The following is a 144179-nucleotide window of genomic DNA, read 5'->3' as shown; positions in this document are numbered from 1 at the left end:
AACTGTAAGCCCGAAAGCTTAGTAAGTTACCCCCAAAATACCAACCACACATAAACATACTCATAACATATCGCAAATATAACAACCATGCACATCGGGTCTATAGTGTGATTGGTCCGCCCGCACTAGGCCTTCAATCCACCTGGTCCACTCTTTGAGTCTACAGTATGAGTGGTCCGCCCATACCGGGCCTTCAGTCAGCGTGGTCCACTCTCCGAGGCTCGGCACGTCTGGTCCGCCCTCTTGGGGCCTTTAGCCTATCCGGACCGCTCGTTGGGCCTTCGGAATATCCGGTCCGCCCTGGGTATGTTGGCCTACAGCACAAGGCCGGACCCGCCTCAACCCAATCCCCCGTCAAACAACCATATGCACAATAAATAATTAATCGCATAACAATCCTTAACCAGACAAACAATCTAACAGATCACATAGCATATCAGTAACATAGCAACCATCCTAAACCAATATGTATCTAGCATATCAATAACATATCAACCACCCTAAACCAGGATGTATCTACCATATCAATAACATAGCAACCATCCTATACCAGGATGCAATCTAGCATATCAATAACATAGCAACCATCCTAAACCAGGATGTATCTAGCATATCAATAACATAGCAACCATCCTAAAACAGGATGAAATCTAGCATATCAATAACATAGCAACCATCCTAAACCAGGATGTATCTAGCATATCAATAACATTGCAACATCCTAACCAGGATTTCGACCTAACCAGTCACTAGCATAACATTACCCTATATACCGGGTACTGACCTCAACCAGGTCACTAACATAACACCATCCTAAATACCAGGATGCATATCTAGCAAAGCAATAACATAACAAACAATACCCGAATTTCCATCCGATAAAGGGCCTTGGTGTTGTAGACCCTGTCGATATAGTGAGGAGAACTCGCCTGCAATTGCCGATTGGAAAGATAAGACCATGCTGCTCTGACAACCGACACGATCTTCACCACAGAACATTACCAAACAACCAATTTCATAAATACCCAAAATTACCAAAATACCCTTGGAAGTCAAAATGGTCAACTCTTGGTCAAAGTCAAAGACCTCAGTCAAAGTCAGCCTTCCTGGTTGATTCTACTCGCCGAGTCACCCCGACGACTCGTCGAGTTCCTATACTCAGAAACTCCCATAATATGACTCAACTCGCTGAGTCGCCCTAAGACTCGTCGAGTCCAACGATCTCTGAGTCCCATCCTGTCCGGCTCACTGAGCCGCCGACCAACTCACTTAATCCAAGGATTTAACCAAAAGAGGTTGGGGTCTGCGACCAGACTCGTCGAGTCCAAGGCAATCTTCAACAGACTCGGGGAGTTGTTCTTCCACTCGCCGAGTCCATGCTTATGTTCATACAACTCGTCGAGTACACTCATGTGACTCGTTGGGTCTCTCCAGTTCTCAATCCATTCAGAAGTTTTTCGAGCCATGCAGGGGCTCCAATCCATAGATGCACCCTTCCACAATCTAACCCTAACATAAAGTTGCAAAATTTACGTGAAACCAAGGAGATATAGGCCCAAAACATATTAGGGCTTGGGATTTAGACAAAGGGGCTTCACCAACAACTCAAAGACTGAAGCTTTATGACATTCTAGGCCATCATGAGTCTAGATCTGGAGTAGCAACCCCAGATCTAACTCCAAATCCGAGATAGGTCTCAAAACAAGTTAAAGAACTCCCAAAACAACCACCAAAGATGAACCACAACGGAAATAATTTAAGATAAGGGCTCCTTACCTCAGAGATGTGCCCAAATCTGATGTAGATCCCAGATCTATACAAACCCCTTGATGCTAGCTTCCAATTTCTCAAGCTCCTTCCAACAATTTCCTCTTCCATGTCCCAATCTCCTCAACAATGAAGCCTCACACGAAAATAGGGTTTTATGGAACTCTCAGGAGGATTAGGAGGCTGGGGGAAGGACATAAAGTCCTTTAAATAGGGTGCAACTCTCGAGATTAGGGTTTTCTCTTTTCAGCACCAACTCGTCGAGTCCAAACCGCTGACTCGGCGAGTTGAGCACTTAAACCCGCGATCAATCCTGCTCCGACTCGACGAGTAGCATACCTACTTGTCGAGTAGCTTCCTTAGTTTACACTTAGCACCCTCCAACTTCTTGCTTCCGAACTTGGGATGTTACAAATTCAGAGGGCCACCCTTAAGACCGGATGAATGATTTGGGATGTTTTGGCGGATCAATCCTCATACACATCAAGTCCTGTTATTTCCTTCCAAAAGGCTTTGGTTTTGAAAAGGGTATTTTTCTCTCGCATGTATCCTAAGTTGGTACCATATGTATTGAATGTAGAAATCCCAACAAACCCACTAAGATCGTTTAGACTCGGGAAAAATTGTGACTGCATGAGACAGAATGAGAGACCTTTGGCATTGTTATTGAATTCCAAAGATTGTAAGAAATTCAATGGTTGTGTTTTTATACAATTCCGTTGGTGCCAAAGTGAGAAGTTTCTTCCAACCGACTTTGCTAAACAACCTAAGGACACCGTCATAAACTCCTAGTTCTTGGAGAGTGGGAATATCTACAAACTATTGTTGAGAATATTCATGGTCTTTCAGGTGAAGGAATCGGTCACGGTGCTCAAGATAATTGTGAATAATGGTGGTGAACCGTATTTGGATTCCAATTGTTCTTTTGGCTTTGGATTTTTGCGTTTTGGCATGATGACAAACCTGATTTATAATAGACAGGTGGTGACCAAAGACTAGAACACAACTAGACAAGCATGAATTAACAATTATATGAAGCACAAGAACAGATTCACAACAATTCTAGCTAAACAAACTTAAAATCAATGCGTAAAACTTGAGATATGGAAGGAATGTACCGTTCAAACGCTTGAATTTGTGGTGTTGGCTTGTATTGTTCACTTCATCTTCAACCTCAAGAAAGCATGAACTCTTCAATCATGGAATGCCCAATTGGAGATGAAAGCTTCCAATCTTCCTTCCAAAAACACCTCCCCAAGCTTGTTATTCAAACCCTATATAAGAATTTTGAAACCCAGTACAAGAATCAATATAAACTTTCCAAATCAAGAACTAGGGTTTATGAAGAAAAATTCAAATTGTACCCACTAATTGATGAATTTCGACCTAGAAAATGAATTTGATGAAGTTAGGAACCCATAATAACATACCTTTTGATCTTTATTGTTAGATTACTTGAAGAAAAATCAAACCCTACACTAGGTTTGGAGGGTTATCGGCGAAGATGGGTTTAGAGGGGGAGGATGCGACTAGCGATCAAGGAGGTACGATCGTGAGAAAGGGAGAGGGACGCACAGTTTTCCGAGTTTGCACGACCCAAGTCGATAGAAGCTGCCTTCACCCGTGAATTTTGTCTGTGAGATTTGAGTCTTGCTCATGAGTTTTTCTGGATTCTCGGGAGACAGCGACTTCGAAGCACCGACTGTGCATTTTTAGATTAGGTCGACAATCGGCACAGTCTAGGGTAGGCCGTGTGGTTTTTTTCTCTTGACCCATGCGATTTGTAATTCCTCACCGTGCGTTTTTTTCGGAGAAGTGCGACATGGACGCACGTTTGACCCATAGGACGTGCTTTTCATGGCTTAGCTCGTGCATTTTCATGTTAGCCCGCACCAAAAATATTTTTTCTTTAAAACTCTCGAAGCGCACGCAGGGCATGTGTTTCAGAGCTAGCCCATGCGATTTTATGTGAGACCATGCGTTTTCTTTCTGTTACTTTTTTTTACAATTTACTCTCGATCACTAGATAGGAAAATTATTTGTACGGAACCCTCAAAAAGACTCAAAAACATTGCAACACGGAAAGGAAAATTAAAAGAAATATTGCCGAGTTGCCTCTCGGTTAGCTGCTCTTGTTTCAAGTCTTTGGCTCGACTTTGCCCTTTTGATTTACTCAATGTAGTCCGGACATTCCAAGCTATCAACCTCCATGTCTTTCTCTTGGAAACCTTCATATAAAACCTTTAACCTATGGCCATTAACTTTGAACACTTTTCCCATTTTTTTTACTCTTAATCTCAAATACATCGTGATCAAATACATTAGTAACAATGAACGGTCCCACCCACCAGGACCGTAACTTACCGGAAAACCATTTAAGTTGAGAGTCATAGAGTAATACCTTTTGAGCAATCTCAAAGGTCTTACAGGAGAGGTACTTATCATGGAATGCTTTGGCCTTATTTTTGTAGATGCGTGAACTCTCGAATGCTTCATTTCTTTTTTCCTCCAACTCTTGAATCTCTAACTTTCAATCTTCATGTTTAGCTTTTTGAAAGCCCAGAAAGCTTTGTGCTCCAGTTCAATAGGGAGATGGCAGGCTTTGCCAAACACAATTCTATAAGGTGACATCGCAATTGGAGTTCTATATGCAGTTTGGTATGCCCAAAGAGCATCTTCTAATCTCAAAATCCAATCTTTATGGTTTGTGTTCACTGTTTTCTCAAGTATGGACTTGATTTCTCTTTTTGACACTTCAGCTTGTCCATTTGTTTGCGGGTGATAAGTTGTGGACACCCGATGTTGGACTCCATACTTCTTGAGAATTGATCCAAGAGTTTTGTTAAAGAAGTGTGTGCCTCTGTCACTGATCAAGGCTTTTGGAGTTCCAAACCTACATAAGATGTTAGTCTTGACAAAATCTACAACAACTTTAGCATTATCAGTTCTTGTTGCCTTTGCCTCTACCCATTTGGAAACATAATCAACAGCCAAAAGGATGTATAAATTCCCAAAGGATGAAGGAAAATGGCCCATGAAATCAATACCCCATATATCAAATATTTCACGAACCACGATGGGGGTCAAAGGAATTTGGTTTCGGGAACTTAAAGAGCCAGTCATTTGACATCTCTCACAACTTTTACAAAAAGTGTAAGAGTCATGAAAGAGTCGAGGCCAGTAAAATCCACAGTCTAAAATTTTCCTAGCAGTTCTTTGATGACCAAAATGCCCTCCACAAGCATAACTATGACAAAAGTTGAGGATGGATTGTACCTCATGTTCTTCAACACATCTTCTTATTACCTGATCTGCACAATGTTTCAAAAGGTACGGCTCATCCCAAATGTACCTTCTCGCATTTTTCTTGATCTTATTTCTCTATGACCTCGTGAGATCGGGTGGGAACTTTCTCCTGACCATGAAGTTGCATATATTCGCATACCAAGGTGGTGTTTGGATAGCAAACAAGTTCTCGTCTGGGAATGTGTCATGGATGGGAGTCACATCTTTGGGTTGAACTATTCATCTCAAATGATCGGCGACTAGGTTCTCTTTCCCGCTTTAATCTTTGATCTCAATATCAAACTGTTGCAAAAGAAACATCCACTGTATTAACCTCGACTTTGAATCTTTATTGGTAAGTAAGAGCTTTATGGCTGCATGGTCCGAATATATGATCACTTTAGTTCCAAGGAGGTATTGTCAGAACTTCTATAGTGCAAAAAAAATAACAAGCAAGTCTTTTCTGTTGTGGTATAGTTTCTCTATGCACTATCAAGGGTCTTTGATGCATCGTAGATGACATGATGTGCTCGATCCACCTTTTGACCCAATACCACCCCAATAGTCGTGTTGCTCGCATCACACATGATCTCAAACAGGAGATCCCAATTAGGCGGTTGGATGATTGGAGCATAGGTGATTAAACCCTTCAAACGATCAAAAGCATCCTTGCATGGCTGAGTGATCTAAAATTCAGTAACTTTTTGGATTAGTTGACACATCGGCACTGTAATCTTCGAAAAATATTTGATGAACCGCTAATAGAAACCTGCATGGCCAAGAAACGAATGAACTTCCCTAACATTTGTAGGGTAAATAAGACTCTTAATAACAAGTATATTGGCTTTGTCAACTTCCAAGCCTTTTTGGGACACAATATGACCTAAAATTAATCCTTTGTCCACCATGAAATGGCATTTTTCATAGTTAAGCACAAGATCCGTGTCAATGCACCTTTGCAAAAATTTTGTTAGATTGCTTAAACATTTATCAAATGAGTTTCCATAGACTGTGAAATCATCCATGAAGACTTCAATGATGTTTTCAACATATTCAGAAAAAATGCTCACCATGCATCTCAGAAATGTTGCAGGTGCATTGCATAGACCAAAAGGCATACACCTATAAGCAAATGTGCTAAAGGGACAAGTGAAGGTGGTTTTCTCTTGGTCTTCTGGGGCTACCGGAATTTGATGAAAACGCGAGAAACCATCCAAGCAACAGTAATGAGATTTACCCTCCAATCTCTCTAACATTTTGTCAATAAATGGCAAGAGAAAATGGTCTTTTCTCGTTGAGGCATTCAACTTTCTATAGTCAATACAAACCCTCCACCCGTTTTGCACATGGGTTGGCACCAAGTCTCCCTCGTAGTTCTTGACAACTGTGACCCCGACTTTTTTCGGGACTACCTGAATGGGGCTCACCCATTTACTATCTGAGTTGGGGCAGATCATACCTACATCCAAAAGCTTCATGATTTCTTTCTTTACCACCTCCATCATGGGTGGATTCAATCTTCTTTGTGTCTCTCGGGTTGGTTTGAAGTCTTCCTCCATGAGAATCTTATGCATGCACAAGGAAGGACTCAACCCTTTTATGTCAGCAATTGTCCACCCAATAGCTTTCTTATACTTTTTCAGCAAAGTTACCAACTCATCTTCTTCTGCAATGGACAACTTGTTGGAGATAATGATAGGCAAAGCTTCTCTTCTCCAAAGTATGCATACTTCAAATGAGCTGGAAGAGTCCTCAATTCTAGCTTAGGTGCCTACACAATAGAAGGAAGAAGTTTTGTGTTAGAAATGGGCAATTTCACATTGTTATTATCATACCTCATTTTCTTCCTTTCTTCCATGAACTCCACTATTTCCATCAACTCTTCATCTAACTTGAAATTTCCTGCAATCTCCGTGACTGAATTGTCATCAAAATTCCTGCTCAAAACTAACTCCAACAAATCACAGTTAGTTAAATCAAAACACTTTTTAGTCAAAGGTTGGATCATATCAACAAAATTTATACAATGAACATCACCTTGGTACCTCATTTCTTCATAGATATTGAAGTTGATGACCTCCCCATCAAATTCCATAGACAATGTACCATTGTAGACATCAATTTTTGTTCTTGCTGTTTTTAAGAATGGTCTACCTAAAAGTATGAAACTCAATGATGGGTGGTCATCATCTCCCATATCAAGCACATAAAAATCCACAGGAAAGACAAGCTTATTAACTTGCACTAAAACATCCTCTAATACACCTTTTGGGTGTAATATAGAATGATCTACAAGTTGGATGATCACCCCGGTTTTTGTTAAAATGCCTATGCCAATAGATTTATAAACAGAATATGGTAAAACATTGATTGAAGCTCCTAAATCTAGAATAGCACGGGGGACATAAAGGTTTCCCAATTTTCAAGGAACGGTGAAAACACCTGGATCCTTGCACTTTGGGGGCATCCTTTTCTGTAAAACTACAGAAACATTTTCACTTACTTTCACTGTCTCATTACCTCGCAACTTCTTTTTAGATGTGCAAAGTTCCTTAAGGAACTTAGCATATCTAGGTACCTGTTTGATCACGTCTAAGAGAGGGACGTTGACTTCAACTTTCTGAAACATTTCCATGATTTCACTATCTTCTCTCTCTTTTTTGTTGCTGCTCAATCTTGATGGAAAAGGTGGTGGTGTGATCTTTGTTTTTTTCTCTTCTAGCTTCTTTTTCTCCACCATTTTTTTCTTTCCTTTCATCTTTCTTTGGTGGTTCTTCTATCACTAACTCCTCTTCTTCTTCTTCGAGCATCTTCGGGCCATCATATTTCCTTCCACTCCTCAAGCTAATTACACAAGAATTGTAATTTGGGTTCTTTTCAGTTTGAGGAGGTAGCTTTCCTTGATTCTCCATTTTGCTCACCGATTGAGCAAGTTGTGCCATTTAGTGCTCAAGATTCTTGATACTTGCCTTGCTTTCTTGTTGAAAACTTTGAGTGCTAGTGGCAAGGCTTTTGACTATGTCTTTTAAGGACATGCTTGAGGACCCAACTTTTTGAGGAGGAGGTTGTGCTTGCCTCGGTTGGTAATTTTGTTGTGGGAATGGAGGCCTTTCTTGGTAATGGGGTGGTGTTATTTGTTGATAGCCCATGTTTTGGTTGTTGTTCCACCCTTGATTGCCTCAGAGCTGATCATAGGTTCTTTGATTGTGCCCAGAATAGCCTCCTATATCATTTGCTTCTTCATATTCTTCTTCTTGCAATTGAGGACACATATCGGTTGGGTGTCCGACTTGAGTGCAAATACCACAAGGACAGGGTGTGGATTGCACACCTTTTTCCTTAGCAATCATCATTACCACCTTGGTGAACTCGAATAGTTGAGCTTCAATTTGAGGAGTGTGCACCTTTTTTACATCTCAGGGTGCATCCTTATACCAATCTTCATCTTGCCTAGTATGCTTTGAATCCTCCGCCATGTTTTTTATGAGATCCTGAATCTCCGTTGGGGTCTTATCGGTCAAAGATCCTCCACTTGAGGCATTAAGAAGTATTCATTCCCAAGGAGTCATGCCTTCAATGAAGTATTGGAGGATTTGATACTCACTAATACCATGCTTTGGGCAACGGGCACAAAGCATTTTGAACCTCTCCCAATATGTATGAAAGGCTTCTCTCTTGTGTTGTTTGATCCCAATTATCTCTCTTATTAGGGTCGAGGCTTTCATTTCTAGGAAGTATTTGTCTAAGAAGAGGCATGCAAGATCCACCCATGTGTTGACCGTTCCCGGTGGAAGGTCATAAAGCCAATCTTTTGCTGAGTCTTGCACTGCAAAGGGGAATGCCCTAAGATTGATTTGGTCCTCTGTGACATTGCGTGGTTTCATGCCAGCACACACAACATGGAACTCTGTGAGGAACTTGTGGGGATCTTCGTTTTCTAGGCCTCTAAAGATTGGGAGGAGGTGGATAAATCCGAATTTTAGTTCAAGGTTTGTGGCTACCGGATAAATGATGCAAAGAGGTTGTTGACTAACCTCTTGTCTTGCCCATTGGCAAAGGGTTTGCTCGGGTGGTGGATTTGGAGGTGGATTTCCTCCATGGTTATCTCCCATGGTATGATTGGTGGTTTGTTTGGGCTGTTATGAGTAGGTGAAGAGGGTGGGGTGGTATTTCTGGATGAGGATGGCTGACGTGATGATGAGGGGTTTTCTGTTTCAGTTTATGACACACTTGAGAGGGGTATATCCTCCCAAATGTTGATGACTGGAGGCTAGATGATGAAGAAGTTTGGGAAACCGGTTGCCTCTTACGAAGCTTGGCTTGCTTCCGTAGCTTCTTTGCAGTCTTCTCTATCTCTGAGTCAATTGGAAGTGGTGTACCTGTACGAAAAGATCTAGGCATAAACAATTGGTAGCGTCGTGTCCCCGGCAACGACGCCAATTTGTTAGGCGTGTCAAAACCATCAAATAATAGGGGTACAACAGACTCCAAATACACTGCTTTAATGCACTAAAAAGTAGTAGAATGCAAGCAGGGTCGAACCACAGAGACACGGGATAAAAGTCTATACCTCTTTGCCAACACAAAAGGGGGATTTATTTGCAAAAGTAAAATAATAAAATAACAATATAGTTTAAAAGTATGCACAAAATGAAATAAACTTGTAAACAATTTGATTGAATGGTTCTAGTTCTAGTTCTTAATGTTGTTGTTCAACTTGATTATGACTTGATGTAATTCATGATTGCTATTCTAAGTTGTTACTGAAAGATATTAACATGCTCTAATACCTCTCGCTTGCCAAATTATCTAACCAAAATACTCTCTTTGACTAGACCTAGCTTTACTAATTCAACCTAAACACGCTCTTAGATTGTATTGAAAAACTGCATTAAGTTTTGTACAAGCTTCCCAACAATGTTTATTTCTTCTCATACGCTCAGAAGTGTAGAAACATGGGATATATGTCTTACAATATGAAAACTTATTGTTTGTTACCAATCATTAACTTTATAGAACAATTAGGTGCCCTAAAAGTTAATTAACTGCACAAAAATTCAATTCATGAAAGTGGCCAATCAAACATAAATCAAATTCATGGATTCTAGTTTAAACAAAAACAAAATCACTAGAATATAATCACAAATCAAACATCAAATTGTATCCTTCAAGTCAAGCAATCAACATGTTTTGAACAAGAACTAGAAACTAGGGTTTATTAGCCACACATGGCTAAGAACAAATAAAACAAGAATAAAGATGGAATTGGAATGTTTAATGCTTACGAAAAAGAAATCAAAAGTGTTTGCAATGATTAGGTCTTCTCAAAAACTCCAAGAAATCTCCCAAAATCGCCCAAAGTTGCTCCAGAAACCATTGCTGCCTCAAAATGGCGACATCTCCTATTTTAATTATTGTTCACGTGCATGCCATAAGGCCATGCGTTTTTAGCATGGCCATGCCTTTTGCCCATGTGTTTTTGGCATGGCCATTTGTCTTGACCATGTGTTTTTGGCATGACCCATACTTTTTGCTAAAAATCAAATAAGTCTTCATTGTTGGCTCCATCTTCAGTCTAGCTTCACCACGGGTCATGTTGCTCAAATATGAGATGATAAAGGACAAACACGACCCATGTTAATGTGACAAGAACCGCATTTCAAACGTAGTCCTTTGCTATGATGACAATGCAACAATGAATTGGGCTATGTCTTCATGTTTTCTACCATTGAATGATCGGTTCATCTTCTCTTCATGCTCCAAAGCTCCAAAATCCATGCTCCAAGCTCCAAGAGCCATGCACCATAATGCCTGCAAAATAAATCAAAAATGGTGAAGTACCAGGCATTCTTAATGAAATATATATATATATATATATATATATATATATATATATATATATATATATATATATATATATATATATATATATAATGACTTACTTTAAATCTCCTAAAAAAGAATCCGACCCGCAATGAAGGCCTGACTATTTATATCAGCTGTTTGGTTGTATATTAAATTGTAGTAAATGGCCCGTTTTGCCCATTTCTAGTTTCAAGTATTCGTTTTTACTTGTTGGATCTACTGAAAGTAGAAAGGTAAGGCCCAAACAATGCCTAATAAATGAACAATGCACTGAAAGTATTTATTTATTTATTTATTTATTTATTATTATTATTATTATTATTATTATTATTATTATTATTATTATTATTATTATTATTATTATTTGGAGAATGCCGATATAGAGAAAGCATATATGACTTCATAGCACTTAACATATTACCACACAAATCTTTAATTAGATGATAGCTAAGTATAACTACGATAAATGTGCAACTAAAACAATTCTGAAGAGGAAATTGAAGAATCAAAAGTAAAAAGAAGGTCTACATCAATTTTGAATTCAGAAATTGGTAAGTTTGAATCTTTAAAGTCAAAAATACCAAACCAACTTGTGTTTTGTGTTTATTTTGAAGTAAACAACATATGCAATGTTTTTGCTTTTAGTATCGCATAGTTGGCATCATAAAATCTTGATTTCTCAAAATGCACCCTCTTCATCATGGTTCTTTCAAAAAATCTAGCATTCTTCTCTTATTTTAACTTAAAATTTTAATTCATTTGCTTTTTTTTTACAAGAAAAGACATAATTTAATAGGAAACACATGATTTATTTTATGTTTATAACAAGGATAATACGATTCAATCTTTTTTTTTACCAAAAGTAAACATCGGACTCATACAATACCTATGGTACCTCTCACACCACATGAATTGGGCAAACCATCCTCCAAGAGAAACAAGTGGCTACCCAAAAGTAAACATGGACCTATTTAATTATTCTGGATTTACTTGTTTATGGATTTGGCCATATATGTAGTTACTAGAGTTTACAGTTATAAGTATCCATGGTTAGAGATTTCATTGTAATCACATTTGAAAAAGTCGAGTAATAGATAAAATTATCCCGTTTTGTCTGTAGATCTATGTCATATCATACAAACCATATTATTCTGTGGGTTGTTTTATTGTTTTCTTTCCCTTTATTGCGTAACAAATCATGCATCTTGCAAATTGTCTGCAAAAATCATTTAATTCTAATGGCCCCAACTACAAACCTCTATTTTACCATTTAATAAAATAACATCATATATCACAAAATAATAGATATTTCTCAAATTGAAATGTAACTTTAACCTAAAGAAATTGTGTTTCAAAAGAGAAGATATCATGGCTCAAATTTCTGTATTCTCATAATCTAATTTCCGTGGAACTATGAGGATTAAGTCTTCAAATGCCACAAACAACATAATATTTTAGAAAAGCTTTTGTAAAAAAAAAAATAGTATTTTGCATTTCACAAGAGTCATATTAAGAAATATGTGATTATTTCACTAAAGAAAAAGCAATCATAGTATCCCCTTGTTTAGCTTATTTTAGTGAATACCCCTTCTATTTGTAGATTAAAATATTAAGTTATGAGTTGTAATGATTTTAAAACGTGCAAGATTCTTTGTGGCTCAAAGAAAAAGAAAGAAAATCCACCTAAAGATCTCCTAAACACAACATTATATGAACGTGTATGGTTGATACCAAACATCCTTTTACACTCGCTGCAACCAAACGACAATATTTTATATCACTTTCCCTATTCATGACAGCCTCTACACTCTTTCGACCACTTCAACACAAACAAAACAATAAATAATCTATCATTAAAAACATTCCACAAAGTGGGAAAATCTATATTCATATTTCTAACCAATAAAGATCCCCCACACAAATGTTTTTTTTTTTTTTTTGCATTTTATGCCATCAAAAAGATACAAACCCAAACAAGATGACAAAAAAAAAAACAAAATCTTAAAACCATAATCCCTGCACATAAACCTGACCCACAACTATATAAAACACTAAAAGAATCATGTCAGATGTCACCCAAAATTTTTAAAGGATTAAAAACTGATTTATTTATTCTCTTTCAATCTGAATGGTGACATGGCTGATGTTGTACTCTCTTTTGATATAATCCACGACCTTATCAAGAACCATATCAGCATCAGCTTCAGGCCTGATCCTGACGTGGCATGCCAACAACACTTTCCCAACAGTAATTGCCCAAATATGCAACTCATGAATCGCAACCACTTCTTCTATTTCACAAAGCCCTCTTTCAAGACTCGTTGCATCGATTTCTCTTGGTGTGCTCTCCATTAATACCTCCAATATGTCACGGAGCATGTTGATGGTTGTATACAGAACAATAACCGAAAACAGCAAAGTACATATCGGATCTATTACTTTTAAGCTTGGTTTGTACCATATTACCCCTGCCCCTATCATTACCCCGATACTCTGTATTAAATCCCCTAAAACATGAAGATACGCACCTTGCACATTTATATTCCCCCTTTTCTTCGTTTCTTTTGAAGAATACGTTTTCAACAGAGGCTCATTGTGTCCTTCATCATGATCATGTTCATGACCATGACCATGATCATGATCATGATGGTGGTGTTGGTGGGTTGTGATACTAACTCCATGGATATGAACATCATCTTCACCATGGTCATGATCATGGTCATGTCCATGTCCATGTCCATGGCCATGGCTATGGCCATGGCCATGGTCATGGCCTAGTATGAACATCATGAGAATGTTGACGATCAAGCCAAATGACGCGATGCCAAACATTAGACTGCCTTCAACATCAACTGTGCCATGAAGGAGACGCTCAATGGCTTCATAAACTAGGATTCCAGTTAACAACCAAATGATTTGGATCGAAACTAAAGTCCCAAGAATTTCAATCCTGAAAAACCCGTATGATTGCCTGGGTGTGGCTTCCCATCCAGAAGCCCAAACAGAGAACAGAGAGATTGCAAAAGCTGCAACATCTGATAAGAGATGAGCAGCATCTGTAAGGATTGCCAGACTGTTTGCTTTGATTCCACCTACAACTTCTACGCTCATAAATATGATACACAGGATCACTCCAAACCAGAGTTTCCACATTGATGCTGATCTTTCTTTTGCCTCCCTGGAAGTGGTTTTTGAGTCTGAGAATCCACATGGTGCTCCACCACAAACCTTGCTTACAGTTTGCCTGTTGTTCTCTTGGGCTGCAGATATGTCAACAGTGTGGCCATGTTCATGGTTTTCAGCATCCATCTGTAACATCAAATCATTAATGCATACACAAAACTGTGTGTCATTATGTAAGATAAATGATAGAAACATCACATTAAGTCATTGCCAAACCAGCAATTAAATTAAGGTTTAGATTAGATCATACAGATTTATCAATAACTGATTCAACATAAATAATATCAACTTGAAAAAAGTAACGACAAAACACAGCAAAGGAAATTTGTAGCACATTAACATCAGGATTTTGAATTCATAATAAGAAAGAACCTTCAGATTGGGACATTGGGTTAGACTTTCAAAACTGAATGTAGAAAAACAGTAGAAGAAACCAACTTACGAACCTGATGTAAGGAAGATCAGAATAAACAAGTGCAAAAACTGTTTACAAATCACTTTGAGAAGAAAAAATATAAACAAACGACCATCAATCAATCACTTTGAAGGATTATACATACACGTACAGAAGAAAGGGGTCTATGAACAAGGATTTGACAGAACGCATACAGCAGTTGAGGATTATTCTATGTGGAATGAATCTTTTAAACAGCACAAACTAATAATGGGAATAAGGGATTATAATTCTCCAAAAAGTCAGGGACGAAGATTCCAAAAGGTGTGGCTTCCGATAATACTATTCGAGTACAAAGATAGGATAATCCAATCACAAACGGAGCTATGCGAATAATCAAACGTCGATACAGATGAACTTAAATCCATGGAATACTGAAAAAGATAGAGAATCGTAGGGTTTACCTTCGACCAAGCGATTAGATTTAGAAAACCCAAAACCCCTAGGTTTTAATTTCAGAGCTCGTGATGATCAAAAGGGAAGGGATTCTGTATGTGTAATGCGAAGCAGCAGGGGTTATCATGGATTTATATAGAGAATCGAATGGCGTCTCCATTTGTTTTGTGTTTCTGGGTATGTAATCATTCCCGATTTGGGTAACGATTGATAAGTTCGGTTTTTAATATTATTTCTATAAAACACTGTATATTTAAGTTTTTTTGTTTTTAGATCTAAACTTATTTTTTTAATAAATCACCAAATTTTTATCTATTATTATCTTATATTATATTTAGAGTTCTTTGTTTTTAGATCTAAACTTTTTTCTTTTTCAAAAAACATAAAATTTTTGTTTATTATTGTGTTAGTTCACTTCTCAGTACGTTAACAACGGGTAAATTGAGTTTTTGTATTATTATTTGTTTATAAAAGATTGTATTTTGCATTTTTCCACTTTAGACCTAAAATCTTTATTTCAAAATAAACCTAAGTTTAACGTATTTTTTTTACTATTTCATTAATAACATGTAACCATATATCCCTCTAAATCATATTTTCCCTAAACATCAATCATCTAAAAAGAGTAATCGATTCTAAATCTTAGATTACGTTTCTACTTCTTTTTATTATACACTAATATTAGGTCTCTTGAAATGGTTTTTTTTCAAGCTAAGAACATAAGAGTTGGTGTTTGTTTTTTTTAACTATTATTGAGCACTTATATCTCCGGATGAAAATACATTTATTGCATACAATATATATATATATATATATATATATATATATATATATATATATATATATATATATATATATATATATATATATATATATATATATATATATATATATATATACTAGTTTATAACCCATGGGAACCATGGTTACAACAAAAATTAAATTTTCATAGTAAAAATTCATAAATTATTTATCAATTACTTTAAATAAATCATTAATTATGAGATATATAAAAAATTTAAAGTTATTGTAACTTCAAATTTAAAATATAATTAGAAAAAGTAAATTTGAATTTTAAAGGGTTGCCTAATATATCTCTTTGACATGTGGCATGATATTAATAAATAATTGTATTAAAGTGACACATGTCAAATGGAGATTAAAACTATTCATTTATTAGAATAGGGATATATATATATATATATATATATATATATATATATATATATATATATATATATATATATATATATATATAGGTTCAGGTTCATTTGAGACCATTCTAATTTTGTGAAACCGTGAGACCAAATCTAAAAATAATTTTAAAATGCATAATAAATGGAAAAATCCAAAAATTCTTTTTTTAAATATTATTTTAGGAACTTGAATTAACTAAAAAAATAAAAATAAATAAAATATATCCCGTTTTTTTTTAAATACGTGAAATATTCTAATAAAATATTACACTGTATATATTCTAAAAAATAATTTTAAAATGCAAAATAAATGGAAAAATCTAAAAATTCCTTTTTTAAATATTATTTTCGGAACTTGAATTAACTAAAAAAAATAAAAATAAATCCAATTTTTTTAAAAAATACGTGAAATATTCTAATAGAATATTAGACTGTACATATTCTAAAAAATAATTTTAAAATGCAAAATAAATGGAAAAATCCAAAAAAAAAAATTAATATTATTTTCGGAACTTGAATTAACTAAAAAAAATAAAAAAAATGCGTCTCACGGTCTCACAAAATTAGGCCGTCTCACATTAATCTATATATATATATATATATATATATATATATATATATATATATATATATATATATTGCAGTTGTTTTGATTATATTTCAATGTTGTAAGACAAGAAATTATTAACTTTTAGTCTTTAAAAACCTTTTTAAGTTTATAAAATCATTTTATTTTAGCAACCTATATTCGTTAAAAAACAAATAGTCTAGACTGCAAACATTTGGTACACATTATACGTTAAAAAACAAATAGTCTAGACTGCAAAACATTTGGTACACATTCTTCTTCTACATATGCTTGCAAATGTTGTTTATACACTACATACATTTTACCTCTTAAAAAAATAACACAAACTTAATAAAGAATGTTGAAATGTAATTTTGCTATTACGAGGATAAGCTCATTTGTTTAGGCTAAAGGTGTATGTGATGGGTTTTGGTCCTAAGAACATCCTATGTGCTCATACAAACCCTAATGCTTGGATCTAGGTTTCTCTATTGTACATGCAAGTTATCCAAGACTATAAACCCTAATTCTAGCATTCAAGTAATCATATTAATAAGAATGGGTTTAACATGTTACCTTGATGGTTATGTAGCAATAGCAATCCCAAATCTCCTTGTATTGACTTTAGAAAGCTTAGAGTCACAAATGTCACTCCTCTAATGGTTCACAAACACCATAAGCAAGAGGATGAAGAGGAGAGAGGATAGAGGCTGCCCAAAAACGTGTGAAACCCTAGAATAAAGCTTAGCCACGTTTTTAGGTCATAAGGGGTCTATATATATAGGAGGCTATTAGGGTTATCTAATAAGGAAACCCTAATTTGGATGCTTAAGCCCTAAGCAACCCATGGACTCATTTAATTAAGGCCTTGGACGATTTCTTATGGGCTTCCCCATATAATTCGTCCACTCCTTAATTTAAGACAATCCATAGCCCATATTGCAATTATCTTATAATTACAATTCAAGTCCCTTAAGTTTAATTAATCTCTTTTAGTCACAAAACTAATTACCAATTAATTCTTGACTAATATTAATTAAACAATATGATTTCTCCTTTAATATATTATTCCCATAATATATTAATAAATCATATTTAATCCTTTCTCTCCATAATTCATCCTATCAAGTTGCTTTGGTGAAGGCAACCCAAAAGGACCATGCACCATCGGGTCAAGTACATACCAAAATAGTTATGGACTTAGACACTAATCCAACAGTCTCCCACTTGGATAAGTCTAATAACTATTATGCGTATGACTTCAGATCCTGATCTGCAATCGTAGCTTTCCAAAGCCGCTGTCAACGCTGATCCTATCAAGTACGCGTGTCTTTTAGATAAGGGATCATATATTCCTCCATTCTAGATATCATATGAGATATGATTTCAAATCATTCTCTTTGTACTATTTCTCGACTTCCGATTTATGACGACTGACTAATTGAACAAATCAAATTAGCCCTAGCCCGGCCGAGCATTTACGTTTTTCATCACTAAATCATCGAGGGGGCCAAAAATATCGCTTTTATCCTTCTTTGGATAAAATGAACGGATAAACTTTGATATAATGCTCGCTTGCACTCACTCACCGAATCACACACAACAATATGTTTTATGACACCAAGTTATTGGTGCGTTTACATATTATCAATATGCAACCGACTCGCAAGATACAACTCACATATCTCGGTTTCAAGAATATAAGATGTTATCGTCTCACCAATCACTCGTGATACAATTCATGGAGTGATCCAAGTGAGCGTGGGTTTAATCCAATGCTCAAATTCATATTCATAAGCCCTCATAAACGTTGCAGCAAACATTTGCTTATGTCTAATGCTCTTTAGACAATCCACACACCAATTCACGACAGTCTTCATTCATACCTACTTCCAACATATGAACGACTGTGGCCCGTTCGAATAATTTGACTATTCTAAACCAATTAAATTATTCAGGAAGTCAAAACATGCAAAATGAACCACAAGAATAATACTAATCCCATATGGCCTCAAACCATTGAGCATAAATAAAACACCTTTTATTTATCACCATATCGATTACTCATTATTTGTTGTTTCGGGTAATCAACTTCTTACTTGAATTATTACACTTGTCCCATGCTCCTAGCATGCACACAATGTTTACCTATGGTTCTTACTTTGTGAAATAGACCAAATTGAGCACATTTCCAATCATTCTCATTTCACAACTCCAAATCCTTTTTCATAAGTGTAAGAATATCAAATTCTTGCCACTTATAGAATATGTTCGATTCTAACATTTTATGCAATGATCCTTTCGTAATATCATTGCACCAAAGTCACAAAGACTATTGCCAATGAAATTACAAAGTCCTCTATCGGAGATTGTTACAAGACAATTCCTTAGATATGATGTCTCTCACTCAAGATACATTCCTTTGAACATCCTTTTGCATAAAAGTTTCTAATCTTAGACATAGATTTTTCAATATTCAATTCCCAATATGGACACGCTTCCATATTTTCCATATGACAACTCATTCTTAATAGAATCTTATCTATCCGTAATAAAGTGGATATGGTCCATTCAATACCATGCTTCCAACTACTCACAAGCAACCAATTCTCGTCGAACTTTGGATTGTCCTTTGATAGTTGTTTAATTATTTTAGTCAAACATTAAAGCATTTGCAATCGATCCTATACCCGAAGCGTATGGGACACGATGCATAATGTTTTATTTGCTATGTTCTCAAAAATCGAATTGTGAAGAGGAATGCCGTAATCATAATCAAAATTTTAAGAACACACTATGTACCTTTGACTAAATTTATTAACATTCCACAACCTAAGCCTTTAGATTTGAAATGAAGCATAATATTCTCTCCCTTAATTATAGCAAAACAACTATTCCATCCTTACAACTTTGCAAAGAATGACTCTTGTTTTCTATAATTAATATTGCCAACTTGCAATACTTTCCTTAATAATCATATAATCATAACATTTATGCTCCCACTATCATGATGATTATTATAAACATAACACTTATGCTCCCACTAGCTTTGACATGTATTCAGAAACAACTTAACTTTCAGAAAAACAATGCTTATTGAATTTCTTAAGTTCATGTTTCTAATACTTAGTGCTTTGATAATCTTTTATCAAGGCTTCTTGAACTTATACACCTTTGCCTTAGATAGTTCATATGTGTGTCTAAACAATTGCCAAACCTCACAATTCAAATTATGGAAAGGGATACCGTAACCATAATCGAATTCGAGAATGCAATTTTACAATCACTATCTTCTTAAATCTTTCTTAGTGAAAGTATTTCCTCACAATCATTTTCATGAAGGAGGCAATCTTATGACACTTAGATTTAAACGGTGTATTTGTTCCTATCCATGTGAATTTGTTAAAACCAAAGTTTACGACAAATTCAAACTCATATGGACCAAACTTTCTTAGTCTTGATTTCTTGCCTTATGGTAGCACAGCTGCCCACCATGTCTTCCAAGTAGTTAAGCAGCTCACCTTTTATTATCAATGTACTTTCCATTGATCAAGGTCCTTGCCTTTTATGCGTTCAAATGAGAACTCATAGGACTCACATGCATAATTAACTCGACTGGATTGGCACAGAAACAAAATAATGTCAACACGATAGGTTGTAGACCTCAACTCGTGTCCTAGTGATGATCGATAAGGTTTATTTGATTTGTTCTTGAAACCTTTCAAGACCATTAAGACTCCCACTTACTCCTTGACATATAGGATTCTCTTGTCAATAACGATTTCTTGACAAACAAATATACAAGACTTAGCATAGTTTTTATCAAAACATTTCATAAATTGGTCCTAGTTGGTCTTTGTCTTATCCAAGACATCACAACTTTTCCATATTTGATGAATGCTATAAACCTTCTTAATACTTATCACTCAATGTCGCAATCTTAACTCTAAGACTTGTTTTGGAACGAAGTATGATTGACTTCTTGATTTAACCATTTCTTCAATTCTTGATTCCTCTTCTTAGACATACAATTGTACTAAGACTCACTTAGAGGATCAATTGAGATATGGTTCTTAATCATTAAGACCTATCATAAAGCATAAAAGGTACTCTTCCTTGCTTCTTAGAATGGAGAAAATTTTATCTTTCTGCCTACTTGATTCTTCTTATTCGTTCTGCTATTGATTTAAACTTTTTCAATCAATTCAGAATTACACTTAATCTTGTAAGCATAATCATATTTACTAAACCTTTAGTAAATCATGACGAACATCTTTGTTACTCTTATGGTGGACTTGATCAACACGCAACTTTGTGTATTCGATCTCCAAGTCCTTCACTTGACACTTTGTCAATGAATTAGTCTAATTTCCAAATATGAAATTTTTCATTCATCGTGCAACCAACTTGCATGATTCCAAGTTTCTGTCCAATTGAAACTTGGGCGATGAAAAACTCTCCCTATTTGGTAAATTCTCAACTTTCCATAAATAACACAATAAGAACCAAATCCATTATTGTTAATAATAGAAACATTTTAACATCAATTTTTTCATACACGCCATTGTAAGGATAATATAAATAATATAAAAATCAAAATTTATTTTATTGCGGAAAAATTTGTCCTTACAATGCAACTCATTGAAAAACTTATGCTAATACATCTTTCTTAGCAATCTAATTCTAACTCTAAGTAGTAGCTCAAGAATCTAATCTTCAAGTAATGCGATCGAAATCCATTTCTTCACGGTTAGATTCTGCTCACTTCTTCCCTTAAGCTTCCTCTCTTTTCTTCGATCCTACAAAACATCAATTGTAATCTTATCGCATTATGTATTAAGAATCTAGAATAGAAGCTTAAAAGAGTTAGTTAATGGATTTTACCTATATTAGAGCCATACGTTTCGACTCTCCCATCTCTTAGATATCTTAGGTAAATGGGGCAGCTACATCTCCAATGCCCCTTCTCTTGGCAATAAAAGCAAATTGACTCCTTTGGAACATGACATGGAACTACTTCAGACATTGCCTTTCTCTTATGATCAAACTTTTCGATCATAGCATGTCTTTCGTTGCCATTGTCTATATCCATAGAGGTCTTGAAGGCAGATTCACCAATCAACTTTGTTTTTCTATTGCGCCAAACCATTGATGATTCAGCAACAATAAGCATATAGGTGAGATCTATAAGGGTCACGTCGCGGTTCATCATATAGTACTTTCTTACGAACTCACTATATGAGTTAGGAAGTGATTGAAGAACCCAATCAACAACCATTTCCTCACAGACGACGGATCCCAACATTCTTAACCTATCAATGTGTGACTTCATCCCTAGGACGTGTGCACACACCGGCTTTCCTTCTTTATGTTTACTTGCCAAAAGGGCTTGAGTGATCTTGAGCTTTTCAAGCCTTTGAACTTGTGGGTTAGGGAGAATAATTGGAGGATGTGGAGGAAGTGAAGCATGATTTCTTGTTCCTCGATCAAATCATGGAATATCATCTTCATGTGGAAAGCTTGTTCCACGGGATTTGGGAAGACCATAGTTGTCGAACTTTGACATCTACAAAACGGGAGAAAACGAATTCAAGTTAGTTGATTGATTGAGTCCTTAGTAAATCACCCAAATGAGATACTAAGGTTAGGACCCAACACAATATTCTACTACTCGGGAGAGGGATGTCGTAACCCAAATTGCAAAACATTTGAAGGTAAGTGAATGACGATTCACTAATTTCCACCATGAAAAATGAAAAAGAAATTTAAGTTTTAAATCTATGAAAACTCCTAGATCCTATGAGATTCATTGAACATTTCAATGGCATGTTTAAATCTCGATATGCCCCTCTTGTTTGTGACTGGGATGCCGAGGATCACAAAGCGGGTGTGAATAACCATGCAAACTACATGGTGCCCTTACATGTTACAGTCACCTATTCGATGTGCCGGTAAACCACACACGCTCCACCGAACTATGACAAACATTGAGTCACCCTTTGTTACCTTTGCTTAGAACCATTTAGTGTGTCGGTAAACCACACACGCTCCACTAACGTCTTCGCAAGGGCACAAAGTGTAATTTCATGGAATTGCATCAATTCACTTTTGCCTAAGTAACTAAGATTGAGAATTTGTAAAACATTTAGTTACTTTTGTATATCATTATACTTATAATGGAAGGTTTTGTCCCATCCTACCCGTTCAGCTAACGACCCTCCACTAGTCAAGAGTGCGGTGGGTAAGAGTGGATACCCATTCAATCGCCATTTTATAGGCAATTTCCTTAAACACCCCTTATAGACCAGCTTCGTGAATGAGGCATACTAACGGTAAGACTGACTTTTACTCATACGTATATATAATGTTAGACTTTTAATGTTATATATAGTATAGGGTGTATTTTATACTTTTAAAATACTATGTGGTTAAATTTAACAATTATGTCTTTAATTCAATTAAATTGTAAACCTAAACTTTTATGGATTTATTAAACTTCTATTAATTATACACCTTAATTAATTAATAAAACCATAAGGGTGTGATTTGAACCTTTTCAAAACAATACTAGGGTTTTAGAATTTAACATTCCTAATTAAACTTTTAATCAACTTTTAAATTCCAAAACTTGAGGGCAAGTTTTGAAACATTTCAAAACATTAGGGTTTAGAATTTAAATATACATCAAAATTAAACAATTAATCAAAATTTAAATTACAAAACTTGAGGGCAAGTTTTGAAACCTTTTTCAAAACATTAGGGTTTTAACTATTTAAATTCCAAAACAACAAAACTTTTGGGTTCAAATTTAAACTATAAAACCTAAAGGGGAAATATGAAACTTTTCAAAACACAAGTATCAAATAACAAATAATCTAAATTAACATTTAATCACATAATTATCCATATTTGATTTATTTAATGATTTCTTGCAAAACAATTTACCAATTTAATCAAAATAATTAATCAATTATCACATAAGGAAACAAATATTTTATTAATTGATACATATCTTCAATTAGATCAAGAATATAGTCAAATATATCATAAAATCGGATTTATATTGATCTAATATGATAAGGCAACTATCCTTAAGCAAAAACAGCAAGAAAACCAGGTTTTCCCTCCTTCTGACGAGCCGACTCGCCGAGTCAGGCATGGACACGTTGAGTCAGCATGGACTCGGCGAGTCTAGCCTCCAGAATCACAAAAACGAATTTTTCAATCATACAATGCATCAATACAATAGAAACCAGTCTAGACTCTGATACCACTGATGGGTTTTGGTCCTACGAACATCCTATGTGCTCATACAAACCCTAATGCTTGGATCTAGGTTTCTCTAATGTACATGCAAGTTATCCAAGACTATAAACCCTAATTCTAGCATTCAAGTAATCATATTAAGAAGAATGGGTTTAAGATGTTACCTTGATTGTTATGTAGCAATAACAATCCCAAATCTCCTTGTATTGACTTTAGAAAGCTTAGAGTCACAAATGTCACTCCTCTAATGGTTCACAAACACCATAAGCAAGAGGATGAAGAGGAGAGAGGATAGAGGCTGCCCAAAAACGTGTGAAACCCTAGAATAAAGCTTAGCCACGTTTTTAGGTCATAAGGGGTCTATATATATAGGAGGCTATTAGGGTTATCTAATAAGGAAACCCTAATTTGGATGCTTAAGCCCTAAGCAACCCATGGACTCATTTAATTAAGGCCTTGGACGATTTCTTATGGGCTTCCCCATATAATTCGTCCACTCCTTAATTTAAGACAATCCATAGCCCATATTGCAATTATCTTATAATTACAATTCCAGTCCCTTAAGTTTAATTAATCTCTTTTAGTCACAAAACTAATTACCAATTAATTCTTGACTAATATTAATTAAACAATATGATTTCTTCTTTAATATATTATTCCCATAATATATTAATAAATCATATTTAATCTTTTCTCTACATAATTCATCCTATCAAGTTGCTTTGGTGAAGGCAACCCAAAAGGATCATGCACCATCGGGTCAAGTACATACCAAAATAGTTATGGACTTAGACACTAATCCAACAGTATGTATATATACCGATTTGGACTGGTTTATCTAAACTAATTTTGGTTAGAATTGCTTTTTTTTTTGTGTGTGAAGTGAATTGTCTTAAAAAATCAGTTAAAAAACTAGTTTTTTCAATTAAAAAGTCGGTTGGGTTCGGCTATAGTATAAGAACAAAAAAAAATCATTTAAGATATTTATTAAAACCTTTTACTAACCGATCATTCAGTTTTAATCTAATAAGTTGAAATTTTTTCCTTTGGTTAAAAAAAATGTTTGAAATGTGTATCTCTACTCAAGGTTATTTTTACAAGATTGAGTTTCTTTTCGCATGTTGCACCAAGATTATTTTCACAACGTCCTATAGTATAATTATTTTAACTTATATACTTGATAGTTTTACAAGTAAGTTGTTATTTTTACATTTAAGCTCATTTTGTCTATAGTGTTTATAAATACTTTACATTGAACACTAACAACGTTAAATATATTAGTTTTCAAATAATAAGCACTCATGAAGAAATATATTTCGTATTTATACACTAAAATTGTTTAATTAAACATTGTATTTACCTATTTTTTTAAAAATATTATATGCATTATTTTGCATATTTATACGTTTTAAAACATAAAAATATGTATTTATGTTTGGTGAAAATCCGTGTGCGGAGCTCGCTATTTGGTACTCGTTCAGTCGACTCGACTGGGAAGTAGTGGATACTCTGTCTGGGCGGCAAGTATTCGGATATGATATTTTATAAAGAAATTAATTTTTGGGAAAGCATATATATATATATATATATATATATATATATATATATATATATATATATATATATATATATATATATAAAATTTGCGAAAACACGAAAACAAGAAAAACATATGGGATTGTGCCATATTAACCTTATATTTTAGACAAGAATTCATCCAAACTTTGAAGTACATGATGATAATCGAGGATACATGATAAATTGTTTCATATTAACAAAACATGTTTTTTTTGACTTTTTTATTATGAAAACTTACATTTAAAAGTGATTAAAGACCTGAACAAAAAAAAAAAAAAACGGTTGTTGAAACCACTTTTAGAAATCTATATTATCATAACACACATCTTATGTAAATTTATTATATTTAATTTATTACTAATAAATTTAATTTTTAAAGTAAATGTGTTTGGTTTTTATAAGATGAAATATGTTTTCGTATTTTCGCAAAATATTTATGTTTTCTCATGAACTTACTTATATATATATATATATATATATATATATATAGAGAGAGAGAGAGAGAGAGAGAGAGCTAGTTTTAAATGTTTCTAGCAACTATTGTGTGCATGAATGCACCAATAGGAATTTAGGAAATAATAAAATAAATAAATAAATAAATAAGGGTGATTTAGTAATTTGATATATAAATTCCATAAATATTCCCTATAATAATGTTAGTCAAATTGACTTTTAACCTATTTATCCCCTTTTTTATTTACAGTCGTTCTTATTCCCTCACTTCATTCGTGTATGTATATGTGTGGTCGAACACATTCATCATCATCGACAAACGCATGTTGCCGCTTCTTCCTCCTGTTTCTCCACCGTCGACTCCGTAATCAATCGATGTCGTCGTACACTACGGAGTCTTCCCCATCGCCATTGACGACAGACTCTCCCCATTCCTTGAAACGTTTACAACACAACTTCATTACTCGCAACCTGTATCTAAGCGTGGACTGTTTGTTTTTTGGAGCCAAAACTTATCATCTCAAAGTAATCGATATTCCGGTGAGTCACCTTAAAATCCGATTCACGTGTCCTTAACTTTCATTCAATAATACTCAAAATTCAAAATTACACAGATAATCGTGGATTGGTTCTTGATATCACTGATCCTTAGGAGATTCAAACAACGATAAAATATGCATTTTGTAAAGTTGAATTGTGTTCTTTTGATGGGTTAATTCTGTTTTGGGCACCCGTGGAATCCAGCAGTAGACACTTGCTTACAACTTACAATCAACATTTTCCTAAAATATATTGACTTTGGGCTCCAAAAATATAGGTTATTATATCTTGTTGTACATTAATTTAGGCATCAAAGCTTTCCAAAATCATTATTGATTTGAAATTTTCGTTTACAAACAATAACATTCTGTCATGGCCTCCATGTGTTCAATAAAATGCCTCAGTGAAAAAATAGTTAATAATCTTTAATGTTTTTACTTCGCTTTGTTCCTTATTCTTTTCAGAACTATATAACTTAATTTAGATTGGGTTGGATGCCCTTTTCATAACAATAGGTTGATGCCAGTTCTTTATTCTGTCAGAATTTGTAGTTAAATACATTGAGCATATCGAGAAGAAACACAAGGAACTCGAAGAAGCAAAACAAGTTTTCAAATTGGTATGTGATGAATCGACAATTTAAAGACCCCTGGTAAACCTCATGATCCTCGATGTTATGCAAGACCACTTCATGAAGTAGCACGTCAAGATGCTTATGAGGTTGTTGATGAGACTTTATTGAAAAACTATCAGGTTCGTCTTCTTTGTTTTTATTTGGTATCGAAAAACTTAAACTTTGATGTTCTCTAAAGAATTTATGTTTTTTTTTATTTTGCTTCCGATTACACTAAGCCTTTCAATGGATTTTGGCTTGTTTTATGATAATGCCTAACAAGTGTTTGTTGAAATGCCTAACAATGTATGCATTCTGTCAGAATTACTTTGGTTCAATATGTGATTTTGAATTCCAATTTTTATTGTCCCTTGCTATTGTATATTTGGAATCTAAAAAACTCAGTTTTATTCCTCATAAAATCTTTGGTCGCCCTTTTTTGTTTTTTTTTTTTTATCTCATTTAAGGTTTGATCGTCATTAAAAAGATCATAATAGCCATGAATGCAACTTCTGAGATGGAATATTTGCATTCCAAAAAACGTTCATTTTGATCTAAAATGTGACAATTTGTTGGTTTATATGTGTTATCCACAACCACTTGTACATTGATATCCACGATAATCTCAAAATACATCTTTGTGTTAACATGATCTTTTCCTGCATTTATATTTCAAATTTTTTCTTTGATGGGTATATTCTTGATAATACAAATTCTTTAAGAATATTCAAAACCATTATGCAAGAATAGTTTATTCTATAAAAATATTATTGTTGTATTTTGATAGAATTGTAGTTAATTATTTGTATGTTTAATGTGCAGTTGTTACAAGTGTATCACTATAAATTACTTGGCAATGAATTTCTGGTAGAAATGGCTTGAAGAATGGCTTAAAGACCTTATGGGAAAGTCTTGAAGAATGAATTAAAGAATGATCACACTCATTGTTTAAGAATGTTGTTATTTTTTAAGAATTATACTTGTTGTTTCAGAATGTTTGTTATTATTCAATTAATCACAATCATACAATGTAATTATTTGGTATATTATTAGTTCAAGAATCGATTTTGTGTAGTCTTTTAGAATTACTAGTTTATGGTTGGCATTATGTCATTCTGACAGAATAAAATCGAAAAATATATTTACTAGTTTATGGTTAAAATTCTATCATTCTAACAGAATAAAATCAGATTTTTAATTTTAAATTAATTTAAAATATTCAGATTTTTAAAAATTAAGAAGATAATTATCCTTAAAAATCCGAAAATTTCCTTTTTTAATATAGGTTAGTTGACTAAAATGTCTTTATGCTCAAATTTGTGTGATTGAATGGTACATGTTATCCTATTCTACTATCATAGACCCTCAGATCATCACCTTTGATTATATTTCATCTAGTAGTCTAGATCTGTGCATTCTGGTACACAATAGTTATTAGAAACAAAATAACCTAACCCTATATATATATATATATATATATATATATATATATATATATATATATATATATATAAAAGAAAAATAACAAGTTATACTAAAATTCATAACAAAGTATATCAAATATCAATAAAAAAATATACAAGTTTGAATGTTAAACTAATTTAATTAAAAAGGTTAAAAGTTTAACCATGAAAATCCTTAAGATGAGAACGAGAGAGAGGAAAAATATACAATTCGTTTATCGGGTACCTTACTTTAGTTTTAGGGTTATATGTTAAATAAAGTATACAATATGATTAATCTTGAAATTATTTATTTTTTTCTCATTTTAAGTCAATTTTAACCATTTGACCGAGTAGGTTGAGTTTGACTGAGTTGATCCGAGTTTAACCGAGTTGGACCGATTTTGACCGAGGTTGGTCTAATTCCAAGTTATTTGGCCGAGTTGGCTTCACTCGGTTTAGTAAGTGGCCGAGTCCAAGTACTCAACCGAGTACTTAATGGAGTTGGCCGAGTTTTACAATACTATTGAAAACTAACATTTATATATATATATATATATATATATATATATATATATATATATATATAGTTTTTAGAAATGTGAATAAATATTTTGACATGAAGTATAAATACCTATTTTTATGTTTTTCAAAAGTAAATATATATTTTCTATGTCTTTAGAAGTAAAAAAAATGTATTTTTTAGAAGAATAAATGCATTCTTTGACGTGTTTAAAAGTATAAATATGTTTTAGATGTATAGATAGTCGATACTTAGGGCACATATGGGTTAGGGAATATAAGGTTACATGTTGATAACCAGCTTCATTAATGAAATAAAAATAAATATGTTAAAGTTGAGTTTATTTTGATGGAAAAAAAAAGTTTAGGTCTAAAATGATAAAAAAAAAAAAAAAAAAAACACACTCACACACACAAATATAGGGTCTTTTATGATTTAAAAAAAAAAAAAAAAAAAAAAAAAAAAAAAAAAAAACCCTCAATTTACTTGGTTGTAACCTGTTGAGGCTGCAATAATAAGTAATACGTAAAAGTTAGGTCTTTTTTTAGAAGGGAAAATGGCACAAACTCCCTACAAGCTTTATAGAGTTTGTGCATTTAGTCCCTAAATTATTTCAATGACTTTACGAGGGAACGAACTCGTGGGCAACTTGTCTATTTAGTCTCCTAAACTTGTTTTATCCAGTTTGCTTACCACATCCACAATATTTCTCTTTTTGTTCCTATATGTACATCATAAATTTCTGAAGCTTTTACAGGTGCAAGTCAAAATCGGGTAATTGTTTAGATTTTGGTCAAGGTTGTTCATGGTCATAAGCTTTAAATCTACTTCTATTACCGGAACAAGATCGAAAGAATTGTTTTGCTGTCTGTGTTCGTGAAGTATCGTTAGACCGAGTGATTTTGTGTTGATTATAGATTTATAGTAGAAGCTCGATCAGTTGAGATTTGTATTTGGTTTTTTGATTTTTGATTAGAGTCGGTGATATGTGTATATTTAGTCATATATTTCGTGCATATTCTAATACTTTTACCTATAATTATGTTTATTTTGGGACATAAGGTACTTATTATGTTTGAAATCTTTTTTGAAGTAGCAAAGACATGCTCGAATGAGAATGAAGCAAACGATGAGCTCGAAGTAGGAAAATGTGGGCCAAGACATTGTAAGGCAAAACTTTCTTGTTTATCCTCCGTAAAAAAAAACTAATTTTTTACGTGTTTATTTTTATGTACGTGTTTGTATAAATTTGAAGTGGTTAACATTTCGACATATACTTAAAAATTTTGTTCGTTAATTTTCTTTTTAAAAGTTACTTGCTTTATTATATGTACGTGTCGGTATAAATTCAAATTTGTCTTTTTTGATGTATTTTTTTTACGTTTTTGTGTTTATTTTTTGCACGTTTCCTACATATGAATCATATCACATATAATACATTAATGATTATTTGAACTTTTGTTTGTTAACTTAAAAAATCAATCTTACTTATTTATTTTTATGTACGTTTCGGTATAAATTAGAGTTTCTTTATGTTTCAACGTAAATTTTAATACGTTTTCGTGCTTATTTTTATGTATGTTTCTTAAGTATGGCTTTGGTTACATATAATATGTTTTCTTACGATGGTATAAATTGAAGTTACGTAGTAATACCGATTGTATATTTATCTACTAACAAATGCAACAGTACCTAACTTTTATTAATACAATTATCAAAATTCAACTTACAAAACAAATTGACACCACGGCAGCACATGAAAAAAGAAAAAGGAAATTTACTATCAATGGTATCCATTATCATAAACAAACAAGAAAAGAGAACTTGCAATTTTTTTCCCAACCCATTGCTACTTTGATAAGTCTCGTAATTTTTAGAAGAAAATCACATGGATTATAGTAGATGTTTTATTTTATATCTAGAGGAATGGGTCTGGCCCGGGTCATTTTTTTTAACATAGTAATATCATGCTTTCAATTCATCCCAAATCAATGTAAAAATCCATTCCATTACAGTTTAACACAATCTAATTTTTAAAATACACTAAACAGAAAAACATCGGTGCTATATATTGCTCTGTTGTTGATGCTTCAACAGCAGATGGTGGGAAAGGTAAGGGAACGGCTGCAAGGTCATCATCGCCTTCCTCTTCTGACCAGATTAAATGGTGGTGCAAGTGGAGGTGCTTGATGAATGATAATGGTGGTTGTTAGTAAGTTCCTATAAATGATGACATATGAGAATGATTAATCGTCTGCAAATTAGCCATTTGATGTTGTTTTTAAGTTTAGTTGAGAAGCACATGCAATATAGTGTTAGAGAAGGGTATTTAGGTCATTAGGTTCTAGAAATGGTACAGAGTAGAATCTTGGGTTACCAAATAAAATTTTTCCATGGCCAAGAAGAACTTCAAATGAGCCATCAAGGGTACCTTCTAGAGTTATATTGGTTTTGTGAATCCCCTGACTGAATGATCCTCTAAGTCTTGGAAGATATTTATATGGCATCTTGCTTTTGCATGCAAGGTATAATCTCATAACTCCAAGCACATTTATCCTTGGGATCCAATCCAACCAATTCCCTCTGCGTATATGTAAGAACCTGGTTCAAAAATAGTTTTTCATAATCACCTAATTTGTTACTATCACGACATCAATTTCTACACATAAGACATAATCCTTTCTTTCGAACAGTAATTTTCAACCCTAAGAACGAAAGAATGACACAACTGTCCGAGATCAATTCCCTACTCGAAAATACTGATTTATCATGCATAGAAGACGGGTAATACTGATTGTCTGGCGAATGAAAGAAACTATCGAACAAACTAATCAATTTCAAAATTGGTTTAATTCATCAACAGAAAAAACGATTTCAATGTTACAGATATGAAAATAGTTGACAATATCATGCAAGTAAAGAGTACCTTGTGACTCTGGAGAAACGATGAGCTATGAGTTCACGGTTGACTACGAATATCGATTATGCTTTCATCGTTTGAAGAATACTCTGAATTCCCCTTACTCCAACTCCGATTCAGACTCACTCAGTATCGAAATCCGATTGATGGCCATCTTCATCGTCGTTCTATTCCCATTGTGATTTTGTTTTGGTCCGACAGTTTGTCTTCCTTTGACAGTGGTGCCATGGAAGTGACGAAGGAATAGAAACATTAGGAAGGAGAGGGTGCAACAACGAGACGCTAGGAAGAGAAAACTGTGAATGTCTAGTGCATTTGATTTAGAAGAATCGGAAAAAAACACTCCCAAATCCGAAACAGCACATGCCCTGGAGTCCGTCAACTGACCTTCCGTTGCAGCACAACCCACCAAAAAAGGAGTAGATGGAATTTGGGAAGCAATGTTAGAGAGGTTCAGTCCGATGTTTGTTGAGGGAAAACGGAAACTAAAAGCAAAATATTTAGATACAACAAAAAGTCTTTGTTATTTAAAAATACATACATTGTCTATGAAGATCATCAAATTCGCTTTTTCTTGCACCTTATTGAAATAAAACATTAAAACTCATACTAGACAAATCATTATCAAACAACTTTAAATATGATTGCGTCTTTTTTGCGCAAATTACAAAGAAGAACAACTTACAAAAATTAGCAATGGAAGTGTATGGTTATTTGTTGTAGTTAACCCTCTAATGTGATTGTACTTGAATTTACAGTTAGGTTAACTTCAATGAATGTAGGATGGTATAATGAACAAAAAAGTAAGTTTGTATGTGTTGTACAATTGGACAAATGAACGATATAAGTACAAAAAATAATGAATTTCGTAGTACAATGTTATAATTGGAACATATGAAAGTACATTGCTATAATTTCATAGTACAATGCTATAAATGCTTTTTAACACATTTAGCCCATATTTGGGTTAATTACAAGAATTAGCAATGGAAGTGCATTGTTATTTGTTGTAGTTAACTGTCTAATGCAATTGTACTTGAAACATCCCAAAATATGGTTCCAAAAATTTCATTTTAAAAATAGATAAAATAATATTTCCAAACATCATTCATACATCTCAAAAGAAGCAATGTATCAGATGTCTTAAAAAACCAGAGTAAAATATCATATGCGGAATCCCAATGGTGTGTGCGATGCAGTCAACCCGAGCTCTTCCCCTTAAAGCCTGAAGTACCTGAAACATAAATTGAAAACCGTAAGCACAAAGTTTAGTGAGTTCCCCAAACTACCCCATACCATACATAATAAATCATATAGTGGGCCCCCTCCCGGCATCGAGCCCCGCTCGGTATACAAATCTGTTATTCTCAGACATCGTCTGCCATCGAGCCTCACCCGGTATACATAGAAAGCACATAACACATGCAAGGGTCATCCAAACTCCTAGCAGATTTCACTCATGAACAAAGCTTTCAGCCACCAAATAGAGATTTCACTCACCAATAGAGCTGTCAACCACCAAATAGAGCTTTCACTCAACAGTAGAGTTTTCGATCACCGACAACTTTAAGGTACTAGATAGAGCTTTTAGTCACAGACAGAGCTTTTAGTCACTAGACGGAGCTGTTACTTATCAACAGAGCTTTCAACCATAATGTTATGTCAAAATGCTCTGCCACAATACTTTGTCATAATGTTCTGTTAGGCTGCTAAATGCTCTAGTCATATTTAACAATATTTTTATTTTCATGAGTTTTATTTTTAAATCTTTCATTAGATTTACTGATTCGAAAAAAATATGATATATTAAATACTACAATACCTAAAGATATCATTAATTTGATTTTTGTGGTTTAGTTTAAAAAAAGATTCAAAAAAATAATAATATAAAAATGTGATTATACCAAGGTTGCAGAAATCGCTCGACGTAGGCTAATTGGTAGACTAGGGTCAAGGGATTAATCGGCTAAGTGGGGATTAATCGGGGACCATTAATTATTAAATATAAGTAATTAAGAACAATTCAACTACATGGTTTGACTCTTGTTCTAGTATTATTGTGAAACAAAGCCAATTCAAATACATTTTACAATGCAACACCCTGCAACATCCACACAAATTCTTGAATCTACAACTTTTGAATTAAAGAACTTTTTAAAAGTTTATTAAATTCTACAATCAGATTTGGAAAATGTGAGCCCTCTCCACTTAAATCAAAATGAATAGTCTATTTCTTTATGTTTTGAATGCCTCATTATGTGATGGAGGACCATCTGTTTCCCTCCCATGATCTTGCTTCTCTTTACAAACCCATCAATAACGTGGTATATGAAACTACATCTCACTCAGGCATTTCATCGAGCAGGTGGACTGCTCTAGTAATTTTTCCATTTCTCATCAAACCACAATTCGAATTCTGTTCTTGCTACTGATAATCGAGACACTAACCTGCAAATCCAATCCAAAATCATAACTAATAAGCACTATCGGCATCAACAATTCATAGTGTCTGTGAATTCAATTCGAAATCACAAAACATCTAATGATTATCAAATCGAGATGCAAATTGCAGTTTTTAAAATCGATTGAAGGTTTATACACAAATGAAAAAAATGAATTAGAGGGATATCGATTAAAGGGATACTAGTGAAGGAGTCGTTGATCGCTTGAGATGCCAATAATAGAGCTATGGGGTAGTTGGCGCTGAAAGAGATGTCAGTGATCGCTTCAGGAATCGGAGTCGAGCAAGGTAGGAGCACCAATCTGTGACTAATATGATTCACTTGAGTCATCATCGTCGTCCCCTTATATTTCACCCAAATGGCATAGAGAACTGGTGGAGAAGTGATGAATGGAAAACAATGATTGATTTTAAGTTCACGGCCTACTTGAAACAATGTATCAAACTAGTGTTTGTGAGTATTGATCTGCTGCCTTTGGATAATCAAATATGTCATCTGATATGTGTATGTATAGAACTAAAGAGTGTTCAAGGGAGCTGTGACAAAAACTAAAGAGTTAAGAGTTTCCCACATCGTTGGTGGGATAAGAGATGAAGGCAAAACTTATTCTATAAAAAGGGAAGTCAGCTCCTTTGAGAATCAAACCCAGCTAAGTTTGGGCTAGTCGGCTCCTTTGAGCTGGTGGGTATTATAGAGTTAGCTAAGCTGACTTGGTCCGATTTGGGTCTGAGTTGGAACGAATTAGTCCGATTTCGACCGTCTTTGACCGATATTGACCAAGGCCGATTAACTTACCCGATAATGCTTATTCGTAAGCGGTTGGAGTCCGCTAAACGTCTAGATGCCGATTGATCGGCCGCCTAGATCGATTTTTTTACAACAATGGATTATACTGATTTTTGGTTTGAAATTTTATTGAAAATTAATAACATTAATTATCTCTGATTCCATTGAACCATTCAATCATCATACAACTCTTACATTCAACTTTACTCTATATATATTGTCACCAATCCTCCATTCAATCCATATTCAATCATAATCACCCTCTTTTCAAATCCTACTAAACTTTATTGTATGCACCCTTAATTGTCGACATGGTAAAACTCCTCATGTTTCCTAATTATTTAATATTATTATCAGAATGTGTTATTCATATAAACAATTGTTTGGCTCATGTCATGTAAAATTTGATTTCTCGTCCCAAATACGTCGTTATATTTGTAGTGTTTTAGGTGAAACGAAATGTAAGTTGTCACTTTAATCAAACAAAATTATAACAGCGACATTTTATTGATTCTTCTTTTTCAATCCCATATAATTATTCCTGAACAAACTTATAAAATTATGAGTTTAATCATTTTGTTAATCAAAGAAAACCTTATGTTGAAGTTATGTATATGACGTCTCTTAAAGCAGAAATTATAAGTTGACTTTTTAAGCCAAAAAAATTCACCACCGCGTAGGTCATCGACGACTAGCTAGATTAGAGTGTGCACTAATCAACACACACATGCATGCACCCGCGGAATTAAGCTAGCTTTTTGAAAGAGTGCATGATCGTCGCACCTGATTCCATGGGTCAACCCCCTCCCCCGCAACACACACACAGAGATGCACCCTATATAACGTCCAAAAGCTCCATGTTAATTCTTACAGAAATCTAAAACGGATTTCAGTCTCCTATTAAAGACCTTCTGATCTCTCCCTTCTCCATAACATTCACAACAATGTCGAAAATCGTCAGAGTACTCTTCATGGTGGTCGTTTCCATCGCCATAACCATCGTCCTCATCACTATTGCCTCTGTCGGTGACAACCACAAAACCTCACTTCCCAGCAAATCACTGCACCTGAAACCGTTTCCGAAAAGGGTAAGTCGTTTCCTAGCTGAAAACAACCCTAGAGCTGCAGACCACTGCAAGAAAGATGATGAGATTTGCTACATCTTAGAAGGCAAAAACTCGACTTGCTGCAACAACAAGTGTATGGACATGAGCGAGGACAAACACAACTGTGGAGCATGCAAGAATAAGTGCAAGTTTACCAGCTCGTGTTGCGGAGGAGAGTGCGTGAATTTGGCTTATGACAAGCGGCATTGTGGGTCGTGTGGTAACAAGTGCATGCCGGGTGGTTATTGCATATATGGACTCTGCAATTACGCCTAATAAAAACATCATTATGTCATTTTGATCGATATTTAATTACATGTTGTCATCATTTATATATTCTGTAACAAACAACTTCTAGCCCAGAGTTATCTCTAACTCTCGTGTCTGGTGTCCTCTTCTATCCTTAAAATTGAGGATTCAGGTATAGATTTGCCTTTAAAAAACATATTATTGTGTAAATATGTTTTTTTTTGTGTGTATATGTGAAAACATTAGATCAACTTGTTGAGATATAGACTAATTGTTTTTGGACTTTTAGCCTTAACGTGGGAGATTGGTGAGTATGTTTTGGACTTGGACTCATATTTATTGAACTTGGCTCATACATATGCACTTTTAGAGTTGAATTAAAATGCTTGACGGTTGTAGGGTCAAAATCACATTTCTAACTCTATATATAGAATCTTGATATAAGTGTAACTCCATTCAATCATCTTTAGTTTTGTTCACATCTTTAATTTTATGTTTGTTATTCGAGAACCTAATAACCGACATCATATTTATAACTAAAGATGTTAATGCCACGATGATCAAGAAGTTTGAATGCCATGCACGATTTTGGCTTATTAAAAAGATGTAGATCGAATATTACTTTTACCAAATGAAATTAAACGAACCTTTGTCCGAGCATAAATCTAAATCGATGAAACATGAGGACCGGATTTTGTGAACAATATGATCAGCAAGAATGAACTTGAACCCCTTAGTGCATTTAACAATGGACTGGAACCTTTTGTTAACTTACCCGGACAATGTATATATACCCGGTAATTACACGAAGTTACAATATTACTTGAAACATATCGTTTAATGATCTAGAAAACAACTTGAATAACTCCTATTATTTTTAGAGCATTGGATATAATGTTATAAAATGAAAGAGATGTCACATCATCCATGATGGTAGGAAATGGTCTCCATGTTATCACCTATTAATTAATTTTTTTATAAAATCATTCCAATTCAGCAGTTAAAAAAATCTAAAACCAATGACATTTTTCGTTATTGCTCATCTTCGTTACAATGAGTTGTGTCTTAACACCCCTTAACGAGAAAGGGGGCGGTGTTACCTGTTTTATACCGGTCTTAAGAGGCGTCATCTCAACCATAACGATTCTTCTCGTTGCCCATACCGCATGTTATTAGTGTTCATGAATAATTTGTTATGCTCAAAAACTTAGGTCAATGTTGAGAAATTAATTAGCTTATAATACAACATAAAATCTAGATTATAAATGCGTATATATGTAACTAGGCTGAACACGGTCAGGCTTGCTTATGAGCAACTAATTCGTGTTTCATCGATTGAGCACCGAAGAACCTCTCAAACACATGATGAGTTACATATGATTAATTAAATAATGCATTATGATTATTAGGCATAATTGCAAAGCTTGTATATGTACACCAGGCATACACTTGTTGCCATATGACCCACAATGCCGCTTGTCATAAACCAAAGTCACTCACTCCCCTCTAAACAGGAGCCCGTAAACTTGTACGTGTGTTTTGTTGGTTAATTGGTTTTGATTCATAGGTTTAATAGGAAAATTTTATTATTTTAGGAAAGTTTTTTTTTTTTTTTTTTTTATGTGTTTTATTTATGTTTGAGTATGACTCTTTTTAGATTAGTATAAATAAGGGTCATTGGTTTATTGTAGCAAAGTAGTAACTTTCTTTTGCTTATTAATAAAAAGCTTTTGGTTATTTTCTTTCTATTCATATGTTTTCTTAAGCATCAAGGTTTCTTTGTTTTACACTTGGTATCAGAACTAGGTGAAGACGGTGTCGGTTTGAGAGTCCGTTTCAAGAAAAGTGTAACCTTTCGTTGCGAGGCAGACACAACAGGAATCGGGTTCCGTTGAAGGGGGTGTGATTTCGTTTTGATCGCAAGCAGCCCCGATTTTTCTTGATCGGGCTTGTTCTAAGGTAGAGAGAGACTAGCTAACTGGAGGCGCGGAATAAACAGACGAGAATACGTCAAAGCGGGTGACATTGATTCGGTTCGTTTTACGGGTGACTGAAGACAGTAAAGGTGGTTGTGACATTGTCTTGTTGTTCGGTGGAAAAGTGCTCTCGGAACAAGTTTGATTAGGTCGGGGTTGTCAAAAAAGAGAATAAGACGTTGATCGATTGAAATCAAAAGGCTGAAAAATCAAAGGGTTGTGTCTTACATTAATCAGACAACAATGATTAGTGAGGAAGAAAGATCAGTTTGTTCGTGATAAGGGGATACTGATGTAGGTGCGTGAAAAGCAGGCGGGAAGGATTTGTCAAAGCAATTAGCTTTGGATTCAGTTCGTTTGGCAGATTGAAACAAAACGGTGGAGCGGGTGGCTTTGTTTTCTTAGTCGGTGGAGATGCCTCTTTGAAGAACGGTAATCGAAACAAAGGAAGAGATTGGAGAAACAACACTGTGTAAACACTATGCCAGTGGAAGTTCAAATCAGATGGCTTTGGATCTGGCCGGTGAGGGGTCCTGAATTTGGGAAAAGTCTAGATGGTAATGAACGTATCAAACGGGATGCTATATTACATGTTACATGTGTTGTCAACAATTAAATAGTTTGAGAAAAGACTTTGGATGTGATCGAGGTAAAGGTCTGGTGTCCGAAAAAGCTTGAGAATCGGAATGAAAAAAGGTGATTAAAGGCTGTTGTGAACGAGTGGTATGATCAAACCAATTAAGGGGGTGATTGTTGGTTAATTGGTTTTGATCCATAGATTTAATAGGAAAGTATATTTTTATGTGTTTTATTTGTGTTTGAGTATGACTCTTTTTAGATTAGTAAAATAAGGGTCGTTGGTTTATTGTAGCAAAGTACTAACTTTCTTTTGCATATGAAGACAAAATTTGGGTCGAAGACGATTTATAGGTATTTTGAAAAGTCTTTTAAGTTTTTTTGGTCATCGAATTTACCATCAACTCCAATTTTATGGTTCTAAGCTCCAATTTAACTTATGGGATTTTTAAGATTGAATATGGGTCTTTTAAAGACGGTTTCAAGGTTTCGATGATAGTTTTTGGTGTTTTTCAAGTCATCGAGTTTATTTCAGCTCCAATTTCATGGGTTTAAGCTTCGATTTAATCAAAGTTTTCTTCTATCTGACCTGCAAGAAGTTTGAAGTATTTCCTTTTGTTTATTAAGTAATCAATTTTTCTGAGTCTAATTTGATTTGCGATTATGTTTGATTTTCTCGGTTGTGGGTTGTGTTAGTCATGAATCTAATTTGGATTTGGTTCACTCTTGGAGAAGCTGGAAGATGGGTGGTGGTTGGCGGTAGAGGGATGGTGGAATGGGTGATTCTTCAAAAACAAGAACATAACATCTGACTTTCTTCGAGAACAAGAACATGAAGAAATGGAAATTGAAATCATTGGTATTTCACCTTTGGCCAAAATTTTGATTTGGACAATTTTCTGTTTATTTTCATTTGTGTTTTTGCATCTACTCTTGGATTTTTTTTTTCTTTTGTTTTTATTTTTTGAATCCATGAACTTCATATTTTGTAATTAAATCCTTTAATGGCTATATAACTACCGATTTTGGTTTTATGGGTTTGAATATGTTCTTTTCCTAAGTTTTGGTTTCGATTATGTGTTTTCTAGGTTTGATTCATAAAACAATATTTTACATTGATAGTTTAATTATTTCTCGGGAACTTCGGAGCGTCGGGACTTGCTTAAGGGGCCGGGGATGATACCGGGGCCTCGGGGGGTTAAAAATAGCTAGAGAATAAGTAGAGAGTGAATGAGAATAGATTTTGTAAATAAAAACCCGGAGGTCTTGCTTTCTATTTATAGTAGCTGAAACCCGAATTACACTCGGCATAATGTTCAAGTATGTTGGGCGTACTGCTCTATTAGCCATTACGCTGGGCATACAACATAATACGATGGGTGATGTGCACAATAGTACCTACTAATTTTATTATTTATAACCTAACTAACTTAACTAACTAAAATGCACCTAGGCAATGTACCTAGTCGATTTATAAAATAGTTTGGTAAGTCGGGTGTCGATCACATGCAACGATGTTACTAATTAATCTATTTACTACTAAATTAACTTAATTATTTACAAGCTAAAAGGGTTTTATCTGATTTTGCAAGATCAGACGAACTTAACTCAAATTCAATCAATATCTAAAAAACACTATTTTTTAGTTCGAATCCACTTTTTCTTTATGGTTAGATATCAACTATGGATTATTAAAATTGGTTGTCTAATTTATATTATATTAGTAATTTAGGTCTAAATTTACCAATAATTAACTCATTCATGTAAAACTATGCATGGTCACACAATCAAACACAGAATTAGTTATGATTATGAAATTGCTATGTAAGATTTATTGTGCAAACACAATTATGGTCATAATTTATGCTCTCTAGCACAGCTAAACTTATTTACTTCAATTACTATCTAGAATTTTAGTCGATCCTAGCTCTAGCAATTCAATGTTCATTAAATCACTAGGTAAACAAGTTCATGCAGTTTAATGGTCACTAAGCTACACAAAACATGAATTCAAGTAACTAAGGAAACAAATGTTAACATGCTAGGTAGTAACAAATCAAACACAAGTAATTTACCAACTAAGGAAATCCATTATCAATAAGCTAATCCATAAATCAAAAGCTTCATCTAGCTAAACAAGAGTAGCTAGATTCAGCTGCTCATATCAACTATAAAGCAATTACAAATCAAATAACAAGACATGTTCAAGTATCAAACAAATAAACTTAATTATGACCTCTCACTCTTTTGGTGTTGAAAACCTTTTTCCAGATCTTCTCCTCTGCTAAAATTCGTCTTCTTGAAACCCTTTCTATCTCCCCCCAAAAAGTCTTTTAAATCGTAATGAACAAGGGTATTTATAATTTCCGATTTTTCCCTTTTCACGTCGTGGTTTGATGCTTCACGACGTGGTTTGAGAGGAATCCTTATCGGACAAGGATTTTGCTTCGCGTGTACTTATCTTTTGGAAGACTCATGCCACGTCGTGGCGTTCTAGTTCACGTCGTGGATTAGGTTGAATCCGTGAATTTCTTCATCTTTTGTACTCCAAGTCTCCAATGTTCCAAGTATTGTTAGTTTTGGTCCATTTCTTCGAAAATGCTTCACTTTGGCTGCAAGTAACAATTTATCCTTATAAGTACCATAATTCTATGCAAATAACCAAAATGTTAATAAAAATGTAAGTAAATATTGCCTAAAAATATGTATAAATATGGCAATATCAAAATACCTCACTCTTGTTCTTTACTTGCCCTCAAGCAAATCCAATTATTTTTAAATTAAACCTTTATCACCAACATCACATAGAACAATCCAACTCCAACTCAGCCATTATGCCAAGACCTCAATGCATGCATTTGTGTCTAAAATGTTTCCCAAGTAACCCTCCTCAATTCTAAATACTCACAATCCTCATAAACACGCGCCTACTTCTTTTGAGCAATGCTTATTTTATGCAACCCTCCGAATCCATCCTCAGAACGCTCTCTAACCTCAAGGTACTTTTGTAAAGCCACCCAAGCATAAATAAACTAGAGAATTACAACTTTTAGAAGATACCACAATATGGAGCACTTAAATTCTTCACTTCTTGATATTTTGGTCTTTGATTTCTTTGAATTCACCAACTTTTTGTGTAATTTTGATATCTTCAAATTTTGAAACTTCAGAATTTTCGATCTTTGATCTTCATACTTTGATATTTTTATGCTCCAAAAATTCTTCAATTTTTCACTTTTTGGTAATTTCTCTCTTTTTTTACATGTACTCACTTTTTTATATCACTCAAAAACCTACATGCTTAAGCAGGGGCGCTTTACTTCAACCTTTATTGGTTATGGCATAGCTTTCCTTGATACATTTCAGGTTTAGGCTGCTAAACACATCGCATTCCTCAAACTAAGCGAGGTTGTGTTTTTGTTCCATGATTTCACTAAAATAAGGGAGGCCACAAATGCACTTTAACGTGTATCGGCTCAACTAAACATTTGAGCTCTTATCGAATCATCCCATATAACATTAGCAACTACAGTTCAAATTATTACTAAATCCAATTATTAAAAATTTTAAAATTTACCAAATTTTCTAGTAATTTTACTTTTTCTACCCCCTACCCCACACTTATTACATACAATGCCCTCATTGTATGCATAAAATAAACTAAAAGCAATAAAAGGAAGAAAATGGAACAGAATCCCCTGGGATAGTGGCGTAATTGAACTCCAAGAGTGTGGCTAAAATGTGCATCTCGAATGTGAACCTCTTCTGAACAGAAACTCGGACCTTGAACTCGGTAGATAAATAAATGAGCCATCAAGCAATGAATTGAAATTTCAATATTCAATAAAGTGGATGCAAATGTGTAAAACGTCTAGAATAATGTGGGAAAGCATACGTCACATTATATAGTAGAGGAAATAAGCCATAAGAGTCTTCATAATGACCCCAAGAAGAAATGTGGCAAGCCATAAAATAAAGTATGCCAATGGCCTTCAGATTTGTGAAAAAAATTAGAAACCACGTCGTAGCGAAGAGGACCACGTCGTGGTGTTGCACAAAATCGCTTGTTAAATTTCTCATTTATACTAGCTCACGACGTGAAATGAGACGCCACGTCGTGAAAACTGGGCAATCCAGAACTAAGATTTCCCACTTCTTCATTCAGCTTGAGATTTTGACCAACGTCTTCAACTAGTTACGACACTTCTCATTTAGTACTCTAAAGATCCTTCCTGACTCTATCCTCTCTCTTTGACGTACCCCACACTTATTTCCAATTGTGGGTTTCAACTCTTGACTCTAGACTCTAACCGACTCTTGCGTAGACGTATTTACTTTCGATTTGACTCTACTCCCGAGACTCCTTAGTAATCTGAAATTAACCACCAAATAAAAATAAAAGGGTAACATAATAATCAAACAAAGTCTTACAAACCATAAGTTTAAAAACAATTCAAAAACCACACAAAACAAAACCAAATAAAAACTAAATGAAAACTAAGAAAAAGAAATCAATCATCATCGGTATGTCCTTGTACTCCACTATGTCCTTCTCCATCTCCCCTTGGTATCCAAAGCTCATCCCAAGTAGGTATGTACGGGAACTGTGGCGGCACGGCAGGCGTCGAAGCACGCCTATGTGAGAAAACATGGCCTCCAACATCTGCGTGTTGTAATGCATCCCACCATGGAGATTATCCAAATAGGACCCAACCCGACTTTGAAAGGGGTCGGTGGGCGTTCCTCCCTCATGCTGTTGAGCAGCACGTCCTCTCTCAACTTTTCCCCAGGCTCTAACATTTCGTCTACGAGGCCTCGCTGGAGGTTGTTGCTTCGGTTGCTCCTCCTCTTGCTCTCCATCCTCCGGGGGTATAACATAGCCGCCCCCGACATTTACCACCACCGGCATAACTCCCAACACTTGACTCGACAATTCATTGTCGGGGAATCGGGTAAGGTTCCAAACAAAATTAGGTGATAAAATCCCATAAGACCGGGCAAGGAGAGTGACCAAATGTCCACCCGTTATCGGACTCCCTTGCCTAGAACCGGCCGCTTTCTTCCCCATGAACCTCGCAAGCATATATGGTAGATCACAACAAACCCCGAGAGTAATAATACTCCACAAAAAGAGCAAATTCTGAATGGATACCTTATCACCATGGTGCTTGTGGTTGATCGAAAAGGTGACAAGGCGATGAAGAAAACGATACACGGGATTCCGAATATGTGATTCACTAGAATCACGAGAATCATATGTGTGATTGGAGATAGTCCTCCAAAATTGGGCATCTAAAGTGTCGGGTGTAAAATCCCGAACACACCCAAGTAAAAATGGCACGGAGAATGGAGATTGAGTTTTTACTTCCATATAAATCCCCATGCGCCAAACAAACTCCCGAAGACTACATTCTCGATAAACCCCACCTAACCGGAAAACTAGCGCTCGTCTGTAATCAAAGTCCACAGTCCTCTCTTCAAAACTAACGGTAGCAAAGAACTCTATCGATAATTCCCGATAAACGGGTTCTTGAAGTGTAAACAGGTTCCTCCACCCATTACAAGTAAAAGAAAAATCATTCCCTTCATATACCTTCGTCCAAAAGCGCTCCAATTCTGAAATCATACCTACACCCTTAAGCCAATTCCAATTCACAATGGGTGCTATTGCAAACTCCCGATTATATAACCATCCTAACCGGTTCTCATATGTGTTCAATAATGCTTGAGAGATGTTTTGAGGAAACCGATACAATGGATGAATACTTGCCACATCAATCGGGTTATTCTCCTATTGAACAACATGTCTAGGAGCCATACCTAAAATCACAAATAAACCAAAACAAACAAAAGCACCCAATGTATTATAAAAAAAACGAAGATGAATTCTGTATGCCCAGATTACACGATGTGTTTTGGCGCTCCACGTCGTGGGACGCAGTCAGGACGTGGGGGCACAAATTGAGTATCATATAGTCAATATTCGACAAGAACAACACATGGGGCTTGTTTAATCTACTAATCTAAGACCATGCATCTATATAACACCAACTAATTTAGTCAATTTGGGGACTTCTAATTTCTATACAAACCCTAACCATCAAAATGCATAAAAATTGGAGCAATGTCAACACTTAAAGGATGAAATACATACCAAATGGAATTAGAAGACAATAAAATGCAAGTGATTTGGAAGAAAACAAAGGAAATCGGTTGTGGGGTTTCCTTGTCGCCGTTCGTGTGCAATAAACAAATGAGGAAAAAGATTTATGGTCAAAGTGTTTATGGACTGGTCCCCCTCCTGTGACTTTTAAAGGCCACGTCGTGGATGGCTATACCATGACGTGATTTTATATTCAGCGAAAATGATAATGATCTATCTAGGCTCACGACATGGAGAACACTACCACGACATGATTTTAGTCTATTCATAAAATCGATTCAATTAACTATATTTGTTTATTTTAATTGTTTTTCACCTAATTCCAAAGTACCCAACAGCTAATTTTTTACCAATTAATAGTTTTTTTTTTTTTCGATGATGACTTGATAACTTTGCTAATCAAAACTCAAAAAATAAAAAGAAAAGAAAATGCAAACCAAACTCAGGTTGCCTCCCGAGAAGCGCTTCTTTTTTATGGAGTCGTGAGTTGGACTCCGTGCTTCCTATGTTGATTCTTCAGATGAGTCCATCACTAGCTGGATTTTCTGCTCCTTCCATCGCCTCTTGTATGCTTGAACACGTCTAATGTATGCCTTTTTCAAACTTTCCTTTTTAGCCTTTGTCTCATCTATATCAAGCTTCCTTTTTGTCCCAATTTTTCTTCATTCTGCTTTAGCTCAATAGGGACCTTTTCTTCCTTGATCATTGGAACTGTCTCCTTTGAAGTAGCCTTGTCTTCATCACTTGACACATCATCGCTTTCCTCACTTATCAAAGATGTTGGTTTTGTGTAAGCAATGACTTCAACGAGAAATGGAACAAATGCTCTTGGTTTAGTGCATTTCACTTGATTAATTGTCTTGATTTCTTCCTCCATTTGCTTTTCCAATTCTTCAAGTTCATTGTCTTCATCAATATTGAACACTTCATCCTGAACATCACTTCCTTATAACCCATCTTGTATATCAAAATCTTCCTTATCATCACCAACCCTCAATGTAAGCTTGGATTCACGAACATCCACTAAAGAACCAGCAGTATTTAGCAAGGGGCGACCAAGAATGATTGGGATATTAGCATCCTCCTTCATATCAATAATAACAAAGTCAGCTGGGAAAACGAATTTCCTAATTTTAACAAGGATGTATTCAACAATTCCCCTCGGATGTGTCACCGAACGATTGGCCATGTGGATGGTCATTTTTGTTGCCTTCATCTTCTGGATATTTAACTTTTGGTAGAACGAAAAAGGAATCAATTTTATGCTAGCCCCAGAATCGGCTAAAGCATAAGTTTTCAAATTGTTTCTAAACTCACATGGAAGAGTGAGGCGTTCGGGATCTCCCATCTTCTTAGGTAACTCCCCCAATACAGCTCTTGAGCTTTTCTCACTAAGAATCACTTTAGAATTCTTCTTCAATTCATGTCGAGTGTCTATTAGACCTTGTAGGAACTTCGCGTATTCTGGAATTTTTGAAAGTGAATCAATAAAAGGAGTATTAATAGGAACACCCTTTATTTGTTAAATAAACTCCAGATGTGCCCTTTACAGTGGACTAAGATGTGCTCGAGACGGGAATGGCAGAGACGGTTTATAAGCTGGAATAGATACGAAACTTTTTTGTTCAGACCGGGCCCACGACGTGAGCATAGCGGGCTCACGACATGAACTGGGTATTCCAGCAGATTCTTCTATTTCGAGCTTTGGCTCCTTCGGCTTTGGATCGGGTTGCTTTGGTTCTACTTCTAGTGCCTCCAAAAACTCAGATATTGCCTCTTCTTCAGTATCAATAGCCATAACATGAGGTTGAACTTTCTTTTCAGGAAGTTGTGAAGATAATTTGTTGCTAACCAAAGTAGTGAATTGACCAACTTGGACTTATAAACTATGAATCGATGCTTGATGATTTCTTAATGAAGATTGCTGGTCAATCATCATTATGTGTTGTTCTTTCATCATATTCATGTGTTCCTTTAGCACTGCATTGGTGTCATCATGCCTTTTCTCAGAAGCTTCCATAAATTTGGTCAAAATGTTTTCCAAGTCCACTTACTTCTCGGCTGGTGGTTGCTCTTTTTGGTAGAATCCTCGGCTTGTCTGCTATATTTTTTTTTCTTTTTGCCTCTTGTACTCATCGTAAGATAGCCACTCTTTCTTTGGTTTTCTCCAGTCTTCATCATACTTGTCCCCACTTGAGTAGCAAACTTGAGCCTTCTTGTTCCCATATTCATCCAAATGGCAATATTTAGTCAGGTGTGGCCCATTGCATCGTTCACAACCAACTCTAATTGCATGAATTGATTGGTCCATTTAGGTCAGCCTTCGGTCCATGGTATTTAGCATTGCCATCATAGCAGCCATTTTTTCAGAATGTGCATTCCCAACTCATTTTACGCCTTCATTCCTTGTATTGTGGTATTAACGAGAATGCTTTGCAAATTCTTCAACTAATTCCTTAACTTCACCCGGATTTTTCTTTGTAAGTGGTCCTTGAGAATCAAGGAGTTGCCTTGTCATAACATTGACCCCGTCATAGAATATGGACACTTCTTGTTGGATGTTAAGGTCATGTTGAGGACAATTCCTTAACAACCCCTTGTAGTGCTCCCAAGCCTCGTAAAGTGACTCCCCCGGGTTTTGCTCAAAATTGGCTATTGTCTTCTTGAGCTTAGCTATCTTGGATGGTGGATAGAATTGGTCAAGAAACTGCTCACACATTTGAGCCCATGTAGTGATTGTATCCGGTGGTAGTGCTTTTAACCAATCTTTTGCTGCTCCCTTGAAAGTGACTGGTAGCATCCTTAGCAAGACGGTATCTCTATTCACATTCGGGACATTGAAATAATCAGCAATGTCGTTGACTTCATCTAAGTGCTTAAACACATCCTCATGATCTTTTCCATGGAATGGGATATCCTTCAGTGCAGAAAGGATATGTCCTTTCAGCTCGAATGTGGTAGTGGCAGGAATGGCAGGTTGTACTAAACCTGAACCAACATCATCTCTAATTCTCTTTCTGTAAGCTCCCATGGACATTTCTTGAATGTTTTCCATCTCGTTCCTTGGCTCGTTTTCGGGTTCACTTGTATGTAATTCAAATTCAGGCTCGGTATTGTATTCGGATTCGGTTTGGACAGGTATCTGATCTAAGTTTTCAAGTTTGCTCTTGTTCTTTGAAGATGAACTCGACTCCTCCGTTTTCCTCCTCGACTTCTTTGAGAATACTAACTTAAGTTCTTGTAAGGGTGTCTTTTTTGGTGTCTGATCTTCTTTCACGTTCTTATCTTTCTTTTTGTGAAGGGCAGACTCTAGGTCTTCAAAAGGTGGCACCAAAGGTGTGTTAGAACCTCTGGTCATGAACTCCTGAAATAAAAACAAAAAATAAAAATGTAAAACTGAACTAAACTTTAAAAATAAAAATAAAAAATAGAAATCACAGTTTTCACGTCGTGGACGGATACTCCACATCATAATTTCTGTAACTAAAAATTTTAATTATGCTACAAAAATAACTTCTTACAGGTTTTACCCCACAAAAAGGATCGATTAATCTAAAGCAAATAATCAATAAACTAAGCCGTTCCCTGGCAACGACGCCAAAAACTTGATGTGCAAAATAGTACCCACTAATTTTATTATTTATAACCTAACTAACTTAACTAACTAAAATGCACCTAGGCAGTATACCTAGTCGATTTATAGAATAGTTTGGTAAGTCGAGTGTCAATCACATGGAACGGTGTTACTAATTAATCTATTTACTACTAAATTAACCTAATTATTAACAAGCGAAAAGGGTTTTATCTGATTTTGCACGATCAGACGAACTTAACTCAAATTCAATCAATAACTAAAAAACACTCTTGTTTAGTTCGAATCCACTTCTTCTTTATGGCTAGATATTAACTATGGATTATTAAAGTTGGTTGTCTAATTTATATTATATTAGTAATTTAGGTCTAAATTTACCAATAATTAACTCATTCATGTAAAACTATGCATGGTCACACAATCAAACACAGAATTAGTTATGATTATGAAATTGCTATGTAAGATTTATTGTGCAAACACAACTATAGTCATAATTTATGTTCTCTAGCATACCTAAACTTATTTACTTCAATTGCTATCTAGAATTTTGGGATCCTAGCTCTAGCAATTCAATGTTCATCAAATCACTAGGTAAACAAGTTCATGCAGTTTAATGGTCACTAAGCTATACAGAACATGAATTCAAGTAACTAAGGAAACAAATGTTAACATGCTAGGTAGTAACAAATCAAACATAAGCAATTTACCAACTAAGGAAATCCATTATCAATAAGCTAATCCATAAGTCAAAAGCTTCATCTAGCTAAACAAGAGTAGCTAGATTTAGCTGCTCATATCAACTATAAAGCAATTACAAATCAAATAACAAGACATGTTCAAGTATCAAACAAATAAACTTAATTATGACCTCTCACTCTTTTGGTGTTGAAAACCTTTTCCAGATCTTCTCCTCTGCTAAAATTCGTCTTCTTGAAACCCTTTCTATCTCCCCCCAAAAAGTCTTTTAAATCGTAATGAACAAGGGTATTTATAATTTCCGATTTTTCCCTTTTCACGTCGTGGTTTGATGCTTCACGACGTGGTTTGAGAGGAATCCTTATCGGACAAGGATTTTGCTTCGCATGTACTTATCTTTTGGAAGACTCATGCCACGTCGTGGCCTTCTAGTTCACGTCGTGGATTAGGTTGAATCCGTGAATTTCTTCAGCTTTTGTACTCCAAGTCTCCAATGTTCCAAGTATTGTTAGTTTTGGTCCTTTTCTTCGAAAATGCTTCACTTTGGCTGCAAGTAACAATTTATCCTTATAAGTACCATAATTCTATGCAAATAACCAAAATGTTAATAAAAATGTAAGTAAATATTGCCTAAAAATATGTATAAATATGGAAATATCAATGGGCGTACCCTGACGTGTGGCATCAGACGTGTCGAACCTGCGTGATATGTTTCAATTGCGAGGAATAGGCGACGTGGCCAATTTCGGACCGTGAACACGAGTACGTTGGGCGTACTCCTATACGTTGGGCGTACTCTGAGTTTCCAAACTTTAAAAATTCATAACTTTCACGTATGAGCTCCGTTTTTTACGTTCTTTATATCCACGCGTAGGTGAGATTATACTCTACAACTTTCGTTTAGACTTCGTTGGCTAATTTTGACTTCATTTTTAAAGTTATATTTTTAACAGGTCGGGACAGGAAAAGTCCGTTAAAAATTCATAACTTCTTCATCCGACGTCCGTTTTCGTCTGTCTTTTTAGCGTTGTACTACTATTAATGAGACCTTCGATACTTTTTTAGGTTTTTTCGGCTAAAAATCACTCGATCTTTATTTCGAGTTGTTAGTTGTCTATTGCTATACTGAAACTTAGAAAAAATCATAACTTCCTCATACAAAGTCAGATTTTGATGTTCTTTTTATGAAAAATCTCTGTTTAACGAATACTACGACTTTCATTTAAATCACTAAAGCTAAAAAATAGTTTATTGAAAAATCACTTTTTACGTCATACGGCGTCATGCCGGTTCTGTCGCGAAATTTTAAGGAGTCATAATTTCTTCGTTATAGCTCGGATTTCGATGAGGTTTTCACCTAAATGTTTCTAATGAGATTATTTACAACTTGCAATAATATAATTTTACTTATTTTCAACTTTATATTTTCGTTAATTTCAATTGTTAACTTTTGATCGGAATCTCATAAGACTTCCCATCACTTTCTGAACGATTCTAAACATAGTTTTACTTCAGTTCTAGTAAAAACTATATGTTAGAACTCAGAGCTCATAATCATATAATATTTCATAATATTTTTTACTTTTAGAAGTTACAAAACATGATAACTGAACATGTATGTTACAAATACCTCCTCCTTTTGAGGATTTCATTCCAGAAATTACATCGATTTAAATATATGGGGATATTTCGCTCTTATCTCATTCTTATTTTCCCAAGTATAATTTCGGTCTCGATGGTGTTTCCACTTGACAAGAACCAATTCCACTTCTTTATTAAGCAATTCAGTCGTTCTTTCGTTCACGATCTCTTCAGGCTCTTCTACATATCTTAAATTATTATCCAATTTCACTTCGGATAACGGGACCGTTTCATCATATATGCTTAAACATTTGCATAGATAACTCACATGAAACACATCATGAATACCTGCCAAATCTTTCGGTAATTCCAAGCGGTATGCTTGATTACCAGTTCTTTAGATGATTTTGAAAGGACCAACAAATCTAGGACTTAGTTTTCCTTTCTTTCTAAATCGCATAATGCCTTTCCATGGGGATACCTTTAGTATTACAAAATCATCCACCTGGAATTCTATGGGTCATCTCCTCTCTTCTGCATAGGACTTCTGTCGATCCTGGGCCGCTTTCATTCTTTCTCGTACAATTTGAATCTTATCAGTGGTATTTTGAATCATTTCAGGACCTACAAGGATTTTCTGTCCTACATCACGCTAACATAATGGCGTACGACATTTACGATCATATAATGCTTCATATGGTGGCATTTTAATTGAAGTGTGGTAACTGTTATTATACGAAAATTTGATAAGAGGTAAAATATTTATCCCAGTTACCACCAAACTCCAAGACACATGCACGAAGCATATCTTCTACTGTTTGGATTGTTCTCTCCATCTGCCCATCTGTCTGGGGATGATAAGTTGTATTGAGAGCAACTCAAGATCCCAATTCACATTGCATACTCGCCCAAAACTGAGAAATGAAGTGAGTATCATGATCGGAAATAATCTTTAGTGGCACACCATGTCTCGCAACAATTTCATCCAAGTATAGTTGTGCGTATTTCTCCATTGGAGTCGTTTCATGCAAGGCGAGAAAATGGGCGCTTTTAGTTAGGCGGTTGACAATTACCCAAATGCTATCGTGCAGTCTAGCAGTCTTTGGCAATTTGGTAATAAAATCCATAGACAGCTCTTCCCATTTCCACAGAGGAACACTAAGACTTTCTGAAGTTCCGTAAGGATTTTGGTGCTCTGTTTTGACTTGTAAGCATACTAAGCATTCTTAAACATATCTTCCAATGTCTCTCTTTTATCGAGACCACCAATAATCAGCTCTTACATCATAGTACATTTTACTTGTACCAGGATGTATTGACAGTCTAGACTTATGAGCTTCATCTAAAATCTTCTGTCTTAATCCACCAATCTTTGGAATCTATAGCCGATTCATAAATACCTTTAATCCTCGTGGATCATCATGTAAAACATCAACATAATGTACCATCCCTTCCTTTTTCACATTTTCTGGCTTTAAGGCCTCTACTTGCCATTTCTCTAGTTCATTAAGAATAGTGAACCTTACTGTAGTATGAGTAATAGTATAACACATACTATTATGATAAACCTTTCTGCTGAGTGCATCTGCAACTATATTGGCCTTTCCAGGATGGTACAGGATTTCACAGTCATAGTCTTTGATCAGCTCCATAGCTCGCTGTTGTCTCATATTCAAAGTTTGCTGACTGAATATATACTTAAGACTTTTGTGGTCGGTAAACAATTAGCATTTTGTACCAAAAAGATAATGCCTCCATAGTTTTAGGGCGAATACTACTACAACGATGTCCAGATCAAGGGTGGGATAATTCTTTTCATACTCTTTCAGTTGTCTTGAGGCATAGGCTATTACTCTACCACGCTGCATCAATACGCAACCTAGTCCCAATCTTGAAGCGTCGCTATACACGGAAAAATCATTATCACCTTCTGGGAGTGATAAGATCGGAGCATGAGTTAAAAGATCTTTTAGAGTTGAGAAAACTTTTTCTTGGGCTTCACCCCATTCGAACTTTACTTCTTTTCGTGTAAGGCTTGTGAGAGGTACAACTATACGCAAAAAATCTTTAATGAATCTCCGGTAATATCCCGCGAGACCCAATAAACTGCGAATTTCGGAAGCATTACGGGGCACTTCCCAATTCTGAATAACTTCAATTTTGTTAGGATCTACGGATATACCATCGCCAGAAATCACATGGCCGAGAAATTGAATTTGGCGAAGACAAAATTCACATTTCGAGAATTTAGCATATAATTTCTCCTTCCGAAGAAGTTCTAATATTTCACGAATATGAATAGCATGATCAGCCTCAGACTTGAAATAGATTGAAATATCATCAATGAATACGATGACAGATTTATCAAGCATTGGACGACACACCTGATTCATCATATCCATGAATACAACATGGGCATTTGTTAAACCGAATGGCATGAAAAGGAATTCATAATGCCCATAATGAGTACAGAAAGCAGTCTTTAGTACATCTTGCTCGTGTAGTGACTAGTGACTAGAAGGAATTCTAAAACACCTTATTTTTAAAAAATTATTTTTATAAAGTCACTAGTATAATGACTAGAAGTATTGCTTAAATTTTTATAATTTTTGAAGAAAATTTTTTTTGGGTTTTTTTATAAATATTAAGAATTAAAAAAAAACAAATTTTCATTATTGTGCTCATTTTGTAAAGAAATAAAATTTAAGAACTTCGGTTTTTTCAGAATTAAAAAAAAATATAGTTATGGCCAAAAAACGAAACATATAAAAAAATAAATACATCCAACTAATTGTAAGGCGACATGTGTCGCTTGGGGAGAGGGGGTAGCTACGTCTGGCAAGTATCATTGAGTTAGGGGTCGTTTGATAGTTGCTGACTGAGAAAGTGCTGATTGAGAAAAGGTCTGTCTGAGTAATAAGTTCTGACTGAGTAAGAAACCATGATGTTTGATTATACATCTGAGTGAATGTGCTGACTAATGCAAAATGACCATTTTACTCTGATGCTCTTAATAATAATAATAATAATAATAATAATAATAATAATAATAATAATAATAATAATAATAATAATAAAAGTAATAATAATAATAATAATAATAGCAAAAGTAATAATAATAATAATAATAATAATAATAATAATAATAATAATAATAATAATAATAATAATAATGTATACAAAAATTTCCAGCATAATAGACATTAAATATACTATTTTAGAGATTAAAATACAAAAAACCCTTTAGCTTGCTGGTAAACGTTATTTTATGTATAGAGGAGACTCGAGTTCAATTCTTGTAACCTCCAATTTCGTTTGTTTTTATCCAAGGCCAAGGGTATTATTGTAAAGTCTTGCTTTCTTTCTCAGTCAGCCTCCTGCCAACTCCTTTCTCACTCAGACATTTCTTACCGAGTCAGATGGCCAAAGTTGGATTATCAAACAACATTTTGCTGACCAAGTCAGCCAAAAACGTCTAACTTGACTCGGTCAGACGAATATCAAACGGGGCCTTATTTTCCATTTTTCTTCCTTTGACAATTTTAACCCCCAACATTTAATCCTTTGATAGAAATTTGTAAATATTTAAGAGTATTTACGAAATGTGTCATTTTGAATTTAAAAGAAAAAGCAAAGTAAAAAATTAATATTGAAGATTAAAAGACGAGATTGGTTATTGCGGTTCATATCAATTTTATATTCTTACACAATACTACTTTTATATATATATATATATATATATATATATATATATATATATATATATATATATATATATATATATATATATATATATATATATATATATATATATAGAGAGAGAGAGAGAGAGAGAGAGAGAGCGCGAGAGAGAGTAATTACACGAATCGTCCATAGTACATGTGACAAAATGAACATAATAGTCCATTTCCAAAAATTAACTCGGATCGTCCATGATATGTTTAAAAGTTACGCGTTTCGTGCCTTTCGTCGTTAGCCGTTTGCTTTTCCATTAACTTACCCACGTGTCAGGCGTATTTAAGTCTTTTACCTAAAAAAGACAATAAATAAATGAAAAATTAAACCTTGAATCTATTTATTATCATCTCCCATGTTCTCCCCTTGAAATTCCGTCAAACGCGATCCCTCGTTCTCCTCCCCTTCTTCTCACGTCGGCAATCCTCCAACAGCCCTCTGATAACCCTCCATCGAACCACATCATCATCAAAGAAGAGAAGCAAGAAGACGTGTGCGGTTTTGTGTTCCTTGATTTTTTTTGTTTCATCGTTTGAGGTACACTAAACTGAAGATGAATCCAGGTTTTAGGGAGGATGATGTTTGAGTTTTTTATGACAAAGACAACACGATTTCTAGGTTTTATGAAGACAAAATTTGGGTGGAAGACGATTTCTAGGTATTTTGAAAAGTCTTCTAAGTTTTTTTTGGTCATCAAATTTACCATGAACTCCAATTTTATGGGTCTAAGCTCCGATTTCATTTAAGGGGTTTTTTAAGACTGAATATGGGTCTTTTATAGACGGTTTCTAGGTTTTCGATGATAATTTCTAGTGTTTTTCAAGTCATCGAGTTTATTTCAGCTCCAATTTCATGGGTTTAAGCTTCGATTTAATCAATGTTTTCTTCTATCTGACCTGCAAGAAGTTTGAAGTATTTCCTTTTGTTTAGTAAGTAATCAATTTTTCTGAGTTTAATTTGATTTACGATTATGTTTGATTTTCTCGGTTGTGGGTTGTGTTAGTCATGAATCTAATTTGTATTTGGTTTCAGTCTTGGAGAAGCTGGAAGATGGGTGGTTGTTGGTGGTAGAGGGACGGTGGAATGGATGATTCTTCAAAAACAAGAACATAACATCCGACTTTCTTCGAGAACAAGAACTTGAAGAAATGGAAATTGAAATAATTGGTATTTCACCTTTGGCTAAAATTTTGATTTGGACAATTTTATGTTTGTTTTCATTGGTGTTTTCGCATCTACTCTTGGATTTTTTTTCTTTTGTGTTTACTTTTTGAATCCATGAACTTCATATTTGTAATTAAATCCTTTAATGGTTATATAATTACCGAATTTGGTTTTATGGGTTTGAATATGTTCTTTTCCTAAGTTTTGGATTTGATTATGTGATTTCTAGGTTTGATTTCAATTACCAGTCAATAGGGTGTTTTACATTTGGATTTGATTACGTGAATTCTGAGATATAGGGTATGTTGTCTAAGAGGAGCAAGATTTGTTGCCTTGTTTGTAGGGATGGGGTGTTGAGGATTAAATTAGTTTTTATTTTTTAAATAATTAAAATTGTAAAAATAAGGGTAAATATGTCATTTTACCATGGTTTAACAGCATAATCATAACACCATTAACGGCATGCTCCAAACACGCAACTTGTAAACATATTATGGATGGTCCGAGTTAATTTTCAAAACATGGATTGAACGTGCATTTTGACACCTGTACGAGAGATGATTCATATAATTTACTCACTCACACACATACACACACACACACACACACACACATATATATATATATATATATATATATATATATATATATATATATATATATATATATATAAAAGAATTTATTTTAAATAAATTGTTTTCTTCGAAATCAAACTTTAAAAGTTTAGGTTTATGAAACTATATTAAAATGTTAACAATTAAAAAATACGGTTACGAGCTAGTAATAATTAGAACTGGTGTTATAACCGTCCCATGTACGGTTTTACCGATGTAAAAACAATAGATTGATTTTAGTTTTTTTATAGCATCTTACTTTTATTTGTTCCTATTATAGCATTTTTATAGAACCGACTAAAATAACACAACAAACTTACAACCAATGAGAACAACCATCGGTATAAACTCTCTTGCTCTTAAGGGAGACTTTCATAAATAAAATAAATTGTTCACATAATCTTTACCCTTCGGCATTTCCAGAGTATCCAAAAACATAAACATTATCTTTTTCATTGTATCCGTAATACATTCTTATCTTGAAGATTTTGTACACATGTATTCTTTAAACTTTAGTAAAGCTTTACTACCTCCTCGAACTGATAAATAGATAAACAGAAAGAAAAAACAAGAGAAAATGACTTAGGATGGTAACTACCTCTTATACGTGTTCACATATTGGCAACTTTTTTTTTGTACATAAGAAAGCAACTAACTTGTTTTAACTTTTTAAATTATACCAATATTACCAGCTAACCTCCATTTTAACCGATAACTCAAATTAACTCATTTAAAAGAAAGGGAAAAGAAATTACATGGCATATGACGTGTCTATTACACCCTTTGTCCGGAGTCGACTTCATTTAATCAGGTGAATCGAACTCATTTAATTAGGGTTCTTAACAAATACTCCCAAATCGTTTCCGGTTACTTAATTTTTCTCAGAATTCACTCGATAGTAGGAACTGAAGTTGGGACTTGAAATCGTCGACTGTATACACTACAATGGAATCACCTAACGGTACATATTTCACTATAGATTTTCACTACAACATCATGTTTGCACCAAACCTGTTAGTGTACTTAGACCCTATGAGAATGTCAGTTCGTGATGTGGATTTTGGTGGCATGGACTATAGAGAATTTGTGTTGTGGGTTTCAAAGCTGACAAGACGAAGCTGTGATAGCTTGTATTATTGTAGTACTCATGAAAGATTGGCAGAGGGTATTAGAAGAATCGGCAATGATGTTGATTATTTTGAGTTTATTGAAGATGGTTACATGGCTAAGAACGAGCTAAGCATGAATGTGTACATTAACCACCAAAATGAACATATTCTTGACTAGCCGATAAGGAGATGTTAAGAGGTGATGAGGTGTCTGAGTTGATAGAAGATGATGATACAAAGTCAAAATTTTCAAATATAATGGAATGTGAGTATGTACCTGATGAAGAGGTGCATACATTTGACAAAACAGTTGATGATGAATTTTTGAACAAGTTGTGTGGTAAACCCATTCTTAATAGTAATCAAGAGGAAGTAAATGATGATGATGATGAAGTAAGTGTTGAAGATGATGAGGTTGTGTTCCCTGTCTTTGATGAGAAACAAGAATGGGATAAAATGGTCCCAGTTTTAGGTATGAATTTTTCCAACCCTCTTGAATTGAAGTTATGTCTAACCAACTATGCCGTTAAGAATGGGTATGATTTATGGTTTGAAAAAATAATCATCAAAAGTTGTTCGCAAAATGTTGTAAACATAAGAATAAGAAGAATAAGAGTTGTCACTTTAGGTTGTAGGAAACATGGATGAAAAATGAGAGGTCTTTTCAGATTAAGTCCTTAGTTTATAGGCATAATTGTGAAAGAGTATTCTAATTTGGGTCCATTGTAAGCTACAAATGGATTGGAACTCATTTCATGAATGAGATATTACATAAACCAAAGATAGGCATTAGGAAATTAAAAGCTAAGGTTAGTAAAAGGTTTAACATGATAGCAAGTGTTGGACAATGCAGAAATGCTAGGAAATATGCATTTCAGCAGATAGAAGGTACTTTAATAGAGCATTATGCCAAAACATGGAGTTATGGAGAAGAGCTAAAGAAGACAAATCCTAGATCAACAGTTAAGATAGAGGTGGATGTGATGCCTGATGGAGAAACACACTTCGGATGACTGACCAGGAACACAACCAACTTTCCAAGCTTATTCTCACTATCAGACCAAAATATATGGCATGATGAATTTATGTCAAAAGAGTAATTCAAACCAAATATCATAAAATTTTTGTCATTGAACATGTTGAAATGAAGTTATTTTATGAATATCTAAAAATTCTAAATTTTCACAATATAATTTCAATAGTTATAACATGAAGGATACTCACGTGTAAACCAGAATAAATACACAACCATAAAAATCCATCTGAACAAATATCAGTTGACGAATTCAAAAAATAATATAAAATAAGATGAAGACAAAACTGCAAAAATGGTCCCTGTGGTATACATTTTTTCTGAGGTTTGGTCCAAACCTCGACCTTTTGGATTGGTTGTCCTTTTGGCCTAGTTTCAATACGTATTTGGTCCATCGATAAACTAAAATGACTGTAATGCCCCTCTTGTATTTATTTTTTATTTTTCTTTCATTTTTTTAGTTTAATATACTTTTACCTATTTTTATAATTAAAAAATATAAATGCCCCACCTCTCTCTCTCTCCCCCCCCCCCCCCCCCCCCGGTTCTCTTCTTTCCCTTTCCCCCTTCCATCTTGTTTTACATCTGCAGATTTGAGAACTACAGAAGCTAGCATTCCCTCGATTACTCATCCGACCAAAGGCCTATGTGTGTGAGTATGTCGATTTCAACTGTATTTGCAGGTGTGTATGTGTGTGCCGATTTTAACAACCACCTTCGAAAATCAATCAACAACATATCTCTGAAATCAATCTTTTGATCCTCCGATTTTAGATGAACGAAATCCATTTTATTGGTCTCAAGCAATCCGATACATCAAGCAGTGTAAGAAGGTTATTGCAAGGTATTTGATTTGGATGATGAATCAATATCCCAGTTTGCAAATCAACAAATGAACGAAACAAGCGTCTGATCTATTTTACCATATGGAGACGAAGGGTGTATGTGTCTTGATCGTGTCGTACTCCTTGTTGCTTCCCTCGGGAAATCCTAAACCCACTCAGTTTCTTCATTCGATTATAGATAGAAATCAAAGAACTGGAGTGCTTTTAGTTGTTTGTATTTTTTATTACAGGTGATGGTGTTAACTATTACGATGATGGTGGGTGAAGATGGTGATGTGGGGATCTCGGTGGATAGTAGATAAGAAGATGGTATTTATAATGGAGGTGTGGTGTGAACTCGACAATGATGTGGAGAAGATGGAACCCAAACCTTGATCTCTAATCGTGGTGCTGGTGGTTGATTTATGGTGGCTAGAAGGAGAAATGATGGTGAGGAGTTGGGTTTTGAAGAAAACAAGGGTGTTGAAGAAGATGATGGTGGATTGTATCTTTGGGTATTGAAACGAGAGAGAGAGAGAGAGAGAGAGAGAGAGAAGGTGGGCTACTTCTTATTTTTTTAATTATTAAAATAAATAAATTAGTATTAGATTTAAAAAGAAATGAAAGAAAAATGAAAAATAAAAACCCTAAGGGTATTACAGTCATTTCACTATTAGGAGGGACTAAAAATGCAACGAAACTAGCTCAAAAGGACCATGAAGCCAGAAAAAAAAATCGAGGTATAGACTAAACTCAGAAAAAATGCATACTATAGGGACAATTTTTGCAATTTTGTCTAAGATGAAATTATAAATTCAGTCCCTCGACTTTACTCAAACTCACAAGTTTGGTTCAATTTTTTTAAATCTTCTTGAAAGTTATCCTTAAGGTTTACATTTCTTAGCATATTTAGTCCCTCTCAAAACGAAATGCAAGTATAAAGGTTAAAATAAATAACACTTGACCAAACATATGATTTTGAGTAAAGGTTGGGGACCAAATCCTAAACTAAGTGCAAATTTAAGGAAGACTTGGGGAAGATATCAAATAATGAACTAAGTTTACAAATTTTAGTAAAGTATAGGCTGATTTTCTAAACTATCTATAAATAATAAAATGAAGATGCATTGAGAGGGCTTGAGAACAACTGAAGTAGCAGTGTACTTCTCCAAAACTCAGCAACAACATCAACTTTTAGCAGCTTCTAATGGATGAATTAAACTTTATCTTTGACATGTTGCTGAGTTTAGAACATTAGATTGATCTTTCCTTTTGGACTTGGAGTATTAAGATCTAGCCACCAAACTTGTTTTCTTGATTCAAAAAAGTAGCCCACCCACGATAAGCTTTAATAAATATAAACCAGAAAACGAAAAATATTGGAGAGATAACATAAGACAAATCTTCAAAGTAGAACATACAAACATGTCAAACACCATAATCAAAGATGATAGGGGATTGTAGAAACCGAAAAATTCTTGAATTTTATAAGGTTGCAACCATAGCTATATTCCTTCTACATGCAATTTACCGTTGAAAAGAAAATTGAAATCATATGCATTATGCATGGACAGAATGGTCATTTTCACAAAACAGAGGTAATAAGGATTCATTTTTACATCAGTTAACTCGTCTAACGAACAGGTATAATTTTATATTAAAGATATAACTTTAATTTTATAGATTTGTCAACTCAATCAGAACCATTGCATACAAAAAAATATAGAAAAATGTGGTTGTTATGGAAATTGGACTACAAAATATGTGACTATTTGTTGCAATAAGTTTATGATTTCAATTTAACTCATTCCAAAAAAATTTGTATCGCAAATTTGGTCCTTTTTTTGTTTTCCACTGATCTTGGTGCCCGTGTTGTCTAAGTGAACAACCTAGTTGTTAAAATTTTAAAAATGACCATTTTGCCCTTGGAAAGTTGAAAACAAAAAAAAAAGTATACAGAGAAACCAAATTGTTAATTTCTCTTATCCTTTGATATTGACAAAAGGATTGACCATTTTTGTGATATTATAAACTCGCCCATGATATTGCTTACGACACAAAAACTTAACTGCATTTGAATTTTAATTATCATTGTATATTAAGAAAGAAAGAATCACCATGTGATACATGCATCTTCATTTTCTTCATCTCCTTTAACCAATCTTAATGTCAATAACCTAGTCCAACACTTACCTCTCTCAAAATTATGCATTCTTTTAAACATATCCAAAGTTGAGATTACAAATTTACAGCCTTGATTTCGGAAACAAAGAGTGCTGACAGAACGGAAAATAATAGTCAACCATCAAACTTCGTTTTTAATCACATAATAAGCATTAAAAATTTAATTACAAGCTTAAATGATAATATATGAAATCTAAATATGATGAAATTGAGGTTAACCTATCCCATGGTCTTTTTTGTCCCATGCATATTTAGTTAATATTTTAAATCAGTTCCTCCAAGCACTTTTTATTCGACAAAACTGCAAAAATAGTCCCTGTGGTTTGCATTTTTTCAGGAAACAAGTCCAAACAGTGACTTTTTTTGATTCGTGGTCCTTTTGGAGTGGTTTGTATGTGAAAATGGTCCCTCCGAAAATTGAAATGACTATAATACCCTTGGGGTATTTATTTTTCATTTTTCTTTCATTATTCTTAAAATTTAATATTTATTTATTTATTTTAGCAATTAAAAAAATAAAAAGGGCCCACCTCTCTCTCTCTCTATCTCTCTCTCTCTCTCTCTCGTTTTTCCCCTTCTTCCTGACGAACACCAACTCTTTCTTTGTGTTCTACTGCTGAAGACGAGAAAGGAAATCACGAGGACTCCCCAGAGATCAGCTATACATCTCTACCTCTGCTTATTGATCCATCTTTTTGAAATGGTTGCTTCTGCTCATCTTCTTCCCTTTGGTCAATCAAGGAATCGAAGACCCATTTTCTTCTTCTTTCGATTGAGTAAACACCACCGAGATCCGCTGCAGCCCCCGTCTAACCCTTCACCCTCGCATATCACTTCCGAGGCAGAAGAAACAATGGATTAGGAACTGCGCGAGCAGCCTTTCTGCATCGCTCATCTCCTTCCTCAAACCAATCAATCATTGAAGAGGGTTGCTTGTTTGCTATCGATTTCGTGCCTCTTTTTCTTCCGATCAGCCATCGCCAAATCCCCACCAAAAACAAAATCCACATTCTTCATCTTCTCTATCTCTCGTTCATCTGAAAGGTATCGACTTCAACGATTCTTCCTTAGATGATCTAATCCGGTGGTTGATGTTTATGTAGGGATTCAGAAAAGTGGATCCGGATCGATAGGAGTTTGCGAATGAGTGGTTTGTGATCGATGTTTATGATAAGAGGGGGTTATCCAGCTTCTTCCAAAAACCCTTGGATTGAGGATGATTAGATGGGAAACGATGAGAAAGATTAGGTGTCTGAAATCCTAAAAGTGGAGAAGATACCTTAGAGCAGAAGCATGTGATCGATGGTCGATGATGATGAAGGGAGTATCCATCTTCTTCCATGTTCTTTACCCTGGTTACCAAAGTGATTAATTTCTCGATGCAGTTACCCAAAATCAAACCTCCATTCTCCCATTCCCGGTGATTTGTGTGCCAATGTTCTATGCGATTTTACCTCCATAAATATATTATATGAGAGAGAGGGGAAGGAGACGAGGATGTTGGTAAGAACTGGTGTTTTTTTACCTATAGAAATCCGGTGGGTTTGGATGCCGACGATATGGATGATCGGTGGTGAAGACGATTCCTCCAAGTCCAGAGAAGTGAAAAAAGAGGAGGAAGGTAGCAAAACCATGTATCGGTAATTGTTTGGCTTGCTTGTCATCGAGAAAGAAGAAAGAAACATGGCTGGAACAGAGGGTAACAGCCTCTGTTTTCTGCTTGAGTTTAGAGAGAGAGAGAGAGAGAGAGAGAGAGAGAGAGAGAGAGAGAGAGAGAGAGAGAGAGAGAGAGAGAGAGGTGGGCTCTTTTTATTTTTTTAATTGCTAAAATAAATAAATAAATATTAAATTTTAAGAATAATGAAAGAAAAATGAAAAATAAATACCCCAAGGGTATTATAGTCATTTCAATTTTCGGAGGGACCATTTTCACATACAAACCACTCCAAAAGGACCACGAATCCAAAAAAGTCACTGTTTGGACTAAAACCCCAAAATTTTGCATACCACAGGGACCATTTTTGCAATTTTGTCTTTTTATTCATATCTACAGTTGAATTACAGAAAATTCTTAAGGATTTTTGTGTGGTATACTTATTTCTGCAAACTTAGGGAGGATAACTCATAGTTACAGAATGAAGGGATCCAACACTTCCTCAGGTAGAGTGTAAGATTTCATTGCCATTATTTTATCATTTATATCCATGCACTTAGTCCCTACCATGGAAGGCTTAAGCCATGTACACAAGATAAACGACCAAAATTACAATAAATAAAACCATTGACAAACTTCATTTGCTCTCACCATATTTTATTAATTAATAAAATATGGATTATATTCCAATTTCCATTATATTCCATTATAAAACGACAAAACACGATTCTAACAATAGAATGGAAATTAACAAATTAGAACAATCATCGATTAAAAAATAGATAAATTTTTATACTATTGTTTATGAAGAATAAAAAAAGGAATATGACTTATTAAGGTAATTAACTTTTTGGTTTGTTTACATCTAGGTAACTATTGTTTTATACACATATAGGTAACAAATTTGTTGTAAGTGTTCAAATATGACCATTATGACCTGCTGTAGCAGGTTTCATCCCGCTACAGCAGGTCAAAATGGTCATATGTGAACATTTTCAACAAGTTTGTTACCTAGATGTGTACAAAAAAAATAATAATTAGCCAGATATGAACAAAACTAAAAGTAAGAGTAAATTACATGAATGGTCCCTGTGGTTTGGGGAATTTGTGTATTTGGTCCCTAATTTATTTATTTTTAACTCGGATGATCTCTATTGTTTATTTTTGTTGTGCGTTTGGTCCCTATCTTACATAAAAAGACTATTGTGCGCTTATTAATTTATTTTTTAATTAATTTCTTATTTATGTATTTAATTTTTATATATTTAAAAAAAATAATAGACCATACATAGATGTATCTCCTCACCATCTCATCTCTCATCCTCCTCAACTTCTATTTCTTTTCCATCTTTAGTGACATTGACGTCTTCATCATCATTTTTTTGGTTCGTTGCACACTCCTATGACTTCACTCCACCTGACTTCACTCCACCTTTTTCTCATGGTGATCACCACACATTTATTTCAATCACCTTTTTCATTATAAATTTTCCTATCCTAAACTGTTATGATTTCTTGAACCCACCATCAAATATATATATATATATATATATATATATATATATATATATATATATATATATATATATATATATATATATATATATATAAAATAAACGAAACATTTTTCCTTTCATCATATTCATTTAAAAATTTCATGCATTTTTTCTTTCACCACATTCATTTGAAACTTCCATGACTTTTCAATTCTTTCTAATAATCATTATAAGTTGATTAATAAGGTAAAATAAATATTAAACCTAAAATGTAATCATATATAAACTAAATTTCAATATTAAAAAATATCTTAATTCTACAAATAAAGTTATGTTTTTTAACTTTTAACATATTATACTTAATTTATTAATTTTAATATATTGTTGGATGTAAACCATTATCATTTTCAAGCTATAAATTTTGAACAGTTTGTATAAAATACTTAAATTAGTAATTTATATATCATATTACATGGTCAACTTAAATATAAATTTTAGTTTAATTTAAACAACCCAAAAAAATATTTTCTAAATAATTAAAAGTGATAAATTGTAATGTCTTTCTAATAATGATTATAATTTGGTTAATAAAGTTAAATAAATATCAAACCTAAAGTGTAACGATAAATAAACTAAATTTCAATATTAAAATAATATTTTTACTTCTACTTATAATGTTATAACTTTAACTTTTAACATATTATACTTAATTTATTAAATTTATTAAGTTATTGTATGTAAACCATTATCAGTTTAAAACTATAACTTTTGAACGGTTTGGACAAAATACTTAAATTGTTAATTTAAATATAACACTACAGTGTCAACTTAAATATAAATTTCAGTTCCATTTAAAAAATCAAATGAATATTTTGTAAATAGTTTAAAGTGATAAATTGTAGTGCTAAATGCAAAAACTAAATTGTAATCTCAATTTAACTAAAATATTTCTTAAAAATATTTTTATAATCGTTAAAAGTTTTCAAATAAATAGCTTAAAATAACTTATAATAACAATAGTTAAACATAACTCTATATAAATGATTATATTGTTACCTTTAAAATCAAAAAACAATGTTTGATGTTTTAAATATTTATAATGATAGAAATTAAAACATAAAACAAATAAATTTTAAAAAATTAATTAACAATAACAAAAACTTTTAATAACATTAAACCATATATTATATTTTATTTTATTCATGAGTAACTCACATGTAGAAGTCATTCAAACGATTGACATTATGCAGTTATAATAGATGTATATATTATCATATAATTCAAAATACTCAATATATTATATCAATTTAATATACAAATTATTATATAAATTTAACAAGTTATTTTTATATTTAAAAAACATATATTTATAAAGATTTCAATTATATAGGTCTTTCTGCGCAACGTGCGAACATTCACCTAGTGTGTGTATGTGTGTGTGTCTATATATATATATATATATATATATATATATATATATATATATATATATATATATATATATATATATATATGTTGAGAACAATATTCTTTGAATGATACGGATTGACTATAGAACTTTTAAAATGTAGCAGTTTAGGTCTCTTAATTTTACTGTTCTTTGAAAACTTAATTTCCTTTAATTTGTTTTCCTATTTGTTCCATGTCTATTCCACGCAAATAAAAAGAAAAAACATCATAAATGGTCCCTATGGTTTCCCCAAATATGAAGTTTAGTCCACGTGGTTTAGAAACGTCATAGCTGTCCCTGTGCTTTGAAAACTTTTGAAGATTGATCATTATTGTTAACTTCGTTATGTTTTATCCGTTAACTAATAGCATTTTCGTCATTTCACTACCACAGGGACCATTTATGATGTTTTCTCTTATTATTTTTTTAAAATTAAATATAATTATTTAATTTAATCACTGTTGTAAAAATCCCGACTAGGTACCGATTAATCTCCGATTAATCCCTAGGCGCTACTCGACCGATTAGAGGGCGCCTAGCGATTAATCCCTACATACATAATGAGTGAAACAGTATAAAACGATGAAAATTTAACATTTTGAAGAATTTTTATCTCAATGGAAACTATTTGACGCATGATTAGTATTGTATCAATCATATTAATCTATTTTGTTATGATATTAGTGGTATTTATGAACTTTGATATGATATTAGTCATATTTAATTTTTTAAAATTCAGCAAATGAGCAATTAATGGTCCCCGATTAATCTCCGCCTAGCTGATTAATCGCTTAACCCCAGTCCACCGACTAGCTAACGTCGAACGTTTTTTACAACCTTGAATTTAATATATAAAAGGTCTCTCTCTCTCTCTCTCTCTCTCTCTTCCCCCTCTCTCTCTCTCTCTCTCGTAAACAGTAAAGACACACCTTTGTCTTCCTCCCTCACCTCCAAAAACTTTGAACCCCATCTCTATTACAACCAGAAGCCGCCATCACCACCTTTCGCCACCACCATCTTCGGATGCCATCGACCAAGGTACATGATTTCATGCCCTTACCCTGATCAAAACTCACAGATCCACCGACATCCCTTCCTATCAGCAAGCCTAAATCAGATTTGTGGAAATGAACCCCTACACCTCCATTTTTTTTCCGGCAACACCATAACCACCACCGATTATCACCTCTCGTCTATTTCCTCCCTATTTAGCCTCTCTCGTATTCTCCATCTCATCCCCAACCACATTTATTTTTTCCAATGGTTGTTAAACCTCCGCAAGGATCATCATCATCGGACCTTGAAATCCATCACTTCTCACTGAATATGAAATCCATCCTCACCACCCACCTACCCCTCTCTCTCTCTCTCTCTCATCCCATACGAACATACGAACATACCCATCTTCTTCCTTCTTCCTGTAGAAAATCAAACATATGAACATACTCACTCTCTCAAAATTAAACCCTCTGCAAATCTATGATCTTTGATATAACATATAGAGGAAGAAGAAGAAATAGGGTTCTTGAACCCATTGAAAATCCCCATAAAAACGACTACGATACCCAGTTACAGTAAAATTGTTACTCACTCGATCAATCATCCAGGTGGGCGTGAAGATCTTTATGCTAAAGGATTTGGGCAAATTTCTCATTTTTTTCACTCTGAATCGACCACGTGTGTTGATTTGTGTAAAAAAGTCGTGAACAACAATGGATTTTGGGTGTAAGCCATTGAACTGATATTATGATGTAAGCTTCAATTTTGAATGTAAGCTTCAAAATCGTCATCAGCTCTAGCAGAAACAAGACGAGATGGAATGCAAGCTTTAAATTATGCTCGAGTTCTAATTTATATGGTGTTTATATGTGTTAGATTAGCATAAAGATGGTTCTAGTTTACAGTGGTTCATTCAAAATGAGTATGAGAGAGAGACCTTTTATATATTAAATTAAATAATTATATTTAATTTTTTATAAAAAAATAAGAGAAAACATCATAAATAGTCCCCGTGGTAGTGAAATGACGGGAATGTCATTCAGTTAACAGACAAAACTTAACGGAGTTAGCAATAAGGACCAATCGTCAAAAGTTTTGAAAGCATATGGACTAGCTATGACGTTTCTAAACGACGGGGACTAAACTTTTGATTTAGGGAAACCACAGGGACCATTTATGATGTTTTTTCGAATAAAAATGACACTGTTGTCCCTGATTAAGCCCTTAGCCCATTTATTTCACGCTGAGTCACCTCTTCCGATCATGTTTTTACGTCGGGTTTCCACCGTCTCATCTCTCGATTCTTCTGATTCTACCTTACCCTCTCAGATGCTACTTCTCGAACCTTTCTTTTCCACCGCTTCCTCTTATAGCTCCTCCTAAATCGATTCAAAACTAGCACTCACATTCTCCCCCCCTTTATCCACCCACATACGCCACTGTTTCACCTTCATCACAATCGTCATCACCGACCACTACCATGACCATCGCCACCATCAGTCCCTTCACCACTTCTCATGGTACCCGTTCTCGCCTCTAATTTCCCTTCGCCGAGTGTATTCTTCAGGTAGCTTCTTCTGTATCTTTCTTCTTTGTTTTGTGTTTTGTAATTTTATGTTACTTACGTTTCTATTCAGAGGGTGTTTGGTAAAGCTTATTATTGGCTTATTTTTCGAGCTTATTTTTATAAGCTTATTTTTTTCTGACTTATTTTCCAACGACTTGAAAAATAAGTTAGAAAAAATTAACTTATTCACCTTCATCAATTTCATCTTCGCTGCCATCACCTTCGTTTTTTTCCACCAAAACTTGAGGATTATCCAACACGACTGGATTCAATTCCTTTAGGTTTGCAGCTTTGTACTCTTTCATTCTATCACGCCCCATTGGTATACATTTTAACCCGTCTTTCCTCTTCAGTAATCTACTCCCGGATTCCCTTTCCTGGGCCATCCTTTTCCTCTCTTTCTTCGTGATATTAATCTTTGTCTGAACGGCTTTCTGGAACAAAATCCTTTTGGGGGGTTTGGGCGATTTCATGTTTTTCTTTTCAGGTATCATCAACACTGCACATCAGGTGACGATTTCAATGTTTTCTCATGTTTCTTAATTCGTTTTTTTAGAGTTCTAATTGATTTGTAATTATTGATTCTAACGTTATGTTGGTTTTTGGGTACGTTATGGAAGATGGGTATGAGTTTTTGCAGATAGGGAGCTTGTGACTATTTTTTCTGCCGCAAATTATTGTGGTGAATTTGATAATGTGGGTCTGATGATGAGTATTGATGAAAGTTTGATGGGTCCTTTTTTTTAACCGGCAAATAGATAGAGGGTAACCCGATCTGATGGATCAGAAATGCCTGGCGGGCCAAGAGGGGCACCACTCACCACCAAAGGGAACGAAGAATCGAACCCACGCCAATCCAGAGAAATTCCCCCAAATGTGTTCAGCCAAGAATCGAACTCTTGACCTCACCCACTGAGGCCTATAACCCAAGATGCATCACAACCAGCTAGGCTGGTGATGACTTGCGATGTATCCTTTTCAAATCTTGAAGCCGGCTGATAGGAAACCAAGATTCTTATGTCATAATGGTGTCCTAAAAGCTTTTAAGGTTAGTATCAACAATTCAAGATTTGTTTTTTTTAATGCCATTTAGTATATACATAAACTGTGATAATGACTCTCATGATTTAAAAGGTAGGTGACAAATCTTGTAGGAAACAGTGGGAACTTTAAGATTTGAAAAGGTAAACTTGATTGAGTAGACTTGGAATTAGGAACGCTAGCATACTGATGCGCTTTCATTGTTGTCCCTCTAAAAAGTGAGTAGAATTTGAACATGTTAAGACATTAGGCTCTGTGATTGTGGAATAAATGGATCCAATAAAAGGTATTTATTTCCGACTTAATGAACTTAATGGGAAAATACTTCATTTATTTATTTATTTATTTTTTTGGAACCGACAAATAAATATTTGAGTTGATTTGGTAAATTATATATGTGTTTATTATTTGGACTTAATGCAGAATTTGCTAAATTGTTTTAAGTGTCTTATAATACTCAAATATCCCTATTAATAACTTGCCTTGCCTGCGTATTACTATATCATTGTATTTTCTAAAACTTAGAGTTTGCCAAGTCACATTTATTTATTTTACCAAATCTTAACGAATCTCTCATCATTTTCTGTATCAAATATTTTTTATTAAAGTATTTCATATTTTTATAATTTCTTATATTACCATTATATCTTTATTAACTATTTTTTTTAAGTATTTTGATATATTTATATATGTTCTGTCAAGTTTATTTTATCATTGCATTCTGTTATAATATCTGATTATTAGGTATCCCAGCAACAAATTAAATTGGAATCAATTCTATCTGTGGCTCGAATGCTATTGATAACATGTTAAACACAAAAGAGGTTCTTCATAGAGAGGAGCTTTTAGGCGGGTGTTGAAGGCAAAACACAGGTGGACAAAGTAATTGACATGCTTTTTGGTGGGTGTTTCTTCTTATTTTATTGTATATTATCATGAAGGCTGTTAAATATTTTTATGTTTTAAAGTGAAGAAATAAAGAAAATGGATTAATCTCTCATTTTTGGTTATCATATACATATGAAGTTCTTGATCACATTATTCCTTCTAAAGAATCCGGACAAAAAGAAGCATTCACCTCACAAAGCTTGGCAACATCCCCAAAATATATTCCAAGACAACAAATACTCACTGGTCGTTTACCTTAAAAACCAATTTGCAAACATCCACCTTAAAATATTTCCTCCTGTTGTCAAAAGTTGAAAATGAAAATTTGGGTAAAAAAATATAACCCCGCTACACCACACCAAACCATAGTCACATTCAAACATTAAGTACACAAAAACATATTTTCAAGAAATTCTTCACATCAAACTGCAGCATGTAGGATGGTTGCCAATGTGACCAGACGCAGGCTTTTGGAACTGAGTTTTAGACGAAGAAGAAGATGATGACGATTTATTGGGAGTGTTTGGGTTTCGCATATGATGTCCAGAACAGTCAGAAGCATTCCCTGAACATTCTAGATGGTTGAAGACATAGTTGCTCCTCCTGTAATTAGGGGGATACCCATACCCATACCCATACCCGTTATTATAATTATAACCATAATAACCATTGTTATTATAGCCTTCGTAACCTGGTAGATATAAGTTGTTGTTATTAACCGAGGGCGAAGGCAATTTTGGCTTCTCAAACAGGTTCCTTGAGCATTCTCCATATTGCCAATGTACTATCTCTGCTGTTTTTCCTGCTTTCTCCAGACATTTCAGAAGTAAGATTGGATCGATGTATCCTGAAATGTTAACGTTCCCGTTGTTCTCCATTCTGAAATTAGTTACACCTTAATTTCACCAACAACAACAAACTATCAATCGACAATCTTTAAGGAGAAAAACATGATTAATTAATTAATAACTAATTGTGTTCTAGAATGAATGAGTAGAAAAGGGAAAATGACTTGAAAGCCCAACGACGTTTCCAAACCGTTCAAAAAACCTCAATCATGTTTTGTCTGTTCAAAAAAACCCAACAAACTTAACATTTTGTCTAAAAAGCCCAACTAAGTTACACTTTCCTGAAAGTCAAATAAGAGAAACAGATGACGTGGCTTATTACTGTATCGATAAAATGACTTGTTAGGCCAACAAAGTTTCCAAAACGTTTAAAAAAACTCCAATCATGTTTTGACTGTTAAAAAAAAAACCCAACGAACTTAAACAAAACAAAATTGGAATTTTCTGAACGGTTTAGAACTTTGTTGGACTTTTTAGACAAAAGGTTAAGTTCGTTGGGTTTTTTTGAACAGACAAAACATGATTGGAGTTTTTTGAATGGTTTGGAATATATGGGTGGCTTTACATCGTACATACCTTGAACACTGTTCAATACCTTTTTGACTGTCTTGGCCCAGGAACCTTCAACGTCCACTTTAATGGTGAAGTTCTGCATATGCAATAATAGGAACAAAACAGATTTCATGATCATATATATAATATATGGGTGGCTTTACACACACAGAGGCACTTTCGATATATATTTTAGAAGGAACCAACCGTAAATGCAGGATATTCTTCACTTTTGGACTTCTTGGATGCCATGGACGATAGGAACACCATACCTTTTAGAACTGTGGAAGCAAAAGATGGGAAAGATGATATGTGTGTATTAATATATTTTGGATGATAACACCCTATCTTTTTTATTTATTTACTAGGTTAGAAATTCATGTATTATACGGGTAGGCAACTTAGCAAATCGAAATACATTGGTGAAATATGAAGATTATCAAAGTATAAAGCTAAAATAAGACCAAAAATACAAAACATTACATGCATATATTACACGCACAACACATGTACATCAGCAACCTAAGAGATCAAATTAAAAATTTTAAAAAAAAAACTTTTCGAAAAAAGAAATCGGTACTGTTACTCTTTTAATGAAAAAAAAAGTTTTAAAAAGTATAGTTAGGAAAAAAAATAAAAGGAATCATCTTTGTTACACTCTTTTATTTAAAAAAAAATTCCAAAAACTATCAAATTTTTATAAAGGACCAAACATACATGAACACAACATGCACACCAGCAATGTAAGAGTTCAAATTTCAAAAAAAAAAAAAAAAAAACTTCCATGATACTCATTTATTGAAATAAAAAAATTTCTCAAAAATACTTTCCTTTTTATTTTGGACCAAAATACCCTAATGCTCCAAAACCTCCTAAAATCACTTCAACCATATTCGAATTTAAAAAAAAAAAAAAAATTTAAAAATCTCAAAGCATTAAATTATAATACAAACCTACTTTTAAAAAAATAAGTTTCACAAAACATTCCAATGTTATATTAGATTTATGAGTTGGAATAAGCTAGATATATTTTCTCACGAAGTTGATACTTTTATATAAGCATATTCCAATATTATATATATTTATCAGTAAGAAAGTTTCCCAAAGCATATTCCAAAATACCCTTATGCTCCAAAAAATTCCAGAACCAAAGAAGTGTTTGATACATTAGTAGTTATTGTTTGAGTTCATTCACCGAACGTTTCATGTTGCATAATAATCATTGTAGCCTTTTCTCCTAAGTGGGTACTTTTATAGCCTAACCAGAGTAGCTTAATGGATTAAGAGCTTGGCTAAATGAGGGCTTAAAATTAAGGACTTTTCTTACATAAAATCATAACTATCACGTAGGGTTAAGTGTGCAACTTAACCCATTAAGCCCTAAATCTAATCATTAAGGCTGGAATAAGGAATAATCAGAACCATCCACCTCATGGTGGTTCGGTGGTGATGTTTTGGTGGTCCACGGTGGTGACATGGTGGTTAAACCACCAAGAAAAGTTTAATGCTATAAAAAGGCTTTTAAAAAGAAATATCTCTTGACAACCTTAACCCTTACCCTTAACAGGTTGCAACAACACACCCTACAGCCACCCTTGCACGGTGGCCTGTGGTAAGCCTGGGAGGAACACCGGCGGGGATGAGGTGGTGATCATTTTTAATACAACACGTACGCACAATACAACAACATCGATGATCAAAGGGGCTGAATAAATCACAACACACATCCATCCTTGCACGGTGGTCTGTGGTGGTAGGAGTGGCACACACCGGTGGTAATGGTGCAAGATGGTGTTCTGTGGTAGAAAGAGAAGGAAAAGAAGATGAAGAGGGAGATGAATACTTACAACAGAAGAATCGTATAAAATAGTCTCCACCGTCTTCCTCCTCTTCTTATAACTCCGGCAGTAAAATTCGGCAATGGTTCTCCTCGTCTCCCTTTCTTCCCGTCGCTCTCTTTCTATCTCTCTCGAACGGTGGTTCAATTACTTCGCAAGTATCACAATAGGGGAGGATTAGGGTTAAATAAAGGCTTATATAGGTATTAATTAGGACGAGTAGGCAGCAAGAAAAAAACCCCATTACATGCTCCCGACAATGAATATGGGTTGTTTTCCGATTTTACAGTTTAGCTCATATAGTTTTCCATAACGACCGTTTTGGTCCCAGAAATAAAACTCTTTGCATCCCAAGTTTTACACTACTCCTTTTAGCTCCTTACTAGGCGAACTTACACGCGTTGCATATATATAATGTTTTTATTGTTATTAACTATAATAATTTTTATATTATGTTGACATAAAGTACAGAAATTAACTTGTTACGATTAATTAACTTATTGGAAATGTTTACGTTTGGATATCTTCTTTTTTTTACACATGCAACGGCGAAGCTATGAAAGGGCCACGGGCCATGGCCCCCCACCCCCTATTTTTTGCAATCTAATACCTATATTACATATATAATAATACATTTATTTGTGTAGTGAACTTCTTGGGCACTACATTTTGTTATACTAATTAATATATATATATATATATATATATATATATATATATATATATATATATATATATTATTTTAAAAAACAATTAACTTTGCATAATCAAGAAATCAGTTATGATGCATGTAAAACACTTCTAACAGAACCCAAATTTTGCTAGAAAAAAAAAACAATAATAATTCTAATAAAAAAACCAATAACTACTTTTCTATCTTCTGTGTTTTCCAACCACAAATCACTGCAATAGCAGCAGCCGCTGCTGTCGGAAAGCTTACCACTCTATATATTTGTCCGCCCTTTCCGACTTGTGTCTCCAGTCATCGAGACAGATCGATCTCCGACCAACAGCGAACATGAGCGCCTCTCCAATTTCTTCTATCAGTCAGTCCAGATCTGTAAGCTCCTTGGTTCTCAACTTCTCTCTCCTTCTTTGTGTTTCTCTCTCTATAATATATGATAATGTTTAAAGTTACAACAAATAGTTATAGGAATTAGAATATTTATTGTTTTAAAGTTAATAAGAGAGATATAATGAGTTGTCAAAGACTTAATAAGATACAATTTTTTTTGAACCACAGAAATATATTAACTAAAAATTGGCAAGAAGTTAGAAACACAACGAGTCTATAAACATTACAAGAAAGCACAAAAACATTACAAGAAGGCACAAACAAGGCTTTTGAGCCACACCATCCAATCAACATGTAACTTAGACCTATTAGAACACCAAAAATAAGACTGAGAGACAATATCATCAAAAATAAGACTCTTTTTAGGCTCATCTTTACCAAATTAAAATGATCTTATTTCTAAAAGACCAAATATACCACCACGAAAAAAAACACCTTCAAGGATATCTTTAGCTTTCTTACACATCCGCACATTAGCGAACCAATCCTCCAAATCTTGAATCAAATAGAAAAGATGATAATCCAAATCCCACCACGCTAGAGTTTTATTAATCACTGCCTGGGCAACCAACGAGAAGAACAAGTGATTAACATCTTCTGTAACAGTATTACAAATAGGGCTCAAGATGGAGGGAATATTCATTCCTTCCTTGGACAAATTAAGTCTTAAAGGTAATCTATCAATGAACATTTTCCAACAAAAAAATATTGACTTTAATAGGTACCACCTTCACCCATCTTGTAACTAAAAGATACAACCCAAGATATAGATGATTAATCCAATAATTGTTTCCCATAAAAGTTTTAAGAATATTTATTAATCAATTATATAAACGGTTTTAGAAAATTATTGTTATTTGTTAACTATTTATTAATTATACATAATCATATGTTAAGTTGTTAAATGTTATTTTTTATAGTATTAATTTTTTAGTTATTTGTTAACTATTTATTAATTATGTCATGTAGTGTAAACCAAAATGAAAAAACAAGCCACCTTTGACAGATTTTTAAAAAATAAAACATGAAAGATCTTCTCAAGTATCGATAGAGCCACCCCCAATTGTTATAGATGCAAATTATCTTAATGATAGTGTTCCTCTGGTCGAGAATCCATCCAAAAAACCTTGTATTGAAATGAATGATGTTGATCTTAATACACTAGAACGAGATCCTAGTTTGCATATTCAAATTTACGATTATCGAATCAATCAACGAGACACAACTCGACGAGCTTATATGAATCATGGTCCCTTTCAACCAACACTTTCTGCATATCCAAAATCTGGACCGGAAGATCATAAACGTAGCTTTCAATGTTCTTGGTTCAAGCAATTCACATGGCTTGAATATTCACAGAGTTCAGATGTTGTATTTTGTTTTCCATGTTTCCCTTTTAACAAACCTTCTGGAATGGGATACTATGGCCAACGGACATTTACTATAGGTGGATTTCAAAATTGGAAGAAATAGATGGGAAAAATGTGCTTTTTTGCAACATATTGGAACTTAGTGTATATCTTTTCACAATGTTGCACAAAAATCATTTGATGATTTATTAAATGAGACTCAAGATATACGAAATACGATTGAGAAATTTACAGATGAAGATCGTAAGAAGAATTGATTGAGATTGAAGACATCAATTTACGCAGTCCGTTGGTGTGCCTTTCAAGCAATAGCATTCAGAGGTTATAATGAAAGACCAGATTCCATTAACAAAGGAAATTTCCTTGAAATGTTGGAGGCAATATGTTCTTTTAACAATGATGTGAAAGAATTGTTTCACATTGCGCCTAAACATGCATCATACACATCACCAATAATTCAAAAAGAGATTTTAAACATTATCTCTACTAGGGTGAGACGGATGATTTATGATGAGAATGATGGTGGAAAATTTTGTTTACTTGTTTATGAAGCACGTGACGAGTCCAACATAGAACAAATGTCTATTGTTTTGAGATTCATAAATAAAGATGGCGTTATTATGGAGTGTTTCTTTGGACTTTGTTCATGTTCCTAACACTACATCACAAACTTTGAAGAATAGAATATATTTCCTATTGACAAATAACAATATTGATTTTAAGTTGATTTGTGGCCAAGGGTATGATGGTGCAAGCAATATGCGAGGTCATCTCAAAGGGTTGCAAGCATTGATTTCAAAGGATTATCCGCTTGCATATTATGTTCATTGCTTTGCTCATCGACTGCAATTAGCATTAATGACCTCTTCTCAAGGAGTTATTGCATTGCAAAAGTTTTTTACTCGATTATCTTTTGTTATCAATGTCGTTGGAGCTTCTTCCAAGCATTTCGACCAACTAAGAGATGCACAAGCAGAGCAATGGCATATTTTAAATCTATTGGTGAGTTGGAGATTGGTAGAGGCCTCAATCAGATTGGTACATTACAACGGGATGGAGATACCAGATGGGGTTCTCACTTGAAATCAGTTTCAAGCTTAATCAAAATGTTTAGTCCAATTTGTGAGGTTTTACTTAAAATTATTGAGGATAGCACCGGTTCGATCAGAGGAGATGTAGATTCAGCATATGAGACTATGAAACATTTGAATTCATTTTTGTTCTACATCTCGAGAAAGAAATAATAGAGATCACAAATTTACTTTGCCAAGCTTTACAGAAACAATATCAAGATATATTGAATGCATTAAGGCTAGTTGCATCCACTAAATTGTTATTGCAAAAAATGAAAAATGAAAGATGGGATAGTTTTCTCTCTCATGTTAAGTCATTTTGTTTGGAACGCAACATAGATATCCCTGATTTGTCTTTTTCTTACTTTAGTAGAGGGGCTCGAGCTCGTAATGAGTGTAGCAATCATACACTTGAACATCATTATCGAGTGGATATTTTCATCGAAGCAATTAACTGTCAGTTAATGGAACTAGATCACCGGTTCAATGATAGCTCGATGGAATTGCTCCTCTTTCATCAATGTTAGATCCTAAAAATTCTAATGAGCCTTTTCTAAGTGGTGATGTATGTCAATTAGTAGAAAAGTTTTATCCTAAATGTTTCAATGAAACTGAGAAAAATCTTTTGAAGATGCAACTCCAACATTACGAGGCGGATGTCATTCAACGTGAAGATTAATTATAAACAATTGACATCTATTTCAGAATTATGTCCATGGTTGATAAAGACTAGAAGAGCAACTAATTTTTACTTGATTTATCGAGTAGTTAGTCGTATACTGACTCTTCCAGTTTCCACTGCTACAACAAAGATATCATTTTCAGCAATGAGTCTTGTTAAAACAAGGCTACGAAATAAAATGGAAGATGAATTTTTAAACGACTTGTTGGTTTTGTACTTCGAAAGGGAGCTTGCAGAAAATATTACTTTAAAGACGATTGTATAGGACTTTAAAGACGTAAAAGATCGACAAATTCCACTTTAACGAGCGATGTTAAAATACTTCATATTATTCTTTATTTGATTTTTTATATGTTATGACGTTGAATCAAATAAATTTTTTTTATTGTTTCTTTACAAGAAATATGTCATTAGTAGATACTACAAGATTTAAAGGAAACAAAGGCGATATATGTCGTTGCTAATACTATTAGAAATCAATGTTATTGTCTTTAGTGGCGACATGTCGTCACTAATATTTCCATACTGATTCTTCCTTACGACACAAAAACTTAACTGCATTTGAATTTTAATTATCATTGTATATTAAGAAAGAAAGAATCACCATGTGATACATGCATCTTCATTTTCTTCATCTCCTTTAACCAATCTTAATGTCAATAACCTAGTCCAACACTTACCTCTCTCAAAATTGTGCATTCTTTTAAACATATCCAAAGTTGAGATTACAAATTTACAGCCTTGATTTCGGAAACAAAGAGTGCTGACAGAACGGAAAATAATAGTCAACCATCAAACTTCGTTTTTAATCACATAATAAGCATTAAAAATTTAATTACAAGCTTAAATGATAATATATGAAATCTAAATATGATGAAATTGAGGTTAACCTATCCCATGGTCTTTTTTGTCCCATGCATATTTAGTTAATATTTTAAATCAGTTCCTCCAAGCACTTTTTATTCGACAAAACTGCAAAAATAGTCCCTGTGGTTTGCATTTTTTCAGGAAACAAGTCCAAACAGTGACTTTTTTTGATTCGTGGTCCTTTTGGAGTGGTTTGTATGTGAAAATGGTCCCTCCGAAAATTGAAATGACTATAATACCCTTGGGGTATTTATTTTTCATTTTTCTTTCATTATTCTTAAAATTTAATATTTATTTATTTATTTTAGCAATTAAAAAAATAAAAAGGGCCCACCTCTCTCTCTCTCTATCTCTCTCTCTCTCTCTCTCTCTCGTTTTTCCCCTTCTTCCTGACGAACACCAACTCTTTCTTTGTGTTCTACTGCTGAAGACGAGAAAGGAAATCACGAGGACTCCCCAGAGATCAGCTATACATCTCTACCTCTGCTTATTGATCCATCTTTTTGAAATGGTTGCTTCTGCTCATCTTCTTCCCTTTGGTCAATCAAGGAATCGAAGACCCATTTTCTTCTTCTTTCGATTGAGTAAACACCACCGAGATCCGCTGCAGCCCCCGTCTAACCCTTCACCCTCGCATATCACTTCCGAGGCAGAAGAAACAATGGATTAGGAACTGCGCGAGCAGCCTTTCTGCATCGCTCATCTCCTTCCTCAAACCAATCAATCATTGAAGAGGGTTGCTTGTTTGCTATCGATTTCGTGCCTCTTTTTCTTCCGATCAGCCATCGCCAAATCCCCACCAAAAACAAAATCCACATTCTTCATCTTCTCTATCTCTCGTTCATCTGAAAGGTATCGACTTCAACGATTCTTCCTTAGATGATCTAATCCGGTGGTTGATGTTTATGTAGGGATTCAGAAAAGTGGATCCGGATCGATAGGAGTTTGCGAATGAGTGGTTTGTGATCGATGTTTATGATAAGAGGGGGTTATCCAGCTTCTTCCAAAAACCCTTGGATTGAGGATGATTAGATGGGAAACGATGAGAAAGATTAGGTGTCTGAAATCCTAAAAGTGGAGAAGATACCTTAGAGCAGAAGCATGTGATCGATGGTCGATGATGATGAAGGGAGTATCCATCTTCTTCCATGTTCTTTACCCTGGTTACCAAAGTGATTAATTTCTCGATGCAGTTACCCAAAATCAAACCTCCATTCTCCCATTCCCGGTGATTTGTGTGCCAATGTTCTATGCGATTTTACCTCCATAAATATATTATATGAGAGAGAGGGGAAGGAGACGAGGATGTTGGTAAGAACTGGTGTTTTTTTACCTATAGAAATCCGGTGGGTTTGGATGCCGACGATATGGATGATCGGTGGTGAAGACGATTCCTCCAAGTCCAGAGAAGTGAAAAAAGAGGAGGAAGGTAGCAAAACCATGTATCGGTAATTGTTTGGCTTGCTTGTCATCGAGAAAGAAGAAAGAAACATGGCTGGAACAGAGGGTAACAGCCTCTGTTTTCTGCTTGAGTTTGAGAGAGAGAGAGAGAGAGAGAGAGAGAGAGAGAGAGAGAGAGAGAGAGAGAGAGAGAGAGGTGGGCTCTTTTTATTTTTTTAATTGCTAAAATAAATAAATAAATATTAAATTTTAAGAATAATGAAAGAAAAATGAAAAATAAATACCCCAAGGGTATTATAGTCATTTCAATTTTCGGAGGGACCATTTTCACATACAAACCACTCCAAAAGGACCACGAATCCAAAAAAGTCACTGTTTGGACTAAAACCCCAAAATTTTGCATACCACAGGGACCATTTTTGCAATTTTGTCTTTTTATTCATATCTACAGTTGAATTACAGAAAATTCTTAAGGATTTTTGTGTGGTATACTTATTTCTGCAAACTTAGGGAGGATAACTCATAGTTACAGAATGAAGGGATCCAACACTTCCTCAGGTAGAGTGTAAGATTTCATTGCCATTATTTTATCATTTATATCCATGCACTTAGTCCCTACCATGGAAGGCTTAAGCCATGTACACAAGATAAACGACCAAAATTACAATAAATAAAACCATTGACAAACTTCATTTGCTCTCACCATATTTTATTAATTAATAAAATATGGATTATATTCCAATTTCCATTATATTCCATTATAAAACGACAAAACACGATTCTAACAATAGAATGGAAATTAACAAATTAGAACAATCATCGATTAAAAAATAGATAAATTTTTATACTATTGTTTATGAAGAATAAAAAAAGGAATATGACTTATTAAGGTAATTAACTTTTTGGTTTGTTTACATCTAGGTAACTATTGTTTTATACACATATAGGTAACAAATTTGTTGTAAGTGTTCAAATATGACCATTATGACCTGCTGTAGCAGGTTTCATCCCGCTACAGCAGGTCAAAATGGTCATATGTGAACACTTTCAACAAGTTTGTTACCTAGATGTGTACAAAAAAAATAATAATTAGCCAGATATGAACAAAACTAAAAGTAAGAGTAAATTACATGAATGGTCCCTGTGGTTTGGGGAATTTGTGTATTTGGTCCCTAATTTATTTATTTTTAACTCGGATGATCTCTATTGTTTATTTTTGTTGTGCGTTTGGTCCCTATCTTACATAAAAAGACTATTGTGCGCTTATTAATTTATTTTTTAATTAATTTCTTATTTATGTATTTAATTTTTATATATTTAAAAAAAATAATAGACCATACATAGATGTATCTCCTCACCATCTCATCTCTCATCCTCCTCAACTTCTATTTCTTTTCCATCTTTAGTGACATTGACGTCTTCATCATCATTTTTTTGGTTCGTTGCACACTCCTATGACTTCACTCCACCTGACTTCACTCCACCTTTTTCTCATGGTGATCACCACACATTTATTTCAATCACCTTTTTCATTATAAATTTTCCTATCCTAAACTGTTATGATTTCTTGAACCCACCATCAAATATATATATATATATATATATATATATATATATATATATATATATATATATATATATATATATATATATATATATATAAAATAAACGAAACATTTTTCCTTTCATCATATTCATTTAAAAATTTCATGCATTTTTTCTTTCACCACATTCATTTGAAACTTCCATGACTTTTCAATTCTTTCTAATAATCATTATAAGTTGATTAATAAGGTAAAATAAATATTAAACCTAAAATGTAATCATATATAAACTAAATTTCAATATTAAAAAATATCTTAATTCTACAAATAAAGTTATGTTTTTTAACTTTTAACATATTATACTTAATTTATTAATTTTAATATATTGTTGGATGTAAACCATTATCATTTTCAAGCTATAAATTTTGAACAGTTTGTATAAAATACTTAAATTAGTAATTTATATATCATATTACATGGTCAACTTAAATATAAATTTTAGTTTAATTTAAACAACCCAAAAAAATATTTTCTAAATAATTAAAAGTGATAAATTGTAATGTCTTTCTAATAATGATTATAATTTGGTTAATAAAGTTAAATAAATATCAAACCTAAAGTGTAACGATAAATAAACTAAATTTCAATATTAAAATAATATTTTTACTTCTACTTATAATGTTATAACTTTAACTTTTAACATATTATACTTAATTTATTAAATTTATTAAGTTATTGTATGTAAACCATTATCAGTTTAAAACTATAACTTTTGAACGGTTTGGACAAAATACTTAAATTGTTAATTTAAATATAACACTACAGTGTCAACTTAAATATAAATTTCAGTTCCATTTAAAAAATCAAATGAATATTTTGTAAATAGTTTAAAGTGATAAATTGTAGTGCTAAATGCAAAAACTAAATTGTAATCTCAATTTAACTAAAATATTTCTTAAAAATATTTTTATAATCGTTAAAAGTTTTCAAATAAATAGCTTAAAATAACTTATAATAACAATAGTTAAACATAACTCTATATAAATGATTATATTGTTACCTTTAAAATCAAAAAACAATGTTTGATGTTTTAAATATTTATAATGATAGAAATTAAAACATAAAACAAATAAATTTTAAAAAATTAATTAACAATAACAAAAACTTTTAATAACATTAAACCATATATTATATTTTATTTTATTCATGAGTAACTCACATGTAGAAGTCATTCAAACGATTGACATTATGCAGTTATAATAGATGTATATATTATCATATAATTCAAAATACTCAATATATTATATCAATTTAATATACAAATTATTATATAAATTTAACAAGTTATTTTTATATTTAAAAAACATATATTTATAAAGATTTCAATTATATAGGTCTTTCTGCGCAACGTGCGAACATTCACCTAGTGTGTGTGTATGTGTGTGTGTCTATATATATATATATATATATATATATATATATATATATATATATATATATATATATATATATATATATATATATGTTGAGAACAATATTCTTTGAATGATACGGATTGACTATAGAACTTTTAAAATGTAGCAGTTTAGGTCTCTTAATTTTACTGTTCTTTGAAAACTTAATTTCCTTTAATTTGTTTTCCTATTTGTTCCATGTCTATTCCACGCAAATAAAAAGAAAAAACATCATAAATGGTCCCTATGGTTTCCCCAAATATGAAGTTTAGTCCACGTGGTTTAGAAACGTCATAGCTGTCCCTGTGCTTTGAAAACTTTTGAAGATTGATCATTATTGTTAACTTCGTTATGTTTTATCCGTTAACTAATAGCATTTTCGTCATTTCACTACCACAGGGACCATTTATGATGTTTTCTCTTATTATTTTTTTAAAATTAAATATAATTATTTAATTTAATCACTGTTGTAAAAATCCCGACTAGGTACCGATTAATCTCCGATTAATCCCTAGGCGCTACTCGACCGATTAGAGGGCGCCTAGCGATTAATCCCTACATACATAATGAGTGAAACAGTATAAAACGATGAAAATTTAACATTTTGAAGAATTTTTATCTCAATGGAAACTATTTGACGCATGATTAGTATTGTATCAATCATATTAATCTATTTTGTTATGATATTAGTGGTATTTATGAACTTTGATATGATATTAGTCATATTTAATTTTTTAAAATTCAGCAAATGAGCAATTAATGGTCCCCGATTAATCTCCGCCTAGCTGATTAATCGCTTAACCCCAGTCCACCGACTAGCTAACGTCGAACGTTTTTTACAACCTTGAATTTAATATATAAAAGGTCTCTCTCTCTCTCTCTCTCTCTCTCTCTTCCCCCTCTCTCTCTCTCTCTCGTAAACAGTAAAGACACACCTTTGTCTTCCTCCCTCACCTCCAAAAACTTTGAACCCCATCTCTATTACAACCAGAAGCCGCCATCACCACCTTTCGCCACCACCATCTTCGGATGCCATCGACCAAGGTACATGATTTCATGCCCTTACCCTGATCAAAACTCACAGATCCACCGACATCCCTTCCTATCAGCAAGCCTAAATCAGATTTGTGGAAATGAACCCCTACACCTCCATTTTTTTTCCGGCAACACCATAACCACCACCGATTATCACCTCTCGTCTATTTCCTCCCTATTTAGCCTCTCTCGTATTCTCCATCTCATCCCCAACCACATTTATTTTTTCCAATGGTTGTTAAACCTCCGCAAGGATCATCATCATCGGACCTTGAAATCCATCACTTCTCACTGAATATGAAATCCATCCTCACCACCCACCTACCCCTCTCTCTCTCTCTCTCTCATCCCATACGAACATACGAACATACCCATCTTCTTCCTTCTTCCTGTAGAAAATCAAACATATGAACATACTCACTCTCTCAAAATTAAACCCTCTGCAAATCTATGATCTTTGATATAACATATAGAGGAAGAAGAAGAAATAGGGTTCTTGAACCCATTGAAAATCCCCATAAAAACGACTACGATACCCAGTTACAGTAAAATTGTTACTCACTCGATCAATCATCCAGGTGGGCGTGAAGATCTTTATGCTAAAGGATTTGGGCAAATTTCTCATTTTTTTCACTCTGAATCGACCACGTGTGTTGATTTGTGTAAAAAAGTCGTGAACAACAATGGATTTTGGGTGTAAGCCATTGAACTGATATTATGATGTAAGCTTCAATTTTGAATGTAAGCTTCAAAATCGTCATCAGCTCTAGCAGAAACAAGACGAGATGGAATGCAAGCTTTAAATTATGCTCGAGTTCTAATTTATATGGTGTTTATATGTGTTAGATTAGCATAAAGATGGTTCTAGTTTACAGTGGTTCATTCAAAATGAGTATGAGAGAGAGACCTTTTATATATTAAATTAAATAATTATATTTAATTTTTTATAAAAAAATAAGAGAAAACATCATAAATAGTCCCCGTGGTAGTGAAATGACGGGAATGTCATTCAGTTAACAGACAAAACTTAACGGAGTTAGCAATAAGGACCAATCGTCAAAAGTTTTGAAAGCATATGGACTAGCTATGACGTTTCTAAACGACGGGGACTAAACTTTTGATTTAGGGAAACCACAGGGACCATTTATGATGTTTTTTCGAATAAAAATGACACTGTTGTCCCTGATTAAGCCCTTAGCCCATTTATTTCACGCTGAGTCACCTCTTCCGATCATGTTTTTACGTCGGGTTTCCACCGTCTCATCTCTCGATTCTTCTGATTCTACCTTACCCTCTCAGATGCTACTTCTCGAACCTTTCTTTTCCACCGCTTCCTCTTATAGCTCCTCCTAAATCGATTCAAAACTAGCACTCACATTCTCCCCCCCTTTATCCACCCACATACGCCACTGTTTCACCTTCATCACAATCGTCATCACCGACCACTACCATGACCATCGCCACCATCAGTCCCTTCACCACTTCTCATGGTACCCGTTCTCGCCTCTAATTTCCCTTCGCCGAGTGTATTCTTCAGGTAGCTTCTTCTGTATCTTTCTTCTTTGTTTTGTGTTTTGTAATTTTATGTTACTTACGTTTCTATTCAGAGGGTGTTTGGTAAAGCTTATTATTGGCTTATTTTTCGAGCTTATTTTTATAAGCTTATTTTTTTCTGACTTATTTTCCAACGACTTGACTTGAAAAATAAGTCAGAAAAAATTAACTTATTCACCTTCATCAATTTCATCTTCGCTGCCATCACCTTCGTTTTTTTCCACCAAAACTTGAGGATTATCCAACACGACTGGATTCAATTCCTTTAGGTTTGCAGCTTTGTACTCTTTCATTCTATCACGCCCCATTGGTATACATTTTAACCCGTCTTTCCTCTTCAGTAATCTACTCCCGGATTCCCTTTCCTGGGCCATCCTTTTCCTCTCTTTCTTCGTGATATTAATCTTTGTCTGAACGGCTTTCTGGAACAAAATCCTTTTGGGGGGTTTGGGCGATTTCATGTTTTTCTTTTCAGGTATCATCAACACTGCACATCAGGTGACGATTTCAATGTTTTCTCATGTTTCTTAATTCGTTTTTTTAGAGTTCTAATTGATTTGTAATTATTGATTCTAACGTTATGTTGGTTTTTGGGTACGTTATGGAAGATGGGTATGAGTTTTTGCAGATAGGGAGCTTGTGACTATTTTTTCTGCCGCAAATTATTGTGGTGAATTTGATAATGTGGGTCTGATGATGAGTATTGATGAAAGTTTGATGGGTCCTTTTTTTTAACCGGCAAATAGATAGAGGGTAACCCGATCTGATGGATCAGAAATGCCTGGCGGGCCAAGAGGGGCACCACTCACCACCAAAGGGAACGAAGAATCGAACCCACGCCAATCCAGAGAAATTCCCCCAAATGTGTTCAGCCAAGAATCGAACTCTTGACCTCACCCACTGAGGCCTATAACCCAAGATGCATCACAACCAGCTAGGCTGGTGATGACTTGCGATGTATCCTTTTCAAATCTTGAAGCCGGCTGATAGGAAACCAAGATTCTTATGTCATAATGGTGTCCTAAAAGCTTTTAAGGTTAGTATCAACAATTCAAGATTTGTTTTTTTTAATGCCATTTAGTATATACATAAACTGTGATAATGACTCTCATGATTTAAAAGGTAGGTGACAAATCTTGTAGGAAACAGTGGGAACTTTAAGATTTGAAAAGGTAAACTTGATTGAGTAGACTTGGAATTAGGAACGCTAGCATACTGATGCGCTTTCATTGTTGTCCCTCTAAAAAGTGAGTAGAATTTGAACATGTTAAGACATTAGGCTCTGTGATTGTGGAATAAATGGATCCAATAAAAGGTATTTATTTCCGACTTAATGAACTTAATGGGAAAATACTTCATTTATTTATTTATTTATTTTTTTGGAACCGACAAATAAATATTTGAGTTGATTTGGTAAATTATATATGTGTTTATTATTTGGACTTAATGCAGAATTTGCTAAATTGTTTTAAGTGTCTTATAATACTCAAATATCCCTATTAATAACTTGCCTTGCCTGCGTATTACTATATCATTGTATTTTCTAAAACTTAGAGTTTGCCAAGTCACATTTATTTATTTTACCAAATCTTAACGAATCTCTCATCATTTTCTGTATCAAATATTTTTTATTAAAGTATTTCATATTTTTATAATTTCTTATATTACCATTATATCTTTATTAACTATTTTTTTTAAGTATTTTGATATATTTATATATGTTCTGTCAAGTTTATTTTATCATTGCATTCTGTTATAATATCTGATTATTAGGTATCCCAGCAACAAATTAAATTGGAATCAATTCTATCTGTGGCTCGAATGCTATTGATAACATGTTAAACACAAAAGAGGTTCTTCATAGAGAGGAGCTTTTAGGCGGGTGTTGAAGGCAAAACACAGGTGGACAAAGTAATTGACATGCTTTTTGGTGGGTGTTTCTTCTTATTTTATTGTATATTATCATGAAGGCTGTTAAATATTTTTATGTTTTAAAGTGAAGAAATAAAGAAAATGGATTAATCTCTCATTTTTGGTTATCATATACATATGAAGTTCTTGATCACATTATTCCTTCTAAAGAATCCGGACAAAAAGAAGCATTCACCTCACAAAGCTTGGCAACATCCCCAAAATATATTCCAAGACAACAAATACTCACTGGTCGTTTACCTTAAAAACCAATTTGCAAACATCCACCTTAAAATATTTCCTCCTGTTGTCAAAAGTTGAAAATGAAAATTTGGGTAAAAAAATATAACCCCGCTACACCACACCAAACCATAGTCACATTCAAACATTAAGTACACAAAAACATATTTTCAAGAAATTCTTCACATCAAACTGCAGCATGTAGGATGGTTGCCAATGTGACCAGACGCAGGCTTTTGGAACTGAGTTTTAGACGAAGAAGAAGATGATGACGATTTATTGGGAGTGTTTGGGTTTCGCATATGATGTCCAGAACAGTCAGAAGCATTCCCTGAACATTCTAGATGGTTGAAGACATAGTTGCTCCTCCTGTAATTAGGGGGATACCCATACCCATACCCATACCCGTTATTATAATTATAACCATAATAACCATTGTTATTATAGCCTTCGTAACCTGGTAGATATAAGTTGTTGTTATTAACCGAGGGCGAAGGCAATTTTGGCTTCTCAAACAGGTTCCTTGAGCATTCTCCATATTGCCAATGTACTATCTCTGCTGTTTTTCCTGCTTTCTCCAGACATTTCAGAAGTAAGATTGGATCGATGTATCCTGAAATGTTAACGTTCCCGTTGTTCTCCATTCTGAAATTAGTTACACCTTAATTTCACCAACAACAACAAACTATCAATCGACAATCTTTAAGGAGAAAAACATGATTAATTAATTAATAACTAATTGTGTTCTAGAATGAATGAGTAGAAAAGGGAAAATGACTTGAAAGCCCAACGACGTTTCCAAACCGTTCAAAAAACCTCAATCATGTTTTGTCTGTTCAAAAAAACCCAACAAACTTAACATTTTGTCTAAAAAGCCCAACTAAGTTACACTTTCCTGAAAGTCAAATAAGAGAAACAGATGACGTGGCTTATTACTGTATCGATAAAATGACTTGTTAGGCCAACAAAGTTTCCAAAACGTTTAAAAAAACTCCAATCATGTTTTGACTGTTAAAAAAAAAACCCAACGAACTTAAACAAAACAAAATTGGAATTTTCTGAACGGTTTAGAACTTTGTTGGACTTTTTAGACAAAAGGTTAAGTTCGTTGGGTTTTTTTGAACAGACAAAACATGATTGGAGTTTTTTGAATGGTTTGGAATATATGGGTGGCTTTACATCGTACATACCTTGAACACTGTTCAATACCTTTTTGACTGTCTTGGCCCAGGAACCTTCAACGTCCACTTTAATGGTGAAGTTCTGCATATGCAATAATAGGAACAAAACAGATTTCATGATCATATATATAATATATGGGTGGCTTTACACACACAGAGGCACTTTCGATATATATTTTAGAAGGAACCAACCGTAAATGCAGGATATTCTTCACTTTTGGACTTCTTGGATGCCATGGACGATAGGAACACCATACCTTTTAGAACTGTGGAAGCAAAAGATGGGAAAGATGATATGTGTGTATTAATATATTTTGGATGATAACACCCTATCTTTTTTATTTATTTACTAGGTTAGAAATTCATGTATTATACGGGTAGGCAACTTAGCAAATCGAAATACATTGGTGAAATATGAAGATTATCAAAGTATAAAGCTAAAATAAGACCAAAAATACAAAACATTACATGCATATATTACACGCACAACACATGTACATCAGCAACCTAAGAGATCAAATTAAAAATTTTAAAAAAAAAACTTTTCGAAAAAAGAAATCGGTACTGTTACTCTTTTAATGAAAAAAAAAGTTTTAAAAAGTATAGTTAGGAAAAAAAATAAAAGGAATCATCTTTGTTACACTCTTTTATTTAAAAAAAAATTCCAAAAACTATCAAATTTTTATAAAGGACCAAACATACATGAACACAACATGCACACCAGCAATGTAAGAGTTCAAATTTCAAAAAAAAAAAAAAAAAATCTTCCATGATACTCATTTATTGAAATAAAAAAATTTCTCAAAAATACTTTCCTTTTTATTTTGGACCAAAATACCCTAATGCTCCAAAACCTCCTAAAATCACTTCAACCATATTCGAATTTAAAAAAAAAAAAAAAAATTTAAAAATCTCAAAGCATTAAATTATAATACAAACCTACTTTTAAAAAAATAAGTTTCACAAAACATTCCAATGTTATATTAGATTTATGAGTTGGAATAAGCTAGATATATTTTCTCACGAAGTTGATACTTTTATATAAGCATATTCCAATATTATATATATTTATCAGTAAGAAAGTTTCCCAAAGCATATTCCAAAATACCCTTATGCTCCAAAAAATTCCAGAACCAAAGAAGTGTTTGATACATTAGTAGTTATTGTTTGAGTTCATTCACCGAACGTTTCATGTTGCATAATAATCATTGTAGCCTTTTCTCCTAAGTGGGTACTTTTATAGCCTAACCAGAGTAGCTTAATGGATTAAGAGCTTGGCTAAATGAGGGCTTAAAATTAAGGACTTTTCTTACATAAAATCATAACTATCACGTAGGGTTAAGTGTGCAACTTAACCCATTAAGCCCTAAATCTAATCATTAAGGCTGGAATAAGGAATAATCAGAACCATCCACCTCATGGTGGTTCGGTGGTGATGTTTTGGTGGTCCACGGTGGTGACATGGTGGTTAAACCACCAAGAAAAGTTTAATGCTATAAAAAGGCTTTTAAAAAGAAATATCTCTTGACAACCTTAACCCTTACCCTTAACAGGTTGCAACAACACACCCTACAGCCACCCTTGCACGGTGGCCTGTGGTAAGCCTGGGAGGAACACCGGCGGGGATGAGGTGGTGATCATTTTTAATACAACACGTACGCACAATACAACAACATCGATGATCAAAGGGGCTGAATAAATCACAACACACATCCATCCTTGCACGGTGGTCTGTGGTGGTAGGAGTGGCACACACCGGTGGTAATGGTGCAAGATGGTGTTCTGTGGTAGAAAGAGAAGGAAAAGAAGATGAAGAGGGAGATGAATACTTACAACAGAAGAATCGTATAAAATAGTCTCCACCGTCTTCCTCCTCTTCTTATAACTCCGGCAGTAAAATTCGGCAATGGTTCTCCTCGTCTCCCTTTCTTCCCGTCGCTCTCTTTCTATCTCTCTCGAACGGTGGTTCAATTACTTCGCAAGTATCACAATAGGGGAGGATTAGGGTTAAATAAAGGCTTATATAGGTATTAATTAGGACGAGTAGGCAGCAAGAAAAAAACCCCATTACATGCTCCCGACAATGAATATGGGTTGTTTTCCGATTTTACAGTTTAGCTCATATAGTTTTCCATAACGACCGTTTTGGTCCCAGAAATAAAACTCTTTGCATCCCAAGTTTTACACTACTCCTTTTAGCTCCTTACTAGGCGAACTTACACGCGTTGCATATATATAATGTTTTTATTGTTATTAACTATAATAATTTTTATATTATGTTGACATAAAGTACAGAAATTAACTTGTTACGATTAATTAACTTATTGGAAATGTTTACGTTTGGATATCTTCTTTTTTTTACACATGCAACGGCGAAGCTATGAAAGGGCCACGGGCCATGGCCCCCCACCCCCTATTTTTTGCAATCTAATACCTATATTACATATATAATAATACATTTATTTGTGTAGTGAACTTCTTGGGCACTACATTTTGTTATACTAATTAATATATATATATATATATATATATATATATATATATATATATATATATATTATTTTAAAAAACAATTAACTTTGCATAATCAAGAAATCAGTTATGATGCATGTAAAACACTTCTAACAGAACCCAAATTTTGCTAGAAAAAAAAAACAATAATAATTCTAATAAAAAAACCAATAACTACTTTTCTATCTTCTGTGTTTTCCAACCACAAATCACTGCAATAGCAGCAGCCGCTGCTGTCGGAAAGCTTACCACTCTATATATTTGTCCGCCCTTTCCGACTTGTGTCTCCAGTCATCGAGACAGATCGATCTCCGACCAACAGCGAACATGAGCGCCTCTCCAATTTCTTCTATCAGTCAGTCCAGATCTGTAAGCTCCTTGGTTCTCAACTTCTCTCTCCTTCTTTGTGTTTCTCTCTCTATAATATATGATAATGTTTAAAGTTACAACAAATAGTTATAGGAATTAGAATATTTATTGTTTTAAAGTTAATAAGAGAGATATAATGAGTTGTCAAAGACTTAATAAGATACAATTTTTTTTGAACCACAGAAATATATTAACTAAAAATTGGCAAGAAGTTAGAAACACAACGAGTCTATAAACATTACAAGAAAGCACAAAAACATTACAAGAAGGCACAAACAAGGCTTTTGAGCCACACCATCCAATCAACATGTAACTTAGACCTATTAGAACACCAAAAATAAGACTGAGAGACAATATCATCAAAAATAAGACTCTTTTTAGGCTCATCTTTACCAAATTAAAATGATCTTATTTCTAAAAGACCAAATATACCACCACGAAAAAAAACACCTTCAAGGATATCTTTAGCTTTCTTACACATCCGCACATTAGCGAACCAATCCTCCAAATCTTGAATCAAATAGAAAAGATGATAATCCAAATCCCACCACGCTAGAGTTTTATTAATCACTGCCTGGGCAACCAACGAGAAGAACAAGTGATTAACATCTTCTGTAACAGTATTACAAATAGGGCTCAAGATGGAGGGAATATTCATTCCTTCCTTGGACAAATTAAGTCTTAAAGGTAATCTATCAATGAACATTTTCCAACAAAAAAATATTGACTTTAATAGGTACCACCTTCACCCATCTTGTAACTAAAAGATACAACCCAAGATATAGATGATTAATCCAATAATTGTTTCCCATAAAAGTTTTAAGAATATTTATTAATCAATTATATAAACGGTTTTAGAAAATTATTGTTATTTGTTAACTATTTATTAATTATACATAATCATATGTTAAGTTGTTAAATGTTATTTTTTATAGTATTAATTTTTTAGTTATTTGTTAACTATTTATTAATTATGTCATGTAGTGTAAACCAAAATGAAAAAACAAGCCACCTTTGACAGATTTTTAAAAAATAAAACATGAAAGATCTTCTCAAGTATCGATAGAGCCACCCCCAATTGTTATAGATGCAAATTATCTTAATGATAGTGTTCCTCTGGTCGAGAATCCATCCAAAAAACCTTGTATTGAAATGAATGATGTTGATCTTAATACACTAGAACGAGATCCTAGTTTGCATATTCAAATTTACGATTATCGAATCAATCAACGAGACACAACTCGACGAGCTTATATGAATCATGGTCCCTTTCAACCAACACTTTCTGCATATCCAAAATCTGGACCGGAAGATCATAAACGTAGCTTTCAATGTTCTTGGTTCAAGCAATTCACATGGCTTGAATATTCACAGAGTTCAGATGTTGTATTTTGTTTTCCATGTTTCCCTTTTAACAAACCTTCTGGAATGGGATACTATGGCCAACGGACATTTACTATAGGTGGATTTCAAAATTGGAAGAAATAGATGGGAAAAATGTGCTTTTTTGCAACATATTGGAACTTAGTGTATATCTTTTCACAATGTTGCACAAAAATCATTTGATGATTTATTAAATGAGACTCAAGATATACGAAATACGATTGAGAAATTTACAGATGAAGATCGTAAGAAGAATTGATTGAGATTGAAGACATCAATTTACGCAGTCCGTTGGTGTGCCTTTCAAGCAATAGCATTCAGAGGTTATAATGAAAGACCAGATTCCATTAACAAAGGAAATTTCCTTGAAATGTTGGAGGCAATATGTTCTTTTAACAATGATGTGAAAGAATTGTTTCACATTGCGCCTAAACATGCATCATACACATCACCAATAATTCAAAAAGAGATTTTAAACATTATCTCTACTAGGGTGAGACGGATGATTTATGATGAGAATGATGGTGGAAAATTTTGTTTACTTGTTTATGAAGCACGTGACGAGTCCAACATAGAACAAATGTCTATTGTTTTGAGATTCATAAATAAAGATGGCGTTATTATGGAGTGTTTCTTTGGACTTTGTTCATGTTCCTAACACTACATCACAAACTTTGAAGAATAGAATATATTTCCTATTGACAAATAACAATATTGATTTTAAGTTGATTTGTGGCCAAGGGTATGATGGTGCAAGCAATATGCGAGGTCATCTCAAAGGGTTGCAAGCATTGATTTCAAAGGATTATCCGCTTGCATATTATGTTCATTGCTTTGCTCATCGACTGCAATTAGCATTAATGACCTCTTCTCAAGGAGTTATTGCATTGCAAAAGTTTTTTACTCGATTATCTTTTGTTATCAATGTCGTTGGAGCTTCTTCCAAGCATTTCGACCAACTAAGAGATGCACAAGCAGAGCAATGGCATATTTTAAATCTATTGGTGAGTTGGAGATTGGTAGAGGCCTCAATCAGATTGGTACATTACAACGGGATGGAGATACCAGATGGGGTTCTCACTTGAAATCAGTTTCAAGCTTAATCAAAATGTTTAGTCCAATTTGTGAGGTTTTACTTAAAATTATTGAGGATAGCACCGGTTCGATCAGAGGAGATGTAGATTCAGCATATGAGACTATGAAACATTTGAATTCATTTTTGTTCTACATCTCGAGAAAGAAATAATAGAGATCACAAATTTACTTTGCCAAGCTTTACAGAAACAATATCAAGATATATTGAATGCATTAAGGCTAGTTGCATCCACTAAATTGTTATTGCAAAAAATGAAAAATGAAAGATGGGATAGTTTTCTCTCTCATGTTAAGTCATTTTGTTTGGAACGCAACATAGATATCCCTGATTTGTCTTTTTCTTACTTTAGTAGAGGGGCTCGAGCTCGTAATGAGTGTAGCAATCATACACTTGAACATCATTATCGAGTGGATATTTTCATCGAAGCAATTAACTGTCAGTTAATGGAAGTAGATCACCGGTTCAATGATAGCTCGATGGAATTGCTCCTCTTTCATCAATGTTAGATCCTAAAAATTCTAATGAGCCTTTTCTAAGTGGTGATGTATGTCAATTAGTAGAAAAGTTTTATCCTAAATGTTTCAATGAAACTGAGAAAAATCTTTTGAAGATGCAACTCCAACATTACGAGGCGGATGTCATTCAACGTGAAGATTAATTATAAACAATTGACATCTATTTCAGAATTATGTCCATGGTTGATAAAGACTAGAAGAGCAACTAATTTTTACTTGATTTATCGAGTAGTTAGTCGTATACTGACTCTTCCAGTTTCCACTGCTACAACAAAGATATCATTTTCAGCAATGAGTCTTGTTAAAACAAGGCTACGAAATAAAATGGAAGATGAATTTTTAAACGACTTGTTGGTTTTGTACTTCGAAAGGGAGCTTGCAGAAAATATTACTTTAAAGACGATTGTATAGGACTTTAAAGACGTAAAAGATCGACAAATTCCACTTTAACGAGCGATGTTAAAATACTTCATATTATTCTTTATTTGATTTTTTATATGTTATGACGTTGAATCAAATAAATTTTTTTTATTGTTTCTTTACAAGAAATATGTCATTAGTAGATACTACAAGATTTAAAGGAAACAAAGGCGATATATGTCGTTGCTAATACTATTAGAAATCAATGTTATTGTCTTTAGTGGCGACATGTCGTCACTAATATTTCCATACTGATTCTTCCTTGCTAATACGCATATTAAAGCTATTAATATTGTCGCTAGTGGTAGGGGTGTTGGGTTGGGAGGAGAATAGGGTTTATGAACTCAATGAGAACTTGGATCTTCTTGAAGGATCGTGTAAACACTTTTTGAATCTTATATTTTGACGCTAGTCTAGGTTACACGAAATCCAGATTTTGGGGATAATCTTTCAAGGAACAATATAAAATCAAAGCATTATTATGAGTTCAAGAATTAGGGTTTATATAGGATTCAAATTCTTTTGATTACCAAGATAATTATCAATCAACATTAAATGTGAAACGTCCCAAAAAATTAAGACAAAAAAATTTCGTTTTTAAATTAATAAAATTATTATCCTAAACATCATCATAAAAATCATGGTGAAACAGAGTGTATCAACTACATCACTTAACATCAGAGTAACATAAAAATGCGGAACAAAGTGGTGTGTGCACTACAATAATCTCGGGCTCTTCCCCTTCGAACCAGATGTACCTGAAAACATAAACTAAAAATCGTAAGCACAAATCTTAGTGAGTTCCCCAAAATACCACATACCATATATAATAAACATTATTGGGCCCGCCCGACATCGGGCCTTGCCCAGTATACATATAAACATATAAACATGTAAACACATAACACATGAAATAATCACAAAGATAAATAGCAAACAGAAGGTCGTCGTTCCCCTCCCGGTAAGCATACAAGCACATAACATATGCAAGAGTCATGCAGTCATCTAGTGTAACGCCCTGTTCCAAATCGTTTCTTAATGCAGGATGGTGACCCGAATACCGAGTATCATCAGGCTTAGGGCCTTTGAGTAAAACATTTAGACCCATTTGGGTGTAGGTAAGGTAATTTGCATGATCCGGGAAGTTCAGTTTATGTTATGGAGTCAATAGGTATTTCAATAAAGTGTCAATTCGGGCTTTTATGGAATTTGAATTTTTGTTCGAGAAGTTTTAAGGAAAGTATGAGATGATAGAAGTGTAGAGCTTCTCGTTACCTCCTTTTGGATATAAGGATTGTCAAAAACGAATTATAACGAAGAAGTTATGACCTTCGGAAGATTCATGGTTTTAGGGTTAAGGCTAATAGGTGGGGCGTACTATGGTGTATGTTAGGGGTACTAATCTATATGATTGTGCATGCCTTATGGAGTACGTTGGGTGTTCCATAAGCATGAAGGGCGTACTCCAGTTATACCCAAACCCTAATTTAGGGTCTTCAACCTCCATCCCTCTAAACCCTAGAATCGTAACCCTAGCCCCCATTTTGTGATTTTTGAGCTTTTTGTGATATTTCATGCTTTTTGGTGTTCATAGAGGAGGAAGGAACTTCTTGGAGAAATTTGGGATTACTTGAAGCTTTTGGATCCAGGGTTGTTGCATCTTGATCTACATTTTGGATGTATAAACTTTCTATCTTGATACTCTAGGTATTTGATCTAGTTTAAGGAGTAATTTGGGTTCGTTTTGGTCCTTAGAGTCATCCTTGTGAGTATGAGCTACTCCAAGAGCTTATAATGTTGGATCTTGGCCTTTGGGAGGTCCCTTCTTCATAAAAATGTCATCTTGATGAGTTATTGTGGTGCATGCATGAGTTTGGGTGATTATTATGGATTGTATTAAGGCTTTGGTCATATTAAGCCTTGCAAAGGATTGAAGTTGCCAACTTTATGTGTTAAGACGTCTCACTAGGGTCACATCCAAGTGTGAAATTCATTGTCTTAACCATTAAGAGCTTATTTTTGATTTTTGGACCCTAGATGAGTACGTTGGGCGTACGTAAGTGTACGCTCAAAGTAATGCTGATTTTGTACATCAAGGACTTGTACTCTATGCTTCGAGGGTAAGTACACTAGGCGTACCATTCTGGTACGCGGGGGGGTACATCCCAGTTTTCCATTTTCAGCTTTTTAAGACTTAGGCCTTGTTGGGCCATTGGAATTTGGACTTTGGGCCATGGATGGACTTAGTGTTTTCTTGGAAGTAGGTCCATGATGGTGTTGGGGTCCAATCGGGTTATTGGGCCTTAATGGCCTTTTGTTGCTTTTGATTTGGGCTTTGGATTGCCATTTTGGGTTTTGGGATTTTTATGCATTTTGGGCTTGGCCTTGTGTGACATCCCCAAAATCACGGCCAGAAAAGACCGGTTTGTTTGTGCTTTGTTTAAAAATCAGAGTTACATTTTAAATTAAAGTGTTACGGAATTTGTCCCAAAACAAAAATATGATAAAGATTTATCAAAAGCATTTCCATAGAAATGTATTTCATTAAAAGACTTGGGATGTCATCTTCGTACAGATCAAAAGCATAAACAGTACAATATAAGCCTTACTACATTATTTCATATCTACAGGCCTATATCCGTAATCCCTCGTCCAAAACATCACACCTATGCTCATGCGCCACTACCTGTAATACAAGAAACTGAGTGGGTCAGGCTTGGGAGCCTGGTGAGCACATAGGGTTTTCAACCCACAATAAATAAGTTTCATCGATCAACAATAACCCGATTACCCGTTCCCGTTATCCTCACTTTACGTCCCTAAACACCTATCATAAGGGACCTAGCCTAAGGATCATCATCGGCACAGACACTACTGCTAAGGGGATTCCTCAGCAATAAATGCCCTAAAGGCAACCATGTGGGGGATGGAGTACACCGGTGAACATATCGTTCACAAACACCTATAGGTTGCGAGCCTGCTAGTGTTCCACTGGACTGTCTAGAAGAGTCCGTGGTCGTCATCCATACTCCGCTAGATGACAGAATCAACAACATCAACATCGAGGCCTCTCATCATTTTATCACACATCACCTATTGCATCTACCCATGTTTTACCCCCAACATTTTCGTAGATATAAAATACATATACAGTTTAAATCATTGAAAACATGTATAACAACGTTCATCTAGCATAGATAGCAAGTATTCAGATAATATGCACACATAGCATGTAATTTATATAAAATACTTCATATCTATGTGTAAGTTGAAAGTAACTATGCACTTACTTGTTAAGGTGATGATTCCAAAATCGGGCAGCGCTTGCTTCTAACGATTCTATTTTCCTTCGACGAAACCTAGCATTATTATCGCTAAATTTTAGTCTAATATTTATCGTGACCAACTATTAGTCTTAGTATTATTATTATTATATAAGCGTTAAACAATATTTTCCAACCACTATGTACAGACAGGGCCAGACATAAAACACCGGAGGGCAGGACCATTTTGGCATATAGCACTTCTGAAATCCAACAACCCTATGCGGCCCTTTAAACCAGATTCCCCGTACCGCGAGTAGTTAAAAAAAATATTATAACGACACTTATATAAGTTATAATAATAGCTTAAATATTTATTATAAGTTCATAATAACAATACTAATTTTAAATATAAGCTATATTAAAATAAGGTAAGCATAACTTACTTACAAGGGGGTTTTAGCTAGGAGTCGGGCTCTGCAGGGGCAGAACTTCGTCGCTGAATCTTTCTAAGAAAGATTCGTGCAGCGCTTCAGCGCTCACCTTACTATACTAAGCTACAGAAAGAGAAGTCGAATCACGAGGGACCGAAATGCTCGGGGGATAAGGAGAGAAAGACTCTTGAATCAAGAGAATGGTGCAAGAAATATGAGAGCCCAAGGCTCTTATTTATACTAATTGAATTTTCAAAAACTACCCTCCATAATTACTTAATGACCTTTTAGTTATATAAACAACTAAACACCCCTCTATAATACTATTATAAATGGATTTAATGATATTTGTACTAAACTAATGTCGAAAGACCTCAAAATTAGTCTTATAATGACCGCATCGTCGATACCTTTCTAATGATATATACATATGTATATATATGTGTACGTATACATGATTTATACTTTATTTTAATACGTAAATATGCTATTATAATTTGTAACTCGTTCATACGAACTCTGTTTTTGACGTTCTTTATATCCACGCGTAGGTGAAGACGTACTCTACAACTTTCGTTTAGACTCCGTCGGCTAATTTTGACTTTATTTTTAAAGTTATATTTTTAACAAGCCGGGACAGGATTGGTCTGTTTAAAATCTCATAACTTCTTCATACGAAGTCAGATTTGGGCGTTCTTTTTATCGATGTTCTTAGTTTAACATATTCTACGACTTTCGTTTAGATCACTAAGGCTAAATCACGCTCTATCGTAAATTCACTATTCACGCTTCCCGGTATCATGTCGGTTCTGTCGTGAAACTTCGACGGGTCATAACTTCTTCGTTATAACTCGGATTTCGGCGTTCCTTATATGCACGGAAACCTTGAGACATATTCTACAACTTTATGTAGAGATATCGGGATTATCTCACACTTTAATTTTGACGCTCATTTTTATTCTTTATTAATTATACATTTATAATTAACTAATAAACACATATAATTCACATAATACTCAAATATTTCATCTTTATTACTTCAAAAAGAGTTACAAGAGTTGACCTAGACTATTACATTGACAAAAATGCTTAGCCTGAAACCCGAGCGTTACACCTTGGTTATGGAACAAGTAAGAAAATAGTAAAATGGTCTTTTACCCTTTAGGAAGATGGTTTATGGAGTGGGCCTCAGATTTTGGGTTATCGGGTTAATTATTGATTAAGATTGTATTTATTGATTAGTTGGCACAAGGTTATCTGGTTCAGTGGTTCGAGCAGTTATCTGACTATCAATGGATTGAGGTGAGTTTTCTCACCATATCCATGGGACGAATGCACCAATGTCGGCCCATTATTTGCTATGTGGTATGCCAATTGTCTTTGTGATGCTTGCATGAAAGACCAGGATTTATCCCTTGGCAATTATATGAAAGAACAGGATATAGCCCTTGATAATTGTATGAATGACCAGGATCTGGGCCCTGACACTTGTATGAAGACCGGGATTTGGCCCTCGGCATTGCAAGGGAAGACCATGATTTGGCCCATGGCAGGAAATGATTGTGAGACTATTATTTGGCCCATAGAATTCACTTTCTTATTTATAGTATGTGGTATTTTGGGGAACTCACTTAGCTTTGTGCTTACGGTTTTTATGGTTATGGTTTCAGGTACTTCCGGTTCGAAAAGGAAGGGCTCGGTTTGATCGCAACGCATCCACCCATGTTTTCGTATCATGATGATTTTGGGATTGTACTCTGATAATTATTTCTTATAAAAGTAGTTCTGAATATTGGATAAGCAAATATTGAATGTTGACTTAAAGATAATTAATGTTTTGGCTGAATTAAAAATGAAATTCTTACCTCATAATTTTGGGATGTTACAAGTTGGTATCATAGCCTTGGTTTTAGGGATTTGGGCACACTCTCGAGTATGACTGAACTCAAACTGAGGAATTGGTAATTTTTCTTAAAAAGAAAACGAGTTTTTAACAAAAGATTTTTGTAAATGGAAAGAAATATCTAAAAGGATTTTTGTAAAAACAAAGGGGGTGTGATGCATGCAATCGGCCGAGCTCAAGTAAGTGATTCCTAGAATACCCATACATTATATGTTATGAGAATTGCATGCTAGGATGAGGCTAGGGATACTTTCAGGAATCGCATGATAGATTGACCTGATATGTGATGCCTTGTAGCCTAGGGAGCATTGGTTGCTAAGCTAGATTGGAAATATGTATTGGTATCACTAATTGCTAAGTGTATCCTTTAAGAATTGTATATGGTTAGGATCATATAGCCCTAGAATGATTGATTTGGCCTTATTTCCTGTTCCTTGTTTGGTTGTGGTCCTAGGGTAGAGTCTTTTATTCCACAGTCTATTTGATCATGTATTGTGTATAATTTGCATGCATAAGGCAACCGGTAGTGAGAGTGGAAGTTCATAGCATGAGTTGTAGTATATGTGAGTGTGAATGTTCCTTGCTTATTCTATGGATTGGAGTGTTGTTGCAAGAATGCTACTTGCTTTGTTCTTTATGGAACTCTTAAGTGATGTGAGTTAACTATTAAGTGAATATACTAACTCACATGTGACGAATAATCTCAGAGTGATGGATTTGACCCTATTGTGTAGCTCTCGTTTGAGTCTAACCGTTGTAGGGATGAGTCTTTTACTCGAAGGATTATCTAAGCTTTGTTACATGTGATTGCGTTCATGAGGTAGTTAACTGACATTATGGGGAGTTCTTCAGCCGCTGATGGCAAGGTGAGGTTGGAAACCTAGGAAAGCCTAGGAAGTGCTTTAGTGGGTTCAATTGCGTTGTTTAGCGAGCAATTGGAGTATTAGTTTGAGAATGTGACTTAGTGTAACGCTCATTTCAGGTATCATTTTTTTTCAAGATTTTAGGGTTTTGGACTAGAACTTGATGAGTTGGGGAGCTCCAACTCGTTGAGTAGAGATCGTTTTGGACGCGGGACTCAGGTTCTACTCGACGAGTTGGAAGGCCCCTACTCAACGAGTAGACACTGTAAAGGAAAACCCTAATTTTCAGGGATTTGTACCAATATTTAAAGAACTTATGGCTCCTTTGTAGCCTCCATCATCGTCCTTACAGCCCAGAGAAACCCAAGATTAAGCCTTATACCTTCTTAAGTGTGTGAGAGAGTTTTGGAGAGTGATTTTGGTGTAGTTGTGAAGGAATTTGGAGCTTGAAGAGGCTGGAGTAAATAGAGAGGTAGTAGATCTGACATCTACTCTATTTTGGCAACCATCTTGAGGTATAAAGTTGCTACCTTGACCACTATTTGCTTAGATCTCATCTTGTGAAAGTATATTGTCACTTTTGGTGCATAATGGTGTCATTTTCGGGTTTGAACTTGTCATGATGATATGGTTTCAGATCTGGACACCTCTAGGCCTCCATGGACATAAAGTTGCCCACTTTATCTAGTCTAGGCCCTTTTCCATGCCCTAAACCTTGTATGAACCTTAGTTTTAGTGTTTTGAGCCTTTTGAGGCCTTACATGCACGTAAAGTTTGCAACTTTACGTGGTATTTTAGTCCTAAGGGACTGGATCTATAGTTTGGGGCCTTGGATTCGACCGAAAGGACTGAATATGTTAAGACAAGTTACAACTCGGCGAGTTGATGAGATAAATCGACGAGTTGGATCGGGTTTTCCTGTTTTCGGTCTACAGAGTAAACTCGACGAGTTGGATTGGATTTTTCGCATTTTCGGTCTATAAAGTAAACTCGACGAGTTAATGAGATGACTCGATGAGTTGGATTGGGTTTTCCATGGTTTTCTGAACACTGAAGGAACTCGACGAGTTGGTAGATGCACTCGACGAGTTGGGTCAACATGGACTGTTGACCTTGACTTTGACCAAGTTTGACCTTGAGGGTATTGTTGGTATTTCGAGATTTTGACAATTTAGCTAGTCACATGATGATTGTAGGAAGTTGAGTTGGAGCTGCGCATTGGGAACTATCATATCTTATCAGTTCAACATTCTTGAGAGGTGAGTCTCCTCATCATACCAATAGGTCGAAGGCACCAAGTCCGACCCATTTATGATATGTAGTATACTAGTTGAGGTAGTGATATGTGGCATGTTAGTTGTTTATATTCTAGGTGGTATGCTAGTTGTATATGTGGTATATACTTGCATGAAAGACCATGGGGGAGCCCATGGTGCTTGGATGTAAGACCATATGGGGGAGCCCATGGATTTTCAGGTAAAGACCATAGGGGAGCCCATGGCACTCGGATGTCATACCATGTCGGGGAGCCCATGGCTTTCCAACTAAAGATCATGGGGGGAGCCCCTGACACCTAGGTGTAAGACCACATGGAAGAGCCCATGACATCCTGGAGCAAGACCATGGGAGGAGCCCACGACATCCTTATATGCTTGTATGCATGGCTTGTGGTATATGTAGCTCCTATAGCTAATATGGATTATGTGATTATGTGGATTGTGTGGGGTATGCTCTGGGGAACTCACTATGCATTATCTTATAGTTTGTTGATTGTTTCAGGTACTTCTAAGCCTAAGGGCAAGGGCAAGGTTTGATGGCGTGGCACACACTCTCCCACGCATTTTTATGGGGACACTCTGATATTTGAAATAAAATGTTAATGTTATGAATTTGAAAACAATTGTCATTGAGATTTTATGGTTTATGGGAATGCTTTGTTTATTTTAAAATGAAAAAAATGGAAAATTGGGTTGTTACACTTACAGGATTTGGGATGATTCTTGAGGAAAGTATGGATAGGTGTGGAAGGTAGTATTGGGCTCGTACTATTGAAAGCACATGATCCATACTCAAATCAGGGAGAGTCTTGTAGAATCTAGGAAGCCTGTGGGAAGTGGATTCTTGGGTATGTTCTGATTATTGGTATGATTGTTTTGTATCGGTATGGCGATGAGCACGTTAGGAGGAGGTTCAGGTTCTGGTTCAGGCTCAGGTGCAGGTATTGAGTCGATTGAATGCGTGAGTTCATCTCGTCAGAGATTACCCGTGGTATTTTGGAGCAGACTCCTGTGATATTTGGTACGGTCAAGGAAGGAATTTTGGAGATTTTGGATGAGCATCTGGGCGCATTCCATAATGAGATTATGGCTATTGTTGGAGCTTGCGCTCTTTTCCTTCCGTGAGTTTTGTGATTGTGGAGCTCCTGAGTTCTTTGGGGGAGGGACCACGTTGCTAGTAGTATATGGTTAGAAGATATAGCTAACACGTTCAAGATAAGTTTCTGTCTTCTGAAGGATAGAGCCCAAGATTTGTGGGATGAGGTAGACTTCATTGTGGGAGGCGATGACTTGGGTTGAGTTACGACCCAGTTCCAGGTCGGGTGCACCAGCTATGGAGGTGCAACAGTTAATGAGGGAGTTTCAGGACCTTCTCCAAACGACTAAGACTGTAACAGAGATCACTTCCAAGTTCCAGGAGAGAGCTTTGTTGATTCTACAGTATGCTGCTGACGAGGAGATGAAGAAAGTTAGATATCAGGACATGTTGAGAGATGACATCAAGGATTTTGTGATTTTATCAGAGTCTAAGACCCTAAATGATATGATTGCTAGATCGCAAGAGTGCGAGATTGATTTGGGGCATCTTGGGAAGAGGAAGCCATAGCAGACTCAGATTTTAGTGGGCCAGGCGAAGAGGCCCAGGACTCAGGATTCTCGTTTGGTAGGCCATCAGGATTGGGGCTGTTGTGCCTGATGGGTTTTGGTCATAAGACATCATATGTGCTCATACAAACCCTAATGCTTGGATCTAGGTTTCTCTATTGTACATGATTTGAATCCAAGACTATAAACCCTAATTCTAGCATATGGAAATCAATATTAACATATAATTAGGTTTAAGATAGTACCTTGATTGTTATGTAGCAATAACAATCTCAATTCCTCCTTGAATTGACTTTGGAAGGCTTAGAGTCACAAGTGTCACTCCTCTAATGGCTCACAAACACCATAAGCAAGAGGATGAAGAGGAGAGAGGTTAAAGGCTGCCCAAAACGTGTTCTAACCCTAGAAAAGAAATTTCCCACGTTTTTGAGCCTTAAGGGTTCTATATATAGTGAGGCTATTAGGGTTATCTAACAAGGAAACCCTAATTTGGTTGCTTAATCCCTAAGCAACCCATAGACTCCTTTAATCAAGCCCTTGGACGATTTCCTTATGGGCTTCCCATAAGAATTCGTCCACCTCTTGATTTAAGACAATCCATGGCCCAAATTGCAATTATCTTATAATTACAATTCCAGTCCCTTAAGTTTAATTAATCTCTTTTAGTCACAAAACTAATTACCAATTAATTATTGACTAATATTAATTAAACAATATGATTTCTCCTTTAATATATTATTCCCATAATATATTAATAAATCATATTTAATCCTTTCTCTCCATAATTCATCCTATCAAGTTGCTTTGGTGAAGGCAACCCAAAAGGACCATGCACCATCGGGTCAAGTACATACCAAAATAGTTATGGACTTAGACACTAATCCAACAGTCTCCCACTTGGATAAGTCTAATAACTATTCTACGTATGACTTCAGATCCTGATCTGCAATCGTAGCTTTCCAAAGCCGTTGTCAACTCTGATCCTATCAGATACGCGTGTCCTTAGATAAGGGATCATATATTCCTCCATTCTAGATATCATATGAGATATGATTTCAAATCATTCTCTTTGTACTATATCTCGATTCCCGATTTATGACGATTGACTAATTGAACAAACCAAATTAGCCCTAGCCCGGCCGAGCATTTACGTTTTTCATCACTAAATCATCGAGGGGCCCAAAGATATCGCTTTTATCCTACCTTGGATAAAAGGAACGGATAAACTTTGATACAATGCTTGCTTGCACTCACTCACCGAATCACACACAACAATATGTTTTATAACACCAAGTTACTAGTGCGTTTACATATTATCAATGTGCAACCGATTTGCAAGATACAACTCACACATCTTAGTTTCAAGAATATAAGATGTTATCGTCTCACCAATCACTCGTGATACAATTCATGGAGCGATCCAAGTGAGCGTGGGTTTAATCCAATGCTCAAATCACATTCATAAGCACTCATGAACGTTGCAGCAAACATTTGCTTATGTCTAATGCTCTTTAGACAATCCACACACCAATTCACGACAGTCTTCATTCATATATACTTCCAACATATGAATGACTGTGGCCCGTTTGAATAATTCGATTATTCTTAATAAACTCAATTATTCTGGAAGTCAAAACATGTAAATGTGAAACACAAGAATAATACTAATCCCATATGGCCTCAAACCTTTGAGTATAAATAAAACGACTTTTATTTATCACCATATTGATTACTCATTATTTGTCGTTTCGGGTAATCAACTTCTTACTTGAATTACTACACTTGTCCCACGCTCCTAGCATGCACACAATGTTTACCTATGGTTCTTACTTTGTGAAATAGATCACATTGAACACATTTCAAATTATTCTCATTTCACAACTCCAAATCCTTTTTCATAAGTTTAAGAATATCAAATTCTTGCCACTTATAGAATATGCTAGATTCTAACATTTTATGCAACTATCCTTTCGTAATGTCACTGCACCAAAGTCACAAAGACTTTTGCCAATGATGTTACAAAGTCCTCTATCGGAGATTGTTACAAGACAATTCCTTAGATATGATGTCTCTCACTCAAAGTACATTCCTTTGAACATCCTTTTGCATAAAAGTTCCTAATCTAGTCATAGATTTTCAGTATTCAATTCCCAACATGGACACGCTTCCATATTTTCCATATGACAACTCATTCTTAATAGAATCTTTTCTATTCATGATAATGTCGATATGGTCCATCCAATATGGAAACATTTCCATATTTTCCATATGACCACTTATTCTTAATAGAATTTTTTCTATTCATAATAATGTCGATATGGTCCATTCAATACCATGCTTCCAACTACTCACAAGCAACTAATCCTCGTCGAACTTTGGATTGTCCTTTGATAGTTGTTTAATTATTTTAGTCAAAACCGATTCTAGTCCCTTTTCCCTTTAAATGCGCTAGACATTTGGAAAATCTTAGAATGGTCAAACATTAAAGCATTTGCAATCGATCCTTTACCCGAAGCGTATGGGACACGACGCATAATATTTTATTTGCTATGTTCTCAAAATTCGAATTGTGAAGAGGAATGTCGTAATCATAATCGAAATTTTAAGAACACAATATGTACCCTAGACTAAATTTATTAACATTTCTCAACCTAAACCTTTAGATTTGAAATGAAGCATAATATTCTCTCCCTTAATTATAGCAAAACAACTCTCCAACTATTGCGACTTTGCAAAGTATGACTCTTGTTTTCTATAATTAATATTGCTAACCTTGCAATACTTTCCTTAATAATCATACAATCATAACTTTTATGCTCCCACTATCATGATGATTATTATAAAACATAACATTTATGCTCCCACTAGCTTCAACATGTATTCATAAATATCTTAACTTTCAGAAAAACAATGCTTATTGAATTTCTTAAGTCCATGTTTCTAATACTTAATGCTTTGATAATCTTTTATCAAGGCTTCTTGAACTTATACACCTTTGCCTTAGATAGTTCATATGTGTGTGTAAACAATTGCCAAACCTCACAATTCAAATTATGGAAAGGGATACCGTAACCATAATCGAATTCGAGAATGCAATTTTACAATCACTATCTTCTTAAAATCTCTCTTAGTGAAAGCATTTCCTCACAATCATTTTCATGAAGGAGGAAATCTTATGACACTTAGATTTAAACGGTGTATGTGTTCCTATCCATGTGAATTTGTCAAAACTAAAGTTTACGACAAATTCAAACTCATATGGACCGAACTTTCTTAATCTTGATTTCTTGCCTTATGGTAGCACAGCTGCCCATAATGTCTTCCAAGTAGTTAAGCAGCTCACTCTTTCCTATCAATGTACCTTTCATTGATTAAGGTGCTTTGCCTTTTATGCGTTCAAAATGAGAACTCATAGAACTCACATGCATAATTAACTCGATTGGATTGGCACAGAAACAAAATAATGTCAACACGATAGGTTGTAAACCTCAACTCGTGTGCTAGTGATGATCAGTAAGGTTTATTTGATTTGTTCTTGAAACCTTTCAATACCATTAAGACTCCCACTGACTCCTTGACATATAAGATTCTCTTGTCAAAACATTTCTTTGACAAACAAATATTCAAGAGTTAGTGTATCTTTTATCAGAACTCTTCATAAATTGGTCCTAGTTGGTCTTTGTCTTATCCAAGACATCACAACTTTCCACATTTGATGAATATTACAAACCTTCTTAATACTTTTCACTCAATGTCACAATCTTAACTTTAAGACTTGTTATTGGAATGAAGTATGATTGACTTCTTGATTTAACCATTTCTTCAATCCTTGATTCCTCTTCTTAAACATACAATTATACTAAGACTCACTTAGAGGATCAATTGAGATATGGTTCTTAATCATTAAGACCTATCATAACGCATAAAAGCTACTCTCCCTTCTTCTTAGAATGGAGAAACTTTTATCTTTCTGCCTACTTGATTCTTCTTATTCGTTCTGCTTATTGATTTAAACCTTTTTCAATCAATTCATAATCACACTTAATCTTGTAAGTATAATCATATTTACTAAACCTTTAGTAAATCATGACGAATATCATTGTTACTCTTATGGTGAACTTGATCAACACACAACTTTGTGTGCTCGATCTCCTAGTCCTTCACTTGACACTTTGTCAATGAATTAGTCTAATTTCCAAATATGAAATTTCTCATTCATCGTGCAACCAAGTTGTGTGATTCCAAATTTCTGTCCAATTGAAACTTTGGGCGATGAGAAATTCTCCCAATTTGGTAAATTCTCGACTTTCCATAAATAACATAATAAGAACCAAATCCATTATTGTTAATAATAGAAACATTTTAACATCAATTTTTCATACACGCCATTGCAAGCATAAATAAATAAAATTTAAAATCAAAATTTATTTTATTGCGGAAAAGTTTGTCCTTACAATGCAATTCATTGAAAAACTTATGCTAATACATCTTTCTTAGCAATCTAACTCTAACTCTAAGTAGTAGCTTAAGAATCTAATCTTCGAGAAATGCGATCGAAATCCATTCTTTCACGGTTAGATTCTGCTCACTTCTTCCCTTAAGCTTCCTTTCTTTTCTTCGATCCTACAAAACATCAATTGTAATCTTATCACATTATGTATTAAGAATCTAAAATAGAAGCTTAAAAGAGTTAGTTAATGGATTTTACCTATATTAGAGCCATACGTTTCGACTCTCCCATCTCTCAGATCTCTTAGGTAAATAGGGCAGCTTCGTCTCCAATGCCCTTTCTCTTGGCAATAAAAGCAAATTGACTCTTTTTGGAACATGACATGGAACTACTTCAGACATTGCCTTTCTCTTGTGATCAAACTTTTCGATCATAGCATGTCTTTCGTTGCCATTGTCCATATCCATGAAGGCAGATTCACCAATCAACTTTGCTTTTCTATTGCGCCAAACCATTGCTGATTCGGCAGCAATAAGCATATAGGTGAGATCTATAAGGGTCAAGTCGCGGATCATCATATAGTACTCTCTTACGAACTCACTATATGAGTTAGGAAGTGACTGAAGAACCCAATCAACAGCTATTTCCTCACAGACAACGGATCCCAACATTCTTAACCTATCAATGTGTGACTTCATCCCTATGACGTGTGCACACACCGACTTTCCTTCTTTATGTTTACTTGCCAAAAGGGCTTGAGTGATCTTGAACTTTTCAAGCCTTTGAACTTGTGGGTTAGGGAGAATGATTGGAGGAGGAGGAGGAAGTGAAGTATGATCTCTTGTTCCTCGATCGAATCGTGGAATATCATCTTCATGTGGAATGCTTATTCCACAGGATTTGAGAAGACCATAGTTGTCAAACTTTGACATCTACAATACGGGAGAAAAATGAATTCAAGTTAATTGATAGATTGAGTCCTTAGTAAATCACCCAAATGAGATACTAAGGCTAGGACCCAACACAATATTCTACAACTCGGGAGAGGGATGCCGTAACCCTAATTGCAGAATATTTGAAGGTAAGTGAATGACGATTCACTAATTTCCACCACGAAAAACGAAAAAGAATTTTAAGTTTAAAATCTATGAAAACTCTTAGATCTTTTGAGATTCATTGAACTTTCAATGGCATGTTTAAATCTCGATATGCCCCTCTTGTTTGTGACTGGGATGCCGAGGATCACAAAGCGGGTGTGAATAACCATGCAAACTTACATGGTGCCCTCACATGTTACAGTCATCTATTCGATGTGCCGGTAAACCACACACGCTCCACCGAACTATGACAAACATTGAGTCACCCTTTGCTACCATTGCTTAGAACCATTTAGTGTGCCGGCAAACCATACACGCTCCACTAATGTCTTCGCAAGGGCACAAAGTGTAATTTCATGGAATTGCATCAATTCACTTTTGCCTAAGTAACTAAGATTGGGAATTTTATGAAAACATTTAGTTACTTTAATAATTCATTATACTTATAATGGAAGGGTTCGTCCTATCCTACCCGTTCAGCTAACGACCCTCCACTAGTCAAGAGTGCGGTGGGTAAGAGTGGATACCCATTCAATCGTCATTTTATAGGCAATTTCCTTAAACACCCCTTATAGACCAGCTTCGTGAATGAGGCCTACTAACGGTAAGACTAACTTTTTCTCATACATATATATAATGTTAGACTTTTAATGTTATATATAGTATAGGGTGTATTTTATACTTTCAAAATACTAGGTGGTCTAATTTAACAATTATACTTTTAATTCAATTAAATTGTAAACCTAAACTTTTATGGATTTATTAAATCTCTATTAATTATACACCTTAATTAATTAATAAAACCATAAGGGTGTGATTTGAACTTTTTCAAAACTATACTAGAGTTTTAGAATTTAACATTCCTAATTAACCTTTTAATCAACTTTTAAATTCCAAAACTTGAGGGCAAGTTTTGAAACATTTCAACACATTAGGGTTTAGAATTTAAATACACATCAAAATTAAACTATTAATCAAAATTTAAATCCAAAACTTGAGGGCAAGTTTTGAAACCTTTTTCAAAACATTAGGGTTTTAACTATTTAAATTTCAAAACAACAAAACTTTTGGGTTCAAATTTAAACTATAAAACCTAAAGGGAAAAAGATGAAACTTTTCATAACAACAAGGATCAAATAAAAAATAATTCAAATTAACATTTAATCACATAATTATCCATATTTGATTTATTTAATGATTTCTTGCAAAACAATTTATCAATTTACTCAAAATAATTAATCAATTATCACATAAGGAAACAATTATCTTATTAATTGATAAATATCTTCAATTAGATCAAAATTATAGTCAAATATATCATATAATCGGATTAATATTGATCTAACATGATAAGGTAACTATCCATAAGCAAAAACAGCAAGAAATCGCGAAATACCCTCCATCTGACGAGTTGACTCGTCGAGTCTGCATGGACTCAGCGAGTTCAGCCATGGACTCGGCGAGTCCAGCCTCCAGAAAATCAAAAATCAAATTTTTTAGTTATATCAAGCATCAATACAATTGAAACCAAGCTAGGCTCTAATACCACTGATGGGTTTTGGTCATAAGACATCCTATGTGCTCATACAAACCCTAATGCTTGGATCTAGGTTTCTCTATTGTACATGATTTGAATCCAAGACTATAAACCCTAATTCTAGCATATGGAAATCAATATTAACATATAATTAGGTTTAAGATAGTACCTTGATTGTTATGTAGCAATAACAATCTCAAATCCTCCTTGAATTGACTTTGGAAGGCTTATAGTCACAAGTGTCACTCCTCTAATGGCTCACAAACACCATAAGCAAGAGGATGAAGAGGAGAGAGGTTAGAGGCTGCCCAAAACGTGTTCTAACCCTAGAAAAGAAATTCCCCACGTTTTTGAGCCTTAAGGGTTCTATATATAGTGAGGCTATTAGGGTTATCTAACAAGGAAACCCTAATTTGGTTGCTTAAGCCCTAAGCAACCCATAGACTCCTTTAATCAAGCCCTTGGACGATTTCCTTATGGGCTTCCCATAAGAATTCGTCCACCTCTTGATTTAAGACAATCCATGGCCCCAATTGTAATTATCTTATAATTACAATTCCAGTCCCTTAAGTTTAATTAATCTCTTTTAGTCACAAAACTAATTACCAATTAATTATTGACTAATATTAATTAAACAATATGATTTCTCCTTTAATATATTATTCCCATAATATATTAATAAATCATATTTAATCCTTTCTCTCCATAATTCATCCTATCAAGTTGCTTTGGTGAAGGCAACCCAAAAGGACCATGCACCATCGGGTCAAGTACATACCAAAATAGTTATGGACTTAGACACTAATCCAATAGTGCCCTGTGTGGGAGGACTCATGAGGGAGGATATCAAGAGATAGGTCGAGGATGTTTCAGTTGTGGTCATAGGGGTCATTTTAGTCGGGATTGCCCGTGGGTCGGATCCGATGTGTTTTCACTACAAACAGGTGGGCCACAAGAAGGTCGACTGTCCGATGTTGAGGGGACGAGCAGTAAGTACACCTGCTCCGGTTACTTTGAGGATCACTGACGGTCGTGAGGATAGAGCAGGAGCCCCAACAACAAGGAGTCGGGCATTGCAATGTCAGTCAGTGGAGGCCATGATTTCATCATGTGCTATTACGGGGATGTAATCTTTGATTTCTTCTTGATTATTATCAATATCTATATTGCTTTGGAATCTTGTATTGGTTCGGGTAAGCATTATCCTTGGTTTAGTTCTCTTTTATTACCTGGGTTATATCATCAAGAATTGTTTTGTACCATTTTGCATGCCAAGAGTTATCAGTGGGTCGTATCTTGCTGAGCGGGTTTCAGTTTTTTCGGTTGTTGTTTCAGTTCTTTGATGGGTTCGATTCAGGGGTATTATTTGGAAGGTCTATGGTCGGATTAGCTGGTTAGTTCTCCAATGAAGTCAGATTTCAGTCATGTTAGCATTTGATTAGATAGGATCGACATTCGTCTATGGAAGAACCTTTAGGTTCAATCACTACCATTGCTAGGGAAGGAGCGATAGCAAGAAGTTGAAGGTGGCAACCGCATGAGTTTGTTTGGTCACTGGAAATGCCAGGGGAATTTTATTATCCCAAGGGTTGAAGATGGTTAGAATTCAAATATTCTTTTGAGGATGGGAAGTTTGAGTGAAGGTTCGCCAGTTCGGAGCAAGGGTTATGGTCTTTGTTACCAGCATAAAGAACTTATGGATTTGTTGTGGTATCATGGGAATTGATTGGGGTTATCGGGCTTGACGAGATTTTAAGAAGTATTCATCTGGATTTCAAGAGTTGTGTGATCATCGGGATTGGCTAATACTGGAATGCTAGCTCTTGGTAAGATCAGGTAGTCGATGGTTCAAATTATAAGGGGGTAAGATGGGGTGGGAATCCATCAAATTTTGTGGGTTGGAAGAGCTTCGACAAATCCAAGTGGGAGAGAATCGTTCAGATTTCCGAGCTGAATCAGGTATGAATCTAGGGTGATTTTCACATCCCAGTCAGGAGGGAAGACGACTCAAGTGGTCGTCTGGATTGAATATTGTGTAAGTTGGGAGTTCATGAAACTTCCAACAGTTGGTGGGCGTCTTCTTTGTGATGCATAACAGGCATGTGGATGGATCCAGATTGAGGGTTGTGTTAGAGCCTTGCTACATATTCTTGTTTGATGAAGGCTTTTGGGTTCGAAGCATGACCTGAACACCTGATTGGGATTTAATCGGATGTGGATTTGACTCAGGATGATTGTGGTTGATATGGTAGAGGTATGGTAAGACCATGGGCGATGACCATGGCGGGATAGGCGTGTCGCAAGACTGCAGGGTGGCCGTTGCATTCACTGGATTGATAGATGGTATAGGAGTGTTGTAAATCTGCAATGGGATCGTAGCGTTCACCAGATTGAGGAAGACCATCGTTAGGGTGGTCGTGAGTATGAAGGAGGATTAGCTTGTGCCTTGTGTAAGGCGGATAGTAGGGATGGAGAGCATCTCTCTCTCTCTCTCTATTATGGGAAGATGACCATTGGGTCCGGGGAGAGGTTGGTCCCATGTAGCTCTCGATGGGGTGAGACCCATGGGCAAGGCCCGTGTGATTATGGCAATGCAGGTAAGACCTGGTAGAGACCAGTTAGCTTAAGGAATTGGATTATGGTTTTAGTAGGATGATTATGTGGCCAGGGGTGGCATAGTGTGATGTATAGGCTAGGGTAGCCTCATTGGTTGGACTCTTAGGAACCTGGTGGTCGGACCAGGTGTGAGACTGGTAGTCTCAGAGATGGTTGGGGATTTTATATCCCGGTTTAATGGATGTAGTGGATCAGAAGATTTCAGGTGAAATGTAGGTGTAAATCCTTGGATCTCTGGTTATGATTTATGTATGGGGTTGGCTTTTGATCAAAACTCTTGTGATTATGTTTCGGATTGGTTCCACCTGTATGGAGGTTAGGAAAGTGATGGGATTTCAGGATTTTATCATTATCATTTGGATCGAAAATTATGGGATCGGTGTTTTGTTCAGCATTAGAAGGTTCTGATTGGAGCGTTGGTTTCCATTAGGGTGGTAAGGAGTGATTTCGAGGACATAATCTAATTTAAGTGAGGGAGAGTTGTAACGCCCTATTCCGAGTCGTTTCCTAATGTGGGGTGGTAACCTAAATACCGAGTATCATTAGGCTTAGGGCCTTTGAGGAAAAGAGACTTAGACCTATTTGGGTGTGGGTAAGGTAATTTGGATGATCCGGGAAATTTGGTTTGTGTTTTGGAGCCAAGGAGTATTTCGGTAAAGTGTTAGTTCAGGATTTTATGGAATTTGAATTTTTTTTTTCGAGTAGTTTTAAGGAAAGTATGATTTTATAGAAGTGTAAAGCTTCCCGTTACCTCTTCGTGGATATAAGGATTGTTGGAAACAGACTTATAACGAAGAAGTTATGGCCTTCGGAAGATTCATGGTTTTAGGGTTAAGGTCAGTACGAGGGGTGTACTATGGTGTATGTTGGGTGTCCTATGCCATATGATCGTACGTGCCTTATGGAGTACGTTGGGTGTACAATGAAGTAAGATGGGCGTACTCCAGTCAGACCCAAACCCTAATTTAGGGTCTTGGACCCTATTTAAGCTCCTTAACTCACCACCAAACTCTATTATCTCCAGCCTCCATCCCTCTAAACCCTAGAATTGAAACCCTAACCCCCATTTGTGTGGCTTTCGAGATTTTAGTGGTATTTCATGATTTTTGGTGTTCATAGAGGAAGAAGGAACTTCTTAGAGAAGTGTGGAATTGCTTGAAGCTTTTGGATCCAAGCTTGTTGCATATTGACCAACATTTTGGAGGTATAAAGTTTCTATCTTGATGACTTTAGGTGTTAGATCTAATTTAAGGAGTAATTTGGGTTCGTTTTGGTCCTTAAAGTTATCCTTGTGATTATGAGCTACTCCAAGAGCTTAGAATGTTGGATCTTGGCCTTTAGGAAGTCCCTTGTTCATAAAAATGTCATCTTGATGAGTTCTTGTGGTGCATGCATGAGTGTGGGTGATTATTATGGATAGTATTAAAGTTTTGGTCCCATTAAGCCTTGCAAAGGACTGAACTTGCCAACTTTACGTGTTAAGACATCTCACTAGGGTCATATTAGAGTATGGAAGTCATTTTCTTAACCATTAAGAGCTTATTTTGGATTTTTGGACCCTGGAGGAGTACGATGGGCATACGTAAGTGTACGCTCATCGTAATGCTGATTTTGTTCACCATGGACTTGTACTCTGTGCGTAGAGGGTGGGTACGTTGGGTGTACCATTCTGGTACGCAGGACGTACTCCCCAGTTTTCTATTTTGGGCTTTTTAAGACTTGGGCCTTGTTGGGCCATTGGACTTTGGACTTTGGGCCATGGATGGATTTAGGGTTTTCTTGGAAGTAGGTTCGTGATGGTTTTGGGGCCCAATCGGGTTATTGGACCATAATGGGCTTTTGTTACTTTTGATTTGGGCTTTGGATTGCCATTTTGGGTTTTGGGATTTTTATGCATTTTGGGATTGGCCTTGGTTATGGAACAAGTAAGAAAAGGGTAAAATTGTCTTTTACCCTTTAGGAATATGGTTTATAGAGTGGGCCTCGGATTTTGGGTTATCGGGTTAATTATTGATTAAGATTGTATTTATTGATTAGTTGGTGCGAGGTTATCTGGTTCAGCGGTTTGAGCAGTTATCTGACTATCAATGGATTAAGGTGAGTTTTCTCACCATATCCATGGGTCGAATGCACCAATTTCGGCCCATTATTTTCTATGTGGAATGCGATTTGTCTTTTGATGCTTGCATGAAAGACCAGGATTTATCCCTTGGCAATTGTATGAAAGACTAGGATATAGCCCCTGGCAATTGTATGAAAGACCGGGATCTAGGCCCTAGCACTTGTATGAAAGACCGGGATTTAGCCCTCAGCATTGCAAGGGAAGAACATGATTTGGCCCAAGGCAGGAAACGATTGTAAGACGATGATTTGGCCCATAGCATTCACTTTCTTATGTAAGGTATGTAGTATTTTGAGGAACTTACTAAGCTTCGTGCTTACTATTTTTATGGTTATGGTTTCAGGTACTTTCGGTTCGAAAGGGAAGGGCCCGATTTGATCGCAACACATCCACCCATGTTTCCGCGTTATGAAGATTTTGGGATTGTACTCTGATAACCGTTTCTTATAAAAGTACTTCTGAATATTGGATAAGCAAATATTGAATGTTGACTTAAACATAATTAATGTTTTGGTTGAATTAAAAATGAAAATTTTACCTCATAATTGTGGGACGTTACATCTAGCATCCTAAACATAACAAACCATGGGTCGGCATTGGTGCCTTCGACCCGCTAAACACAGTGAGTAAACTCACATCTAGCTGCTGAAACACCCAAATAAATCTGTTTGTTGGTCCAGAAAATCCTTGCGCTATCATCATCAAATAATATCCAATTAACAATTGGATCCCGACCCATAACCAAGAATCTAAGCTACTTAGCCCGTAACTAGGGTAAGAGACCATTTTACCCTTTTTCTTACTTGGACTAAAACCAAGGCCCAACCCAACTACTTAAAAGGCCCAAATCTTAAATGGAAACCCAAAGCCCAGTTATGGCTCAATCTTCCAAATTAGGCCTAAAACCCATCATGGGCCTAAATCCAAGGAAGCCTAAAATACTAGACAAAAGCCCAAATCATAAGTCTAAAGCCCTATCAAGGCCCAATCTTCAAAGTCCAAAGCATGGCCCACAACCGTGAACGCCAAGCCCAAGAGCCCGTCTATTGAGTACATGGGGCGTACTCAACTAATACCCCCAATATACTCCCCTGACTACTAGTCCTCTTCATTAAGCACTTATACAGTTAAGACCTTTTGCCAAATTCTCAGATTTGGTCCCTAAGGGTGACTTATGAGTGTAAAGTTGGCAACTTTACACTCATGCATGGCTTAATGGGACTCAAAACTCAAAAAGGATCTTAATAAAGATCTTAATGCTTGCAGGGACCAATATCCTCCATAAAGTTTGCATTTTTATGAGCATAGGGCCTTAATGGAGCTAAGATCTAGCATCCATCGCTTCTTTAGTAGATCAAAAGTTCAACTTTCAGTCAAAAGACTCAAAAGTGCACAAATAACACCATAAACTAGATCTAGCACAAAAGACCATCATGGTGAGAGCTTTTTACCTCAAAAGACTTGCAAATGTGAAGGTATCTCTGGATCTACAAGCTCAAGCTGTTCCTTAAAGTGATCTTCTTCTTCTTCTTCTTCACTATAAAACACCAACAAACACGTTTTCAAGCTCAAATCTCACCAAATGCACTTAAGGTTTCGTTTTTAAGGTATAGGGAGATGAATGCTAGTCAAAAATGTCAAAGAGGTGTTATAATGATGTTTAAATAGGGTGCAAACCCTATAAATTAGGGTTTGCCCCTACACCATGTACGCCATGCGTAATCCACGTACGTGGGTGAAACCAACGATCAGGAATGGGCTAGTACACTAAGCGTACTCATAGAGTACATCCCGTGTACCAGCCAATGACCAAAATGTTAACAATTTTCATTAAAGGGGCTAAAAGGAAACTTACCAAAAATCGATTGTTAAAAAATGTTGATTTTGTCCCATAAATAAGGGATGTGGTTTCAAAGATAATTATGAGCAATATATTCCGAAAATAAGATTTTCCATAACATTTTTCAGGGACCTCCACTAGGGTAGCACCCCCTTAGATCATGCTAGGAGTGTTGCCCCTAGGACCCCGCAAGGGGGCGACGCAACCCACTTGATCAATGCCATTTGGTTGAACTGAGATCAAATTCGTTTATACTAGCGTAGACCTTATACCTTTTAACTTGTAATAAAATCAAGAATTGAATTACTATTGGTAATTTTTAAATCTTGTTGTACTAAAATGACATTGTGACACTAAAATCACCAACAATTGGTGAAAAAACCCAAACCCGCAGACAGAAACCCTGAAAAAACCGCTCTAACTAAAACTGAAAAAAATCGAAACTAAAACCGATTGGTACAGTTTTTAGTTATGTAAAAAATAAAAAATTTCAATAGTGTGAGGTTTTTAGTTTTGCAAAGAGTAATCGAACGACAAACCGAATAAAAAAAATGAAATGCACCGATATATACAATAAATTACATAATGTTATATACTATTTAATTATTTGTTACTTAATTATTAATATATTATGTATTAAAAAGAGGATCCGATAGTGAAACTTTGAACATGATATTAAATCAATTGATGACCGCACCATAACTCAGAGTAATGCTCGAGTCTTTCGTGCAACCCCTTACTCTGAGGCTCTCAATTCTCAGTCACTCACGGTCTCATAGTCTCTCACGGTCTCATGGCTAATATTAAATCAATTGGTTGTGTTTTAAGTTATTATCTTATTATTATTATTTTTTATATTACAACAAAGTCTTATTACTCATAAAATGCGTGGAAAAAAAAATTCTCAAATGCCCAAACAAGTTTTATGAAATCTAAAATGTTTAATTGTGGTTTAAAACCACACAAAAAGCTGCACAAAATCTACATTATTAAAAAAGAACTGCAAACACATGAAATCATAAAAAACACACTTCTAAAATAACTACATCATTCGATTTCGTGGTTGGAATAACCACATTTGCGTTTTATTTTTCGGTTTGACCGATAATTGTGTTGAAACGTACCGTGTCCACCCATAGCTAATGGTTTCCCTGTTATTATTACCATGCCAAAATAATATTTATTCAATCTATTATATTTTTTATTTTAATTAAATTAATGTTTTGTAATCGTTAATCTAAGAAAACCGATCGTAGGACCGTCGTAGAACTAAATTGATTATATGCTACTATTAATTTTCATAAACATTATTGATATTCTATAAATTGCCATCATTTTTTTTAATCTGTAACATCATTATTTTTCTAGAAACTATAATTGTTCTCTACTTTATAAGTTCAAGACAAAACTGGATAGTCCCTGTGGTTTCTCATTTTATGTGATTACGGTCCAAACGTTTGTAAAGTTGCAAATTTAGTCATTTTCAACAAGTTTTGTTGTGATTTTGGTCCCTCATCCGTTAAGTTTCTTAAAATGACAATTTTACCCCCAATGACCATTTTTACAGTTTTGTCTTTTACTATACTATAACCAAAGACTATTTTTGCATACATTCTTTTTTTTTATTTTAATGAAGTATTATATAATAGATATTATTTTTAATATATAATATTATATATTAATAAATATTTTTTTATTGGATTATTAATTTATTTTAGTTGATTTTTTTAAAAAAAATTATTGGAGTAATTCTTTTTTATTAAATTATTATATACCAATACATATAGTTTTTAATATATAATATTTATATCATAATAAATATTATATTATTGGATTATTACATATTACGAAACATTATTTTATTGGATTATTAATTTCATTTAGTTGATTCTTTTTATAATTTCTTTTTGTTACAACAATTCTTTTTTATTAGATTATTGTATATCAACAAATATTATTTTTAATATATAATGTTTACATCATAATAAATAATACATTATTGGATTATTAATTTTTGTAATTTGTTTTTTTGAATTATTAATTTATTGAAATATTACTTTTAATTTATTATTTTTTTAATATAATAAATATTATCTTATTGGATTATTATTTTATTTTGAATGTATACTATTAATTGTTTTTAATTTTATTAGTTTCACCATAAAGTCGTCGAAATACGTACAAATGTCGCTTATCATCATCAAAAATTAGCAGGATCACCTCCAAACACCTTCGTCGGAGGTTCAATAGATACCATATCCTATTCTACCCGACATTGTTGGTAGCCACCTGCGACAACCTCTTCGTAATCCACTAGAAACATAATGTGCAACAAACCCGATAACATTTATAAGTAGTGGTGGTGGTGGTGGTGGTGGTATTTTCCCAATGGTTTCTCATTATAAGCTAGATGAAATGAAAGTGCTTGACAACGATCCTAACGATTTCGATGATGAGAGACGACGATTTTGCATATCCCATGACTTTGTGGTGGAACCAATAAAATTAACAAGAACTATTATTATAATCTGATAAAATAATAGTTAGTATATGAAGAAAATAATAAATTAAAATAATAATCTAATAAAAAATAGTTTAAAAAAAAGAAATTACAAAAATTAACTAAAAGATAATAACAATCCAATAATATAATATTTATTATGATATAAATATTATATATTAAAAACTATATGTATTGATATATAATAATTCAATAAAAAAATAATTACTTCGACAATTTTTTTTTAAAAAGAATTAACTAAAATAAACTAATAATCCAATAAAACAATATTTAGTATATGAATAAAACATTAAATTAAAAGAAATAATCCAATAAATATTATATATTAAAAAGAAATTACAAAAATTAACTAAAAGATAATAATAATCTAATAATATAATATTTATTATGATATAAATATTATATATTAAAAACTATATGTATTGATATATAATAATTCAATAAAAAGAATTACTCTAACAAAAAAAATCAACTATAACAAATTAATAATCCAATAAAATAATATTTATTAATATATAATATTACATATTAAAAATAATATTTATTAATATATAATACTTCAATAAAATAAAAAAGAATGTATGCAAAAATGGTCCTTATGGTATGGTAAAAGACAAAACTGCGAAAATGGTCCCTGAAGATAAAATTGTCATTTTAAAAAACTTAACAGCCAACCAGTTAAACTTAATGGATGAGGGACCAAAACCACAATAAAACTTGTTGAAAAGGACCAAATCTACAACTTTTCAAACGTTTGGACCATAACCACATAAAATAAAAAACCACGGGGACCATTTTTTCAATTTTGTCTCGGTTTAAATAAACAATGACATATAATCTCTATAATTTCATGTAGATAGTTGGAATGTGAAATATCAATAGAATTATTGTTAGAAAAATCTTATTATTTTGTTGTAGTTTATGAAAAATCATAATTTTCATTAGATTTTTTCCATTAATTTTGGCAAAAATGTTAGATAATTGGAAATTTTCTATTAAAAAGTAAAAGTTGAAATTTTTTTAAAAACAAAAATAAAATAATAAGACTTTTCTAACAATAAACTATTAATATAACAAAAATCAAAAAAATACTAATAATTTAATAGTTTTAAAAACAACATAATGAAATTCTTTTTATAGCTAGTTTGTACACAAAGTTTTTTTCTTCGTAAACAACCATTTATGGTTTAAAATAGGCATAATTTTGTATATGTCTTGCTAAACATCTAAATATCGTAGTTGTCCAACCTAAACTCTAAATATCGTATTTGCCATTTTTAATGTTTTTTAATATCATATATACGCAAATCTATTTTTTAACATTTAATGATCCATTTTTATATTCTTAAATCGTTAAAATTAAAATAAAAAATGAATGGACCATAATGCCCTTTCATCATAAAACCCTTTTGCCTATTTGGATAGATTGATCGTACTCCTCCCCTCAAATCCCCATAGCCTATGTCGATCAGCCATGAAGTTACCTTGTCATTCAACGAATCGCAAGCTCTGTCCGCCTCCGGGAGAAACCGATCAACGAAGAAGTCGTCGGAGATCGCTCCGCCTCCCGAAAAAACCGTTGCTAGGACGTTGTTGTCGCTGTGGCTGTGTACGCGGGAAAGAAACCGGGTGGTTGTTGTGGTTGTGGTCGTGTACGCAAGAAAGAATACAACAAGCTTCAAAATAAAGAATCCGATAACCAAGGCTCAAATTTATTGATTCATTCTTTTTGCTTTTTGCTAATTAGGAATTGAACACAGATTTGTCTAAGGCCTGATTAATAGAATGTTGAATTATTAATAACTTTTAATAAACAATTTGACTTACAAATTCACACAAATTAATCCAAATTACAGGTGCAGGTAGCTTTATTCTTGTAAAGTGCTCATAAATTGGACCAATTAGTAAGAACCGTAATCTAGGTTGTGCTTTTTGTCAAAAGGTAAGCAAGTAAACATTTTGTTCACAACAATGGGAATAACGATGCTTTGTTGTGCGATCAGAAGGAAGTATTAACAAGAGCATAAACGTAATAAAAAGCAGCGATTGAATTCTCCTGTGAACGTGTGTGCAGGGGCGAACGTAGAAATATCTAGCAGCACAAAAAAACCCGATCAAATAACAACATAGACCTGGAAAACAAGTTCGTGTTGGGTCGGGTTCGTATTGGATCGGTCAAGATTAACAAACCCATGACTTGTGTATAAGGAAATGGTAAACTTGAGAGGGAAAATGGGCAATTCAATCAAATTAGAGAATTAAAAATAAGGAAAAAGTAATCTAATACTTTGGAAGTAAAGGTACAGTTGATACTCAATTCTATAATAGCCATACTGACTTGTGTATTAAGGTAATACACCCAACATATTCAGGTAATACACCCAACATATCTATAGTACATTTAAAGAAATTTGCCTACCTTGTCATAATCATTTTTCCTTTTGGTCTTTCTTCTTTAATGTGTAGATCTAGCAATTACTGATGAAGAAAAAAAATGTCTGCTTCATAGAAAAATTGCTATGAACTCACTTACTCACACCCTCTTAAATAAGATCAATAAGAAACTCACATGTAACAAATATCAAACAAAGAAAACCAATGTAAATAACTCAGAAATATCACAGTGTATTTTCAAAAACAAAGAAACCCTAATTCACTAGAAATTCGAGAGTTGTAGTTCTCGCCTAAAATGGTTTCCGAATTCACAAAAGATTCCCTGTTCAATAATTGTTCTTAACCCTAAAACATCAAAAAAGGTAAATCCTAATTGCATTTAAGTTCAACACTAGAACATTAAAAACGAAATTGTTGTTTCTGTTATGGTGGAGATATACCTAGCGCTTAGATGAATTCTGGTGGCGGTGCTTCTTCTCTCCCGATGGTCTCTTAAAGAGGGTCGTCGTTCTTCATATCTCTCCATGATGAAGTTCGTATTTTTGGATTAAAGTGGGAGAAAGAGAGAAATAGTGTACCTATGTTGTGGTGTCTTTGATCGTGGAGAGGGAGAAAGATATCAAAAAATTTGAGAATTGGAAATGCGCCCAAATTAGTTTTGTGAAGATTTTGAGAACTGTAATTGGCGTGAAAATAAAAAAAAATGTTGAGAAAGGGACTTGAACCTGGGGCATTTAGGAGAAGATGTGTATTGAGAGATGCATTAAACAAACTCAACCATTCAATTTTTGATAGTTTTTATGAACTATAATAATAATATAATCATTTTTATGTAGATGTACATTAATAAAAAATCGAAAATTTTTATATTACGTCTGGAAAATTTAGGGGTTGCCGGTGCCACTACGGGCACCATAATAAATCCGCCCCTGCGTGTGTGTACTGGAATTTAAAACTAAGGACATTATTGTCCATTTACAATGTTTTCTTAATTATAATGATTTAAGATTATGAAAAAGAATTATAAATCAATAAAAATTATCAAAAATATAGATTTGGGTATATATGATATTAAAAAACATTAAGAATGGTAAATACGATATGTAAAGTTTAGGCCGGACAAATAGAATATTTAAATGTTTAGGAAGAGTGATATTCTGCCTTTAAAATATTATATTATACAACCATTTATGGTTTAAAAGATTATATTATACAACTCTTATGAAAAAAAAAACTTTTATATACAGATACTTTATTTTTTTATAATTTTTAGCATCAACGATATTACAATTTTTTTAGACTTTCAGTTATTTATTGTTTTTGTTCTGTGATGGTTATGATTAAACGGAAAAGTTATCAGTCGTCGTTGAAGTTTTTTGTGAGTTCATTTCTTGGTCTGTGTTGTACGAATCATATCACCAAAATGGCAATTCATAAAGCTGCAATTGATCCTGAATACACTGTGAAAGGCTTCACCAAAATGGCTAAAGCTGGAATTTATACTCCTAGGAAATGCATTCTGGATTTCCATAAGAACAGAAACCCTAACTTCTTTTCTCATTATCTTCATCCTTTCCTCAATCCTCACTCACCAGTCGCCGCAGCATTCTTTGCTACAAGGTAACCCTAGTTTTCACTTTATCCATCGTTTTGATTGTGTTTCTGTAGACAATGTTGGATTCGGATTAGAATAACTAGTTCTTTGGAGATTTTACAAACGTTTTTGTCCAAGTGAATAGTTTATCATTCTGTCTTTTTTTTTTTTTTTTTTTGTTGAGGATAACTTGGTTAATTGCTAGTTTGTGCACAGAAACAATCTTTTCAATATCATGAACCAGGTGTTAGGTTTATGCTTAAGCTGATTTCATGACTTTTTGTAGCTCAAAATACATTGAAAACCTTCAGGAATGATATTTGATGAAGCATGATTGATTAGTTTCTTTAAACTGTCGCTATGACTTTGTTTTAAATCTTCACTCTAGAGGAAACCTTTTGGTACAATTTCATAAAGCTATTTTACAATCAAAATAAAAGCTTAGATGAGATGGAAAAACTTTTGAGCAAAAAGATTTCGAAAAAAAAAACTAACGCTTTATCCATTCGTAGTCCTTCAACTTCGTTTCTTTATTCACCATCCCCCATTTATTCTTTTCATGACAAAACGATCCATCTTGAGCTGCGTGTTGAAACAAATTAAACTTTTTTTTTTCCCATTATAAATCATTCAAAACTGAGATTGTGATTTTTCTGGTATATCTCAACACTTTTACTCTTTTTGATCGATTTGAGCCAGGATTCTATACTTTTGAATTTAAGTGAAGGTAACCTTTTCATGTATGGTTTATGTGATTGAACACATCTTTGATTGAACACTTGTCCTTTTGGTTAAGACTTAAGAGAGATGAAATATTTTATTTTGGACATGATTGTAATGAAAATTTGAATTCAATAAAATAATTTTTCAGTTTTGTAGTTAAAATCAAGTCTAGTCGGGTAGTGATAGAGTGATCATGGAGACAATGAAACTTGGATCTAGACTACTCCTATAATATTCTCATACAATACACTAACATGATTATTCTTTTTTAAGTTGCATAATATGACATTTACATCCGTACTATATTCATAGGTGACACAATTATATATGTGTCGTATCCATGGGATGTCGAGGTCCAATAGTGTACCACTAGAAGCTATTTTAGTCTAAATAAATGTATTACCCATTTTCTGCGTCTTTTATTGGGAATTCCATATGAGAAAGAAAGGGGGAATTGATATCATTTATATAACACAGATTTCCTAAAGATTCCGCCAAGTAGGTATGTGATGTCATCAGAGAATTATAGAATATGCAGAAAATAGGTAATACTCTTATTTAGATCAAAAACTATAATAGGTTCTTGCGCTACACTATTGGACCTCGGCCTTCCTTGGATTGCATGCACATCAGGTAAGGCCATACGAGTATAATAAACTCCAAGAAAACAAGATTTTTCTTTATTATATATAAAATTATGAATTTGTTTGTTCCTATTATAACATCCTACTTTATAGCTAGACATGTCGAATTCAAATTCTCAATCAAAAAAGAGAAAAATGGTCCCAGATGTAGAATCGGAGGAGAAGATTGTGTACACATACAACATCGACATGGCCCCACAAGATACTCAATCATCCGGTTCCAGTCAATTCATGAGGAACATGGATGATTCCATTTCAGCTGTTGAATCCATATTGAAATACACCTTCAAGAACAAAAAACTGTTAGAAGAAGCCTTAACACATTCTTCATACACTGAGTCTCAATCCTACCAACGTCTGGAAATCCTTGGGGATTCTGTTCTTGGAGTCCTCATCACTAAATTTGTCTACTTGGCTTACCCTGAACTTGACCCCGGTCAAATCTCTCTCCTCCGAGCCGCCAATATCAGTACCGAAAAACTCGCACGCGTGGCGGTCCGCAACGGCCTTTACAAATATGTCCGCCACAAAACCAGCTCTCTTAATGACAAGGTATTGCTTTCTATAATTATATACACACTCTGTCTCTTTATTTACAAAAATTTCATATATTTATGCAATTATGTAGTTATTCATTATTATCTGTAATTAGGTTAGGGAATTTGTGATAGCGGTTGAAGAAGAAGGAGAAGAAGAGATGGTGGTGCATGGTGGACAGATGAAAGCTCCAAAGGTGCTTGCGGATATCGTTGAATCGATTACTGGAGCTGTATTTCAAGATTGTGATTTCAATTTTCAAATCTTATGGGAGGTGAGTGGTTGTGATCCTATACATCTCTTCAATTCGATTAATGATTACAAACAACTTTTGACTAATTAGATATTGGAGTGATTAATTTCTTTTGACTTTTTTTTTTTTTTTTTGTTTTCAGGTAATTAGAGAGTTACTTGAACCGATGGTTATGTTAAATGTTCTTGAGAAACGGCCACAGCCTGTTACCATGCTATACGAGGCATGTCAAAAAGAAGGGAAAGGTGTTGAGATAAAGAACTCGAGGCAAGGTTAGAACTTATTTCTAAAATGCAGAATTTTTGCTCTATAAAACTAATATTATATATACCTTTTTTTTTTCAGGTGAAATAAACATTGCAAGTGTATATGTAGATGGAAAGTTTATTGCCTCTGGCTCTTCAGAGAATAAAGAGAATGCTAAGCTTCATGCAGCTGAAGTTGCTCTATCTAAGTTAATGAGGCTAAAAAGAACTACTGATGCAATAAGTTTGCAAATGAAAGGTAATTCTGGTGAAGTCACTGAGATTAAAGGTGCTAAACGAAAAATACATGAACTTTGTATCAGGAGAAGGTGGCCAAAAGCGACTTACAGGTATGTTTAATATTTTGCTTTTATTATTAAACTAGATCATGTGAGATTAATTAAAGATGGAAACCGAATTAATTATAAAATCCGTTTAGTTTTAGTGTTTTTTTTTTCTTGCAGAATTGAGCACGAATTGGGTCCTGCACACGATAGAAGATATATAGCATCGGTGCAAATTGAACTTTCTGATAAAATATTTTTCATGAAGGGAGAAGAGAGGTCAAAAGTCAAGAAGGCTGAAAATTCTGCAGCCTCAGTTATGTTTTTTTCTTTGCTAGAATTGGGATATTAATGAATGTCTGAAAACAAAAAAAAACTCGCATATATGGATGTCTAAAAAGATATATGAATGTCTAAAAAGTAAAAACAAACAATTCACATATGCATCTAACATTTTCCTCGTTTGATCGTTACAAGAGTTAGCAAAACCACAACACGAGTTATGGTCTTTATCTTGTTAGTGTATCGTTAACGATATACGAACATATAAATATTTTATTAGTAAGAACATAAAAGCTTGAATATGAAAATATGACATACATATAAAAAGGTAACCTTCCCATCTATTTATCGTAAAAAATACATTACGTAAATGTCAAAACTATACCTAACATGAACATACTAAGATTTTTATTAGTATCATGTTGTATAGTGATTTTGAAATAAAAAGTAACTCGAAGAATCATAAATCCATGAGTAAAATGTTAGTAAAGATTATATTTAAAAAGAAAATTCAAATATTTTTATCTTGGTTTTACAAAAATAATGTATTTTTGAAATAGAAAAGTAGTTAAACTAGTTGCATTACACATTTAAGTATAATCTCGGACCAAGCCTAGGCCCAGTTGGTTTAGTTCATCATTGGTATTGGGGATCCATACGACTTTAGAGTTCAATTAGGCCAACAGCCCAACACCACTTCGCTGTCAAACGAAACGAGTCTACAAGTGCAAACTAACATTTTCATTAATATGACAACTAGTGGGCACGTTCCGAAGGTGTTTCGTGTGTCACCTTTATATAAAAAAATTTGGTGTCATGGTTTGGCTAAAGTTTCAAGAATACATAAATGACCGTTCAAATGGAAGCTTAGAATTGATTTCTTGTTTGTTTCCACGGTGTTGACCGCTTATTGTTCAACAATACATAAATGACTGTTCTATCCTTGATCCTAATTTCATCATGTAACAATAAGTAAATGACCATTCTATCCTTGATCCTAATCTAATCCTGCATAAACTCATAAATGACAGTTCTATCTCTAATCTAGTCTAATCCCCATACAATACCAATATGCTCTTCGGGACGAAAAACAGTAACTTACCCCAGCTTCTTCAAAACCGTCTTTTTTTCTCCAAAACGTTTGTCTTTTTCCTCCTGGATTGTCAAACCTATATTAACAAAATTAAGCACCCAATTAGAATTAAATTTACAAAAAAACAAAATGACCCAATGTAAATGTTGAGGGTAACATAAATAAAAAGGGAAAATGACTTGTAAGGGTAACAAAGTATTAGACTTGTACAAAAAATACAATTGTACTTTTTTTGTACACACATCACCAATCAACTATAACTTTTGTACATATATGACCATTAAACTTCACATTTGTTCAAAAAATACCATTATATTACCGGTAATAATAGGTCATTAGCCACGTAGCATGCCACGTGGCTGCTGACGTGGATTTTACTGTTTATTATGTACACATTATACCATTAAACTATTTTTTGTACACATTATACCATTAAACTTTTTTGTACACATTTTACCATTAAACTTTTTTTTGTACACATTTTACGATTAATGTTATATAACTTATTGAAAAAAATATCATTTCAAAAAATACATATTGTTACATAAAAGTAGGTTTCCCATCACCTGATGTGGATTTTACTGATTTTCTAAATTTTAATAAACTTATCATTATAAGTCATTTTCCTATCGGTAAACGACATAATTTCAATGCACTTTTTTAATCATCAACCATAATCAAGAAGAGAGGGGGGGGGGGGGGGGGGGGGGGGATTATAATAAGGTAACATGTACAAAATGTTTCATCGGTTTATAAGTGTGTCTCAAACGTAGTTTCCTAAGAAAATAAATTATAAGAATATGTTTATTTATTAGACATTAGCTAAAATAATGAACAATTGCGTATTTCTTTGCCGCTCCAGATAAAAGTCTCAGGTTCAAACCTTGTGGGTTTCAATTGATGTATGACCAACATAAATTCACAATGTAGTTGTAAAAGAAAGTCCTTAGTATCATTGTAAAAAACAAACCGTTTCCCCCAAACCTTACAAAATCATGGAGTCACAATAGGTGATGGAAAACCCATTTTATGTAAAAATATGTATTTTTTGAAATGATATTTTTTGAATAAATTATATAAGATTAATGGTAAAATATGTACAAAAAGTTTATTGGTAAAATGTACACAAAAAAAAAAAGTTTAATGGTATAATGTGTCCAAAAAATAGTTTAATGGTATAATGTGTACATAATATACAATAAAATCCACATCAGCAGCCACGTGACATGTTACGTGGCTGGTGACCTACTATTACTGGTAACATAATGGTATTTTTTGAACAAATGTGAAGCTTAATGGTAATATGTGTACAAAAGCTATAGTTGATTGGTGATATGTGTACAAAAAAAAAGTTCAATGGTATTTTCTGTACAAGTCTAATACTTCATTACCCTTACAAGTTATTTTCCCAAATAAAAAAGACAATCAATGAAAGTTAACATGGTTCGAAAGTTTCACCATTGTTAAAATACAGATAAACATAACGTACGTTCATCATCTTATAGATTTACCCACTGAATTATTGATTTTTTTTATCAACTTAGCCACTAGCAATACCTTGTAGTTGTGCAACCGTTGCTAATTGGGAATAGGTTCCACTCTCACCACCCATGCAACAACTTTCTTAAGTTTTTCCTTTGTTGCAATTCCAATATGATTAATCTTTATCAAGTTTTTTCACCTATATATAAACAGAAGGCCAGGTTCATTGATTTTAATACACATTGTTGGAGAATATTGCCAAGTAACATGATAGTTTTTGGTGAAAAAAAAATAGTCTTGAGGTACAAGAAGTAAAAAAAAATGGTCAAAACCTTTAGAATGTATTGCCTCGTAACTATCCACCAAACATTGTATGGATGAATGTTGAACCAACATCACCATATTGGGTCACTTTGACATCTATAAAGTAAAAGATGTTAATGGGGATCATGTAACCAGTTCCACTTTCATCATCACCATCTTTTTGCTAAAATATAATAACAAAATAGACCAATGTTAAGAATACAAAGGCCATATGTCTATATGCTGAAGCTACCTAAGACTCTACTTGAGTTACTTTTCAACTTTGAAAGGAAATAAAAATTGTGTTGATTGTAGATTAAGCATCCATTATTACATTATACCATAACATTCTTAATAAGACAACATTTGTATGCGATCGTTCAAAGTGATTATTGCAAAATCAACGTAAAACTCAAAATCAAGAGGTAATCTTAGTAATAAGTTGTCTTATAACTCTTTAAAACTTCAACAATGATTTGTTTGACATTACACAACCAAAAGCTAAAAAAGGAATTCACTTTAAGTAAAACAAACATTTATTATAAAAACCGAATGCGTTAAAATGAAAGAGTAAAAAATCAATCAACAAGCACTAAACAAAACAATTAGGGAAATTGAAATCTATTTAACTAAAACTATCATAGATATCTAAATTAATAACAAAAAAATAAAGAGGGACATACTCTATCCATAGATGGAGATGTAGAATGCATAGCCTAATTTAAATCTTTAATCTTCATAGCCTCTTAAATCCATGTCTAATCCCAAAACCTCTTTCCTGCGTGGACATTAGAGTGGTGAAATCAGCCTAAAAAATTCATGTAATATTTCTCAAAAAACCAAAACTACCCTCGAACTAGATTAAAATGATAGGAAAGAAAAAACGAAAGCACTATAATAATTTATAAAGTCGATTTTTATCAAACCTGATAACTAGTTTCCTCATAAATATAATAACACATACAAGAACATGTAAGATTCGGATCTTAAACTGTAGATCAACCAACCGTTTGATCTAGATGAAACATAACCAATCCTTATTCAATTAATATGTTGCAACCTCTCAGTGTCATTGGAGAATTTAACTGGAAAAGAAGGTAACTCAATGGAGGTGTTTGCATGAGGCACAACTGAAGGCATACAAGGATGTATGTCTATTTTTGTCCATTCATAAAACCATCTTCACTTTTTTTTGCTTACTTCCTAACTTTCTGTATTAAGTCTTTTTTTTTCTACATTAAGTCAAAAGGAAACATTGGATTAAATTTTTCCTCAATGTGCCTATGATGTGTAGTCTGTATCATCTTAGGAGTCGTTTGATAGTTGCTGATTGGATTAGAACTAATTGGGTTAGAAGCTGACTGGGTTAGAAATGCTGACTGAGTTCATATCTGACTGAGTTTATGCTGTTTGATAATTTATCTGAATGATTGTGCTGAATGAAAAAATGACCATATTACCCTTTTGTTGTTTCTTGTGTTGGATAAAATAATTATAAAAACACAAATTATCATATAAAATCCAAATTAAACATACATCAATTAAAATCCAAATACAAAGTGTAATACAAAATCCAAATACAAATTGTCATACATAATTAAAAAGTATATCATTTAACGTGAACCATTTGAAAGTAACTGATTAGCAATATGGTCACAGAAAGTAGTCATATAGTCAATGACTTCTGAACCCCATTCTATGCCTTCTATGTTTTGGCCCTCACTTCCTCCACCACCCACATTAGGAGTAACCATAATGTTTTGTTCAAAGTTCGTAAATAAGTCATCTTGAATATCATATTTCCTTATAAAATTATGGATCGCAACACAAGCAATGACTATATCTCTTTGCACTGGAAAAGGATAAGGAGCCATTCGTTTTAAAATTGGAAATCTCGCCTTCAATACACCATAAGCACGTTCAATGATATTTCTAAGTTGTGCATGAGCATGATTGAACCTTTCTTCCTTAGTTAAAGCTCTGTTTCTTCGAAAATCTGCTAACCAATACCTAGTATTGCGGTAGGGAGCCACAAATCCACGGGTGTTGGTGTATGCAGCATCATAAAGGTAATATTTATCTGTAGATGATTAAAAATGATCATATAAATAATATAGATAATAAAACATATAGTAAAGATACAAACCTGGTGGAGGGAATGGAAATCCGGAAGTCGGGTTAAATGCAACTTCTTTCAAAACTTTAGAATCATGTGTTATGCCCTCCCATCTAGCCCATACAAAGGTGAATATCATATCAAAATTACAAATTCCAATTACATTTTGATAACATTCACCTTTTCCTCTTCCCCTATAACGAGTTTGTTGATCAACGGGCACAACTGCATGTATAAGTGTTCCATCGAGTGCACCTATTGCTCCGGGAAATATGTGCATTAGCCGCCTATGTCGTTCTGAGGTATTTCTTGTTGGAGTAGACGAGGTTGGTACTATAATTTCTTGTGAAAAACACATCATTGCACGTAAGACCTCATGAAAACATTGATGGATCGTTTGTGTGGAGTGATGAAATCTTTCTTTAACAACTCGAAAACGTTCATTATGTCCTATAACATGTAAAAACATAGCCATCTTCTCTTCAACGCTTATCGTCCTACTACATTGCAACCAATTTCTCTCTGTAAAGTGATTGCATAATAGTACAAATGCATCTTGTGAAAGACGTATCATATCGTAACATTGTATAGGACATCCGTGTATCAAATCTTGCGTATACACATACCCCTTTGTTACCTGTTCGCTAGCTCTTATTCTTTTAATTATTCTTTGCCTTTGTCGGACCAACATCAACCAATACCACGAGAATATAAGGAAATATAAAAAATCAACTTCTTTATCCATGTGTCCTGTTAGATGTCAAATAAAATTTTCATTTAAATCAATAACATAACAAACCGTAACATGTAAATACTAAAAGCATAACATTCCATAACATATAAATTCATATAACATAAGTGCACCTAAGAAAACAATCCATAACATAAATAAACCATAACATACTAAAGTCAAACAACAAACCATAACATACTAATGTCAAACAATGAACCATAACATACTAAAGTCAAACAATAAACCATAACATACTAAAGTCAACCAACTAATCCAAACTTTCTTCCCGCATTTGTTACCCACGACTCACAAGTTGACAAGTTAAGGCGCAACCAAATTTTCCTATTGCCAGCACTTTCAGCAAATAACATAAGAGCAGTGGTGTATTTCGGATCATATTCTCCCCACTCCAAGCTTGTCAACCTTGCCATACAAGCATCCATCTCCTTGTCAAGATTATTTGCTTCCGTGAATGCTTGTGCAGCCTTGATAATTTCTTTTCCAACTTCTTTCAACTCATCATCAAGTGTGGTTTCTTTAGGACCATTTCGTTTGCCCCCTTTGTTTTTTGTCCGCCCAGATGATTCCTCACTAGTAGGTTGAGGTACGGTTGAGCTTGGGGTATCTGGATGAGGTGTCGGCTCTTCCATCTCTGTATCCTCAAAATCATGTGTACTGAAGGTTTCATTGGGATGAGGTAGTGTCGAAGATGGCCCCCAACTGTGAACACCGGTCGAGGTCGCCCCATCAAATAGTTGGGTAAAAAGATTAGGGCAAGGGAGGGGTGCATTTCTCAGCTTATCTACATACTTGTTCAACTGTTTGAAAATTTAATAAATATTGTTAAAGTAGTAAAAAAATAATCTAATTTAAAAAATATGTATATATATATATATATATATATATATATATATATATATATATATATATATATATATATATATATATATACACCTTCGCTTCCGCTTCCCATTCTTCATTAGTCATGTTAAAAGAATTTGTTACGGGATTGTAAATATTTCCTGTTTTGTTTTTAAGTTTTAACCACACTGCATACTTTGCTTTTAAATAGTTGTATCGGTTTTTCATTTGTTTTTTGTCGACAACAAAATTATGATCTGTTTTCAATTTCTCCGCGACCACAGCCCATGAGCTTGCTTTTAGGCCACTACCCTCCCGCCCATTACTTGTTGATTCTTGTATACACGATTCCAAAAAAGTTTTGTCCACCAATTCCGACTTCCAACTAACCCTAGTTCTTTTATCCGTCATGTCTATTGTAAAAAAGAAAGAAAAAAGTAACTAAATCATTCACATAACACACATTTACAAATAAATCATCCACATAACACATGTTTACAAATAAATCAAGCAAAATTGTGATTTCATCATATTTTCAACAACATAACAAAAAAACATTAATGTGATTTCCTCATACAAAATAAATTTTGTTCTCATAAGCATATAACAATCTTTTATAAACAAAAACACATTATGAATTGATTTTATAAGCATACAACAATCTTTAACAATCTTTTATAAACAAAAACACCTAAATGTGATTTCATCATATTTTCAACAACATAAAACACTCTTTTATAAACAAGAACACATATATGTGATTTCATCATACAAAATAAAATTTGATCTCATAAGCATATAACAATCTTTAATTTCAGATTTCACACAAGAATGTACAAACATATTCAAACATTAGATCATCTCATGAGTTCATGTCAATTGATTTTATGGTAATCCTTCAATCTAATTGAATCCAAGAATAATGAAATAAGTAATTTCAACCCCCCCCCCCCTTTTTTTTCAGTATAGAATAACATAAACACCAAATAAAACCCCAATGTTTGATAATTTATATATGCTTGCAGTTTTTGGATGATTGATAATTTAAGAGGAACACCCGAATACGAAGGCGAAGCTGTTGTAATGATTTTCCCCGATGAATGAACAGTATATGGATCCTAACAGGTAATCGGTCAAATTTTCAGTAAATTATTAGCTCTGATTGTGATGGCCTTCCTGTCACACCCCAAAACCAGAACGACGGAAACGTTCTGGGGTGGATGACGCCATGTCAAGTATCACAACACATGCATTATAGTAATCAAAGTACAACAACCATTGCATTAATAGTAATAGTTTTACATAGTTTACTTTACAATACATCAAAGTAATACAGGCAATAATACAAGTACAACATGGTACTAAGCTATCTTCATCAACAGTTCCGGGGATGTACCTGTCTAATGCTGACCTGAGAATACAAGTTATTTGAAAAGCGAGTATCAGCATTTTTACAAATGCTGGTGAGTTCATAAGCATTTAGTGGCATTTTATCCAAATAACTTTAATAAAAGTGGTAGTTTCAGTGTATCTATTACATTAGTGTGTTTTCTAGAAAATCCTATATTTTCTTTAATAAAAGCAGTCTTCTACCAAGACTGGACGGAGTTATGTGGTAAAAAGTAGTTTTTCCCTTAATCGCTATCATTAACAAAATACAGAATTTGATTATTAAGGAAAGCAAGAGGAATTAGGGAAAATAACATATGCCTCAGCAGTGAGTACTTCTGACTAAGGCAAAAGGAATCATAGACTCCAGGAGGGTATTGAATGAACGACATGCCTGGCTCAGTCTAACATAAAGAGACACAGACCCCAGACGGTACCAAATGAAAGGGACAGCTAGTAAGGTCTAAAACAGTGAACACAGACCCCATACAATATCAAATGAATGATACGTCTAGCAAGGTCTAAAACAGTGAATATAGTGAATACAGTGAATACAGACCCCAGACAGTATCATATGAATGATACGTCTAGCAAGGTCTAAAACAGTGTAACTCCGAGAGTGGGTTCCAGCATACAGTGTAATTTGCTGGTGAAAAACCATTACCTTAAGGCCATGAATTATAAGGTAACCTGGGATACTCGTAACCATACTATCCGACACTAGAGTACCTGATGCCCTACAAGCATCTAGAGAATATGACATTTGTCACCCCTTGGCTTGGTAGGCCGTGGACTGTAGCTAGCAGTCAGGGTGCGGGGGTGTCAATCCCGTATAGATCTATACACACAATGTCCGCTCTCCCTACAGGAGACTCTGGTTACCAACTAGACGACGGAGAAGGCCGTGTCCCGAAGATGCATCCCAAATAGTGGGTAGAGGGTTTCCAATGTAAGTGCTGAACTAGTGGTAGAGACTCTTAACTGAACTGACTAATGTAAACCTATATGTCTATGCTTGTGTACATAATATATAACTAATGAATCAAACGACCTTCGGATGGACATCCGATCCCACCAGACCACATCTCAACGAAGAAAAGGAAATAGGGCGGACAAGCCTTCCTAAGTCCTTCAATCATTATTTATATGCATCTAAACAGGCATAGACATACATCTAACTACGCTTGAGTGTGTATAACAAGTGGAATCATATCGTGAAGTATAACCGAATCGTGATGTATAACCGAATCGTGTGGAATAACCGAATCGTGTGGAATAAGCGTAGAGTGTGGATTAACCGAATCGTGAAGTATAAGCGTACAGTGTGGATTAACCGTATCGTGATGAATAACCGAACATTGTGAATAACCGAATCGTGATGAATAACTGAACAGTGTGGAATAACCAGATCGTGAAGTATAAGCGTTAACTGGTATAAGTGTATCACGAAGTGGAAGCGACAACAAGTGAAGTAAGAGCGTCTAACAGGTATAAGCTATCACAAGTATAAGCGAAGTATAGGTAATAACAGGTATAGACGCATCACAAAGTGAAAGCGTTATCAAGTAGGAACTTTAATTAAAACATGGAAGAAAACCTTTATTCTTGAGAAAATCACGACAGGGTATTCTGTTGTAAAATAAGTTTGAAAAACCTTTAGAAATCCTTTGGAAACTTTTCATAAACCATTTTACAATGAACTTTGATAAAACAGCATAAGTAAGAGTTTTGAAACAAGTGAAAACCTTTTAGAAAACCATTTATAGTGTCCTACTTGGTAAAACAGTTTACAGTGTGGTAAATCCTTGTGCATGCGGGTTATCAATCACATGTGATTGATATGATAACTGACATGTTTAACTTGTATTCCCCCCTATAAAACATGTAAAAACATTTAAAAGGTTCATTCAGGGGTATGAACTCACCTGGTGTAAGTGGATTCCGACGAAGGTGCCGGTTGGGTGCTTGGTGTCAAGTAAGGACTTGAACACACTTAGTGACCTATTTAGCATATGATAACATATGTTCACATACAATTAGTACATTTAATACTAATTAAACAAGTATACGCTTCCTAAGTGCGAAAACAATTTTAATTAAGCTCTAGGGGTGTCCCGGGTAACATTTAAGGGCTTGAATGGCTTAGGAATGGAGTTTACTCTCCAAGAGTAAACTCTCCATAGGGTGTTTACGGCCCTAGGACTACTCCCCATGAGTTTACGGCCGTAAACTCATGGTGAGGGTGTTCTAGGGTGCTTAAAGGCTTCATATCAATTGTGGAATTTTGCTAGACTCAAATATCAAATGTGTGAATGGGTTTAAAGCATCAAATGGACCCTTTGAGGAGTTTATGGCCCTAAGCAAGGGAGCTTACGGCCGTAAGCTCCTATACACTCTTTCTTTTGGTGTTTTAAGGGCTTAAGTGGTAGAGGGTAAATTCCTAAGCATTTTTCCAAGTCAAATGGGGAGTTTAGGGCACCATTTGGGCATAAATTGGGAGTTTACGGCCCATGAACCACCCCTATGGGAGTTCACGGCCGTGAACTCCTACTCTACTAGTTTTATTGAAGTTTAAGGCTTCTACAATGTTGGTATTTCTTCAAGGTATTTTTCCAAGGCCATAGGGGGGTGTTTGGGGCATTTCTAGCACAAAATCTTGAGTTTACTCCCCATGAAGAGGATGTTACGGCCCAAGCATGTTCTTGGGAAGTAAACTCAATGTTTACTCTTCAAAAAATCGTTTCAAGGTGTTCTAAGTCCGAATATGTAAGCCTAAAAGTCATATCTAAGCCTTAGGGGCAATTTGGAGGGGTTTTGGGGCTTAAAAACCCCATTAAATGGTGTTCACGGCCCAAGAGTGTTCTTGGGCCGTAAACTCATGATTTTGTCCCTATTTTATGTTTTAAAATCGAATTTGCAGGCTAGATAAGCTATATAACAAGTTAGGATAGTTTACCTACTCGTTTGGGGCTCGAAACGGACGATTTTTGGCTCGGGAAAAAGTTATAGAGAGAGAGTTTAGAGAGAGAGTAAAAAGGGTGAAATGAAGTTTACTCTCCCTTATATAGGGGTTAGAGTTAAAGCTCAGTGAGAATCTACCCGATACTACCGTCAAACGGGGCTTTTGGTCGCACCCGATTTAGTGGTCGTAATAATAAAAACTAACTTTTTCCAAATTACTATGGAAATGTAATTTAAGTGTTTTTATTTACTTTATTACGACTATAACGACATAAAACATAAATAAATAGAACATTTATTTATTTGACGACCTCTTATTAACGGAACTTTTATACAGTGGAATATTCCGTTAACGGTAACGGGGTAATGTAACGGAATAACTTTGGGTTGTCACACTTCCTACTTCATAACCCGATAATTTGCAGTCCTAACGTGATAGTTTCCGATTCCTGAATATATTTATGCTTTGATTTGGTAGCAATCGCATAGAGTTCCATGTCATGAAGTAGAAGTTCCCGAAAAGAAAAATTATGTAAGCTCTAAAGTTCAAATACATTAAAATCACAACTAGGAATATGCTTATACAAACAGTGTTGGTGTTGAATCGGCGTTGTATGTTTGTCGCCAAACATCAAAGGATTTGATCCTATAGCATTCTAGATTAAATTTGAAATTTGATCCTATAGCATTCTAGATTTTAGCATGTAATCAGTAATTTGACAACAAACATCAAAGGATTTTTTATTTCAAGAAGCAAAAGCCAAAACAGGAAAAAAAAAACCGCAGAAACTAACCTTTTGTCGTCGGCGCTGTGTGCTTGTCGCCAACACTGTGTGGTCTTCGCCGGAGAAGGTGGAGCAGAGAGTAGTCGCCGGCACTGTGTAGTCGACGTGCGATGAAGGGCGGAGAGCAGCTAGGTATCGATTTATGTCTTCAATTTTGGCGAGAGAAGGATGAGGCGAGAAAGGGCACAAATTCACGAAGCGCTGATCTAGTCAGGAAGGGTATTTTGGACGGACCAAGTAAGTAGAATAGATTGGAATGGGCTGACCGAATCAGCTAATATATGTTATTATCAAACAGCTGACTGCTGACCGGGTCAACAGTCAGCACTGACTGGACCCGGTAAGTTGAAATCAAACAGGCCCTTACTAAAATCTAGTATGTCACTAATGGGTTTAGAATTTAAGAATTTAAACTACAATTGACAATTGAAAAATTAAATTACCTTCAAACAAAGGCAGACCTTCTACTGACCAATGGGCTGCCAGTGATTCCTTCAATTTGGCCAAGGGTCTTGAGTCAACTAATTGTAATGGTTTATTGGCTCCAACAACAGAGAAGGTATCAAAATATAAAAGAATGTGTTGAGAAACAATGGTAAGTTAAGAAATTGACAATTATCTTACCTTACACATCTTCATCAGGAGTTTGCCATTAAAGATCAGGGCAAGTTAAGCTACTTTCTTGGTCTGGAAGTAAGCTACACCGGTGATGGTTTGTTTCTTAGTCAAGCCAAATATGCCAAGAATATCCTCACTAGAGCTGACTTGTTGAATTTTAAGCTCGTTCACACTTATTTAGCCATTACGGATAGCTTCATATCTAACGGTTCTCTTTTCTCAGACCCTACTCTGTATCGGTCCTTAGTAGGTGCGCTCCAATATATGACCATTACAAGGCCTGACTTTTCCTACGTCATCAATCAAGCTAGTTAATTCCTCCATGCACCTACCACTGATCATTTTCAGTATGTCAAGCAGATTTTGCGTTATGTTAAAGGTACTCTATCCTTTGATCTAACCTTTAGACGACCCCAATCCAATTCCATTCTTGGCTATTTTGATGTGGATGGGGCTAGATGCATTGAAACTCGGTGTTCTATATATGGGTATTCAAATTTTTTAGGTTGTAATTGTTGGGTTTTGAGCAATCTAACACTTCCTAAATGTGCATGCAACCCTAATAAACCTTGGATCTATGTTTGTCTAAATACATGCAAAATAATAATTTTCCAAGGTTCATAACCTATCTAACATGGCATGGGGTACTTTTAAACATAAAAGAATTAGATGAGATTACATACCTTTTGATGATGAGTTCAATTCCTAAGGAGTTTGACGGCCAAGCACCAATAGTGTGAATGCCTCAAATGGAATCACAAAACACCACAAACTCTTGGAAAACTTTGAGAGAGTATACACACTTGTATTTTCGGCCACACACAAGCACACACACACTAGTTCACTAGTTCCCATTTCATGCTCCATAAGCATGCTTATATAGTGTGCATGGTTAGGGTGAAACCCTAATAACCCATGACCTTTCCTTTCCAAGGATCCATGGGTTAAAAGCTCCATGGATCATCCATGGACTTCCATATAAGCCTAGCCCATTAACAAATGAGTGTTAGCCCACACCATATAAAACCAATAGCCCATAATCTAATTAGTCTTCCTTTTAATCTCTAAATTAATTCATAATTAATTTAAGACTAATACTAATTAAATAACATAACTTCATATTAATATATTATAACTTATAATATATTAATAAACATATGTGTATAACTCTCATAAAATTATCCATAAATAGTTCGGGTGAGATGCAACCCAAATGGACCATGCCGGGTCGAGTCAAGTATATACCAAATAAGTTATGGACTTAGACACCTTATCCAACAGACTCCTACTTGGATAAGTCTAATAACTATATTTGCGTATGTTACTTCAGGAACCAACCAGCAATCGTAGCTCTCGAAAACTCCGTTGAACTATGAAGCGCCATTTTAGATAAGTGATCATATAATCCTCTGTTATCATCATATCAGCCGGACAAATACATGGAACAACGTCGTACTTATTGTCCAACAGTTTGTTTCCCGATTTTCGATTTGTTTGACAAAGAACTTAATCGAACACATCAATTTTAGTTCTGACCAGCCGGTACATAGGTCACAACAAAATCATCGAGGGGCCCAGATATCGCTTCTATTTCTAGAAGGAACAGATAAACTTCGACTTATATGCTTGTTCTACTACTTGTTGAATTGTACACAAAGGCATGTTTTATAACATCAAGTTACTGATGCGTTTACGTGCAATCAATGCACAACCAACTCATAGGTAACAACTCATATCTCTAGGTTTGAAGATTTATATGATATTACCGTCTCACGATCACTCGAGATAAATTCCATGAAGTGATACAAGTGAGCGTGGGTTTATTCCAATACTCATAACTTATGAGCACTCATGAATGTTGTAGCAACCATTGCTATGACTAAACCCATTTAGCCATCTACAAACTCGATTCATGACAGTCTTGATTCATACCTACTTCCAACATATGAACGACTGTGGAGTGTTTAAATAACTTAGTCATTCGGAAAGAATAACCTAGCTATTTTGGAAGTCAAAACATGCAAAGTGAAACACAATAATAATCGAATCCAATATGGTCTCAGAACCCTTTTGAATATAAATAGAACCACCTTTTATTTATCACCATATTGATTACACATTATTCATTGTATAATGTTTCAAACAAGCAACTTAAGACTTGAATAAAAAAACAACAGTCGTCCCATGCTCCTAGCATGTACACTTTGTTTTTCTAAACAATAGTTATGCCATACTCCAAGTATGCACACTATGTTTGTCTATGATCCTTACATTGTGATGTAGATCAATTGAACATGATTCCAATGATACTCATTTCACAATCCCAAATCCTTATTGTAAATGTGAGAATCCCCGATTCCTATCATTTACCAAAAAACTGTTAGATTTTAAACTTTTATGCAATGTTCCTCTTGTAATGATTATGCACAAAGTCACCAAAACCTTGTCACCAGTCATTACAGAGTATTCCAAAGAAGGTCAACTTCTATGGAATGGAAGTCTCATATTCAAAGTACATTTCTTTGAACATCCTTCTTGCATTAAGGTTTTCTAATCTTACATAGATTGAATAACTTCCACCTATAGAGACATTTCCATAGTCCCATTTTGACTATCACTTCCGAACAAGAGTTACTTCTTTTCAGAACATGTCAACACGGTCCTTTCCGACAACTTACATCATACTTCCAACTTTCCCTGAGCAACCAATCTTTGGCGAACCTCAGATTGTCCTCAACAATTGCTTAATCACTTTAGTCATATCCAGTTCTAGACTTTTCCCTTCTTAATGCCTTAAGCATTTGGAAAATTTAGAAAAGATGAATATTATAGCACATGCAATCGATCCTATATCCAAAGCATATGGGACACGATTCATGATGTTTGACATAAAGACATGATACTAGACAAGTCTTTTGCTACAATATTTTTTATTTGCCATGTTTTCAAAATTTAACTATGAAGAGGGATGTCGTAATCATAATCGAATTTTGAAAACACAATATATATAGAATTTCTTCAAGTTGAACCATTCCAACATAAAATTCATATATATATATATATATATATATATATATATATATATATATATATATATATATATATATATATATATATATATATATATATATATATATATATATATATATATATATATATTCTTGACTAAAGATGGTTAAAATCTCAATCTAAGCTTCTAGAATTGAAATGAAGTATAATTTCTTCTCCCTTAATTATAGCAAAACAACTTTTCAACCCCTGCAACTTCACGAATTGAAACTTTGTTTTCTATAATTAACATTGCTAACTTGCAACACTAAACGTAATAATCATGCTCCCACTAACATGATGATTATCAGCATAACACTTATGCTCCCACTAGCTCTGACATATTTCCAGAAATCTGCTGGACTTCTGAAACTTAGATTCATACACCCTTTC

At 34.4% G+C, this 144179-nt stretch overlaps 6 protein-coding genes, 4 long non-coding RNA genes and 1 other non-coding gene across 19 annotated transcripts; 5 read left to right on the top strand and 6 right to left on the bottom strand.

The window, feature by feature from the left end:
* Positions 1–12765: 12765 nt before the first annotated feature.
* Positions 12766–15160, bottom strand: LOC111919171 (metal tolerance protein 1-like). The gene is made up of 2 exons (XM_023914783.3): positions 14959–15160; positions 12766–14226 (listed from the first exon to the last, which is right to left on the bottom strand). The coding sequence occupies exon 2, from the start codon at positions 14224–14226 to the stop codon at positions 13027–13029; it is 1200 nt and encodes a 399-aa protein (XP_023770551.1). The 5' UTR covers positions 14959–15160; the 3' UTR covers positions 12766–13026.
* Positions 15161–34026: 18866 nt separating this feature from the next.
* Positions 34027–35588, bottom strand: LOC122196965 (uncharacterized). Its single transcript, XR_006189715.2, has 2 exons — positions 34694–35588; positions 34027–34497 (listed from the first exon to the last, which is right to left on the bottom strand). It is a non-coding gene; the product is annotated as an uncharacterized LOC122196965 (long non-coding RNA).
* Positions 35589–36186: 598 nt separating this feature from the next.
* Positions 36187–36908, top strand: LOC111919250 (stigma-specific STIG1-like protein 3). Its single transcript, XM_023914865.2, has one exon. It carries the CDS (start codon positions 36242–36244, stop codon positions 36677–36679), a length of 438 nt encoding a protein of 145 aa, XP_023770633.1. The 5' UTR covers positions 36187–36241; the 3' UTR covers positions 36680–36908.
* An 11023-nt stretch (positions 36909–47931) lies between these two features.
* LOC111919394 (small nucleolar RNA R71) lies at positions 47932–48038 on the top strand. The gene has a single exon (XR_002859481.1). It is a non-coding gene; the product is annotated as a small nucleolar RNA R71 (small nucleolar RNA).
* Positions 48039–68741: 20703 nt separating this feature from the next.
* Positions 68742–71106, top strand: LOC128132579 (uncharacterized). 3 transcript variants are annotated; one of them, XR_008230660.1, is made up of 3 exons: positions 68742–69346; positions 69419–70113; positions 70851–71106. It is a non-coding gene; the product is annotated as an uncharacterized LOC128132579 (long non-coding RNA). The 3 variants fall into 3 exon arrangements; XR_008230659.1 differs by having other exon boundaries at positions 68742–69575; positions 69686–70113; XR_008230658.1 differs by having other exon boundaries at positions 68742–70113.
* A 75-nt stretch (positions 71107–71181) lies between these two features.
* LOC111919164 (uncharacterized) lies at positions 71182–74483 on the bottom strand. Its single transcript, XM_042900004.2, has 4 exons — positions 74242–74483; positions 72602–72675; positions 72419–72491; positions 71182–71889 (listed from the first exon to the last, which is right to left on the bottom strand). The coding sequence occupies exons 2-4, from the start codon at positions 72662–72664 to the stop codon at positions 71411–71413; spliced, it is 615 nt and encodes a 204-aa protein (XP_042755938.1). The 5' UTR covers positions 72665–72675; positions 74242–74483; the 3' UTR covers positions 71182–71410.
* An 11463-nt stretch (positions 74484–85946) lies between these two features.
* LOC111919152 (uncharacterized) lies at positions 85947–88316 on the top strand. Of its 3 annotated transcripts, none has more exons than XR_006189004.2 (3): positions 85947–86556; positions 86629–87323; positions 88061–88316. It is a non-coding gene; the product is annotated as an uncharacterized LOC111919152 (long non-coding RNA). The 3 variants fall into 3 exon arrangements; XR_002859414.3 differs by having other exon boundaries at positions 85947–86785; positions 86896–87323; XR_006189003.2 differs by having other exon boundaries at positions 85947–87323.
* Positions 88317–88387: 71 nt separating this feature from the next.
* On the bottom strand, positions 88388–91694 carry LOC128132578 (uncharacterized). Its single transcript, XM_052769186.1, has 4 exons — positions 91453–91694; positions 89812–89885; positions 89629–89701; positions 88388–89099 (listed from the first exon to the last, which is right to left on the bottom strand). Exons 2-4 carry the CDS (start codon positions 89872–89874, stop codon positions 88621–88623), a joined length of 615 nt encoding a protein of 204 aa, XP_052625146.1. The 5' UTR covers positions 89875–89885; positions 91453–91694; the 3' UTR covers positions 88388–88620.
* Positions 91695–98459: 6765 nt separating this feature from the next.
* Positions 98460–99804, bottom strand: LOC128132990 (uncharacterized). Its single transcript, XR_008231183.1, has 3 exons — positions 99627–99804; positions 99204–99272; positions 98460–98599 (listed from the first exon to the last, which is right to left on the bottom strand). It is a non-coding gene; the product is annotated as an uncharacterized LOC128132990 (long non-coding RNA).
* Positions 99805–125161: 25357 nt separating this feature from the next.
* LOC111919131 (ribonuclease 3-like protein 2) lies at positions 125162–128591 on the top strand. 5 transcript variants are annotated; one of them, XM_023914757.3, is made up of 7 exons: positions 125162–125455; positions 126630–126785; positions 126890–127348; positions 127449–127607; positions 127729–127858; positions 127932–128181; positions 128296–128591. In XM_023914757.3, the coding sequence occupies exons 3-7, from the start codon at positions 126896–126898 to the stop codon at positions 128465–128467; spliced, it is 1164 nt and encodes a 387-aa protein (XP_023770525.1). In that variant the 5' UTR covers positions 125162–125455; positions 126630–126785; positions 126890–126895; the 3' UTR covers positions 128468–128591. The 5 variants fall into 5 exon arrangements, with proteins under 5 accessions (XP_023770525.1, XP_023770533.1, XP_023770519.1 ...); XM_023914765.3 differs by lacking the exon at positions 126630–126785 and having other exon boundaries at positions 126894–127348; XM_023914751.3 differs by lacking the exon at positions 126630–126785.
* Positions 128592–131327: 2736 nt separating this feature from the next.
* Positions 131328–135396, bottom strand: LOC111919381 (uncharacterized). The gene is made up of 4 exons (XM_023914972.2): positions 135079–135396; positions 134474–134942; positions 134029–134141; positions 131328–131459 (listed from the first exon to the last, which is right to left on the bottom strand). Exons 1-4 carry the CDS (start codon positions 135394–135396, stop codon positions 131328–131330), a joined length of 1032 nt encoding a protein of 343 aa, XP_023770740.2.
* Between the last annotated feature and the right edge of the window lie 8783 nt (positions 135397–144179).

The sequence above is a fragment of the Lactuca sativa genome, chromosome 3 (genome assembly GCF_002870075.4).
Source record: "Lactuca sativa cultivar Salinas chromosome 3, Lsat_Salinas_v11, whole genome shotgun sequence".
NCBI classification, from domain to species: domain Eukaryota; kingdom Viridiplantae; phylum Streptophyta; class Magnoliopsida; order Asterales; family Asteraceae; genus Lactuca; species Lactuca sativa.
The sequence above is the reverse complement of the archived record's forward strand: the minus strand, read 5'-3'. Positions and strand labels throughout refer to the sequence as shown.

What these genes read in the sequence shown, in the direction of transcription:
- LOC111919171 (XM_023914783.3), bottom strand. Translation starts at nt 14,226, where the DNA reads ATGGATGCTGAAAACCATGAACATGGCCACACTGTTGACATATCTGCA.
- LOC128132578 (XM_052769186.1), bottom strand. Translation starts at nt 89,874, where the DNA reads ATGGTGTTCCTATCGTCCATGGCATCCAAGAAGTCCAAAAGTGAAGAA. An exon ending in AAGAATATCCTGCATTTACG is followed by an intron (nt 89,702 to 89,811) that starts GTTGGTTCCTTC and finishes TTGCATATGCAG; the next exon opens with AACTTCACCATTAAAGTGGA. An exon ending in GGTATTGAACAGTGTTCAAG is followed by an intron (nt 89,100 to 89,628) that starts GTATGTACGATG and finishes GGTGAAATTAAG; the next exon opens with GTGTAACTAATTTCAGAATG.
- LOC111919131 (XM_023914765.3), top strand. Translation starts at nt 126,896, where the DNA reads ATGTCGAATTCAAATTCTCAATCAAAAAAGAGAAAAATGGTCCCAGAT. An exon ending in ATTTTCAAATCTTATGGGAG is followed by an intron (nt 127,608 to 127,728) that starts GTGAGTGGTTGT and finishes TTTTGTTTTCAG; the next exon opens with GTAATTAGAGAGTTACTTGA. An exon ending in TGGCCAAAAGCGACTTACAG is followed by an intron (nt 128,182 to 128,295) that starts GTATGTTTAATA and finishes TTTTTCTTGCAG; the next exon opens with AATTGAGCACGAATTGGGTC.
- LOC111919381 (XM_023914972.2), bottom strand. Translation starts at nt 135,396, where the DNA reads ATGACGGATAAAAGAACTAGGGTTAGTTGGAAGTCGGAATTGGTGGAC. An exon ending in GTTATTTGCTGAAAGTGCTG is followed by an intron (nt 134,142 to 134,473) that starts GCAATAGGAAAA and finishes GACATCTAACAG; the next exon opens with GACACATGGATAAAGAAGTT. An exon ending in GAATAAGAGCTAGCGAACAG is followed by an intron (nt 131,460 to 134,028) that starts GTAACAAAGGGG and finishes ATTATATTTTAG; the next exon opens with CAAAAAGATGGTGATGATGA.
- LOC111919250 (XM_023914865.2), top strand. Translation starts at nt 36,242, where the DNA reads ATGTCGAAAATCGTCAGAGTACTCTTCATGGTGGTCGTTTCCATCGCC.
- LOC111919164 (XM_042900004.2), bottom strand. Translation starts at nt 72,664, where the DNA reads ATGGTGTTCCTATCGTCCATGGCATCCAAGAAGTCCAAAAGTGAAGAA. An exon ending in AAGAATATCCTGCATTTACG is followed by an intron (nt 72,492 to 72,601) that starts GTTGGTTCCTTC and finishes TTGCATATGCAG; the next exon opens with AACTTCACCATTAAAGTGGA. An exon ending in GGTATTGAACAGTGTTCAAG is followed by an intron (nt 71,890 to 72,418) that starts GTATGTACGATG and finishes GGTGAAATTAAG; the next exon opens with GTGTAACTAATTTCAGAATG.